Consider the following 104,600-nt stretch of genomic DNA (forward strand, 5'->3'; position numbering starts at 1 on the left):
CTACAGTGCACGATCAGATACTTTTGAGCATCTCGGCCACTCCAGTATATCTAATAGAGACTGCACACAGTTCGCTACTTACAATAAATAATACTTTGCAATACGTAGCGTAATATGTGACTGCTACATAATGAAAGGCATTAAATAAGAGTAATGGCTCCTCTACACGATGGGTCAACGCCGGCCGGCAACGTTGGCCTATTGTGTAGAGGAGCCATAAGTGTTAGGTACCTACCTACTTTTCTCTCAGCACTCGCTTTTAGCTCGTTTCATAATAACATCTCAAGAGTGTTCTCGTGGTAAGGGTACAGATGTCGTAATTCAACTTTACCCAGATTACAGCATGCATCTTAAAACAAAGTGTCGGAAGTCATCTCCAAACTGATAACAGGGGTCAATGAACCCTGGTTCTTGACAACATCTAGAAAGAAGAACACGCCCGAAATTATAAACAAGAGATTTTGAAAGCGAAGTTACCCGGAAGATTTTATTTGAGTTTAATTCAAAACGATAACGTAATCTTATAACATAGGTACCTACTATGAGTATTAATATAGAATTTTATGCAACCGTTGTATAAGAGAGGTCTAAATAATGCGAGTGGCGTGAGTAACAATTTGAGGCGAAGCCGACACAGTCATGTTAATAAAGACGCCACGAGTATTTTTAGACTCAGTTAAACAACGTTGCATACAATACTGTTTCTACGGCCAAGCACTTACTTTGAAATAAAAATGTAAATTTAACAAAATATTTTTCACGTCATCTAGTGGACTTGAAAGAATGAATGAATGAATGAAATTAAAAAAAAACATATCTATGGTTCATAATTGTCAGAGATGACATTTAAAATAAAGTTGACAACAATGTATTTCATACAATATTTTTTTCACCTCAGCAGCTCGAGCAAGGGTACTTTGCTTCGTAAAAACAGTGAGCAAAATGCGATTTTGCTCACTGAGTGAGACAAAATGACATTCAAGTGACCTTTATAGTTAAATGTCATTTCAACATGCGGGGTCTAATACAAGATCGAAATACTTGGGTTCTATTATCTCTGTCCCTTTCACACTGTTAGCAAAAAGAAACAGACAAAAAAAGTTAAAACGACATTCAACGCTATATTGCTCGCTACGCTCGTGCTGAATCTACTATAGAATCTTTCGCTTGCACGGGACTCAAAATAAGCACTCGAAGAAATATCAAACTTGATCTCTTGTTGTACAAATAACTATTTCACTGGTAAAAACAACAGGTAACAAAAAAGGAATGTTTCTAGAAACTTTCTGAGACATTTTGGGAAATGTGATGGAAGTTGTTCAGCTTCATGTACCTACTTTACCAGCATACCATTTTTTATAGAAATCTATAAAACGTGATCGAAATGTAAGTACAAACTTTTTGAGAATTGCTCAACTATGTAAATGTCCATAATTAGGCATTATGTAGCGATCACGTAAACTACTATTTAGCACCTAATATTAGGTTACTTACTTTGGGCCAGCGTGGGGACTATAGCCCAAGCCCTCTTGCGAGTGAGAGGAGGCCTGTGCCCAGCAGTGGGACGTATATAGGCTGAATGATGATGATGATGAGGTTACTTACTAGTCAAATCAGTAGCTAGCCATACACGTACCTACGGATTTGTCCGTCAGATCTGTCTGAAAGATGTGTCCGGCGGACACATCCGTCAATGTATGGCGTGAAATTGACACAGATTTGTCCGCCAAATGTCTGTCCGCTGTCCGTGCTTAAAACCAATTAATGGATCGGACACAGAGCAGACCTGAGCAGACAGATCTGAGAGCGGACTCCGCGTGTGTGCGTAGTAACGGATGTGTCCGCCGGATTGCACCTCAGTTGCGCTTGCGCTCTAACGGCCCCAGTACACAATGGGCCAGCGCCGGCCACTCCAAGGGACGCAGCCATGCGGTAGAATGAGATAGTAATATCACTTGCTCCCTCTAACGCATAAATGCGTCCCTTGGAGTGACCGGCGTTGGCCCATTGTGTACAGGGGCCTTAACGCTACGGCACGGCAGTACGCACGTGCTCGTTTAAGATGGCGTTTATTGAAAGCAAAGTGTTTTGGATGAGTTTTATAGAGCTTCATAAGTCTTTACCATGTTTATGGAAGCTCAAGAACAAGAAATTGTACCTAAACAATGATCTTAAAACAACAAGCTTACGATCAATTGGTTAAAAATGTAAATTGAATTGAATTGAAAGATGTGTCTGACGGGCACATCCCGATCCGTTGGTATTTAGCACGGACAGCGGACAGACATCCGGCGGACAAATCTGTGTCTATTTCTCGCCACACAGTGACGGATGTGCCCGTCAGACACATTTTTCAGGCAGATCCGGCTGGCAAATCCGTACGTGTATGGCTAGCCGCAGACAACCGTTACTTGACTTACTTGACTTATTGTCCTATGTCCCCTAGGTGGGGCAGAGGGCGTCCACAGTGCGCCGCCATCTGGATCGGTCTTGAGCTTCGTGCTTGAGTTCGCTCCAAGTCTTCCCGATAGCCTTCGCCTCTGCAACAATAGTCCGACGCCAGGTCTGTTTTGGGCGGCAACGTTTCCTCTTTCCTTGGGGATTCCAGTCGAGGGCTTGCCTCGGTCGTCAGACAACCGTTACTAGCTAATGTATAGTAGCGGATCACAAGTGATGTCCGTCGCCGTGTGTGGCGAAGTAGCGGATCAGATCCGAGATGTGCCCGGCGGACAAATCCGTGCGTGTATGGCTAACTAGTTTCTTTTTAGGGTTCCGTACCCAAAGGGTAAAAACGGGACCCTATTACTAAGACTCCGCTGTCCGTCTGTCCTTCTGTCCGTATGTCCTTCTGTCCGTCTGACCGTCACCAGGCTGTAACTCATGAACCGTGATAACTAGATAGTTTAAATTTTCACAGATATTGTATTTCTATTGCCGATATAACAACAAATACTAAAAACAAAATAAAATAAATATTTCAGTGGGGTTCCCATACAACAAACGCGATAAATTTGCCGATTTTGCGTAAATGCGATTTTGGGTACTGAACCCTTCGTGTGCTATTAGTCCGACTCCTACTTGGCCGGTTTTTAGTACTGTCAAAACGATTAGCTAATAAGGAATTTACATGAAAACAAGTATAGTGACGTCACGGTCAACTCTCCTACTTTTATAATATTTCAATTCGATTTAAATAGATAGAAATTGTGTCTAAAAATACCTGCTATGAAATAATTTATTTTAAGAGGAGGAAACATCCCAATTACGTGCAGATATTTCTGGCAAGAGCTACTAGGTTGCCTAACGACCTCTTGCGGCGACAGCTTGATTTAAAAACTTGCTTATACAAGGAAACAACCCTTAACTAAACACCCTTATCTAAGTTCCAAGGTTTTACGTATAGATGGAGCTGTTATGGTAAAAGGGAACACGAGGAAAAACAACGCATTCTTACTAACATAGGGTATTTGACTGTATTTAAAAAAATTTTTTGTCACCACACCAGCTCGTAAAGGCTTACTTTGCACTTCAAAAACTGATAGCAAAGTTGCATTTTATTCACATGTGAGGCAAAGTAATCAAATGCAGATTTTGAGTTATTTTCTTATGTTTGCTGGTAGAATTGACTTTTAAATGATGATTTTGGATGATAAATATTTAATAACATTCATTTGGATTTGATTTGGTTTCATTTTGTTTGATATTTTATATTTAATATTTGCTTCGGGTTGATGTGGTGAAAAATTATGTTTAACCCTCGTGCTTTGAAACCCTCGCAACGCTCAAGATTCCATTTTTCGAACCACTCGCTACGCTCGTGGTTCAATTTTGAAATCTTTCGCTTGCTCGGGTATCAATATTAGCACGAGCGGTTAAACAACAACTTTGCCCCCTTGTAAAACAAATAACTATTTTACCATGCATGAAATAAAGCACCAGAAGAGTAATACAGAAACATAGACAGCAGTTATTTTTAGACACAATTTCTATTTCAAAACCCGTATAAAACTATAAAGAGTAGGTAATCTGATGGTGACGTCACATGCTAGTGTTTCATATAAATTCCATAGTAGCAAAATCGTTTTAACAGTTCGAAAAGAGAAACTATTTTGACTAGTAGTCAAATACCCTATCGTAGTGCACAATTATTTTCCATCGTAATTTCACGGAAACGTACCAACGTGTCTTGCTATTTTAGTCAGTCTCGTTACAAAAGTACTGAGGTTGACTGAAGTAGCATGACAAATGGGTCAAACAGATCACTGTGTTATGTCTTTCCTGTAGACATACACGAGAGTTAAGGGCTATAAAGGCTAATTTTCTTATTTAACCCTTATCCACGTGAAAAGGTCCTCCTTTTATTTAAAGAACTTTGATAAAATCATTACTTACATGCCCACAAGCTGTTAACTATTGCCCACAGGAGAGAAAAATGTACTGTTCGCGATAACACACTAGTTTTCTCTCCTGTGGGCAATAGTTAACAGCTTGTGGGCATGTAAGTAATGATTTTATCATAGTTCTCTAAATAAAAGGAGAACCTTTTCACGTGGATAAGGGTTAAATAAGAAAATTAGCCTTTATAGCCCTTAACTCTCGTGTATGTCTACAGGAAAGACATAACACAGTGATCTGTTTGACCCAAATACGAAAGTTACCGAAAAAGTACGATGGAAAACAATTATTCACAACATCTGTATCACTACACCACCACTGTACACTGTACAGTCGCCATCAGATATATCGGAGCGGCCAAGGTGTCCACAATATCTGAACACGCACTCTAATGCCTTGACAATAGAGGTGTGTTCAGATATTTGTGAGCACCTTGCCCGCTCCGATATATCTGATGGCGACTGTACACGTGTACACCATCGATTTAGAATCACTACACCTTATAAAACAAAGTCCCCCGCCGCGCCTGTCTGTATGTATGTATGTTCGCGATAAACTCAAAAACTACTGGACGGATTTCCATGCGGTTTCCACCTATCAATAGACTGATTCTATAGAAAGGTTAAGCGCCATTTGTACCAACCCTCTAACCCGGGGTTAACCGGTTAAACCTAGAGTTACCATGATTACCAGTACAATTTGACACCGGGTTAACGGTTTAACCGGTTAACCCCGGGTTAGTGGGATGGTGCAAGTGACGCTAAGGTGTATAATTTGAGATTTAGGAAGTCGCGGCGGGTCGCTAGTAAATTATAAATGTGAAAGTCTCTGTTTGTCTGTTACCTCTTCACGCTTAAACCGCTGAACCGATTTAGATGAAATTTGGTATAGAGATAGCTTGAGGCCCGAGGAAGGACAAAGAATAGTTCTTATCAATCATCATCATCATCCCATGCAGAAGGTGCGAAGTATTAATACAAGTTTACATTCTTTTACACATAATTTAGATCATAATATACTTCATGAAACGATATACGTATCTTAGAAACGAGTCGATGTTGAGATAAACTGGGTGCCTAGCCAAGGTGACAATCGCTTGCGCTATAATAACGAAACGCTTTGTGTCTCTCTATCACTCATCCATATTAGTGCGACAGTAACAGTTGCGTTTCGTTAGCTACGGAGCGTAAACGATTGGCATGTTGGCCACGCACCTTGATAACCTTTCTATTCTATTGACCTCTTTATCACCAAAACTACAGTTTTAACGTTTTTGTCAATGAATAGATAACTAAACTTCATCTGGACTATAGTTCGTTTTTTTTAGCATTAGAAAGAACTTGAAAGAAGGTAAGCGATCTTGACAAGTATTTTAATTGAAAAACGCTTTTTTAAAATCAGTAACTATTACCAAATTACTTATGAAAGCAGAAGAATATAAATGATCGTATTATATTCATAATTATACTTGGTGAAGCAAATCCTGTCATTAGAAAAAGGCGCGAAATTCAAATTTTCTAGTGGGCGATAACCCTTCGCGCCTACATTTTTTAAATTTGCCGCCTTTTTCTACTGACAAGATTTGCTTGACCAACTATATTACATATTTGCCGTAACTTATTTTTAAAATGTGTTTTTCAATTAAAAGACGCATCAAGATTGTTTACCTTATTTCTAATGCAAAAAAAAACGAACTATAGTGTAAATTTCATTCGATAGCGTGACGACGTTTTGTAAGGGTTTTTGAACAGTGTCCCAAGGACGTTTCGGAAACTTAAAATCCCATACAAATGACACTTAACGCAAACGCGTACCTCACGGCACGCTATCAAATGAAATTTTCATCACACTCGCTCAGTAAATGTGGAATTGCACGCAGGTTTAGCGGGAGTTATAGAAAAATCGTTCTCTCTAGGGAGTTATGAAGTTTCTAGCGCCATAATTAACAGTTTTTTGTCTTTATACTTAATTTTTGTATCGCAAGTGTGATGAAAAACATTGTGTGTAACTCGGGGCGTAATAATATTGCAAACTCGAGTCTATAAATCGCTCCGACAAGCCGTCGCGATTTAACTTACTCTCGTTTGCAATATGCAACTTACGCCCCATGTTGCACAATGCAACAAGTGCAATATGCACAATGTACTATTACACAACGGGTTACAGAATAAAATGTATTTGGTTAGCTTTTAGAGTATGGCTTCTCTAATTTACTAGTAATTTGTATTGCAACTTGAGAGGAAAGTGGATTAAGTGGACGACTTTTCTATACAAACGTAGTCCCCATTTTCCTGCAGATTTTTGGCGGCAAGTTCGTATGATTCTTAACCGACTTTAGAGATTTTTTTTTTAAACAAAAACCGTAGCTAGGTTGAAATTTTTCGCTTACTTTTTACTTATTATGTTTACTTAGGGTCGGTTGCACTAAACAGTCTGTCACCGTTAAAGCATTCGCTAAATTTTATTGTATGGGAAGTTTCGTAGATCTCTACTCCGTGACGTTGATCAGTCTGTTAATTGCGGTTGGTGTAACTGGCCCTTAAAGGGCCCACTGTTAACAGTCCGCCGGACGGTATCGGCCTGTCAGTTAGAACAAAATTTTGACAGTTCCGAACAACTGACAGGCCGATACCGTCCGGCGGACTGTTAATCAGTGGGCCCCTTTAGTAACATTTATTCTACACATAAGTAGTATCTGAAGCGTGGTTTAGCCTTCTTCGCACTAGGCGAGAACTGCGACACCAGGCGGCGTAGCACGGTCGCGTTTTTATCCCTTGTCACCATGCCTGTCACGTTCTAACAAGTATGTAAGTGCGAAAGGGACGCTCATAGTGATAGTCGATAAAAATGGAACCGTGCTGCGCCCGCAGAGCGCCGCTCTCCCACCTTCGTCACCGGGCACGGCATTCTCCTGCCAGCTGTGCGGTCGCGGCTGCCGCTCTCGCATTGGATTAGTGCGGTTTCGCACTACGTCCGATCCGAATCCGATCCGAACCCGTGAAAATATGGTCCGTAGTAGACGTAGAACTATTTCTATGGTGAGTTACGCACCGCACACGTTGAATGACGGAAAGAAATCGGATGACGGAGATCGGATCTAGTGCGTAACTTACCATAGAAATGGTTCTACGGCTACTACGGACCATATTTTCACGGGTTCGGATCGGACGTAGTGCGAAACCGCTCTTAATAGAGCTCTTAAGAGCGTGCGACTTTCAATCCGGAGGTCGCGGGTTCAAACCCTGGCTCGTACCAAAGAGTTTTGGAACTTGTACGAAATATATTTTGATATTTATACCAGTTGCTGAAAACATTGTGAGGAAACCGGACTAATCCCAATGAGGAGTTTCCCCTCTGGGTTGAAAGGTCAGATGGCAATCGCTTTCGTAAAAACTAGTGCCTACGTCAATTCTTGGGATTAGTTGTCAAGCGGACCCGGCTCCCATAAGCCGTGGCAAATGCCGGGACAACGCGAGGGAGAAGAGAGAGGAAGTGTCGCACTCTCATCTCTCATGTACGCTGTTTAAACCATCTTCTTATTGATGTTACATGCCAATGATAATGAAGTAGTACCGTAAAATGGGGTGAGTAGGGATTACGAGGGCAGTTGGGTTATGAATGGGGTGAGGAGGGATGACAGGGGGGTAAGTTCGTTTTTACAGGCTACTGCTAATACGTAAATTATATATTCTAATAGCAAATCAAGCTATTATATAATGTTCATAATCCCAAAGTGTCGATCCAACAATTTTCAAAACCTTAGTACGAAATCCCTCCTCACCCCTACTATGGGGTGAGCTGGGATTGCCTACTATATCATGTGTTTATCGTTGAAACTATGAAATGAAACAACAAATCATCATTGATAAACTAAAATTCATACATCCGGTACACTTTTTTAGTATATAAATCAATGTGCCACATAAAAAAATAAACTTTTATCCAGATTTGAACTTCAATTTCGTCCCTACTCACCCCATTTTATGATATCTGTATTTGCCGCCATGTGTGTGACACATGTCTTGGCGTGACGTCACGCCCGAATCCGACATGGATTTATAGTATTTATACTCTTTTGACCAATGATGGCAAAAGTAAATATAGATAGGTTCATGTAATTCCGACCGAACGTTCTCGTTTTGCGTGTCTGGGTGGAATGCTACGACAAAATGGTTTTGTGTCCCTTTATTTTATGTAGGTATGTTAGTTAGTCGAAAAGTGCTCGAGTGGAGACCACGGACTAGCAAGCGCAGCGTAGGACGTCCACCCACAAGATGGACAGACGACCTTGTTAAGGCCGCCGGAGGACGCTGGATGCGGGTCGCTTCCAACAGGATTCCAGCTAACCTTCGAGTAGATGAGAGGAATCTCCAGCCAGGTCAGATAGACAAACTTACGGGACGTACAGTAATATTGAAAAAAGTAAACTAACATATTGTATGCAATTTATTAAGTTCCAAACACTTTCTTCCCTTACAAAGCGGCCGGCCTCTTCCAAAAATAAGTACTTAATTAAAATCAAGATATAATAAAATTTAAGAAATAAACACTTTAAAAGAAAACTATTTTGACTTATTTATTATTAAACTCCGTAAATGTACGCCTTTTTGCTTTTTTTTTCAGTATCGCTAGATAAGCTACCCAGTCCAAAATCTTCTATTCAGCTTGGTTGATTTCATATCCTTCAAATCTAATGATAATCATCATCTTCCTCGCGGTGTCCCGGCATTGTGCCACGGCTCATGGGAGCCTGGGGTCAGCTTGGCAACAAATCCTAAGAATTGGCGTACGCACTAGTTTTTACGACCCAGACCCAACCCCAACCCAGAGTCCCAAACTAGGAGTTATTGGGATTAATCCGGTTTCCTCACGATGTTTTTCCTTCACCGAAAAGCGACTGGTAAATATCAAACGATATTTCATACACATAAGTTCCGAAAAACTCATTGGTACGAGCCGGGGTTTGAACCCGCGACCCCCGGATTGAAAGTCGCACGCTCTTACCGCTAGGCCACCAGCGCTTTTTTCGCTTTTCAAACTTAATGATAATGAATTAATGACCTAACTAAATACAAAACTTTCACAAACACTTTTCAACTTTTCTTCATAATACGACGTCGCAACTCGCATGCTATTCTAAAAATTCAAATGGGCATATGCCAGAGCCTGCCATTTTGGATGACCGCACATGGCATTCAACAAAAGGGCCTTTTGAAGTTTGGGCCCTTTACAAAAAGCGGTCGGCGCGCCGCGGCCGCTCAGATCGCCCGACTCGTCTGGTGTGGCAAAGAGTATTTAATAACAATAGATGATAGATGGGTCAAAACTTTCGAGAAAATCGACGTTTTTTGTGTTGACTTTACAAAAAAGGGCCTTTTGGGACATTTATAAAAAGCGGCCCGACTCGCGTGGTGTGGCAAAGAACGTTTAATAACAATGGATAGTACGGTAGAATAAACGAACTTATTTGTCAATGTGTTAGAGACGTGTAAATATATTTATTTATATATTTAATTATTGATCAAATAAGTAACACAGCATTACAGTATAAAACCAAGGCACTGTGAAACTACAAAATAAAAAAAAGATAAAGAAAAATACACATAAAAATAAAATTAACTAAACATTAGATTTGGGCGATGACGTAACAGCGTGGCTCCGTTGCGTCGTCTGACTCGGGTTTATTTATGGAAAGTGGGCTTGTAAAAATGTTTGTGAACTCGACTGTACGGAATGGTACGGAAATAAAATTATTAAGTATCTTTATCTTTTCATATTTGTATTAATTATTTTTTTTTTTATTGACATTCCATACTTCACGCTGCATATATGTAGGCAAAATTTAACATCAGAGTCAGAATAGAGTCAAAGTCAGTCTAAAACGAGAAAATTAACGTAACGCCATTGCTAAGTAACAGCTTTATTTTTGTTTTGCAATAGTATAACATGCATAATTATAGAATATTTTTTATCAAAATTAATCAAGATTAGAAAGTATTTAATATATTCTAACATTTTTTATTTCTATTCCGATAGAAAAATGAGCCAAATGGGCTATAATGTATTTAAGTCCTCACAGAGGCTGGTACCCACACGGCCGCTCTCCCACCCAACTCTTTGCCCACCTCCCACCCGTCCCGCAGTGCCTGCCCGCCCGTCGGCTCACGTGCACGCCATGGCACTATGCGTCCTAGCGTTCCTAGGCCTCCTAACTTTAGGTCTAACACAAGACCTGTACCACACACAGCATCCAGGCAACAGTAAGCTGGCTTCGTGTTACGACTTTGATGGCACGCCTCAGGTGAGATTACTGATATTTATTTGCCATGCGAGTTTAGATGCTGTGCGATGTATGTGGTACTTAAGCAAAAGTCTTTGGCAACTTCACTATGCCTTATAAAACAAAGTCCCCCGCCGCGTCTGTCTGTTTGTGTCTTTATTTGCGATCAACTCAAAAACTACTGAACGGATTTTCATGCGGTTTTCACCTATCAATAGAGTGATTCTTGAGGAAGGTTTAGGTGTATAATTTGTTAACCCGTGCGAAGCCGGGCGGGTCGCTAGTTTTAAGTATAAAACAAAGTATGTTTTGCTTGGGAACAACTTGAGATCTTATAAAAGTGTAATGAAGTTTTCTTTCTGAAGTTTATGTTTTGTAATGCATTACGATATTTGGATTCTCTAGCTAGTTAAAAATGCTGGTTAACTATAAAGATTACAGGCATAGTTCAATGAAATGTGGTATATTTTGCTTCGGAACAATACATTTTTTATTTAATAAGAGAAAAGGTGATTTTTGATACAATGTTTAGGTTTTGAAATGTGTTAATATTTATAATTTTAAGCAAAAGGTTGTAAACGGAGTAAATGTGTAATACTTGGTAACCGCACATTTTTAGGGTTCCGTACGGCGTACCCAAAGGGTAAAAACGGGACCATATTACTAAGACACCGCTGTCCGTCTGTCTGTCTGTCACCAGACTGTATCTCATGAACCGTGATAGCTAGGCATTTGAAATTTTCACGAATGATAGGTATAGGAAATTTTAATTATTGAGTATGAAGCTAAGGAATTAATTTAGGGTATAAATAAAAATCAGAGCTAACTTAGCGATTTTTTTTCTGTCTACAATTTTTTTTTTAATAGTACCTACTTATTTACGAGTATGTTAACTTCATACTAAGTATTGCTAGTGTTTCATTACCCACTCTGGACCTATATAATTATAACTCGCAACGTATCTCGCTCGCACCATGAGATAAGTAAGTACGTGCGAGCGTGTTGCAAGAGCGAATGATCTCAAAATGTGATGAATAGGGTATTTGACTACTAGTCAAATCAGTTTCTTTTTTCGAACTGTCAAAACGATTTTGCTACTATGGTATTTATATGACACACTAGCACGTGACGTCACGATCAAATTACCTACTCTTTATAGTTTTATACGGGTTTTAAAATAGAAATTGTGTCTAAATATAACTGCTGTCAATGTTTCTGTATTATTTTTCTGGTGCTTTATTTCATGCATGGTAAAAAATAATTTGTTTTAAATACAGTCAAGTATCCTATTGGTTATCAATTTGTTAATTTGAATCGGTTTTCTGATAAACATTCGTAGAGTCAATAACAGTCACTAAATTTCACGTCCAGGGGGCCGATTTTTTTTTGAATTGCGATCGTTCGATTTCGTCACTCAAAAATCGGTGGAAAATGGCGACATGCAAATTTTTTAAATAGAAGCGATAGAAATTGGGAATCGAGTGGTATTGACCACTCGTTTTCAATTCTATTAGTAGAATTTAAATGCCTAGTAGTGGAGATATTATTGAACGAAATACACGAAATCGAGCGGTCGAATTTCAAAAATCGGCTCCCAGGCACAGAATAAATAATAGTACTACCGTACAGAAAGGAAACTTCCTACAAAACCAAAGTTTGACAGCGGTTCGGGGTCGAATCATGCTGTCCCTTTCTAATATATGGCACTATCCCTTTCGGCGATTTAGGGGTGTCGAAATTCAAGCCATTATCTTATCTGTGGTCGTGGTACGTGGGACGTTAAGTTGTGTCAACCCTAATAATTGCTCGGAGCAATGCTGAGACGAACGGAGCCGAGTTTGCCCGAAGAAAGGAGTTTCGCACCCCTGGTCCAGGTTTTGGAAAGTAGATTCAACATGTAGAGTCAAAGTTGTAGGTATATTTATATTTTTAAAGTCTCACATTGTAGGTACAGTCAGCAAGTGGTCAGCAGCACGAATTAACCCCTAAAAGCATAGTGTTGCCAAATGTCTACAAAGCGCCAGCTCACAGATTTAAAAAAAAGGCTTACATTCTTGAACGCACCTTTACACCAAAAGTCAAGTATGTAGTAGGGTGATGAATTAAGGGTTAAATTTACGCAATATTTTTAATTTATAAAAATTACATTCGTTTTAAGACGAAAAGTCGGAAAGCTTGGAAAAATGCAGAAGTTGATAATTTTTAGTATGTGATTTTGAACGGTGTTTTCGGGTTTTGTAATTATTTTATATTTAAAAACTTTATCATAGGTATATCACAAATAGTGTACCTATCTAATGGTAGTAAAAAAAATCATATATCTATCACTGAAAATTACATATTTAAGTGACCTATTTTAGACCTTGGCCTATTTTAGATTTAAGCTAGTTATTAATTTCATTTAGTAGTTATATATATTGTATGTGCTACTTAGGCTATAGCCACCCAGAAATCAAAACATGCCAGGACAAACGCAATTTTGATTTGTTAAAACCAAGATTCAAAATACAATGAACCTATATACCTTTTTATAGGCCTCTGGGCAACTAGTGGTTATGACCAAAATTGATAAAAAAATATGAATGAATGAATCTGTGAATAAACCCGCCAAATATCGTTTTATGGAACTGTTTTAGTAGTTCATAGGTTATCGCGCGGGCGGTCGTTCCACCAACTTATCGGCAGGGAAACGACTTATCGCTATCGGCATCCTGTTTTAACATAATGGTGATTTTGTTAGAATACATATACTTAGGTAGGTCCGTATATAGAAAGAGACCAAAGAACTAGTACCAGAGTTTGACCAAGAGTCTGCAGCGATTTTGATAGCCCACGCAGTGCAAGTGTTATTTATGCGTCATAATTTCATAGAAGTTTGACGTTTAAAATAACACTGGTATTGCGAGGGCTGTCAAAATCGCTGCAGACTTTTATTGGTCTAACTCTATCTATAGTAGGGTATTTAACTGTATTTAAAATACATTATTTTACACCATACATGAAATAAACCACCAGAAGATTAATAGAGAAACGTAGAGAGCAGTTATTTTTCGACACAATTTATTTTTTAAAACCCGTATAAAACTATACAGAGTGAGTGATTTGATCGTGACGTCACATGCTTGTGTTTCATATAAATTCCATAGTAGCAAAATCATGTTGACAGTTCGAAAAAATAAGCTGATTTGACTGGTAGAGTCTGTGCGGAAAGGGTGTGGGTCGGTGTATGGGGCCCAATACATTCCACGACTCTTCTCTTTCCGAATAGACTCTAGTCAAATACCCTATTGGCATTATGTCATACAAAATGGCCACAGCGACGGAATAAAGTATACAGTATGTCGGGAGACATATCCCCATAGCCCTGCATTTTAAGCCCCATGGTGGGAAAATGCAGGGCTCGAAGTTACTCGCTAAAACGAGCTACTTTTATAAAGCGACATAAAATAGTAGAAATTAAATCAAATGGAAAATTGTTGCCATGCCAGCTATTAAAAGCCCGCTATGTAAAAGTTTTGATTGGTTAAAACAAAAAATTATAAGGGCCTATACAGACGGACAGCCGGTACGTTTCCTTGTGCATCTTGTGGGCTACATCGGAATCATAAACTACACATCTACGCCTCGCGCCAAAAATCTGAAGGCTCCTGTGCTGCGCCCTATAGTTCATGTACGTTCCCTATACAAAATAACACTTATCGCAAACGCGTATGTCACGTCATGCTATCGAATTAAATTTACACCAGGGGCTCAGTTAGGTACAATCAAATGTAAAAATATGGGTGTACAAATCATCTCAAAAATATGTCCCATAACTCTTACGTCAGCGAATTAAGAACAATGGGGACATATTTTTGAATAACTTGTCTACACCCATATTTTTACAGTTGACTGTGCAGTTGAATCGCTCGCGGCACATTACACGTAATGTTTAAGCTCTAGTCATACTTATATAGTTGTTTTAGTTAGTTGAGTGTCCCCCCTATAAATCTATGTTGTAAGCCTACTTATCATAGATACTGCTAACTAAATTCCTTCATACAGAAACAATACCGTGCAATATGATACTTATAAGTAGGTATTAGTCAGCATAACGTGGTCTATATTCACGGTGATCGTATTACCAAGTATTACTAACAGGGGAATACCCAAAATTTCTAGATAATCGGATGTTCTTAATGTAACCAGAGTTTGTGTACTAATAAATACCGACCAAGTGCGAGTCGGACTCTTGCAAGAAGGGTTTCGTACCATTACGCAAAAACAGCAAAAAAATCACGTTTGTTGTATGGGTGCCCCACTTAAATATTAATTGACCGAAGCGAAGCGAAGGTCTACGTTTTGACTCGGGCGTTTTGCTTTCGTATGTCCGGATGTTCTCCTCTACAGGTCGCAATTCTGAACCGATTTTCGTGAAATTTTGTAACCGAATTCTATGAACCGATAATTTTTTTTTGTCGAGCCGATTTTTGAAAATTTTTCAAAATGGAAAAGTTGTGATAGCTCGCGCTTATACAAATAGTCGTATTGGTATTATAAGAGTGTATTCGTTTTGAGACATGTTTACAGATTAAATGTCAAAAAATTCAGAAAATTTATTTCGCTGGTTTTGGAGGTATTAAGATATTTAGTTTTGTATGTCCGGATGTTCTCCTCTACAGGTCGCAATTCTTAACCGATTCTCGTGAAATTTTGTAACCGAATTCTATGAACCGATAAAATTTTATTGTCGAGCCGGTTTTTGAAAATTTTTCAAAATGGAAAAGTTGTGATAGCTCGCGATTATACAAATAGTCGTATCGGTATCATAAGAGTGTATTCTTTTTGAGACATGTTTACATAGTAAATGGCAAAAAATGCAGAAAAATTTTATTGCTGGTTTAGACGGTATTTAGATATTTAGTTTTTACTCGAGAATGAGTATCCGAATTTCGTCAGCTTAGCTAAGAACTATCATGGCGCATTTTGCAAACATTCGCTTATTTTGTTTGCACACAGAAAGTCTCGGTTCAATCCCCAGTAAGACATAACTTTTTGTATTTTTTTTCACTTAAACTTCGTTTTTTTTTATTAAATTAAAAATTTTGTATTGTTGATTGATCAAACCGCTGTGTGGCGCTGTCATCGTGCACGGTCCCAATAAGCTATGCTCGCGAGGTCTACAGCTCACAGAGCCACTAGTTTTATTTTGTTTTTAGTATTTGTTGTTATAGCGGCAACAGAAATACACCATGTGTGAAAATGTCAACTGTCTAGCTATCACGGTTCATGAGATACAGCCTGGTGACAGACAGACGGACTGACAGACGGACAGTGGAGTCTTAGTAATAGGGTCCCGTTTTTACCCTTTGGTACGGAACCCTATAAAATTGCCTTTAAATTTAAAATAAGTATAGCTTTTAAAAGTCCCGCTGAAGTTCCTATAGCGAATTTAGTATTAGTTTTAATATTATGTACAGTCAACTACAAAGAGATGTATCCACATTTTCACTTTATTACAATGCAGTAAAATGAAAAAAAAATGAATGAATGTCTCTTTGTAGTTGACTCTACATAATATGTACCTTTAAACGAGCAATTCTTGTCGAACAAGCGAGCGAAGCGAAGTAAAGTTCTTACATTCAACTTGGCACGTCCCGGCATTTCGATGTTTTTAAGCTGAGCTATCAGATGATAGTTTGATGGACCCCATAAGTTAAGTAAATTTGTTCTAATTTAAATGAAACTCGGTAAACGTGTAGATGAAGGCATTATATTTTAGTCATTAAATTATGAGCAGGCTCGATCAAGGGGTTATGGAGCTAGAAGAGCCTAGAAGGCCAAGAAGCTATTTGTGAGGGGTCTTGATATTCTGGTCATCTTACTTGCAAGAAAGTATGGTCGAGTTTGGTATCAAATGAAAGTGCTCGGTTTACACATACATAATATTGTTTTTTAATTTACGATATTAAAATAATTGGCAAGATTTATAAAAAAATAAAAAATAAACATAACATAATATAGGTAGGTATTTGACATTTGACAAGAAAGATAACGGCTTACCACAGATACAGTTTATTTTAATCTCTATGGTTGTCACTTAAATCTATCAGTTAAGGGCTCCACAGACCTTGCAATAAATCGCATGCCGTTTTCGATCCTTTGCATTCAATTGATCCAACTTTTTGGCGAACCGCAAGTTCTCAGTTCGGGGCGAACTACTAGTTTTATATATATTTCGGGGATCTCAGAAACGGCTCTAACGATTTCGATGAAATTTACTATATAGGGGTTTTCGGGGTAGAAAAATCGATCAAGCTAGGTCTTATCTTTGGGAAAACGCGCATTTTTGAGTTTTTATATGTTATCCGAGCAAAGCTCGGTCTCCCAGATATTTTATTTATATATGATAACATTCTCAGTATTATCTACTAAAACAAAAACAAAACAAAACTATAACAAAAACAAAACAGTCCCAACCCTAACCAAATCTAGAAACTCTCACACCAAAGAAACATACAAATTAAAAACCCGCATCATTTAAAACTAGACTTTAATTGTTAGTAACAAAGCTTGCGCTTGCAAAGCAGGTGTCATTGGGGTGCATCAGTAAGTTTGCAGGAAGATGTGAATGGCCTCAAGCCGCGTGGTCTATTTTTAGGGCTGCTATTTCTGAGATTTTAACGCGCGTTGTAAACTCCCTACATTTATTACTGTTGTGAAGTCACCGGTCGTAATGGATTTAAGGTTTTACTATGAACAGGGGGCCCATTCGAGTCGTCTGAGTGACCACCGTGACATGGCTATACAGACGTAATATGACCATTGAATTACTATTAGAGTGCATCAAAAAAACAATTTAATTCTCCGTACCTACAGACTGTTATTTGTTAAAACGTTTTGCCACCATGATGTCATCCTTCATCCCACTATCGGCCTTCAATATCCGACTATTTTATTACCATAAAGTCGTATCTACAAACACATACCTATGCTTATACGTCCTTTTATTCATAGGCTTTCATGTCCGCTATTTTACTTCGCCCTTCGAACATTAAACTGTGTTAAATACACCGATAAATTTTTTACATGAATTTGCTACAAAAATAACGGTAAACGCAAATATTGTAGGTACTCATAGACGCGTTTAGTTTATATTTCCTGTTGATGGAAAACGACTCTTCTTCCTCGCGTTATCCCGGCATTTTGCCACGGCTCATGGGAGCCTGGGGTCCGCTTGACAACTAATCCCATGATTTGACGTAGGCACTAGTTTATACGAACGCAACTGTCATCTGACCTTCCAACCCAGAGGGGAAACTAGGTCTTATTGGGATTAGTCCGGTTTCCTCACGATGTTTTCCTTCACCGAAAAGCAACTGGTAAATATCAAATGATATTTCGTACATAAGTTCCGAAAAACTCATTGGTACGAGCCGGGGTTTAAACTGCGACCTCCGGATTGAAAGCCGTCTTACCGCTATAAGGCCACGGGCGCTTCTTTGATGGAAAACGACTATCGAAACTTAAATAATGTTTGTAATTGTCACGTGACTTCTCGTTAATTGCATCTGTCATCCCGATACCTACGTTTTGCGTTTGTCGACATACGGCTGCCTATCCACTGAGGCAGAGCGAAGATGTGGAGTAATAATTGGTTGATCTCCGTTCCGTTGGATTACAATCTAACTAACTAACTATTTTGGCTCAGCGATCCAAAGAGAAACCTCCGAAACGAGAGCGTCCCACCTGTCCCGATGCTGCCAGTTACTGACGAGAAGCTGAAGCAGATCCGCCGTCGCACTGTCTTCCTAGCGATACCTGGGCCGACCAACCGGACGGCTACCAGTCGGTCGTTCCAAGAACGTGGATTACAATCTATGTTTTTTTATTCCTCACATCTCCGCTATGCTCCACCTTAGTGGAGGCAGCCTAAGATAGTCGTGTTGGCTAGCCCCCCTGCGGCCAACACTGATAGCACGTTCGCATTTTTGTCGGTTGTCACCATGTCTGTCACGTTCTAACAAGTATCGGACGAAAATGACGGACACACTGACAGGCGATAAATATGGAACTATACTGCGCCCGCTGTTAAAGTCCTTTTATTACCTACTTTTACCGTGTCCGCAGAGATGCATCCCCGAATTCGTGAACGCGGCCTACGAAGTGCCCATGGAAGCGACCAACACCTGCGGCGACCGCGGCGAAACGCAGTTCTGCACACAAACAGCCGCTGGGTCCTCAAGCAGGTAAGATATACCTAAAAGCGTTTTCACATTGTTCGATCCGATATCGGATGTAGGATCGCGTAGTCAGGCCACGCGGGGGCCGTCTTTACCGGTCACCAAGACATCCTCCAGCCTGAGCATAATAGTAGCTCTACCCCCTCTGCCACAATATACGGTAGTTTTACTCAATTTTCGAGTCGAAAGTGTCTTTGTGTGACGTCCGTGTCTTTGAACGGACCAATCACGGCACGGGACCTCGCTCACTTCGTCCCCCGCACCCCAGTATTTCATGAAATAATTGCTCTAAACTCCGTCTAGAGGATTCCTAGTCTATGCCGGTCACGCACACTACAACAAGCATTATGCCTACACATACGCACACAAACATATATTATCGGGGGGCTCCGACATGGCTGAATTTATCGGAATCGCCTTTCAGAGACAACTATTATGGCAATATAGACGATTTCCTACTCCGCAATACAAAGCCTTACTTAATAATTATTCAAAATTATACAAAAAGATAGTCAAGTTAACGCAGAAGGCACAAAATAACTATGCAATAAATACTGCCACGAACAGAACAAAAGCAACATGGCGAGTAATAAACGCTCAAAAAGCTCAATACCCTAAGCAATTTATACAATCAATAAAAAAAGGAAATGAGATATTAACAGATCCAGTCCATATCGCGGAAGCGTTTAATAATCACTTTATTGAAAGAAGCATCCCAAGTACGACACAAAATAACGGGAATGACAATAAAATACGTAGCAATTCACATTCCATTTTTCTAGCGCCCACAACACCACAAGAAATAAAATCAACAATAAGTTCCCTCAAAAATACAAACAGCGTGGGTTATGATGATATATCCACGGTTGTTATTAAGTTTGCCAGTAGTATCATAGACACACATTTGTGCCATATAATTAATCTCACTTTATCTACAGGAATATATCCTGATGGTTTAAAAAAAACTGTTATAAAGCCGTTACATAAAAAAGGAGATAAGGAAAGCTTAAACAACTATCGGCCAATTGCTCTTATCCCCATATTTTCAAAACTTTTTGAGAAAATTATTTATCAACGTCTGTACTCTTACTTAACAAATTTTAACATACTATGTTACGAGCAGAAAGGCTTTAGAAAAAATGTTTCTATTAATTTAGCAATACATGACATGCTTAAGGTTGTGATGGAGAGTATTGACAGAAGAAACCCGATTTGTGCGATTTATACCGACATGTCTAAGGCTTTCGATTATGTTTGCCATGATCGACTCTTAGACAAACTTAGTATGTATGGTGTAAGGGGCAACGCATCGAATCTTATATCGTCTTATTTAAAAGATAGGACACAATATACCGAGATATCCAGAATATGTAATGCAACCAAGAAACAATGTAGTTATACCTCTGGAGAACACATTACACAACATGGGGTTCCTCAGGGAAGTGTACTTGGACCATTATTGTTTCTAGTCTATATTAATGATTTGCCGAAAAATGTCAATTATCCAATTGTTTTATTTGCGGACGATAGTACATCAATTATACGCTGTAATGATTTAAGAAACTATGAACATGACATAAATACAGAATTGAATAATATAATAACATGGCTTAACAATAATAATTTAATAATTAACTTGGATAAGACAAATGTAATGCATTTTCATCAGCGGACATCAGCACAATCAAGTAATAGTAATATCAATGTTAACTACGAAGGTACAACAATAGAGAATGTAGCTGTTACAAAATTTCTAGGCTTATTAATAGATTATCAGTTAACTTGGAAAAATCACATAGATGACTTATGTAAGTACTTGAGCAAATCGGCCTACGCTATTAACAGACTGTCTAAAATAGCCAATCGTGATACAGTTCTAGTAGCATATCACGGACTAGTAGTATCAAAAATTAGATACGGCATCATCTTTTGGGGAAACTCTGTAAATCGCGAGGCCGCTTTTATAGCCCAAAAGAGATGCATAAGAGCTATCTGCGGTGTAGACGTAAGAGATAGTTGTATTCCCTTATTCAAATCCCTAAAACTTCTAACACTGCCTTCATTATATATACTCGAAGTAGCTCTATTCGTAAAACGAAATCCACATTTGTTTACAAGTGTATCAGAGAGACGTAATTAGCCAATACGCCCTTAATATGAGGGACAGTTATACATTCAGCCTATGAAAACGGCATTAATGCGAAATAGTTTCTTTGGAATGGCACCAAGAATATTTAATAAAATACCGATACATATGAGAAATCTCCCGGTTCATCGATTTAAGAAGCTGTTCACTACCTATTTGATCGATAAATGTTTTTACTCAATAAAAGAGTTCCTAGAAGCTCCTTAACAAGTTAAACTAGGCTTGACTATTATTATATTATTATTTGACGTAGAACCAATTATTTGACTACCTGAATTATTAATTATTTGTATACTTTTATTGAATGAAATTAATGTTTACTTGTGACTTCTATGATTTATATTTTTGATATTACTTATAATTTAATGTTAAATTTTAATGTACATAATCATTACTTGCATGCAGTTTAGGTAAGACTCACTATTTCTATGCCTATTCAGGCAGGATGTGCTGAACAAAATTCTGTTATTACATCTTTAATGTACCACATTCAAAGAAATAAATAAATGATTGATTGATTGATTGATTGATATCGGAAGTCAGAAGGCGCCTATGACAAAAAAAGCTGCAGGAGAGTGCCATAAGTCCGCCTTTTAGCGTTATTTATCGTTTTTTAAATGCATAAATAAATACAGAGAAACACATATATCTTACATTTTACTTCCTTCCGACATCCGATATCGGATCGGACAATGTAAAGAAGCTCTAACACTTAAATCACAATCACTTTCAAGAAAACATTTTGAGCAAACTGTAGACGTGGCTCAATGGCGGCATGTAAAATCTTCTATCTATGTACAAAGATTGCTTGTCAAATATTAAAAGATATTAAAAGAACAGTGAGGAAAATAAATCTTGTTAGTATTGAAATCAGAAATAAAACGATAATTGCTTAAACTAATTTTGTAATAGTAGGAGTAGGAACAGGAACCTACTCCAAACTCCAAGATATAATTTCCCACCGTATCTCCTAGCTAATACAGCTAACGCTTACGGCCGGGAGAAGAAGCTCAAAAGTGCTCGCGTTTTTTTTTATCATTTGTACCTAAATCAGCCTGTTTTGCACTCATGAAATGATCATAAACGTGAAGTCCCTTTGCACACTTTAATTCTATAAGCGCAAGCGACATTCTAGATCTGTGAGCCTTTACACTGATTGAAGCAGTTATATATATAAAATTGAAAAACCAGAACGGGATAAAAAACGAGAGAAGAAGCGAGATGACGCCTTACAAATTTCTAAAAAAGTTTTTGACACGTTTCTCAAATACGCACGTGTGATAAGAATAAACTGTTCCAATCTATTATCTAAATATGAGAATAAATCTAGAGCATAAAAACTATCGCTTTCGATGCGTATTTAATTTACCATAAGCAAAAGAAATTTTCATAACAAGCCAAGCTCTCCAGAATTTAGTTACATACACCACTGCTTAGATCGCTGGTGCGACTCTTACAGCGTGCGACTTTATATCCGGAGGTCGCGGGTTCAAACCCCGGCTCATACCAATGAGCTTTTCCGAACTTTTGTACGAAATATAATTTGATATTTACCAGTGGCTTTTCGGTGAAGGAAAACATCGTGAGGAAACCGTAGTAATCCCAATAAGGTCTAGTTTACCCTCTGGGTTGGAATGTCAGATGGCAGTCGCTTTCGTAAATACTAGTGCCTACGCTAATTCTCGGGATTAGTTGTCAAGCGGACCCCGGGCTCCCATGAGCCGTGACAAAAAGCCAGGATAACGCGAGGAAGATGATGTCATCACTGCGTAGTTGGTTACATAATCGAACGAGCGATCGAAGCGAAGTTCTTACATTCAACATGGAACACACGGCTGGCTAGAGGCACGAGGATAGTTTGATGCACATTAACTTAAGTAAATTTGTTCTAATTTAAATGAAATTAGGTGAAAGTATAGTTGAGGGCATTATATTTTAGTCATTAAATTTGGAGCAGGCATATTGTTATTTTAATTTAAGATTTTAAAATAATTAATAAGATAAAAACAAAATAAAATAAACATAATTATAGTATTTGACATTTCACAAGAAAGATTACGGCTTACCACAGATATAGTTTATTTTAATCTCTATGGTGACTATTTATCAATTAAGGGCTCCACAGATCTTGCAATAAATCACACGCGGTTTTCGATCCCTTAACGACTAAGTAGCACTGCATTCAATTGATCTTTTTGGTGAACCACGAGTTCTCAGTTCGGGGCAAACTATTTTTTATAATGGATGGCATACATATACATACTTAAACTAATCACAATTTTCATCCTCAGTTTCAGATCCTGCGAGACCTGCAAACCTGGCCAATTCTCCAGCAGATACCTGACCGACACGCATTATGACTCGCACAACGACATCACCTGGTGGCAGTCGGAGACCATGAAGGAGGGAATACAGTACCCTAACCAGGTCAATCTGACGCTGCACTTAGGTAAGAATGGATTAAATCTCCTCTCCTTCTTCCTCGCGTTATCCCCGCATTTTTCCACAACTCATGGGAGCCTGGGGTCCGCTTGACAACTAATCCCAAGAATTGGCGTAAGCACTAGTTTTTACGAAAGCCACTGCCATCTGACCTTCCAACCCAGAGAGGAAACTAGGCCTTATTGGGATTAGTCCGGTTACCTCACGATCTTTTCCTTCACCGACCGACCGAAAAGCGACTGGTACCTAAATATCAAATATTATATTTCTTACATAAGTTCCGAAAAACTCATTGGTACGAGCCGGGGCTTGAACCCTCGACCTCGGGATTGAAAGTCGCACGCTCTTACCGCTAGACCACCACGCTAGTTAAAATGAACGGATTTTCAAATATCAGGGGTTTTTTTCCATTATCATCAAACCGATTGAATTTTGTAGCAAATATATATTCGTTTACGAACTCTTACTAAATAAATAAGACTATTAATATGAGCCGTTGAATTTCTCGACAAGGGATCCAGTAATAATCAAGTCTCTTTGGGAAAGAAATGGGTTTTGGAACAGATACATCCGAACATAACATGTATAATTTAATTTCAGCAAACAATAGGTACCTACATTTGAATAAAATAAAAAGTTGTGAAACAATATGTACCTACTCGTATATCTAAGTCTCCTTTTAAATCTTTGGTTAATCTTACATATATACTTACCTACAATGTGTCGATTTTATGTTCTTGTTTTGAACATCCAAAATTTTACAATAGCATACAAAATTTTAACTTAGTGTTCTTTAGGTACCGTAAAATGGGGTGAGTAGGGATTACGAGGGTAGTTGGGTTATGAATGGGGTGAGGAGGAATGACAGACGGGTGAGTTGGTTACAGGCTACTGCTACGTAAATTAAGGTTTAAGGTTTAAGATGTTTATTTCTCAAAAGATTACAAGAATAATCACTTCTGAGAAATACATGTTTACACTAACATAAAACTAAGGGGAGGGTAATTACTAATTAATAATTATACAAAAATTTACAAAGCCAATTATATATTCTAATAACAAATCAAGCTATTATAATGTTCATAATCCCAAAGTGTCGATCCAACAATTTTCAAAACTCACCTTAGTAGGAAATCCCTCCTCACCCCTACTACGGGGTGAGTTGGGATTTCCTACTATTTCGTGTTTATCTTTAAAGTTATGAAATGAAACAACAAATTATCACTTTTTTTGTAAGTATATAAATCAATGTGCCACATATAAAAAATAAACTTTTATCCAAGTTTGAACTTCGATTTCGTCCCTACTCACCCCATTTTACGGTACTAAAATAAGTCTCTCGTCATCACTATTCCGATCTTACTTCTTATAACTTTGCCTCCAGGCAAATCCTACGACATCACATACATCCGTATCGTCTTCTACTCGCCCCGCCCGCAGAGCTTCGCCATTTATCGGCGCGCCAGTGAAAACTCGGAGTGGGAACCGTATCAGTACTTCAGGTAAATATTCAAGATGAGACTCTAATACCTACTTTTATTTTAATTCTCTTTTGCGACACTAGGGCACAGAACAGATAAAAGTAGGTACCACGAATACGTACCCACAGAATTGTCACTGTCTAACAAATATGATGTTCAACTAGCGGAAGGTCTGTCTGTGGAAGGAAGATAACGCGTGTAATGAGTGGTCGGTTACATTTTCCTAAAATTCATGACCAGACATAGAAGTTTTTGTGGCATAAACGGGTGAGAGGTACCTAAGTCATAGAATATTATTTAAAATATGTACCTAACTTCTACTTGCTGTGGGTAAGTTACCGAGAAATTTCAATAACGCAAATTAATTGGAAAGCGCTACATAACTTCTTTATTACTTACATATATTTAGTACTTTTACTTAAAAAATAAATCGTGAACTATAGTAGGTATACAGTGCCAAGAATATATCAAAAGAGAAGAAGATAATCTAACGTGTTGTGTACTCCGCGGTAGCTATCTTCTTATAAAATGTAAGAAATATCTAAGGTACATAACGTTAAGATAACATAGGTAACAGACATGTCGATATTTCATTTTGTCAATCACTTTATTTTGCCACAAAAACTTCCATGTCTGCTCATGACGCGTGTTCAAAAACATGAACGTTGATTACTTACTGCTCAGAGCAGTCGTGATCCAAGTGTGCCTGAATATTTGAGTGATATACCTCAGATCAGGTGAATGATGACAGATGGCCACTAACTAGCCTCTCAAGAGTAGTCGTGGCAGAGGCAGACCGAGAAAGAGATGGCGCGGGACGACTTGGATGCGTTCCAGCGGGATTGGCGGGATCTTGCTCAGCACAGGGAGGATTGGAAAGGGAGAGAAGTGGCTTTGCCCAGCAGTGGGATACACAAATAGGCTAAATAAAGACCTCTGACTAAAGCCGAAAGAAATTTAATAAAGCTTACCTGTACCTAATACTAGATTTCTTACTCGGACTCTTCTACTGATACCGGTAATCTTTTCTTGTATTATACTTGTCCACTCCCACGGCTCATATATGAGCCGCAACGCTTATGGTGACGTCACATCGTGGGAATGGACAAGTCGGTTCGTACCTTTGACACATTGTGTATGGTTACAATTAAGCCTTATAATGATGTGTTGTTTAATGTCCAGTGCCTCCTGCCGGGACATGTACGGTGTACAAGAGCAAAGAGCAGCCGACCTACAGGCGGAGACAAGGGCCCTCTGTACCAGCGAATATTCCGATATTGCCCCGCTTTCTGGCGGCAACGTGCTGTTCTCAACTCTGGAGGGAAGACCGTCGGCTTACACTTTCGACAGCAGTCCGGAGCTTCAGGTAAGATATGTGTTTATAGTACGTTGCTTCTGGAAAAAAATATATGGAAAACTTGGCATAATTAATAGAAGACTTTTTTCAATTGGGATATGTACGTTATGGACCGAAGTTATTTTTCATCAACCCTCCCTAACCCTCCCCCCTCTGCGTCACCCCCCCACACCCCCGCAAAGGGCCCGAAACGCGGTTTTTCTAAATTTTTAAGAAAACCGTTCAAGATATAGAAAAAGTGTGTAGAAACGAAGTGATCCTTAGTTAATTTGCTATTTATCTCTTATACACACTATAGTGCTATCACTTATAGTTTTTGTGAAATCTGTCACCATGTATGCAATTTTTTTAGAATTTTCGTTTTTTTTCTTTTGTAAGATAACTTTTCTCAAAATATACTTACGATATCGCCAAATTTTGTTTCATTTAAATAAATAGTTAATATGTTCTTTAAAATGGTGTATTATTTATTATTAAACTCCTTCATTTGACGATGCTATGCCATTTAGAACATACATCGTCTTCAAACATTTTTAAGCTCACCGAACATCGTTACTATTAGCCACTTGACTGTGAAACAGATCGCACGGTCGCGTTTTTATAGCTTGCCTTACATAGAAGGTAGCCTATAGAAGTGGTGTGCGTGTGCCTCCGTGAGGGACAAAATATACGCAGTGCGACAATATTAAAAACACGTTTTAACATTCCTGACAATATACCAAAAACAATAATCTTCGTATTTCGGTCGGGATATTGAAATGAAATGAAATGAAATTTTTTATTTGTTGCCTACCATAACCCATACCTACTAAATTTATGGTGGGGAACAAACAAAAGTGAGACTGTGACAAGGACAAGCAATATTACCGCTTTCTTGCTACTCCTACTGAAAGTTCTATAAGTGTATCTCGTTCGGTCATTTGGCCCCTCCCCCGTTTCCTCTCTATTATTGTACCTCAATGTTGCCTCACCTGTTACGCTCTAACAAGTATGTAAGTGCGAAAGGGACGCGCATAGTGATAGGCGATAAAAATGGAACCGTGCTGCGCCCGCTGAACGAATTTTATACAACACAAACGAGGGTGAACTCACGATTTTCTTCTTCTTCGCGTTGTTCCCGGCATTTTGCCACAGCTCATGGGAGCCTGGGGTCCGCTGGCAACTAATCTGATGATTTGACGTAGACACTAGTTTTTACGAAAGCGACTGCCATCTGACCTTCCAACCCAGAGGGGAAACTAGGCCTTACTGGGATTACTAGGATGTTTCCTCAAGATGTTTTCCTTCACCGAAAAGCGACAACTAACACGAGGAAGAAGATGTGTGTGGTGATCAAAAATCGTGGGTTCACCCTCGGTTGTGCTGTACCTATAAATTTCGGTCAGGATCCGTTTCATATACAGACAAGTGGTTAATAACGATATTAGCTGACATTGAAAATATTTGAAGGCGATGTATTTTAAAAATGGCATAGGATCGTCAAATGAAGTAGTTTAATAATAAATAACACATACATTCATATAATCACGCCTATTTCCCGGAGGAGTAGGCAGAGACCACGGTTTTCCACTTGCTACGATCCTGACATACCTCTTTCGCTTCCTTCATTTTCATTACATTCACGCACGCATACACGCTCGCCGGTTTAGGGTGCTCTTGACCTGGCCTTTCTTCAGGATTTCCCCGATCTGATCAGAGAAAATCCGCCGAGGTCGACCCCTTCCAACTCCCACTTCCACTTCTCCCTTATACACTCTCTTTGTTGGCCTTCTTTCACTCATTCTTTCCACATGTCCAAATCATCTCAAAATACCTTTCTCAATTTTAGTCACTACATCAACATTCAGTCCACACTTTTCCCTTATCACACTGTTCCTAATTCTATCTTGCAATCTCACACCACACACACTTCTCAGCGCTCTCATTTCCACTGCATTCACTTGGCTCTGATGCCTCTTCTGCCATACCCAACTTTCGCTACCATACATAAGTGTAGGCACCAACACCCCTCTATGAACAGCCAACCGTGCTTTTTGCGACACCTTCTGGCTGCTCATTAAAGCGTTAAGTGCCCCATTCACACGATTTCCAGCATTCACTCTCCTTTCAATGTCTTTATCATGCTTACCGTCCCTAGTGAACAAGGTTCCCAGATACACAAACTCTTTCAATAAATAATACCCATTTTAAATAACATATTAACTATTTACTTAAATAAAAAAAACCGGTCAAGTGCGAGTCGAACTCGCGTTCCAAGGGTTCCGTACATAAGTCCGACTCACGCTTGACTGCACATTTCTAATAGGTTTTCCTATTATCTATAGGTAAAGTACTATTTTGTGTATTTTTTCAAAATTTTAGGCCCAGTAGTTTCAGAGATAAAGGGGGAGGAATGGTCGGACAGACAGACAGACGCACGAGTGATCTTATAAGGGTTCCGGTTTTTCCTTTTGAGGTACGGAACCCTAAAAGCGTGAAAGATATCGTAAGTGTTATTTGAGAAAAGTCATTAGAAGAAAAAAAACACTGAAAATGATAAAAATAGCATCTTCCGTGACGTATTGCGCAAAAACTATAAGTGATAGCAATATAGTGTGTATAAGAGATAAGTAGAAAATTTTATAAGGATCACTTCGTTCCTACACCCTTTTTCTGTATCTTGAACGGTTTTCTTAAAAATTGAGAAAAACTAGGTTTTGGACCCTTTGCGGGGGTGTGGGGGGTTGACGCAGAGGGGGGAGGGGAGGGGAGGGTTGATGAAAAATAACCTCGGTCGACAACGTACATATCCCAATTAAAAAAAGTCTTCTATTAATTATGCCGTAATTTTAGCTAATTTCACTGAACTATTTAAGTCACAATGAATTGGCAAGCTGGGAGAGTTCACTGTACATATTTAATGTACTTACATTGCACCCTCATCCTCATTAAGATAATATTTTGTTTTCTACATAGGTACTCTGAAAGGATGGTTCAAAAAACATTTTTTTTTCCTAAGGGCACCCCCTTATATTGTTACGCTTATTATGCTGATAAAAAACACCAAGTTTCGTAATTTTATCTCAACTACAAGGGGGTGCTCAACCACTTATAACACGCGATAAGATTACAAAACTTGGCGTATTTTGTCAACATCATCATTCATCATCATCATTTCAGCCTATATACGTCCCACTGCTGGGCACAGGCCTCCTCTCATGCGCGAGAGGGCTTGGGCTATAGTCCCCACGCTAGCCCAATGCGGATTGGGGACTTCACATACACCTTTGAAAGTCTTCGCAGATGTATGCAGGTTTCCTCACGATGTTTTCCTTCACCGAAAAGCTAGTGGTAAATATCAAATGATATTTCGTACATAAGTTCCGAAAAACTCATTGGTACGAGCCAGGATTTGAACCCGCGACCTCCGGATTGAAAGTCGGACGTCATATCCACTCGGCTACCACCGCTTATATATTATTTGTCAACATAACAAGTGTAAACATAACAAGGGTGCCGCTTCTTCTAGCTAGAGTTTGAATTTTTACCATACAAACGTGAACCACCCTATCTGATGGGAGTGTAAGAGAAGACTTAGACGTTTGACAGTAATCCTGTACTCGACGCCAAATAAGATTTTGTCCGCACACAAACGACCTTCAAACCATCAAAAAAAGAGCGTACTCCCATCTTAAATGCCGGCAACGCTATTACAACTCGTTTGCCCCATATATCATAAAAAAAAAACAAATGATTTTTTTTGTAGGATAGTGAAAGATCGACACGATATATCTGGTGACGTCAACCCCCAACAGTTTAACCCCCTTATTCATAAACGCGCTACAAACCTCAATTAGCTAGTAATCGTTTGTCTTTATCTGTCATTTTGACTTGTGTATTTGTAAGAAAGGGACAAAACATAATTTAACTAAATCAGGCCCGTAAAGTTTTATGCATAAGGGGATAAGTCCGTAGCGGCAACATACTTGCCATCATACTTAAAAACACAACTCTACTAAGAATTACGGTTCTAAATCGAATGACTATAGGTAGAAAGGAATGTCAAATGGTTAAAGGGTTAAAATTCCTTATCTCCCACAGGAATGGGTAACGGCAACCGACATCCGCATCTCCCTTGACCGTCTGAACACATTCGGCGACGAGATCTTCGGGGACAGCTCCGTGCTCCAGTCGTACTGGTACGCCATCGCCGACGTGGCTGTCGGTGCCAGGTGCACGTGCAACGGACACGCCTCCATCTGCGACCGGCAGAATGGGGTCATGACCTGCAGGTAAGCACATTATCGGAAAAGAAGACACACTGACCGTCTGAACACATTCGGGGACGAGATCTTCGGGGACAGCTCCGTGCTGCAGTCGTACTGGTACGCCATCGCCGACGTGGCCATGGGTGCCAGGTGCACGTGCAATGGACACGCCTCCTTCTGCGACCGGCAGAATGGTGTCATGACCTGCAGGTAAGCACGGAAAAGAAGACACACTCGATTACTTAACCAAAATATACAGGCTGTCCCTAGCCATTGGACAAAGCCGAAATGTACATATGCATTAGGGTATTTAGAACCAGTATACAAAGTATCATAACAATCGGTGTAGCGGTTACGAAGAAATTAACAAATTACGATTTTTTTACTTTGGAACAACCTGTATGTGTTAGTAGCTCCTGAGGTAATAAATAGTATGAAACCTTCTTCGACCGTTTTGATTATCTTTTTTATTTAAGACATTAATAAGATTCTGACTTTTGACAAATGTCATCATTGCCGCACATTTTCAAACAAATTGTCAAAATCACTGCCATTGATTAATACAGTATGTTTCTTTTTGTTGTCGATTATTGGAAATAACTTTTGTTTGACAATTTATTTTTTTATCGTTTGTTCTAATTAAAAGAATATTACCGTTAGAGCATTTCTGAGAAGTAACCCTACGTGGGATTTCAGGGTTTGTCCAATGGCTAAGGTCACCTATGTAACTGACGCCTTAAAAACCTTTAATAAGACCTAATAAAATTGCTTACCTGACTTACACTATGAAACCGCCAATCCCGGCGAAGACCTGGAAACTTAGGACAAGGCCACCCGTATTCGCTGCGGGGACCTGCCCCAACAAATCTGTAATATGCACCTAATAGACACATCACATATAGCTTTAGCTTCTATCCGACAAAGAGCAACCGGCCGCCCGTACTTCTAGCGAGGACCGTTTGATTCACCAAATGATACAACATAAAAAAAAAATATTTGAGATTCTCACATTGAGCTCTTTCATTTGATATGTTACACGATATAGTTTAAAAAACTTTATTTTATTAATTTTCTCATTTACACACATTATCACACCGTCTTTGGGTCACAAACTTACATATGTGTACCAAATTTCAACTTAATTGGTTCAGTAGTTTCGGAGAAAATAGGCTGTGACAGACGGACAGACAGATAGACAGACAGACAGACGCACGAGTGATCCTATAAGGGTTCCGTTTTTTCCTTTTGAGGTACGGAACCCTAAAAAGACCTGCAGGAAAGTCGCTACTCGTTATAAAACAAAGTCCCCCACCGCGTCTGTTTGTTTGTGTGTATGTACACTCGCGTGCAAAAGTATTGCATCACTTTGCATTTTTTCGTCCGCACCCAATATTTTTGTAATTCTATACCCGATTCTGAAAATTTTGGTATCAACTGAAAGCTTATAATGTAACGCATTAGAAAAACGGTAAATTCAATGAAATTTCGAATCTGAAGACTAAAAGAAATCATAAAACTGAAAGTAGTCGCATAATGCTCCAGAAATAAATCCGGAAACTTGAGAATAAAAGTCATTTTTTTAATACAATATCGTTTATTATCATTAAATGAATACTTGGTATTGCCACCCACAGGCCTCCTTTCACAAACCAAGTGGTTTTTCATTGACATAATTAATTTTCTAATGTGATGATGAGGAATAGCGTCCCACTCCTCCAGCAAGGCTCCCTTCAGCTCCTCAACATTGACCAGGGCAGGATTCCGCTTTCGAACCCTCCTTTTTAGGTAGTCCCACACGTGTTCAATGGGGTTAAGGTCCGGGCTCATCGCTGGCCAGTCCATTGTGTCGATGCCCACTTCGAGAAGGTATAGGCTGCGGTGGCCCTAGCGGTATGACACGGGACATTATCCTGCATTAGGATGAACCCCTCATCAAAAATACGGCATAAGGAACAACATGTTCCTCCAGGATATCAGTGATGTACTTGGCAGCGGTCAATCCACTGTCACGGCCCCCGCCAGGCACGAAAACCAGTTCTGTCCGCCCGTCGTAGGAAATGCCGCCCCAGAACATTACGGATCCACCGCCATAGGCGACCCTTTCGGAGAAGAAACATTGAGCGAACTGTTCTTCTGGCCTTCTGTAGACTCTTCCTTTTCGGTCACATCCATTCAAACACATTCTGCACTCTTTCAAGAAGAGAACTGGGGTTCATTGCTCAATGGTCCAGTCCTTGTGATTTTCAGCAAACTCTCTTTAGGTTGTACGGTGTCGCGCCAGCAATCTGGGCACCGCTGCGGGCCTCCTGGGTGTCAAGTTCGCTTTCTTAAGTCTTCTTCTTATTGTCTACTCACTAGCAGCCACTCCTCGTACCTCACGCAGACGCTGCTGGATGGCAATGCTGGTCTGGTGTCGATCTCGGAGAGATGTTGTGACAAAGAAGCGGTCGTCCCTCTCTGATGTACACACTCTGCGGCCGCTTCTTGGTCTTGAAGTAAAGGATCCAGTCTCCTGGAACCTCTGGTAAACTCTGCAAACTGCAGATTGGCTTAAATTCAGCTCGGCAGCTACTGAACGTTGGCTACGCCCCGCTTGCAGGGGCTGGATGATTTGGCGGACTTCAGCTTCAGTGGTTTCCATTTTTCCAGGTCTTTTTCACGGGAAAATACGCGGAGATATGTAACGATCGACTTCTGATAAGTGACTGATAACAACCCCTTCTCTACCCCCGTTTTATAAGGGTCAAGGGTAACGCAACTCGTGCGCGTGATAACGTGAAACCGCTCAAAAATCGGGAAAATGCCGATAATTTGAAAAATACTGGGCCGATTTCCATGTTTTTTTACTTTTCGTAAAGCTAAAACTTCAAGGAACATGATTACATTAAAATAATTTAGAGAAATTAACCAGTTTACAAATATATTGGGTTCGAACGAAAAAATGCAAAGTGATGCAATACTTTTGCACGCGAGTGTATGTTCGCGATAAAAACTACTGAGCGGATTTTCATGCAGTTTTCACCTATCAGTGCTTAGATTGATTCTTGAGGAAGGCTTAGGTGTATCATTTTACCCCGTGCGAGGCCGGGGCGGGTCGCTAGTTTATAATATAAGTACTAGTCCAAGGGGGACAGGTGGGGGGCAGCTGCCCCCTCTAGAGAACATTACAGACAGTAGGCCAAAGGTATGGTGCAATCTTTTAGAGCGATTGCGCCATACATAACCTTTGGCCTGCTGTCGAGTAGATGGCGTTAATTTCAATATTTAACAAATTAACACATATCAGTGAAATAATAAGGATCAAAGTCAAATGGCGTTCTAACAGGTTTAATCTTCTGTCGAAAAATGGCAGTAAATGTACTGGGATTTCATAATTTACCATGACGAAAATCGAATTGGTTTCTGCCTCTCTATCACTCTCTATACCTACACTCTATTCTCTTTGTTTCTAATTATAAATGTATGCCCCATCGGCCATATGAACTGGCGACGCCCTGATACCCTTGGCGTATAATATTATAGGTATTATATTATATCCATCCGGAATTTACATTACGACATTAATGTCATGCATGTTGAAATCAGTTTCACGAGAGTAGTTTCGATATATGCGAATGTAATTTCGTGAAATTCACAGTATCGTAGTGACCGTGGCCCCATCAACATCGAAGCTACACGTGTAGCGCAGGCAAGTGTCGCGAAAGTTCGCGACACTAGTTTCCGCGTCCCATTTACAATGTGAAATTAGTTGCATGACACTAGTTTCACCCAAATATCGCGCAAGACACGAAATTGATTTGCTTTCATGAAATTAATGCATGCATTACGAAAACATTAAATTACACGCCGCTAATTTCGTAATGTAAATCCCGCTAATACCGACCATGTGTAGCATGCAACCAACCCTAGCGGGTGTAATGGCATTTAACAAGACCGTTTTGAACGTCTGTGAACTTTTTATTTTGTTACTTCTTTACACCTGGACCTGGCTAGATAACTAATTTCAACATGATCATACAGATGTGAACACAACACGGCCGGTCGGTCCTGCGAGCGCTGCAGGGACTCGTACAACGACGCGCCGTGGGGCAGAGCCACCACTACCAATGTGTTCGAGTGCAAGGGTAAGTTGATCTTCACATTTAACGAGGCACAGATTTGCGTGACATCGCTATATTTGTATAGCGCTGTCTTGCTTACCACCTGATATCGGATCGGAAAATGTGAAAACGCTCTAACTGGCCGAACTAAGTGCCCAACTTGAAATTTGTATTCATAATAAGTGACTTACGGAATATTACGCAAAACTCTGCGTAGAGGGCGTCACAAGCGCTATCACAAGATCTACCGCGAAACACGAAAATCGAAAGTACGGTTTCTGCCTATCTAACACTCTTGCCTATTCGATCGATAGAGAGGCAGATAGGTAACGAAATTTCTATTTTCGCGTTTCGCGGTAGACCACCTGTAAACAAACCGCCTTGATGTCATTGTGAAAACGTCTAAAAACTGTTTAAGGCCGAGTATGTATAAGTTACTCTATGGCTTACTAAACAATATAGTGCTGCACTCTGGCGGCAGAACATTGCAGTAATACTCCCTATTGTTACATGTTGTATTGTATCTAATTACATAAGATTTGAGACGAAGAGGAACGTTTATTGGACGCTGAGCGAAATTAGATACTAAATGAATGAATAGCTTGGCACATGTAAATTGTATATTTTCTAATTAATGCATGTTAATTGCAAGATGTAATTAATGTTTTGAAAAGATGTGTCCCGCCGAGTTTCTTGGCGGTCTAATATAAGGATACCCTCCTCCAATTGAAAAGGAACTTAAATCTCTTCGAAGCAGAGGTCCGGTTAGAGCCGGTATAGCTTTATTTGACGTTAATATACCTTTTTGAAAAATAAACTCTCCCTAATAATAATAAATATTAGGATGCAGGATTCTCTGCCTCTGGCTTGCCTTAGCCGGCCGGCCAGAGTGGAGTCGTTAGAGCTATAATCTCCAGGGGTGGAAGTGAAATATGCATAAGACGCGAGTTGGCACAGTGGCTGTTAACAGCCACTGGGTAGAAAGCGGCGCACACCTCTCGACACCCCTGAGCCGCTCACACCGGTGTTGCCCTTGAGCCATCCTAGATGTCGCTTTTTGTGGGGGCCCATCTTGTGAGGGCGAGTCACCGTCTGCCGGAAATAAAATTGCATACCGTTTTATTAGGCAGGCGTCCGGTTTTTTACCCCATAGCTCAGTTCTTAGTCCATCGCTTTCACCCAATAACCTAGTTCATTTTAGATTCCATCAACTCTCAATAGTCCTTACACCCTGGCGGGTGCTGCCTCTGCGTGCGTCCCATGACACGGGCAAGGGCAGCCTCCGCTCGGTGTACCCCTTACATTTCATTAAAGTGTCAAAAGGGCCTCTACGTGTTGGCTTCGGCTCCGCGCACGCCTCCCAAAGGTCCGGAACACCATTGTTCCGTGATGGGAAAGACATATAAATATTATAAGGACATTCTTACACAAATTGACTAAGTCCCACGGTAAGCTCAAGAAAGCTTGTGTTGTGGGTACTCAAACATCGATAAATATAGGTAATATACAAATACTTAAATACATAGAACACATCCATGACTCAGGAAAAAATATCTGTGCTCGTCACACAAATAAATGCCCTTACCGGGATTCAAACCCAGGACCATTGGCTTGACAGGCAGGGTCACCACCCAGTAGGCCATGCAGACCCGTCGTCAAATCTCTTTATCTTTATCATTTGTTTTAAAACGTTTTTTACGTTTTGTTTGTTTTATTATTTTTATGGGTACGTACTTACTTAACTACACACTAGCAAGGCGTTTGGTTTTTATAATAAACTAATTTAAAAAAAAATGCTACTTTTATAACGATTACGATTACCTTTTTTACAACTCTACAGCAAAGCGAAAAAAAGTTTAATATTTTTACTGTCTTTGTATGTTTATATATAAAATTATTATAATAAGGAATGTTAGTAGCGTAGTAGCCTCAAAGAAACTAAGACGATTTTGATAAATGAGCGTGCAATCGGTTTGTTTTTGTAACGTATATACATTACATATTTCATCGACTTTCAAAAAAGTGCGTTTTTTTACATAAATGAGCGTTTCTTTAATTTTTTGCCATTTTTATATATTGTGACCTTTTTTGCCACTTTTGTGTTATTTTTAGTAAGGATAGCGAGCCCTTTTCATCCTTATAGGAGTAAGAAAGTGTCCTAAAATTTCCATACATTTTTCAAACTTTCCTTTTTGTTACCGCCATACAAAGGATATGAGGAAATGGAAACATAATAGGAAAAAATCTCTCGGACATTTTTTTATCCCATTAGGATCGAAAGAGCTCGTGATTCTGAGTAGAAATAACACAAAAGTGGCAAAAAAGGTCACAATATATAAAAATGGCAAAAAATAAAATAACGCACAAATAACTGTAAATATAAGTCGTTTTCCTACCTATTTTTCTTTTGATTTGTTAATACCTACTGCTGCCTGCCCGCTGCCTTTTTAATCCGATGTATTTATACCTACATTACCTAATCTATTTATCATGAAAAAAAATTGCCTAATGATTTTCGATTCTACGTTCGTATTTCGTATGTGCCTATATTTTTGAGTCCCATTGTTTCTTAAAGAGCTTGACATAATTTTAACAAGGTGTTTCAGTATATTTACGATCTTAAGAGTCCCTATCTCATATGATCAATCTCTAAATTCAGTACAATATTAAGTACATACACCCTTATCACAATAACTATTCCCCCTTCCAGCCTGCAACTGCAACGGGTTCTCCAACAAATGTTACTTTGACAAGGACCTATATGAACACACCGGGCACGGCGGTCATTGTATAGATTGTGCTGAAAACAGAGATGGACCTAATTGTGAGAGGTGCAGGGAGAATTACTTCTCGTCGATGGGAGATATATGTCTACCTTGCAACTGTGATGTTACTGGTAAGTACATACGTAGTATATAAAGAGAATCAGAATGAAAGCCATTTCCGTCAGTAGAAAAGAGCGGCGAATTGAAAAGGCGCGAAGAATTAACGTCCCATAGAAAATTTGCATTTCGCGCCTTTTTCTACTGACAAACTTGTTACCGGCTATAGTTTTTAATTTTTTTTTTTTGGTAATATCAAAAGAGAAGTAACGAGTAATGCAAAACCCGGGTCATGCTAATTTATTTCAATGGATATATTATTTATTACCCTTCGTAACACTTATACAGTATGTATCTGAACGAAAAGCAATTACTCAAACCCGTTAATGTTTAGGTCATACTGAGCAACTTTTACTATGGGACCAACCCCGAAAACGCGGAAATAAAAATTGGATGCTTCCTATTGGGAGATTCCTATTGAAGTTTCCTAATGGGAGAGTCAATTTTCTTTTCGCGATTTCGGGGTTGGTCCCATAGTAAAAGTTGCTCAGTATGACCTAGACATTAACGGGTTTGAGTAATTGCTTTTCGTTCAGATACAGGATGTATTTTACATCACCACAGGTTCCCGTAGCCTCCAATGCAACGCCGAGGGCAAATGCCAGTGCAAGCCCGGCGTCACCGGCGACAAATGCGACGCATGCGCGCCCAACCACTACGACTTCACTGCGCTAGGCTGCAAGCCGTGTGACTGCAACGACGCAGGCAGTTATGGCAACATGCCACAGTGTGACCCGGTCACTGGGGTGTGTCAGTGCAAGCAGAATGTTGAAGGCAGGAGATGTCGCGAGTAAGTAAAATAATTGGTACAAGTAGATAATGGTTGATAGATACTAGTACCTACTGCAAGCCTGGCGACGCATGCGCGCCTAATCACTACGACTTTAAGCATTAGGCTGTATGCAGCCTAGTGACTGCAATCATGCAGGCAGTTATGCCAACATATAGTCAGCAGCAGAAATAGCTACGCGGGCCTAGTGCTCAAAATGATCTACACCGTACATTCCGTGCGCCACACGCCAAGACTTGATTGATGTTATACGGGCTGTTTACGTGCAATTTTTGACATGGCAATGATGAGACTTTAATTGGCGTGGTGGCGAAAAGGAAGGAAAAAAAAAGAACAAAAAATCCGAAATTAAATTACCTTTTATTTGAAAATAACCCAAGAAATAACTTACATCAAAGTCACGAACTACTTCGGCTAATTTACATAGTAGATGTCAAATTACTTTACCACTTTTCCCGATTTTGATATCTTCCAGGTGTAAACCAGGCTTCTTCAACCTGGACCTCGACAATGAGTTCGGCTGCACCCCCTGCTTCTGCTTCGGACATTCATCCCAATGTAACTCAGCGCCGAAATACCAGTCCTACGAACTGAGCGCACATTTCCTCAGAGACTCGGAGAAGTGGAGCGCTGAGACAGATCGGCGGGAGCCGGCGGCGTTGCAGTTTAATGCTAACACTCAGAATATTGGTAAGTGGTAGGCAAGTTAGCGCTGAAATACCAGTCCGAAACTGAGCGCTCATTTCCTCAGAGACTCGGAGAAGTGGAGCGCTGAGACAGATAGGCGAGAGCCGGCGGCGCTGCAGTTTAATGCTAACACTCAGAATATTGGTAAGTGGTAGGCAAGTTAGCGCTGAAATACCAGTCCTACGAACTGAGCGCACATTTCCCCAGAGACTCGGAGAAGTAGAGCGCTGAGACAGATAGGCGGGAGCCAGCGGCGTTGCAGTTTAATGCTAACACTCAGAATATTGGTAAGTGGTAGGCAAGTTAGCGCTGAAATACCAGTCCTACGAACTGAGCGCTCATTTCCTCAGAGACTCGGAGAAGTAGAGCGCTGAGAGTGCTGAGACAGATAGGCGGGAGCCGGCGGCGTTGCAGTTTAATGCTAACACTTGCTACACATATTAGTAAGTGTGGAATAAGTGGTTAAATAATAGCGACAAGATGCCAGACTTATTTCAGAAGAAACAGAAAGGTGGAGCGGCGGCATTCGAGTTAAACGCTTTACGCAGAATATTAGTGTAAGTGGTTGGCCACTTAGTGCCTCGGGAAATTCATCAGTTTCATCACTAATAACTGAGTGCTCAGATTCAGAGTCCTAGAGAAGTAGAGCTCCGAATTCTATAAACAGTGTCGTTGTAGAGAGAAATACACTGATGATTCGTTAACTGATTAGTGAAATAAATATATATCTTTAAAAAGTATAATAGTTCTTTAGGCGCAAATAGATGCGAAATTCTACAAAATTCACATTTGACAATTTTTTCCTTATGTATGTTTATGAGTAATCTAAATTTTAATACTTAATTACAAACTTTGTCCCTTTTCTTCCGCAGAAGTCCGTTCATCAGGACAGGAAACGGTCTACTTCCTCGCCTCCAACCAGTTCTTGGGCGACCAGCGTCCCTCTTACAACCACAAGCTGAAATTCACCCTACGTCTTGGAGAAAGTAGGGGGTATCCGTCAGCCCAGGACATAATTCTGGAGGGGGCGCAGCAGTCCGTGGCTATCAATATTTATGCGCAGAATAATCCAGAACCTTCTGATCAAGTAAGCTTTTGGTCCATCTAAGCTAATTCAGTACCACATGATAAAGTTTTTTTTACGCCTGGGGGAAAGTAGGGGGTATCCCGATACTCCTCGAAGCCGATGCCCCGGAGGGGGCGCAGGTAGTCCGTGCCTATCAGTATTTATGCTAAGAATAGCCCGAAACCTTCTGATCAGGTATTTTGCTGGAGTTTTAATGTATAATCCGTATAAGCTAGCTCCGCACCGACTTGCCAAGGGAGTGAGGCAGCGCCACTACCAAATTACTATGAATATATGACATACACGCTCGCCGGTTTAGGGTGCTCCTGACCTGGTAATAAAAGCCTCTTTGTCGCTACTATATTGGTTCACTGATACTGTAGTGACAAAGTAGCTTTCACCTCTATGCCCCAAGTATTTATCAATGATATAATCTGTTCCAGGCTCAAGAATTCTCCTTCATACTCCACGAGGACCCTCGCTACGGCTGGACACCAACTCTCCACAACTTTGACTTCATGTCCATTCTCCAGAACCTCACGGCCATCAAGATTAGGGGCACGTTCAATAGGAACGGGGTCGGGTATCTGATGAATGTCAAGCTCGAGACTGCCAAGGTAAGATTTGCAGCTAATTGGTTAAGATCTAAGCGAATTTTGATAACCTTGTTGGAGAACTCGTTATGTGTATTCATCAAGCTAAGCCATTCAAAATTAAAAATGTTCGATGAAAAGTAAGCGAAGCTACACAATATGAATGAAAGTAAGATCTTGGAGATCTTGGGAGTCCAGAACTAACCCTTAAAATACCTACATAATTACAGTAAAAACCCGCTGGGATCACGTTTAATAAAAACAATTTCCTGGGTAATGCATTATTTCAATCAGGTCCCTGCACCTGGATTTCTTACAATCTTTCCGTAAATATACGTACTAGCAGTGGGACACTAAACTAAGCTTACAAAAATATATATATTTAATAAATATAGACAAGAAAGTATATAAATATTATTTATATACTTTCTTGTCTAAGTTGTCTTGTGTTGTTGTATAAATATTATTTATATACTTTCTTGTCTAAGGCGCTTTTAGTGATCTCTTCAAAATCGTTTAACGGGAGTTTGATCTAATCACTTAACTTTCTAAGTTTAACGATAGACGTGACATAATTAACTGCATCCAGACATACACCAATAAAATTTCTGTGACTCAAGGCTTCCAGGCTATAGCAAGTTTTTTGTTAGCCTCAAGCAATGCAAGTGACCAATGGAGGTGTCACAAGGACAGATCGCATCCTAAGCACTACATTGTGCTCCAAAACACGCATAGCTGACGTGGGGGAGAAGACCGCCAGACTGAAGTGGGACTGGGCGGGTCACGTCTGCCGCATGCATCCGGATAGGTGGGCTAGTATAGCCACCAAGTGGATGCCGCAAAAGAAGCGCGGACTTGGCAGGCCCAGACGGAGATGGCGGGACGACTTAGACGCCTTCATCATTAACTGGCCGGAAAAAGCACTTCAACGGGAGTTATGGAAATCAAGGGGAGGGGCCTTTGCCCAGAAGTGGGACACTGTAACAATTTCAATTTCAATTCTTTAACAGGCTAATTAAAACAAATTCCTCAAGTGTGTCGCTTAACTTCAAACTCGGGTAAATCCATTCGCCCGTTCAGCCATAAACTGACACATAGATTTACCCGACTTTGGTGTTAAGCGAATCAAGTCTTCGCCTCATCTCAAAGCCAACATGACTAAATAAATCCTCCATTTCAGGTCGGCCGCGAGAAAGGCCTAGGCCCAGCCAACTGGGTAGAGAAATGCAGCTGCCCCGCCGCATACGTGGGTGATTACTGCGAGGAATGCGCCCCTGGGTACCGCCACGAACCAGCCAATGGAGGGCCTTACTCCACCTGTATACCCTGCGACTGCAACAAACACGCACACATCTGTGACACCGCTACTGGTAACATCAACATTATATTTATATATGCATAGGGTTGTAAAAAAACGGTTTTTTTTTCTGACTTGAAAAAAAACCGTTTTTTTTCTGGAGTAAGTTTTTTTTTCAAAAGTATGGAAACTCAAAATTTGCAAGGCAGTTAATACTTTTATACGGTTGTTTTACTTGTTTTAGACTTTATGTTAACCATTAAACCAATTTAATTTAACAACTTTGATTAATAACAACATAAATGAAATCTGTAGTGGTAGTTATCGCAATTTACTGTTGGCAACACCAACGCCTCTCGTCGCCGCATCGGGGAATTCAGGGATTCCCCAAAAATTACTTAGTTTTAAGTTACTTATATAAATAAATCACGAAAAACCGTTATTGTGGCATATTTTTGTTCATCTGCCAGGTTTTTTTTTCATGTTTTTTTTTCATAAATTTGAAAAAAAACATTTGGTTTTTTTTCTATTTGCAACCCTATATATGCATCTCCAAGTCTGCCAATGAAGCTGAAAAAAAGAGTACTCGATACCTGTCTGCTGCCTAGCTTGACATATGCGTGCCAGTCTTGGATATACAACCAACAAGCGCGGAATAAAATACAACGCTGCCAACGTGCCATGGAAAGATCCATACTTAATATAAAATTAATCCAAAGAAAGAGGAGCAAAGACATAAGGCAAATAACTGGTGTAATCGACGCATTATCATTTGCGCAAAAATTAAAGTGGAAATGGTGTGGCCATACAGCACGAATGCATAAAGACAGGTGGGCAAAAATAACCACCCAATGGCGGGGCCCTGCGGGGACAAGGAATAGAGGGAAGGCTAAAGAAAAATGGCTCGACGAAATCGTGGCTACAGCCGGGCAAGACTGGTCACAGAAGGCAAAGGACAGGAAAAACTGGCTGAGTCTGGAGGAGGCCTTCACCCGAAGAGGGGTCTCTACAAAATAATAATATATATATATTTTTTTAACTATTCAAATCATTTTTTTAAAACTTTTTATGTACCATGTAGAGAATCAATAAAGGCTTTTTATTTTTTTTATTTTTATTTATTTTATTTATATATGCATCTCATAAACCTTAGTATTAGCAACAGAATTAAGATAAAATTCTAAATCCGGCTAGAAGGACCATTGGTAATATAATGTCTTCAGCAACAATCTGTTATAGGTGGCACCTTTCAGAGGAGGAAACTAAATAACTGTACCTACATTCCTGGCGCCATTGTAATCCCCGAACTATGATCATCATCATTATAACTTAAGAGCTCAGAGTGCCTACCGCGAACCACGTTCGACGTGATGCCTCTCTATCGCACTTGTAAATTCGTAGTAAGTGTCTGACAGGGATGCAACACGTCGAACATTGCTCGTGGTAGACCCTCTGCTCTTGTCGGTGGAATAATCCCCAATCCTTCTTTCATGTGCCAGTCTTCTGAGCTCCTCTTACGATGCAATCGTTTTCACATGGCTGAGATACTTACTACAAACTTTGATAGGCTAACCTGTACCTTCAAACTTCTTCGCAGGATTCTGTATCTGCAAGCACAACACAGCCGGCAGCAACTGCGAGCGATGCGCCAAGGGTTACTATGGCAACGCGATCGCGGGCACACCGGACGACTGCAAACCCTGCCCTTGCCCTAAAAGTAGTGGGTGCGTGCAGTTGGCTGACCAAAGTATCTGGTGTACGGACTGCCCTAATGGTTACGCTGGTGAGTTTCGTCTCAATTTTCTTGAAGTTCTTTACGCCACGAACACACTGGATGACTGCCAATTGAGCCAAGGAATCAACTCACAAATTTATCACACTTTATCACTCTCGTGGACAAAATGCAACTTTCTCATCAGATTTTGACGATAAAGACGGCCTTTACGAGTGTGGTGTGCTGGTGTGGTGAAAAATGATTTTCGAAGTGGCCTCTCCCCAAATATGTTTTCTGGCTTAAATATCACTTTTCAAAGATTAATTTCTTGCGGAATGGCCCCCGTTCTGAGTCATGGCTTGTCCAACAGGTCTCCATCACCATACAGCGGGGTAACGCTGCGTGTGATGGGGACCTTTGGACCCGGCATGGCTCAGAACGGGTTTTAGTTTCTTAAGTTTTGTACATTTTGTAAAATGTATAATTTTATTTCTTGCGTGTTTTCAGGACCAAGATGCGAAGTCTGCGCCGACGGCCACTTCGGCGACCCAACCGGCCAGTTCGGACCAGCTAAGGAGTGTGAAGAGTGCCAATGCAATGGCAATGTAGACCCGAATGCTGTAGGCAACTGCAATAGGACCACGGGAGAGTGTCTCAAGTGTATTTATAATACTGCTGGGGAGCATTGTGACAAGTGTTTGGCTGGTAAGTTGTTTGGAACAGTTTTCCGAGTAAATTAGGCTCGGGGCTAAGGAGAGCGTAATGTCGACTTTAGAGTAAAGTAGGCTTGGGGCTAAGGAGAGCGCAATGTCGACTTTAGAGTAAAGTAGGCTCGGGGCTAAGGAGAGAGTAATGTCAACTTTAGAGTAAAGTAGGCTCGGGGCTAAGGAGAGCGTAATGCCAACTTTAGAGTAAAGTAGGCTCGGGGCTATGGAGAGAGTAATGCCAACTTTAGAGTAAAGTAGGCTCGGGGCTAAGGAGAGAGTAATGCCAACCTTAGAGTAAAGTAGGCTCGGGGCTAAGGAGAGCGTAATGTCGACTTTAGAGTAAAGTAGGCTTGGGGCTAAGGAGAGCGTAATGTCAACTTTAGAGTAAAGAAGGCTCGGGGCTAAGGAGAGCGTAATGTCAACTTTAGAGTAAAGTAGGCTCGGGGCTAAGGAGAGCGTAATGTCGACTTTAGAGTAAAGTAGGCTTGGGGCTAAGGAGAGCGTAATGTCAACTTTAGAGTAAAGAAGGCTCGGGGCTAAGGAGAGCGTAATGCCAACTTTAGAGTAAAGTAGGCTCGGGGCTAAGGAGAGAGTAATGTCAACTTTAGAGTAAAGTAGGCTCGGGGCTAAGGAGAGCGTAATGCCAACTTTAGAGTAAAGTAGGCTCGGGGCTATGGAGAGAGTAATGCCAACTTTAGAGTAAAGAAGGCTCGGGGCTAAGGAGAGCGTAATGTCAACTTTAGAGTAAAGTAGGCTCGGGGCTAAGGAGAGAGTAATGCCAACTTTAGAGTAAAGTAGGCTCGGGGCTAAGGAGAGAGTAATGTCAACTTTAGAGTAAAGTAGGCTCGGGGCTAAGGAGAGCGTAATGCCAACTTTAGAGTAAAGTAGGCTCGGGGCTATGGAGACAGTAATGCCAACTTTAGAGTAAAGTAGGCTCGGGGCTAAGGAGAGAGTAATGCCAACTTTAGAGTAAAGTAGGCTCGGGCTAAGGAGAGAGTAATGTCAACTTTAGAGTAAAGTAGGCTTGGGGCTAAGGAGAGAATAATGTCAATTTAAGAGTAAGGTAGGTTTGGGGCTAAGGAGAGAATAATGTCAATTTAAGGGGCTACCCGAGGTTTTCATTGATTTTTGACAAGTTTTGAATCGTATCTCCTTTTTTTGCACTACAGATAGAATTATAAGACAAACGGTTATCAGTTTTTGAATGGATTTTGAAAGAAATTATTACTTTTTTTTGGAATTGTTTAAACATTGTCTAAAAAAACACTTTTTTCGTATCTAGTTTGCAGTGAAGGATCTTACATGTACGAAATCTACATATTTGGGTTCATCTTTGACGTCTCGAAAAACGTGTCCAGGGTTTTAATTTTAAACTAATTAACACAAAAATTATGGCCAGAAAACCAGTGTTTTAGCCTAAAATTGTTCAACTTTCATGCCAAATATCTCGAAGACAATGAACTTAAGAAGTAAATATGGGATACTTTCTTTAAGCCGTTGCTGTTAATATATGAGCTACAAAAAATATTAGAAAACTAAGGGATTCAGATCGAAGGTCATTGGAGTGGGGTAGCCCCTTATGAGTAAAGTAGGCTTGGGGTTAAGGAGAGAGTAATGCCAACTTAAGAGTAAAGTAGGCTTGAGTGTGTGAAGTGTATTAATGGGGAGCATTGTGACAAGGGTTTGGCAGGTAAGTTGCAATTTATCGACCGAGCTGAGCGATTACTTACACTTAATTACCTAAGTGTGCACTTTCATGTTTGTCCCAATGTACGTCTGTCTGTTCCAATTCCAAATATTTGTAAAACGATCTTCAGTTTGGCAAAATGGAGTTCAGATTAATTTCAATTTCAATCAAAATTGCAATATCACGAGGATCACTTCGGTACTTTTTCCATACAGCAATATTAATCATTGGAAACCGTTTCAGGATTCTTCGGTGACGCTCTGGACCCGACAAAGAAGGGAGACTGCAAGCCCTGCGAGTGCGACGAGCACGGCACTATTGAGAGTACGGAAGGTGCTCCTCAGTGCGATGGTCTGACTGGCTACTGCTCTTGCCGGCCCCATGTCATTGGCCGACAGTGCGATAAATGCGAGGTAGGTGAAAATAGTGATGCTTCTGTATCTTAGCTATACGAGTAGATTGCGCCTCCAAATAACACAACAGAGACAAAGTTCGCATAAAGCGCGCAATCAGTGGCGATGTTAAATCATATTGATTATGACTTTTATACTAGCCGATTTGGATGGGACACTGGCCAAAGGCCTCTCTCCGCTTGATTTCAATGACTCCCGGTTTTGTGCTGCCTTAAGACAGTTGTTATGGAAGGTTCCCAGGTTATCTCGCCATATCCATTGATAAAATACCTTTTAATTTTTTTTAATATATTACAACCGCAACGCAGGTTTTGTCATAACTGCTACAGTTCGATTGCCACTTCAAAAACTTTTTCATTACTCATGCTCTGAAAGAGGGTCATTGTTGTTCTAACTAAAAGGTGTGCAAAAAATTATACGTTTCTGCAATATAGCATTTTAGGTTCCAAGTACGATTTTATTAATTATTTTACGATAAGCATTTGAAATTTTGGTATAAATGGATTTGTTATACAATTTCCATTCTGATATTTGACTCCCCATTCCATAAATAACGATACTTTTCCCAAAATTGTTAATTAAAATATACCCTCAAAAAATACTATAAAAATTATATTTAGACATGTTTAAAAAAAAACACATGCATTTTACTATCCTCGTATTCGAAATGAAGAGTGAAACAACTCGGGTGAAAGGTATCATTTCAGACTCGGACTATTGGCGCTCTCACTGCGTTCGAGCGCCAAACTACCTCGGCAGAAATGAGTGCCTTTCATACCTTGGTTAACAATCTACTATAAATGAATCTGAATGCAGCAGATATGTATCTTATGAGTTGTGACCTAAGTATATTATTACAGGACGGGTACTATAACATCAGATCAGGAGAAGGCTGCAAGTCCTGCGAATGCAATCTGGAGGGCTCATACAACTCCACGTGCAACCCTTACACTGGCCAGTGTTACTGCAAGCCGGGTATTGATGGGTGAGTTTTGTAACCAGGCCCTGTTTCACAACGCTAAGTCTCATTGTCCACCCAAACTTCAATCCATAGACCGGTATACTATTCACTTTTTCTACAATAGTCCTAATGCCTGCTGCGACCGGTTCATGGGTGTTTATTGTAGCGCCTGTGAACGGGTTCCAGCAGGCGTTCTACATGACATTAAAGCTCTCCAAGGGGCCTCTACGTTGGATCTATATCCCCACGCAAACCTATCAAAAGACGGGATTTATAGGCCCATGAAATCTAAAATGGCTTCACCTGACATTGTCAACTCACCGTACATGATGGGCCAACAAATAAGTTTGACCCAGAATTATGCAGGAAATTTTTGGAGTCAGAATTTTGCAGGAAATTTTCAGTGTCTGAATTTTGCAGGAAATTTTCAATGGAGTCAAACAGGCAAAACATATTAGCTAGTACATAAAAGCTAGTCATTGTTGTACCTACCTTTTTACATTTTATTAATCTAACAGACACAGAAATAATCATGTACTAAAACCTAAAATAGATGTCATATCATAATTATGAGTTATTATGTACTTAGTTTAAAAAATACAGGATTATCTTTGCTGATATCGCGTCGGCAGAAAGCAAAGGGTTAAAGAGAAAATGTGTTTTAAAACTGAGGATGATGAAAAGGAAATCGACATGAGGAAACTGGACTTACCACCGTTTTTCCCTTTAGGTCAAAAGGTCAAATAGTTGATGCTTTCAGAAAATAGATGCATTCGCCAATGCCTGTGATCAGATTGCTAAAACCCTGGGCTTCTGATACAACCGAGAAAACACTAAGACGATGAGGGTGGTTTTAGAATGTCTTTGAACTTGATTTGACGTTTTCAGATTAAACTGTGACCGCTGCCGCGAGTACCACTACGGATTTTCGGCCGAGGGCTGCCAGGACTGCGACTGTGACGAGTGGGGCTCCACCAACTACCAGTGCAACGCTGACGGACAGTGCGAGTGTCAGGAGAATGTTGAGGGACGGCGGTGTGACAGGTATGTAGGTTGACAGATGTATACTGCGATTGTGACGAGTGGGGCTCCACCAACTACCAGTGCAACGCTGACGGACAGTGCGAGTGTCAGGAGAATGTTGAGGGACGGCGGTGTGACAGGTATGTAGGTTGACAGATGTATACTGCGATTGTGACGAGTGGGGCTCCACCAACTACCAGTGCAACGCTGACGGACAGTGCGAGTGTCAGGAGAGTGTTGAGAGACGGCGGTGTGACAGGTATGTGGGTTGACAGATGTAGACTGCGACTGTGACGAGTGGGGCTCCACCAACTACCAGTGCAACTCTGACGGACAGTGCGAGTGTCAGGAGAATTTTGAGGGACGGCGGTGTGACAGGTATGTGGGTTGACAGATGTAGACTGCGACTGTGACGAGTGGGGCTCCACCAACTACCAGTGCAACTCTGACGGACAGTGCGAGTGTCAGGAGAATTTTGAGGGACGGCGGTGTGACAGCACAGCTCAGCTTGAGCGATGGTTACGAGGTTTTCGAGTTTTGAGTGCTGACAGCTCTTCTTCGTACAAAATCAACACATAGTTTTATCAATAACTTAACATAAGTTGCCATATAACCTCATTTCAGATGTATGGAGAATAAGAAAAAGCGCGCGGACGGCCAAGGGTGCGAGAGCTGCCCACACTGCTACAACCTCGTGCAGGACGCTGTTACTTTGCACAGGAAGGAACTCAAGGAACTCGATGAGGTAACATCACCGACACTGTTAACGTTCCATAGATGGACCTTATTACAAAAAGCATAAGGTCCACCGTCATTAAGTAATATTTAACCGTTTGAACACCAAAGACGTCAACTGAAGCGCGCGGCTACAACCCAATATTACAGAATAAATAATAGTACTAGGTACAGAAGACTCACTCTCTATCAAAACGCGTCGGTTACGATCAGGACAGATATGGCCGCTAGGTGGCGACAGCGGCTTATGGCTAGCCACCAAAATTGGTGTGGAACGGATGTACTTTTAGGTACCTGTTGCAAAGCGTCGAAATCGCGGAGTGAGCCACGCCTGCCAATATTAACCTTCGTGTCGCCAAAATTCGCGATGACGCGCGGCACACGATTGGCGTGGTGTTCAAATGGTTAAGTAAGATTTTAATGAAAGCAAGTTATTTACGCATACAAAGTGACTTTCAAGTTTATTATGTGTATGGAAGGTAACCATTGGCTGGTCTTTAGAAGAAGGACTGCTCTCGATTCAGATAAAAATGTTTTTCGATCTAGATACTCCTGTATATTATATTAGTTTTTCAACGCCTTAAGCTGCCGCAACTACGTGATATTGGTTTCGCTGATTACGGCTCTTTTAATTACAAGTTATACTTAATCTTACAATTTTTATCCAGATCCTCTCGAAAATCTCCAAAGCGCCAACAGTCGTCGAAAACGCGGACTTCGACAAGGAACTGCAACGGGTCAGAGAGGATATCCAGCGTCTGAGCGAAGAAGCCAAATCCCAGCTTGAAGGAGGAGACGCAAGCCTTACAGATACGCTTGCAGATCTCGCTGAGCGACTTCATGATGTTGAGTAAGTACCTGCAGTCAGAGGCAAAGCCAGGAAGCCATGTTGTAGCTATTAAATAGGGTACCAGTCTGACTATGCTAACTAAACTCACCTTGATAAAACTTATATCAAGCAGTAGACGAAATTATATGATAAACTAGCTACCCGCTTCGGCTACGCCATCCTCCAGACTGAGCATAGTACCTCTACCCCCTCTGTCACGCAAACGGTAGTTTTACTCCATTTTCGAGTCGAAAGTGTCTTTGTGTGACGTCCGTGTCTTTGAACGGACCAATCACGGGACCTCGCTCACCTCGTCCCCCGCACCCCCGTATTTTTGGCAGCATCGGTTTCATGAAATAATTGCTCTAAACTCCGTCTAGAGGATTCCTAGTCTATGGGCTACGCACACGGGTTAACCGTATTATACACCTAAACCTTCCTCAAGAATCACTCTATTGATACGTGAAAACCACATGAGAATCCGTATAGTAGTTTTTGAGTTTATCGCGAACATACATACAGACAGACGCGAGGGAAACTTTGTTTTATATTGTGTAGTAATGGTGATGAAAATGTAAAATTGTTGATATTCTCAGAGATATGGTGGTGAAGATAGAGCGTCTGAGCGACGAAGGCAACGAATCTGTGGACAGGAGCAAAGGCAACGTGTCTAAAGCCAAAGACACCATTGAGGCAGCTCAAAAGGAGATCAATGTACGTATTTATGCTTCAAATAAGTTTTTGGCAAAAATTTCATTTTTGGTACAAGCTTTTATCGCTGACTGTAGTTTTCTTACGACAGACAACTAATACTCATCGAGACAATTCTAAAAACCCCTAACACAATTAGGTTGCGTTGTTTCATCACAGAGTTCCTATGGCCACCTCCTGTCTCCATCATCAGATCAGCTCGATGGTACCATAATATTGCATTGTCATCCGTTTTAATTTCAGCTCAATAGGAAACCGGGAAGTGGATCAAATTTAACTTGCAAGATTTGATTACAGAACGACAGACAACGGGACAGGTGAAACTAAATAAAAGCTTGTAAAATAACCTTCTCCATCGGCACCCACTTGGCCGACCCAATCCTATTTGAGCCTGGCTATAGGTATACTAATGAATCAGTAGAGTAATGTAGCTTTTCTACGGATCCCTTTAATTTACATAATTGTTGAAATAATGTACTTAATGATTGTCAGATTATCATTAGTCATAACCTATACCGTTAACTTTTCAGGATTCCCTTAAGGTTATCCTATCGATAGGTTAGGTTACGCGTTTCTGAGAACAAAAACCGGGCAAGTGCAAGTCGGACTCGCGCACGTAGGGTTCCGTACCATAATGCAAAAAACGGCAAAAAAAACGGTCACCCATCCAAGTACTGACCCCGCCCGACGTTGCTTAACTTCGGTCAAAAATCACGTTTGTTGTATGATAGCCCCACATAATTCTTTATTTTATTCTGTTTTTAGTATTTGTTGTTATAGCGGCAAAAGAAATACATCATCTGTGAAAATTTCAACTGCCTAGCTATCACGGTTCATGAGATACAGCCTGGTGACAGACAGACGGACGGACGAACGGACGGACGGACGGACGGACAGCGGAGTCTTAGTAATAGGGTCCCGTTTTTACCCTTTTGGGTACGTAACCCTAAAAATTAGGTCTTAAATATAACTTTTCAAACGAATCATCTTCCGCAGAGCGCCCTAGAATACCTGGACGGTGAAGGCGCCTCAGCGCTCCTCAAGGCTCGTAACCGGTCCGACCAGTTCGGAAAACAGTCCGTCGAGATGTCCGCCCTGGCGAAGGAGTCGCGTCTGTTGGCCGACAAGTTGGAAAACGAGGCGCACAACATCAGGGACATAGCCGAGAAGGCCTTCAATACGTCCATCGCGGCGAATAATCTGGCTAAAGATGGGATGACTAAGCAAGCTAACATTAGGTAAGTGCTTTCAGCTTTAATCCCGCTCGCTTCCGAACCCAGGGTCCGCTTTTCGGTCTCTTTCACACGGTCTTTGGTCTCCTATTTTGTGAATTCATTGGCGCGGAATCCAAAAGCCACGCGTCTTGCGCGATTTGTGTTAGCGGTTCTAGAAATAATGGTGTGGTCATGTTTATAAAGCCGACCACTGACTAACAGTCCGCCGGACGATATCGGCCGGCCAGCTGTTCTGTCAAATTTTTGTTCTAACTGACAGGCCGATATCGTCCGGCGGCCTGTTAGTCAGTGGTCGGCTTAAGTTGTCGTTTATAACGGACAAAATTCATTTAAGGGTTAAAGCACCTTCAACAAATCGGTCTGGGCATAGGAATGTCGCTTTGAAAGTAGATGCATAAAAGCGAGGATTGATACATTGAATGAGCCCATAAAAGAGAGTGTATACATACCTACGGCGCCGGAGTTGAGGTTACGCACACAGTAACATGTCATTTATTAAAGTATGTACATACCTACTTTTGTGGATCTACAATAATCCACATCTTGATTGAGTGTACCAATTATTACATCATACGAAATATACTTCAAATAATTCAAATCCTCATTTCATCAAAACTTTATCTTCCTTTTCTCCCAGCAACGAAGTCCAAATCCTCTCCAACGACCTGAACGCCGCATCAGGCAAGCTGAACAGCATGACCGAACACGCAGACGCGGCCCTGAAGCGAGCCAAGGCTGTCTATGATGAGGCTTTGGGACTATATGCTGAGGTCAATACCACGCTGCTGCCGGATATCAAGCTGGCCAAACTGAAGCAGGACGCCACTGAGATGAATAAGACGGTAAGTTGATTTAACCTTTTAACCGCCTTACACTGATATAAGGGAGAGAGGACATCACGTACTTAACGTTTCAAGTCCAATAAAACTGGATATGCTGTGGTTTCTAAGGTTTTGTTATTTTTATATTTATCTTTGATAATCAGTCTTTCGTACTCATCACTTACTTAGAAACTCTACTTCGATAATTAAATTTAAAAAATAATGCCAAAAGCTACCTTCTCTCCATCTAATGCTATATGTATATAAGACGAACGAAATCAGGCTCATTTCGCCGTGGTCTGATAAATAAGACGAAACTTCGTGTAACTTCGTACCGCCGGCGACATGAGCAATGGCGGTTAAATATTCGAAAATACTGGTTTGGTTTGATTGATAGACTGATAGTATTGCGAGTGCACTCGACCAGGGATGACTTCGTTACTATTATTAAGAGGTCGGTCCGCCGCGTAGGAGATCACCCTCTGGATCTTTTACCTTCCTTCCCTTACTACCAGCCTTTCCAATGATTCCACATTTCCAAAATATGTGCGAAATAGGGCGCAAAAAAAAATAGTATAAGGGTAACATTCTATTTCTGACCGCAGCTGCACTACTGGTACTGAACGCGTCGCTGTTACTGTCAATTTCCATAGTAAAATTGACAGTAGTGCAGCTGCGGTTGGAAATGGACTGTCACCTTAAAATCTACTAGCTGAAATGGTTTCTTCTTGGAAACTTTGAAGAAGAAGGGTGTGTACGAAAGTATTACAAAAAACGCATAATTAACTGATTTCCAAAGTCGAAGTGGTCCCATAAAGTGCTCCGTGAACAACGTTATGTACGGAGCACAAAAAAATTTGGAATTATTGGAAAATGTGCAAAGCACTGTATATTGAACATTCATGTGATTCTATTTCACTAGCCTAATGAGTTAAATAGATATCTACCTATTTATGCGCTTCCTTTACAGATCTAGTGCATAATTATTTTCCATCGATATTTTCACGAAAACGTACGAACGTGTCTTGCTATTTCAGTCAGTCTCGGTAAAAAAAGTACTGAGGTTAAATGAAGTATCATGAGTCATGACCAATACGAAGGATTCCGAGAAAATTCGATGGAAAACAATTATGCACTACATTTGTATTGTACGCTACCAATACGATCTAATTTTGAGAAGTGAACGTCGATCTTAGGCTTAGAACGCATTGCGATTAATTTCTTGAGGATTCAGTCTAAATTTTGGCGTTCTCAGTCTTGCAATTGCGTCGGCTTATGAAGCAAGAAAACCGCAAGAAATGAATTGCAGTGCGTTCTAAGCCTTAAGTTAGAATTAACAAACGCAGCTAGACTATTCCGTGATGATTCTTTGATCCGTGTACTAATTGAAATTCACCAGATCGACCAAAGATCAGCAGATCTGGACAGCCTCATATCCGCCAACCGGGACATGCTGCAGAGCCTCGAAGACGCCATCAAGCGCGGCAAGGACCTCCATTACCAGGGGCAGCAGAGGCAGGATGAGCTGAGCGAACTGCTGGCCAGGCTGGACGAGCTGCAGGCGCAGGCTAAGAGTGACGTCAATCTGGCTAATGTCACGCTGAAGGAGGCTAATGAGATCTACCAGACGTTGAAAGGTTAGTTTTGGGCACTTCAAAAAAAGAAGGATCTTTTCCCTCGATGTCTCGTAGATGGTTTGAAAAAGTAGTTACTTTTTCCTTGAACGTCCTTATTTCGACACATCTCTGTTGGTTTTATGGTAATCGTTGAAATATGATGAAGGGATTCTGGGAAAATTGAGGAAACTATTATTTTACAAAAATACAAATACAAATACAAATGCGTTTATTTCATTACTTTTTACATCAGTTCTTAGGTATAATATATCAACACATACATCAAGTACACATACATATACATACATATATCAAGTGGCTAATATATCGTATTGAAAAATTAAAAACTCAGTATTATGTTTTCTTTTTTAGAATTCACAGATCAAGTGGCCGAATCCCGTCAGCAAGCTGAACAGGCCAGACTCGACATCCCAGCCATACAGGACAAGGTTGCCTCGGCCGAGGCGAGCATCAACAGCATAGCCGAGGCGCTGGACGACGCGTCCAACAAGGCTAAAGAGGCCAGGGACCTCGCTCAACTCGCTCAGAAGGATTACGCTGAGAAAGCTAGCGAGGTGAGTTAAGCCTTTATAAGGCAGAGGGAATATGTTTCCCATCTGATTTTGAACTTTATTTCAAAGTAATAGGGTTCAATTTTGCATAATTCCTGACACTCTTATGCCTTATAAAGGGGGGACTATTCTTTGGGGTGTCACTAAATTTGTCAGATAGATCTAGTGAGGTAATTTTGGAATTCGGAGCTTTGGAGTGAGTCGCTTAACTTCAAACTCGGGTAAATCCATACTTCTGATTATGCGCTTTTGGTATTAAGTTTTGTAGATATTTGCTAAGAGGGTCGAATTTATTTGCCCGAGTTTGAAATTAAGCGATATATTTGGAGTGCATTATGTGCACTTCAGCCGGTAGGTGGGGCGCGGGCCGCGGCCGCTGCTGGAAACCATTGCGAGCGCGGGCTTCTGGCTGTAGGGCCATTTCTACGGTTCCGTGGTAATCTGCCGAATCCGACACCAGAACAAGTGACGCAAAATGATTTTTAGTTTCTAAGATTGTAATTATTTTTTCACCGCACCAGCTCGGAAAGGCTTTTACTTTGCACTTCAAAAACTGATAGCAAAGTTGAATTTTATTCACATGTGAAAACAACTCAAAATTTGCATTTGATTACTTTGCCTCACATGTGAATTACTGATGGCAAAGTGCAACTTTGCTATCCGTTTTTGAAGTGCAAAGTAAGCCTTTCCGAGCTGGTGTGGTGAAAATAACTATTACGTCACCCTAGGCCCGTAAGTGGGATTTTCTTCCCACGGGACGGGAAGAAAATCTCACTTCCTGGCCAAGGCAAGACGTAAAACTTTATACAAACCACGGGCGGTAATTCGTAAAGCCCCAGATCGCATATTTATATGGCCCTCACCTTCGGTCCGAGCAACAAACACCTGCGATCTGGAGCATTTACGAATTTACCTCCCAAGGTATGTAATGTACTATTATACGAGTATATAGTCGGTAAGGTCTTTGTTGCCTGACAGTAAATAATTTTTGACTTTTTTTAAATGATCCGTTGTGCTTACAGGCCGCTCACGAAATAAGAAAAAAGGCTTCCACCTCCAGATCTGACGCCGGCAAACTCAGAGACGAGGCCGAGAAACTGTCGAGTAAGTAACTAATATAATTCTCATTATGCTATCTTATCTTATCTTATTGTTTTCCGGGGGCCCTTGCGGATACACTTCGACCCATAAGGATCTTTTGTGCAATTACCCCCTAGAGAAGATCCGTCAACTACTCAAGAGCTTTTCCCACCATATCCATGTGTCGGATGATGGAGGTCATGGGTAGCGTTTTAAAGTCCTTTGGTTCCAGATATCCTGCTCCAAAGTCCTTCATTCGTTGTCTGGCGAGGGCGTGATATTCACACATTAAGTGTTTCACTGTCTCTTCCTCTTCGCCACACATACGACAATCGGGGTTGTCAGAGTGTCCCATTATGTTAGCTTTCCGATAACAAATATCAGGAAATAATCAGGTGGTAAATAATAACTAACTTAGAGCATTTAGTACGTAACTGGAGACGCCTTGTCTTCTCAAAACAGTCTGCCGAATTTTGCGGGGAAGGGGCACGTCAAATGTACTTAACGTACAAATAGCCATGTCAGATAAACGCCCGTCCATATAAAAGTATTCACATGTGTGCAAGGTTTTCGTCAGAGGGGTAAACTCTTGAAGCTGACTCCGGTTATTAAATGCTCTAAGCTACGTAGGTACCCATCATAGAACATGAATGATTGTCTGATACGACCATTTTGACCCACAGCCCGAGTCGACGGCACGGCCAAGCAGCTGACCGACCTTGAGAAGCAAGCCGATGAGAATCTTCAGCTCACCAGAGATGCCAAGATGAAGGTATAGCACCTGCTTTCTGGCGATATTCTAGCGTCCAGATATTTTAAAATATCTAAACCACAGCGGCTACAGGCTACTCACGTGTCGTGACATCACCGAATGGGTCCTACGGAACACCAGCGCTGGCTTTATATAGCTAGCATTATGCTGAGTTGGGTTCATTTCGTGACGGACACAACTAAAATTAATGATTTCTTCTTTTCTTGCTGTTGTTGTCTGTACATGTTCGTACACGTTTTGTGATCGTCACGAATAACTATCTTTTATCTTTATCTAAACTATTAGTCACTATTGGCGACATGTTTCGGGCCCATCGGGGGTCCTTCTGCAGGCTCGAGTGCCCGCGACGGCTGGAATTCGTGCACTGTGGGCGTCACCAATAGCGACTAATATTTGCTGTGATCTAGATAATGTTTGAATAAAAAATAAAAAAAAAACAACGGGTTGCACTCCGGGAGTGCCGGCAGAAGTGAAAACTCAACGACATTGTAATTCAAAAATTTAATAACAGCGCTGCTGATTAAAAAAAAATATGAATTTTGTTTTTCGCTTCTATAAAAATTCGGAAAAAGTCAAACGAAAAGGCAAAGATACATTATGGTTATCATTTTCTGCGAATAGAATATGTTTTATTTATTATGTTATTTTATTGATTATATAATAATTATAATATTTGGTTCGACAGGTCGGTCAAGCCAACACAGACGCCAGGGAGGCAGAAAAGCAGGTCAACAAGGGTCTCGCTGACCTTGGGGTCATCAAGGACGAGCTAAGGAATCTTCCGACCCTGGACAGCGAAGCTCTGGACCGACTGGGTAAGTTGATAGTAAATAAATATAAATAAATATTATAGGACAATTTTTACACAAATTGTCCCCACGAAGGCTCAAGAAGGCTTGTATTGTGGGTACTCAGACAACGATTTATATAATATATAAATACTTATTTAGTACTTAAATACAAAGAAAACAACCATGACTCGTGCGTGCGCGCAAAGCAACCCCTCGCCCCGCGCACCCCGCATGATTGCCCTGTCTAGACGGCTTCGTCGAATGACTGAATTGTTCTATAAACCTATGGTATAATAATATACTCCGCTTGGTACTCTCTTCCGACCACGTGACTGACACAAGCCTACGTCATCATGCGACAGCGCTATATAATAATATGCGATAGCGCTATAATAAAGTGGCAATGTTATTGTGACGTAGGCTTGTATCACTCTGGGAAGAGAAGACCATGTTTTATTAGACTATGTATAAACCGAACAGGCGCGGCATTCCTTTGTGCGCGGTCATGGATCAATAATGGTCATGTTAAGACCCAATATTCGACACCTTGCTGTCAACTTTATTGCTATGACATTATGATTGAAAATGTCGATTATTGGAGCTGTGTCGGGCCATGTCGGGCATGGTTACCAGATGTCAGGAATTTTGGCCGTTTGTCAGGAATGCGGCTGGAATACGGAAATGTCAAGAATTTTAGTGAATTAGCAGACTTTTTTATTATGTACCAAAAAAGGTACATTATTCCAAATTAAAGTAATATAAACAATGTATCAAGCATACATAGATATCGCTTACAGCTAGCCCCTTGGCTAAAATATGAGCGTCAGGAAAGATATTCGCAAATCAGGAATTTTGTCAGGAAATCCTGAATTTGTATCTTGGTAACCCTACTCGGGCCCCGGAGCCTCTACGTTATTTAAAGCATGGTTGTAGAAAATCGTACTCAATGAAAAGCATAAAGGTCTCAAATATGTATTTATTATTACAGAGGAGAACTTAAACACGGTACAGGCGGAGCTCGCAGCATTAGACCTGGATGGAAAAATAAAAGCATTGAAGGAAGCCAAGCAGAACCATCTGAGGTAAGGGAGCATCCATTAATTACGTCATACGAAGTAAGGGGGGGAGGGGGTCTGTAAAAAATCACGAATGATCACTATGGGGGGAGGGGATTTCTAAGGAAATATGACGTGTAATTTTTTCTTAAATTGGGCCGAGCCTAAAAGTGTAATAAAGAGTACGGTTAGCTATTTAGCGGTATAACGGTAACGGTAACATGCTTAGGTACATGTTTTCTTGTTTATATTTCTCTGCTTTAAATAAACAAAATAAAATAAAATAAAATAAAAATGTGTTGTGTGAAAATAAGAAAAGAAAGAAAGAAAATAAATTTTTTTTTGGTCAAACTTTTAAACGATTTCAAAAGCTGAACCAGGAAAGCGGAAGGGAGGAAGGAGGAACTAGTCAAAGTGAGGCACAGTCAACTGCATAGATAACTGACCCCCCGCATGGAAACTTGATCGTAAAGGGGGTCAGTTATCTCTGCAGCTTACTGTACCAACTCAAAATTGCTACAAGTTACTTGTTGTGGATAACATGAAACTTTCTCATCAATTTTTGAATAGTAATAAGTTTTTGTCAAACAAGTTTCACCTGACCGTTGTCTGTCTGTCGGTCTGTAATCAAATCTTGCAAGTTAAATTTGATCCACTTCCCGGTTTCCGATTGAGCTGAAATTTTGCATGCATGTATAAATCGGATGACAATGCAATATTATGGTACCATCGAGCTGATCTGATGATGGAGACAGGAGGTGGCCATAGGAACTCTGTGATGAAACAGCGCAACCTAATTGTGTTAGGGGTTTTTAGAATTGTCTCGATGAGTAGGTATTAGTTGTCTGTCGTAAGAAAAGTACAGTCAGCGATAAAAGCTTGTACCAAAAATGAAATTTTTGCCAAAAACTTATTTCATAGATAATGCCCCAAATAACATTTTGCAGATGGCTGGAGCAATACAAGAGCGAGCATGACTCACTTCGCCTCGAAGTGGAAAACGTGAAGGACATACTTGACCAGCTGCCCGAAGGTTGCTTCAAGAGGATTGTGCTGGAGCCCACCGAGGGGCCCAAGAGGGCCTCGTACAGTTAAACACGTGCGAGTGATTGGTTGATAGGTTACGTGTGGTGTAGACGACTTAGGCGCGCAAAGTAGACTAATTTAGTGTAAGGATATTGGACTAGATGGCGTTGTACGTAGCTAAGTAGTCTATTAGTGTCTCTTTGACCGCCAAACACGTCAACTGACGCGCGCGGCGTCAGACCAATAGGGGATATTACTGCAATGTTCTGCCGCCAGAGTGCAGCACTACCGACTCTAGTAAATTCATAGACTAACTTATACATACTGTGCCTTAAACTGTTTTTAGACAAGTTTTCACAGACAATAAAATATGACATTGATGCATCAAGGCGGTTTGTTAACAAGGGCCTAACGGTAAACGCGAAAATCTAAATTTAGTTATCTGCCTCTTTATTGCTCGAATATGCAAGAGTGATAGAGAGGCAGAAACCGAACTTTCGATTGTCGTGTTTCACGGTAGGCTATGTGATTGACGTAGTGACGCATGATGTGTCATTGACGTTTATTTACTGTATGTGTACTAGTTACGCCACCTACGCAGGGCTTTGCCTAATATTCCCTATTGGTATCTATCTTTGTGCATTCCGACCAAGTTTACAATGACGCGCCACACGACAGGCGTGGCGTTTAACCTTTTGAACGCCAAACGGCGCATCCATTTGCCGTGCCACTGACGCCACGGGGGTAAAATTTAGTTTTGTGAATAAATAATGCCAATCTAAAAGTGGGGTGTTTTTCAGTAGATTTTCATCAAAAAACGATCAACGTCAAGTGCCGTCTTTGGCGTCTTTGTCACGATTTTGCGTTGACGTCAATTGCCGTCTGTGGCGTTCAAAAGGTTTAATAATCGAAACGTACGTATCATTGGTCAATTTTGTGCGTCTAGTTATTTGTCTATACATAGTATGTGGAAATTGAGTCATTATTAAATTCGTAGAATATCATTTTCGATTTCTAATTCGCAATCAGGTCAAAATCCAAAGTCAAGGTTGAGATCCAAGACAAAAATATGTATTTTTTTACAAAAGTAGCAATAACTTTCGTCTATGTTTTTGCTTTATAACCTGCAATTTGGAGTAAGTACAAACAGCAACACTCCTAACTGTACATCGGTGGACGCTATTACAAAAGGCATAAGGTCCACCGATGTACAGTTAACAGTGTGGGCGATGATTCCTACGTTTGATGATCAAGTCTAAATCTAAATATTTAAAAAAGACTTATATAGTATGAATTATCTCAGGTGATTTTTTCGGGCTCGGGCCCTAATCTTCTAAACAAAAGCTATTGTTTCATTTATGCAGTGGTTACACTGCTTACTGCTTAATGCACCGTCATAATGAACGGGGACAAGTCCGTTTAAAAAGCAAATTTACCATTCTAATTATATGGTTCAAATTCATGAACAGCCCATTCGAAGATAACACGTTTTGTCATCTCCAAAAACAAGACCACCCTGATTGTTCTCTGAATGAGCTGTCACATGAATTTGAACCTTAATACTATTACGATAATTGCTTTTTAAACGACATGGTTGCTTTGGCACGTGCTGTAGACCGCTCTTAAAAGAAACAATAAAGGCTTTTGTTTAACGGATTAGGGCCCGAGCCCGAAAAAATCATCTGAGATAATTCATACTATAACTGTGACTTATTATAATACTTATGACTCTGAATGTGTATTTTTGATGATATTTGTGTGTAGTGAATGTGGGTGTTTAGTTAAGGTGACAGTTTTTTTGTTAACATATTTAAGTGAACAACGGATACGTTCAATTATTTTACAAATCGACGTTGAAGCTTATAGTTTATAGTTTTCAATTTGTAAATCTTTTGACCACCAACGACTTCATATCACGTCGACGCCACGACGTCAGCAGACGTCAAGAACGCAATAGGTTTGTATGTGTCTTGTCTTATGATATACACTTAATCTATTTTTTATTTGGGTACCTTAATTTTAAAGTAGAATACAATTTAATTTGGTGAATTATTTTGGCGTTGGCGCAAGTTTTTTTATTCGGCGTTTGGCGTTAAAAAGGTTAAAGTGAGATAGGTGCTAGAATAAATTATCTTTTTTTACATTACTTAAATAATAATGTGCCTTACTAATTATAGAAACTATCTCGCTAATATATTGACGTGTCAAAATAAAATACCTATGTCATAATAAAGTTATCTAGTAATAAAATGTGACGTTATCTATGAAAAGGGTCCTTATTGTCGACGGCGCTTACTCCATTATTAACGGTGCTCCGATATAAATACGACGCCGCGCGACGCTGTGCGGCGTAAGCGCCATCGACAATAAGGTCCCTTTTCATAGATGCCCCAAATGTTAACTTTAAAAGATACAAGTACAGATTTGATTAATGTTATTTTGAATGTATTACATTCAAGTTAACTATCGGTGCCATTTTTATATTGAATTAGACTAAATCAAATATTATGTAGGTACATAAGGGTGAATATATTTACCTACTTAGGTAAGTATGTTAGTACAAACTCAATACATTGCTAACCTGACATATTATATTGTATAATATTAACATTAATACTGCCATAATTATTTCAGTAGAATTTCGTACTTATTTGATGCATTTAAGGTCTGCATTTAATATCATCAGCTAACTTTAGGCTTCCCAATAGTGCCATATTGTGGTTGGCAGTAAATTGTAAATATATTTTGTTTTAATACTAGATAGTAATCTCTAACAGATGTCAGCGGATACATATATATATGGTGTTACATAAAATCCTCAACTTGGTTTTCGTCAGTTATATGGCGTTTATAGAATTTAGAAACGTTTTGACTACCAAACTTGATATAAAATACCAATACGAAACGAAATAACGAATTCCTTTTTTTTACAGTTGGTTAAAAGGGTTAAATAAAGTACTTTTGTCACTTTCCGACTAAAAGCTCTTCGTCTTTATGTATTAATTTCCACGACAGTACCTAGCCAATAACTTACTTGTTTTTTTTTACCTTTATGTAACACTACGCTTTTGATGCTGTATAAATAAGTTTTTTTTATATATCTATTTAAGATCGCCAAAGACAAAAGATTAGAATAAAATATAAGCAATTATTGATGATTTTGTTAGTACATTATGTATTGTGGCTTATTTATTATATTCAACTATTAGAGTAATTAAAAGTTTGTATTATTGTTTATTCCCATGAATTCTTGCTCACATTTTAAATTACTTTTAGTGACATACATATATCTTAACATATTGTCTGGGTATACAGCACAACCGAGGGTGGAACGTCGTATGAGAGCGGTAAATGGTAGGCAATGGTGGCGGTAATGGTGGTGGCTTGCTTTGGCAATGTGCAGTCAGCATCAAATATATATTAGTGACGGCAAAGGTAGCCAAATATATGTCCAACTGTACATGTTTATGTTTCAGATTCAGGCCACAAGATGGCAGACCCTCCAACGCGCACTGTCCCTATTATAGGACTACAAGCAGTTGAATGTTCACCACATTTTTCTATAGATGGCGTTAATATAAGCGCGTGACTGAGTTTTATTCGGGTCGATCACTAAGGGCGCTATGGGTGTTTATTTAACATTCATAGGTGGCGCTGAAAGCTACCTACTGTAACCTTACTGTAACCAAAAGACGAATAAAGTCTAAGGAAAAAACGTGCCTCGGAATTCAAGTAAAAGTCATTCTCGCATAGATGCCGCACACACTATCCTATCCTCGGCTAGATAGCGCGACGACACCGTTTCATATTTAACTATTTTAACACATAGATATCAGTGAATGAACATGGATCAAAATGATATAAAAATAATAAAATCATTTATCCATATATATACATGTTTTGATAACTTTATACATTTTCATTTTGAGTTTTAGTCATGTGTCGATAGATGGCAGTAAATTTACAGTGACTACAAAATTTACAATGACAGGACCCCTCTATACTATCTATTCTTTTTGCTGTAACCTATCATTGTCACAAAATCATCAAATGGTTTTCATCATTGATATTTTTACTATTACAGAGAAGTCATACCAAATAATGAAATTGTCGCAATCGCAACCTGTACCACGCGAACAAAACGTCGTAAGCGCCATAAACTCATGGCGCTTACGCGATTTGGTGCGAGACTCATGCTGCTTTTACATGGTTTGTTGTCAGACAACAGCAACAACTCATGGCGCAAAATACTGATACTGGTTCTGTGTTCCGGTTCTATACGTGGGTAGTAACAATAGTTCAATGGTTTTCATCAATCAAATCAACCTACTTAGGTACTTACTCGTAAGTATATAAATTTTAGCAACAAATTTCAAGACACGGTAATACATACAGTTTAGATAGGTTTGACAATAGTTATTTGTACAACAAGAGATCAAAGTTTGATATTTCTTCGAGTGCTTATTTTGAGTCCCGTGCAATCGAAAGATTCTATAATAGATTCACGAGCGTAGCGAGTGAATCTAATTTAGAATTTTGAGCGTAGTAAGGGATTCAAAAGCGCACGAGATGTAAATAACTTTGATCTCGTGTAGTACACAAAATTTTTCACCCTAAGCAGTGAGAACATACCTAGAGGGACAGAGATAATAGAACCCAAGTATATTGAACTTGTATTGGACCCCGCATGTTGAAATGACATTTGACTATAAAGGTCACTTGAATGTAATTTTGTCTCACTCAGTGAGCAAAATCGCATTTTGCTCACTGAGTGAGACAAAATGACTCAGTGAGCAAAATAGCGCTTTGCTTGTTCGAGCTGCTGAGGTGAAATAGTTATTTGTACAACAAGAGATCAAAATTTGATATTTCTTCGAGTGCTTATTTTGAGTCCCGTGCAAGCGAAAGATTCTAAATTAGATTCACTCGCTACGCTCGTGAATCTATTATAGAATCTTGAGCGTAGTAAGGGATTCAAAAGCGCACGAGATGTAAATAACTTTGATCTCGTGTAGTACACAAAATTTTTCACCCTAAGCAGTGAGAACATACCTAGAGGGACAGAGATAATAGAACCCACATATCGAACTTGTTGAAATGACATTTGACTATAAAGGTCACTTGAATGTCATTTTGTCTCACTCAGTGAGCAAAATGCGATTTTGCTCACTGAGTGAGACACGCTTAGTGAGCAAAATGCGATTTTGCTCACTGAGTGAGACAAAATGACTCGGTGAGCAAAATCGCATTTTGCTCACTGTTTTTAAGAAGCAAAGTACCCTTGTTCGAGCTGCTGAGGTGAAAAATATTTTAATAGTGACATTACTCTAAGTAAGTACCTACATAATAAATAGTAACGTACCTACTTATATGTACCTACAATTATTGTAACTACATCCTCTAAGAACAAATTAAATTACTTCCTTATGAAAATATTTTATTTTGTTTTGTATTTCGTTTGTAAGTAGATCATCGTATTTTTTATGAGTTCCCAGGGACTATAGCAATGTAACGGAGCCATTTTGCAACAAAGGTTGTCCGGTGACATTAATAAATCGCCATAAGGCTGTTAGCATGACTTGTTTACTATTTATTGTGTTACACAAAGGCCGCCAAGCAAACTCGGTTGGAAATTTGACAATGCTTTGGAGTAGCGATGTGAGCACACCTTTACGTAGCGTCGGGGGCGTAAAATGCCGCTGTAAGTATTCTTTAGTTTTTTTCATTATTAGTTATATATTTGTTACATTATATGTAGATATACCTACATAATCAGACATCGAACATTTTATTGCATTTTTGGTGCAGCGGAGTGGTGTTAACGGAATTAGTATAGATAATTCCAACAGAAATGGTAAATTAAGTTTAATATTAACGTTATTAACGCTAATTAATCATTAGGGTTGAAATTGTTTATACCAAATCTAACAACACCACTCCGCTGCACCGAAAGTGCTATAAAATTTACGATGTCTGCACATAATACACATATGGAATAATAATAATACTAACCGAGATAACCGCCATGTGGGATGTTGATTCGACGATAATTGTCACGATAGATGTTTCAGCGAAACCCCCGCCGCGTGTGTCTGTTTGTATGCTCGGGATAAGCTGAAAAATTACTGAACGGATTTTCACGCAGTTTCACCTTTCAATAGAGTGATTCTTGAGGAAGGTTTAAATGTATAATTTGTTAAGGTTTACTCGTGTGAAGCCGGAACGGGTCGCTTAATACACCCTATAGTTGCCTGAAAATGAAGATTTTACAAGCTTTTTATTAACTTGCAATGTACATACCTATGTATGTCTGTACAGGTCAATTCTTGTTTGCAAGATTGCGTACAGATTTGCTTGCACAAACAGTTTTAGTTTCGCAAGTCGCCGCTGGCGCTAGGCATCTAGGAGCTGCACAAGCGTTGACACATGGTATGGTCGCGTTCATGATTTGACCTTCACTGTAAATCTTTGTTTTTCTTATTTTTTTGTTTGTTTTCTTAATTATTTTTCTTGTATATATTGTTCTTTTTTTTTTGTATTCTCTGTTGTTATCTTAATTATTCCTTTTGTGTATCTTTGCAATGCTTTAATATGTATCTTTATGTGTTATCTGTCGTGGCATCACCGAATGGGCTCTACGGAAGACCATTATGCTGAATTGGGTCCATTTCGTGATGCACACTTATTGATGTCTTATTTCCTTGCTGTTGTTGTCTGTACATGTTCGTACATGTTTTGTGAACGTCACGAATAAATATCTTTTATCTTTTATCTTTTTATCAGATATATTTTACTTGTTAAATTTGACCCACTTCCCGGTTTCCGATTAAGCTGAAAATTTGCATACGTGTGTAAGTTAGGTGAAAACGCATTATTATGGTACCATGGAGCTAATCTGAGGCGACAAGAGGTAGGTAGGTAGGTAGCCGTAGTAACTCTGTGATAAAATAACGCAACCTAATTGTGTTTGGGGTTTTTTGAATTGTCTCGATGAGTAGGTATTGTTTGCCTGTGGAAACAATATTCAGAATCGAATTTCGTGTCGAGGTTCCCTTAAACAGTGGATGCCCAGAAAGCAACAATGCTGGTGTCCGACGGTTCCTCCAAGAAAGCTTGTACCAAACATTATTTTTTTGCCAAAAACTTTCATTTCATTACATAAGCAGAGCGCCATCTTACCCACCCCCGTTATTGTTCCCGGCGGGCGTGGAGCTCCACCAAAAGAGTACCACCTCGCTATTGCTCGCAAATTGTGTGAATTATTTATTTAATTTAAAAGCAAAGAAACCCCGGCATCATACGAAAGATACAAACACGGGAATGCTTTGAATGTTCGCCTAAAAAGTGTTTCGGAGTTAAGATCAAAAATAATAGCATGGGGAACCTTATTTAAGATTGGCGTGGTGATTTCCAGGTTTTATTTTAATACGCAATTCTACAAAATACCGGTTTTTCACAAAGGATGACTCACGCTAGACCCGTCCGGGGCCGGGTCGGAGCTTCCGGCGCTTCGATTTATATGGAAAGCACCACGTGATCACCGATCAGCCGTCATAGAAAATGACATGTCGGACGCCTCGGCCCGGTCCAGCGTGAGTCATCTTTTGATTTAGTCATTTTACATACAAAACTACTGATCACTTCTATTTTTTTTGTGTCACTACTTTCAATAACGAAGACTAGTATAGATGTAGCGAATAATCCTTTCCCATCGTATTTTCACGGAAACGCACGAACGTGTTATGCTATTTCAGTCAGTCTCAGTGCAAAAAGTACCGAAGTACGACAGTACCGAGTAAGATGACAACGAACGTTTCCGAGAAAATCCGATGGCAAAGGGTTGTTCACTAAAGCCTGACCAGGAACATATGATCACGCGCCATGTTGCGGAATTTCACTGGAACTAATTTTATTCATACTATACTGAACTACCACCCTTAACAATGAGAATAACAGCGCCCTCTGAACAATGATCATTTATTAGGGTTCCGTACCCAAAGGGTAAAACGGGACCCTATTACTAAGACTTCGCTGTCCGTCCGTCCGTCCGTCCGTCTGTCACCAGGCTGTATCTCACGAACCGTGATAGCTAGACAGTTGAAATTTTCACAGATGATGTATTTCTGTTGCCGCTATAACAACAAATACTAAAAACAGAATAAAATAAAGATTTAAATGGGGCTCCCATACAACAAACGTGATTTTTAACCAAAGTTAAGCAACGTCGGGAGTGGTCAGTATTTAGATGGGTGACCGTTTTTTTTTTTTTGCTTTTTTTTGTTTTTTTTTTGCATTATGGTACGGAACCCTTCGTGCGCGAGTCCGACTCGCACTTGCCCGGTTTTTTTATTTTATAGTACTGGTCAGGTTTTACACCTGTACACAGATATATGTTCAGTAAATGTTCATGCCAAGTATCATGTATAAGCATATCATTTTAAAATGAAGACGTATATGTGATTGTATGAGACCAAATATTGGCGGCGGGTTCGTGCGTCTTTTAATAGGAAATATCTGCGTGAAAAATGCGTGTTTTTTCCAGAGATAAGACCTAGCTAGGTCAATTTATCGCCCCCAAAAACCCCCATATAGCAAATTTCATCGAAATCGTTAGAGCCGTTTCCGAGTTCCCCGAAATATATAATTATAATACATACAAACATGAACGCTGAAAACAATACACTCTTTTTTTTGGCAGTCGTGTAATAATTAAACAAGAATTGCTCGTTTAAATGTATTAGGATACGGGCGGAATTCCTATTACAGAAGGTGTCCATCGTATTTTCTCGGAAACGTTTGTTTTGAGCTACTTCAGTCAACGGTCAGTACTTTATTTTGTACCGAAACTGACTGAAATAGCAAGACACGTTCGTGCGTTTTCGTGAAAATACGAAGGGAAAGGATTATTCGCTACATCTGTATACTCATCATTAGCATGAAACACGAAAAACGAACATTGAAAAGCCTCTATAAACCACTCAATTATCAGTCAACATTATCACCCAAATTTTTCTTACTTCCCCCCAATCTCGCACAGTTTCCAAACATCCTAAATGCCATCATCCACTCATATATTATTTGTCGTTATTCCTCTAAGGACGTACACCCTCTAAATAATACAAATTGTGTAAGGAACACGCTTACGCAACTTGGACAAGGATTAATTGTGCGTTTGACCCTTTTAAAAATGGCGTCGTTAGTGGAACGATTATTAGTGAGAGTTTTCATCTGTTGGGGAATTGAGTTAGGAGGAAAGGGAACGTTCGATTCTCCGTACAAACGTAGTCCCCATTATACATACTCTCTGGATATTGACATTATGGAAAATATTTTATATTAACAGTCGAAGTCAAAGATATGTTTACACTTTTGTACCTTACTCCTTTGCAATAAGGCAAAAAGTGTAAACATATCTTTGACCTCGACTGTACATTAACCATAGCTATGCCCCTACGATTGACTTTTTTCGATTTTTAGGGTTCCGTACCTCAAAAGGAAAAACGGAACCCTTATAGGATCACTCGTGCGTCTGTCTGTCTGTCACAGCCTATTTTCTCGAAAACTACTGGAGCAATTAAGTTAAAATTTGGTACACATACGAGTATGTACATTAGTGACGCAAAGATGGACATATTTTTATTAATAATTTTAAAATACATAGGTTTTAAGTTATTTAAGAAAATGGCCATAAAATGACCACCCTGGTCTACCTGAAACTACTGAGTTTAAAATTTTGAAAATAAGTACACAAAATAGTTCTTTACCTATAGATGACAGGAAACCCTATTATAATGTGCAGTCAAGCGTGAGTCGGACTTATGTACGGAACCCTAGAAACTCGAGTCCGACTCGCACTTGGCCGGTTTTTTTTAAATTAGGAGCGTAAAACAGATTTCATACAAATTTTAAAATGTTCCTAGCTCTTGTAAAAATAAAAAAATGGAAAAAAATCAAACGTAGCGGCATAGTTTACGTTTGATTTTTTTCAAATTTTTGTTGTGGTTGATATACTTACAACAAATTGTGTCAATATATTTTCTATAATGTTAATATCCCATTTTGAGGAAAATGAGGAATACGTTTGTAAGAAATGGCGATTTCACGCGGGTCCTCCCACTTTCCTCCTTTAAGGTTTCTGCGAGTTTTTATGAAATGTATAGGGATCATATCTTATTGCATATATGTAGCAATGTGCACGTTGCAAAACATTCTCAAAGTTTCCAAAATTGCTGGAAACTTTTAAGACAAAATTCTCATGCAATTTTCCACTTAGAAAGTTCCCGTTCAGATTACGGACTACATTTGCAGGACACTTAGTTAAGAGGATGACGAACAATGTAATGTTTCAGCAAACATAAGTTAGATTAGATTAGATAAGATGATTTATTTCATGAAGACAATTACATAATACTCGTAAGTTTGCATTGATGTCAAAAATATAAGAATTTCTATCATGATCGTCAAAGTAAAATATAATAAAAATGAAAATAATAACAATAATAATGAAATAAGTTAGAATATGGTTAATTCGAAAGCGGGATAATTTTAAATAATCGGCCAAGAGCATGTCGGGCCATGCTCAGTGTAGGGTTTCGTAGTTACCATGCTGTCAAAATAGGCCAAACGGGGGCTAATAACTCATCCAACGATGCCCCACACTATTGAGACGAGCAAAAAAAAAAACATTTTGTATGGGAGGTACCTACCCTACTAAAAAAAATTGTATACTACTTTTTATTTTACCTTTCCGTCGCAGTGCATGATTTATGTATCCATGCCAAATTGCTGCTTGCTTTTAAACAGACAGACAGACAGACAGACAGACAGACAGACAGACAGACAGACAGACAGACAGACAGACAGACAGACAGACAGACAGACAGACAGACAGACAGACAGACAGACAGACAGACAGACAGACAGACAGACAGACAGACAGACAGACAGACAGACAGACAGACAGACAGACAGACAGACAGACAGACAGACAGACAGACAGACAGACAGACAGACAGACAGACAGACAGACAGACAGACAGACAGACAGACAGACAGACAGACAGACAGACAGACAGACAGACAGACAGACAGACAGACAGACAGACAGACAGACAGACAGACAGACAGACAGACAGACAGACAGACAGACAGACAGACAGACAGACAGACAGACAGACAGACAGACAGACAGACAGACAGACAGACAGACAGACAGACAGACAGACAGACAGACAGACAGACAGACAGACAGACAGACAGACAGACAGACAGACAGACAGACAGACAGACAGACAGACAGACAGACAGACAGACAGACAGACAGACAGACAGACAGACAGACAGACAGACAGACAGACAGACAGACAGACAGACAGACAGACAGACAGACAGACAGACAGACAGACAGACAGACAGACAGACAGACAGACAGACAGACAGACAGACAGACAGACAGACAGACAGACAGACAGACAGACAGACAGACAGACAGACAGACAGACAGACAGACAGACAGACAGACAGACAGACAGACAGACAGACAGACAGACAGACAGACAGACAGACAGACAGACAGACAGACAGACAGACAGACAGACAGACAGACAGACAGACAGACAGACAGACAGACAGACAGACAGACAGACAGACAGACAGACAGACAGACAGACAGACAGACAGACAGACAGACAGACAGACAGACAGACAGACAGACAGACAGACAGACAGACAGACAGACAGACAGACAGACAGACAGACAGACAGACAGACAGACAGACAGACAGACAGACAGACAGACAGACAGACAGACAGACAGACAGACAGACAGACAGACAGACAGACAGACAGACAGACAGACAGACAGACAGACAGACAGACAGACAGACAGACAGACAGACAGACAGACAGACAGACAGACAGACAGACAGACAGACAGACAGACAGACAGACAGACAGACAGACAGACAGACAGACATGGCATGGACATAAGGGTCCCGGGCCGAGGCGTCCGACATGTCATTTTCTATGATGGCTGATCGGTGATCACGTGGTGCTTTCCATAGAAAACGAAGCTCCGGAAGCTCTGGTCCGGTCCCGGTTCGAATCCCGGTAAGGGCATTTATTTGTGTAATGAGCACAGATATTTGTTCCTGAGTCATGGATGTTTTCTATGTATTGTATTGTATATTATATTTATCGTTGTCCGAGTACCCACAACACAAGCCTTTTTGAGCTTACCGTGGGACTTAATAGTCCATTTGTGTCGTAAGAATGTCCTTATAATATTATTTATTTATTTGTCAAACATAGGTACAGCCAGCAGCAGAAGTTGCTAAGCGGGCGAGGTGCTCGAAATTACCTTGACACGCTCTTATTCTCTTAACAATAAAGTAGCGTCAAGATAATTTTGAACACCTCGCACGCTTATCAATTTCTGCTGCTGACTGTACAACAGTACAGTAGGTCTTAAATCACTACACCTTATGAAAAAAACCGGACAAGTGCGAGTCGGACTCGCCCACCGAGGGTTTCGTACTTTTTAGTATTTGTTGTTATGGCGGCAACAGAAATACATCATCTGTGAAAATTTCAATTAGCTATCACGGTTCATGAGATACAGCCTGGTGACAGACGGACGGATGGACGGACGGACGGACGGACAGCGGAGTCTTAGTAATAGGCTTAGTAGTAGGGGGTAGGGTTTTACCCTTTGGGTACGGAACCCTAAAAACAAAGTCCCCCGCCGCGTCTGTCTGTATGTAACTATGTTCCCGGTAAACTCAAAAACTACTGAACGGATTTTCAATATTTTCATGCGGTTTTCACCTACTTATAGATATACATAGTAATTCTTGAGGAAGGTTTTGCTTGTGTAACCCTCCTATTTTAAAACGTCGAGCTGAAACAACATGAAACTTGGCATAAACACATTATTCTTGTAAGATTATTATGGGTGATAGTTTTGCGCATTTGGAGCAACAACGTGAGTAAAGACCGAAGCCGAAATATAGTGTAGTAAATAAAGGTAGTGGACCCCGCAGTAATTCCTCAGCCAGAAAAAACTTTACAGTATGATAAAGTATCAATAAATAAAAAGTATTGTATACATTTCCAAAGAATAATAATAATAGAATTAAAGTAAATACCTAAAGTCTTAAATCGTTAATAACTTTTTACGGAAAAATGCTCCGTTCAAACTTTCTTCACCGGACGTATTCATGTAACGTATTGCAACAATATATGAAATATCAAAAAAAATAACCGAGCAGAGATCCCAGTATTAATAAAATATAATTTTTTGGCGTGTCTTGGACCGGAAAATTGTTCAGTCTAATTTTTTCACTGGAATGCCATTTTATTGCCGTTTTATACCTACAAAATGAAAATCTAAAAATTTTCCACTCTGTTTTTAATCGTTCTATAATACATACATTTGGGTACGCTTTTTTTTGGATTTTCTTAGCCACTGCGCCAAATTATATTCTAAGATCATATAAGAAGAAAAAAATGACAGAGTAATTTTCCGATGAAAATGAGCGGCAAAAAAAGGAATTATCATAAAAAAATATTCTCATGTTAGACAAAACTTTTAGATTTTTTTCTAGTATCACATTACTGATACAAATAACTTATTTTGTAAAATGATTTTGGACTGAGCAATTACTCGGTTCAATATACCGGGTGTGGCCTGTAACATGAGCAAAAAAATAAACTGTAGGCTGTACTCCTCATACTGACCAACATTTGTTCAGCGACTTTTAAAAATAACTTGTGGTTTGATTTTTAATACACTTTAAAGTTTATTCTAAGACGCAATGTATTGCGAATTTTGTTATGTTAAAGGCGTGACAAGCAACGTCAATCACAATGATATGGCGTGGCGATGGCGTCCATTGAAGATAATATTTATTTTGTATGAAAAATAGGGAGTATAAATACTTCATAATTTTTAAAAGTTGTTGAACAAATGTGTCACTGTTTGAGGAGTACAATCTATGTTTTAATTCTTTGCTCGTGTTACAGGCCACACCCGGTATAATCAGATTTGTGTTTTTACCTAACTTAGGAGTGTTTTTTTGGATATTTATATGTTAGTCTCGGCTCATGCTATACAATAACCTAGCTAAATTTCATCGACTGAGAAATTAATGCATGGGTCTCCATACAACAACTTGCTTCATTTACTACACTAATAAGGATGACACACGTTAGATCGGGTCGTGTCCGGGCCGGAGCTTCCGGCGCTTACTTTTCTAAGACATGACAGGCGATCACGTGATACTTTCCATAGAAAACGATGCCCCGGAAGCTCCGGTCCGGACACGGCCCGGTCTAACGTGAGTCATCCTATCAGTACCTACTATAACTTATTGTGTTATACTTTTGATAGCCCTTTTATTAACCAAAGGGTATTAATCTCATTTACAACATTCACGTTAACGAAACAGTTAAAACCCCCGTTCTTCACTCACCGCAGAATGCCTTTATCCCCCTAATATTAAGGGGTAGCTCATATTAAAATGATTTATGGAGCAATATCGTCAGTGTGGATTCAGCCGTACTCCAGTTTTGTGGTGAGAGGTAATTTAATGACATGTCAAACAGTGCAAATGTGCCTTTAATTTTATGTTAGATATATAAAAGTTTTAGAAAAATTTATGATTTTGAGTTACTGTCAGAATAAAGAGTTTATTTAATATCAGGGTTTAATAGAATTGATAAACCTGCCAGCGAAAAACTCAATCTTATACACTCATGTACAAATTTAGAGCAATGCAAAAAAGACTTTTATAATCTGAAATAGAGTTACTATGACTACTTTAAAAAGCATAGGTTGCGTTGTTTTATCACAGAGTTCCTATGGCCACGTCGTGTATCAGCAGAACAGCTCGATAGTACCAATATTTGCCGTGACTTATTTTTCAAAAGTGTTGTTCAATAAAAAGATACCTACGTCAGGATTGTTTACCGTTTTTCGAATGCTAAAAAAAGGAACCCACAGAATACATACGTACAGAAAGAAAACTTCCTACAAAACCGAAGTTTGACAGCGGTTCAGGGTCGAATCATGCTGTCCCTTTCTAATATATTGCACTATCCTTTTCGGCTATTTAGGATTGTCAAAATTCAAGCAATTGTCTATTTACAAACAAGATATATACAGGTACCTATTACAAAAAGAAATAATAACTAGCTTAAATCTAAAATAGGCCCTTTGAGGCATTGTACCAAGGATGCTGGCGGCATTTCCTCGGTGTATCGCAATGCTGATGCGCGCTGGGACCCCATGGACCTAGAGTTTCTTAGAGCAATTATCTCATCTGTGCTCGTGCACGCAAAGCGACGTCAATTTGTGTCAACCCTAATAATTGCTCGGAGCAATTCTGAGCCGAACGGAGCCGAACGGAGCCGAGTTTGCCCGAAGGGAGGAGTTTCGCACCCCTGACTATACTTAGAGTACTATATATACATACTATACTATACTTAGTTCTATAATAGTACACGTCTCGTGGCCGTAACGTATTCCGTGCCCATCCCGTAGCCAGGTCACGTGCGGGGTTGGCCATATGACAAAATACCATATAAAATATAAGCGTGTATGTGTCTCATGCATTTTTTAAAAACGGTACGCTTACTGTATAGCAACATCTAGGTGTATGAAAATCTGTAGAATTTTGAGGATTGTCTATAAAGAAAAATTGATGATATTTTGTAAGTTGCAATGTTGAAAAGTGCCTGTGATATTTGTGTATGTATGTATTTACATTTAGATATTGAATAAAGGGATTATTTTTACTTTATATCATAATGCGTCCAGTACCTACTTAAAAACAGATACTTATAAGTTTTTAATTGGTTATTGGTGCGTGACATATGGGTCAGTTTTCGTATGAAATGTATGTAAAGTCACAAAACGGATAAAAAAAGAAGGAAAACTTTTTATGTGTTTCAATCAAAAGTAAATAGAATCGTCTTCAAAGATATGTTTACACTTTGGTAAGGTGCCAAAGTGTAAACATATTACAAAGGTCCTCCTTTGTAATAAGGGGAAAAATGTAAACATATCTTTGACGTCGACTGTATACCTACCTACTTCTGTACGGTTACCATCAGTTTGTCACTGACATAAACGCCGTCGAGAACGTAATTTACTTTCTATACATCCCGTTTGCACTAATATGCGAGTGCGAGCGAGATGTATAGAATGTAAATTACGTTCTCGACGGCGTTTATGTCAGTGACAAACTGATGGTAACCATACTGGTTCGTAGTAGATACGTAGGTCCCGTTATAATATCTGTGTTCATCACACAAATAAATGCCCTTACCGGGATTCGAACCCAGGACCATCGGCTTCACAGGCAGTCACTACCCACTAGTCCAGACCGGTCGTCAAAACACATAGACAGATTAGTCTGCCAGATACATCTGCCAGATCTGCACGTATAACCCTAAAACCCGTCGGCTTACTAAAATCCCTAAGGACGGCATGATTAAAATTAGATTAGGTTTGCAAGGTGATTACAACTTATTTAATATTAATAAATGATTGTGTTGTTTTTGCTGTTTTTGATTGCTTTGCCCTATGGTAATTACTTTGGAAAGGGTTGGGTGTACAGGTTGATGCGAAAACTTTGTTTCGGTATTCGCTTGTGTTTTATTTATAGTTATTTTAACTAGGTTTTGCCTGCGATTTCATCTGCGTGGAATGATAATGTGATTTATAAAATTCTCGGACCTAATGATGTGATTTTTAAGGACATATCCCGTTTTTAGCAAGTTATGAATAAAGAGGCATCAGGTTGAGGTTATACTGAAAATTCTTTTTTTTTACATAAAATGTGAAACAATTTCAATGGCTTACACTAAGTATGGTAGGCAAAACGGGGTTATTACATACCTAAAGAAAAATAACACAGAACAAATAATAACTCGAATAAGCAATTAAAAAGATGTCACATATTAAAGGAAACGTGACCAAGCCGTCTGGTGGCCGAGGCCGGAATCGAACCGGCGTCTTCAACCTACCCTAACTAGGCTAACGTCCTAACCACTAGACCACCCGGCCACGGCGGTACCCGGCCGGAATTACTTTTTCTGTCGCAATGGAGAAAAAAAAATGCTGTAAAATAATCATTAAGGTTGTTAAAATGTACATAATACGAAATGTAACGGTCCGGGCCCAGCGCCCGCCAATTCTTTTTCTATGACAGTTGACGGTGATCTCGTGACGCTTTCTATAGCCTCCTAAGACCCAGAGTCATTTTTGCAGTTTTGAATTTGGAACATTCTTTTATTCCACTATAGTTCAAAATTCGATTTTAATTTGTTCTTTTTAAAGGAACTCAGGACTTAGGAGGATAGAAAACTGAAGTGTCGGACGCCACGGCCCGGTCCAGGGCCGTTGTACCGTGAGTCATCCTTAACCCATGGAATGCCCCTTTGCGACTGAAAGTCTGAGTAATCCGCGATGATATATTTCGTAAAGTGGAGCAACCTGTATACGGCATTATTATGACTATGACAAGGCTCAGTTAGGGGTACCAACGTAACGACTAGGGTCGGGTATGTGGATGAGGATGCAGCTGAATATGAGTATGAGTATGAGTATGTTAGCTGTGTAAAAACTCAGATGTAACGACTAGAGTTGACCATTAAACGAATGAGAATGAATATGAGTATGTGTTTTCTGTGACTGTTATGCGGATGGGAGTTAATCTAGATTGGAAAATCAAAAGGCAGCTTTTGGAAGAATATCGAAGTTTGGGTTTGAAAGCTGACCTCCGGCTTCTTGAGATCGCAGACAAGAAGCCGGTGGGAGGAGTAGAAAGTAGGTGGAGTTCTGGGAAATTCTGACATATTTATTTGCTGCCTACGAAGCAGGAGGTCCCCGTTTCGAATCCTGGTAGGGGCATTTATTTGTGTGTTCATCACAAATTACAAACGGCGCCGTTAATGCCATAAGGTAAAATACATAATGCAGACATTTTACAAAATGCCTTCGGCAATTTGCAAACGGCGAAACGTTTGTGAAATGCCGACGCCGTTTGTAAACGGCGGATTCTTACAATTTGCCGGCGACACATATATATATATATATATATATTTATATATATCTCGGAAACGGCTCTAACGATTTCGATGAAATTTGCTATATGGGGGTTTTCGGGGGCGAAAAATGGATGTAGCTAGGTCTTATCTCTGGGAAAACACGCATTTTAAAGTTTTATATATTTTCCGAGCAAGGTCTATAAATAAAAAAGAATTGCTGGTATGTATTAGATTGTATTTTTTTACTAAAACAAATAGTTTTTTCTTATAAAACTGCTTAAATATAACATAAATGTTTGTGTTTATAGCCCAGTACAAAATTAATTAAAGTCGTATTGTTTCGCAATGCTGGCGTCTCACCCCATCCCTACCTGTTAATTATTAAAGGACAGCCTTATAAGTTGTCGCCAGTAAACTAGAGAAGTTTAGCCTCTAGAGTGACGAGTGAGATGAGTGACGTGCAACGTCGCTACATCAATATTATAAAGTCAGCTTAGGTAACTGATCTACATGACAAGAAGAAGTGGATTGCCTGACTCGACTTTATTCAGGCCTCGATTACTCTTGGCCTTTAAACCTCAGTCAAAGCGATATGAACATTTCATGAGCGCGAAAGAGCAGGTTACAAATGAAAAAAAAAACAAGCTGAGTTTTGGAGCTAAATTAGTTTATAGGTACCTACAATATATTTTTAATCACTTAACATTATGCAAATCATTTTGCATACAGTTCAGCCTTCAACCGATCTGTACCGTAAAATGGGGTGAGTAGGGTCAAAACTGAAATTCAAACCTCGATAACATTTTATTTTTACATATGACAACTGAATGGTGTATATAATAAGTGTTCCGGACGCGAATTTACAAAGCCTATACTGATAAGGTCCGGATGCGAACTAAACTGGATTAGCTTTTGTTTGGACAAAACTTGACCAAACCCTAATCCATTACAGTACAGAAATTTACTGAAATCGTATAGACTTTGTTGGCTAAATTAATATGGATATTGTTGCTACAAATGCTAGCTTGTTGCGATCTAAAACTTGAATAATATTTTAGTAATGACTCCGATTGTATTGTATTAATTACTGTTCGTGCTAATTACTTAAAAATGCCTAATTTTTTTTTTCATTTAACAACTATATCAGTTGAGATTTCTTATTAGGACATGTTTAGTGTGAAATCATAATATAAATTATAAGTCGACTGTATTTTATAATACATTGGTACATAATGAAGTAGATGATTTATTTAAGGACCAAGATTTACTATGCTATTCTGCCTTTTCTCCGAAGTTTTAGTGTCCGAATTTCACTTGCCAGACAAGTTTTCGTAGATGATTTACTTTGGCAACCAACATTCGCCAAATTTTCATCATGACAATGTTTTACTTTATAGAATTATTGTTAAGTATATTATTATTATGTGTACAACGTTTGGAGTGTCATTTCTTTGGTCAAATCATTCCATTTGCTAGATAATTATTAATACGATATCGTCTAGTCATTTCACTGACAGAGTTCACTGAGTCAAGATAGGTGCGACGACGAGCGAAGCGAGGAGGAGTGTGTTAGGTGAACTGCGACCAAACAGCGAACCGACTTTTCTTTACATAGAACGACTTTTCTGGCAACAGTTAATTTTCCTGGGGGTTGCAGTTCTAACCTAACCTAAGCCACTTTTCTGGCAACAGTTCATTTTCTTGAGGGTCGCAGTTCTAAATTAACCTAACCCAAATTTTTGGTAACAGTTCGTTTTCTGGGGGGTCGCAGTTCTAACCTAACCCACTTTTCCAGCAACATTTCGTTTTCTTGGAGGTTGCAGATCAAACTAACCTAAACTACTTTTTTGACAATTTAACGTGAATACTAGGTGAAAGGTAATTTAGTAAAAAAATAATTGTTGAAATCAATGTTCAGTGAACTTTAGTGTCGTACAAATAATACTCGATGAATAATATTGAATAATGACGGCGAGACTCCGCTCGACTAGGTATTGTGAGAGCATTAATGTTTAAATATATCGCGACAAAATGTAAACCATAAGGGTAAATGAGTATTATTAAAATTTTGATATCACATTCAAACGTGACTGAACTTACTAAACTTGACTAGGTTTTGGCGTAAATAATATTTGAAAATAATTATGCCAAAAGCTAATCCATTTCAGTGAGTACTTTTTACTGAAACGGTATAGATATTGTCAAGTAATATGCATAAACAAAAGCTCACCTATTAGAATCTGAGTCGTGACTGAAATAGTATAGCTTTTGTAAATTCGCGTTCCGGACGTTTGTAATTTAGTTTTTATTTTATTTTGGGTAGTTCCATTTCATAACTTTGACGATAAAGAGGAAAACCCACCTCACCCCGTAGTGCCTCGTATTTGGGGTGAGAGGGTTTTTCATACTCATAATGTATAACACACTTCCGAAAGAGGTCATTAACTCAGCTAGTGAGGCAATATTTGTTAGTAAACTTAAGAAAATGTTAATTGGTTTAGCTTGTTACACTATAAGTGAATTTATGTCGAGAACTGCTGATCTCTAAAAATGATATTATTTATTTATAAGAACTGAACTCAAATGTAACTACGGTAACTACTTAATAATTTAATCTAGTGATAAATTGATAATTAAGTAATGTATATAGCTTTGTGACGTGTAAAATTATTTATGATTTTGTAAATAAATATCTCAATCTCATACAAAGGTGATTTGGAAGATTGATGGATCGATTTTTTTTTATTATGCGTATTACTATAGCTCCATTTTAAATTGGAATACATTATTTTTGTAGCAGTAGCCTTAAAATCCCTTCTCACCCCCCTCTCAAACCTTCTCTCCCCATTCATAACCCACCTCTCCCCGCGAAACCTACTCACCCCGTTTTACGGTACCTAAATGTAGGAAATTCGCAACGAGTGACGAAAAATTGAAACACGACCGAAGAGTCTTTTAAATCGACACGAGTTGCGAATTACCTATTCGCACGTTTATTGTATAACTTTTTACAGCATACGGGCTTTATTAAGCCAGCCAGGCCAAGCCAGGCAAATTTATTTTCTCAAAAGAAATGTGCCAATTATTGTACTAGTGCGGTAAAGTAGCACCATTATGTACCTACCTACTGAAATAGTTATTTACGATACAAGTGCGGAAAAGAGGATCTCGTGTCGATTTAAAACACTCCCTTCGGTCGTGCTTTAATTTATTGCCACTAGTTTCGAATTACCTATTCACACGTGTATCGTACAACGTTTTACAGTACATATGGCCCTTTAAACTTTTGACATACGCACGAAAAGTGCTATTTTATACGCACTAGTGCGGGAAAATAGAACCATATGTACTGTAAAAGAACTTTTTGTACAACACTCTTGCATGGACTTTATGAATTTTATTATATGCCTTTCGACCTAACTTGCCACCTCCGGGCGAATGCTGAATACCCACCGTCTACAACCGTATTGCTAAACATTAAGGTTTAAATTCAATTGGAAAATACCATTAACGAACTTCACCGAATGACGTCATAAAGTGCAGTAATGGCGGGATAACGTTCGCAGACAGGACGCACAAACGGATTTAGTCGTTATTCTGTTTATAAGCTTTTTATATTCAATGTGCGTATGTCAGTTAATAATATGTGAACGCAGAATATAACCTTTACGGTACAGGGGCTACTTCACCGCCCCAGTGCGGTAACTAACAATATACGTGCATTTTTTTTCTCTAGCCTATTTTGGTGTCCCACTGCTGGGCAAAGGCCTCCGCTCGTTTTCTCCACTCGACCCTGTCATCGGCATTTTCCCACCATTTACTTACTTGATTACTGACCACCACCGTTTGGTTTCTGAGTGGGACGTGCATAATATGTTGAAAATTTAAAGGGCCTGCATGTGTATTCTAAACGTTGTACGATACACGTGCGAGTAGATATCCCTTCGGTCGTGTTAGAAATTCGTGGGGGGTGCTCAAGGTAAAATAGGTAAATGCTCCCACACAAACAATAACATAAGCGTTTTAACAAGCGAAGCGGGGAGCCGAAAGAACGAAGACAGCCAGAGACCAAAGGCCGAGCACCGGGTAGGGCCAAAGGCCCCAAAACGTCCCACAGTTGGGAACCTCCGGGGAAGTTGGAGCTTTTTACCGTTTTAAAACCATACAAACCTAACTTATTGATAAAAAATATAGTCGGCAGTTTGTTTTTAAAACTGGAAATTTGCGCCAAATCTTAAGTATTTCTTCTATGACGTCTGTTTTCAATTTTAATCACAAAATTGTATGGCAGCCCGCCTCGCGCCGATTCTCCGTAAATAAATAATTGCTAGCAAAATCTGAGATACCGGTCCCTCGGTTCAACACACTAACAGTTTTATGTTGCAACACTTTTTTAATCAAATCATTATATTTCCTTGTTTTCAGGGAAAATTTGAGTTGTTTTTATAGCGTCGAGGAATGGAGGGATATTTTCGAGTATGTTAGCAAAGTGCTATGCTCGGAGTGTCTCTACGTGATAGAATCAGAAATGAGGATATTCGTAGAAGGACCAAAGTAACCGACATCGCCCGCAGAATTGCACAGTTGAAGTGGCAGGGCAGGCCACATAGCCCGAAGAGTCGATGGCCGCTGGGGCAGAAAAGTCCTAGAGTAGCGGCCACGGATGGGTAAGCACAGTGTCGGACGACCACAAACTAGATGGACGGTTGTTCTCTACGCGTCGCTGGGAGCCGGTGGCTGCAGTGTGCTAGAGATCGCTCCCGGTGGCGGTCTATTTGGGAGGCCTATGTCCAGCAGAGGAGATCAATGGCTGATAGGTATGTAGGTAGGTAGTAGTAGTATATTGCAAACCTCTTTCATATATGCTTATCGACATATTGTAAAAAGTCGCTGAACAAATGTCAGGTTGAGGAGTACAGCCTAGAGTTTAATTTTGTGTCCGCGATCGAGATCGACCAATAAACATGATTGGTGGATTATGACAGCTAGACTTCTTGCCACGGTGCTGTCATCTAGTGAAAAACTCGATCGCGGAAACCCTCATTAGGATTGCAATAATATAGTTTGATTGCGCGTTCGCACGAGTAAAATTCGCGCGAACTTGTGTATCGCATTGTATTAGGACGATCATTTGTTTCACTGTACTAAACCGTGTGTAAACCGCGCTAAAATCAACTGCGCGCTCAATGCTGACCCACTTCCTCACACGATTGTCAATTCCGGTTAATTTTTTTCTCGATGTTTGCTCGTATTACAAGACACAGAAGAAGCGCTGGTTAGACGTCGTGATAGCTGACATGGAAAAGAAGAATCTCACACCTGAGGATGCCGTAGACCGGGCTAAGTGGAAAAGATTCAATAGGAAAGCGGACCCTGGCGCTGGGCCGGGAAAACGCTAGGTCTAAGAAAAGATTACAGGACACACTCGGTAGGTATATGTGAGGAGAAACCCGCATGAGTTTCCTGTGGCAAAAGGTAAGGCAAGGAGGAAGCCGGGGTTAGCTGTCCCCGCTCATAGGCGTAAAAAAACCGGTAAGTCTCTTGGTGTAATGGGTGCAAAAAATTATAATAAAATATACCCGATCCAATCAAAACCGTTGACACCGATTTTATTTTTGTTGGTAAACTTACGAATTACTGCATAATGAACGCCTACTATTCGGTTAATGAGTTTCTGGACGAATGAAATATGTCCAAATCCCCGTGTGCAATGCATCTTTTTAGGTATAGTAGTACTGTCCTGCTACATGTAATTGTGATTATTTCTTTTGTATTTGTAAGTACCTAGTTAATTTGAATAAAGTATATTTTATTGATCTCCTAATTCCTAATGTATTATAATTATAATTGTTGTCATTATTTTTTTACGAGAATTGGAATAATTTATTAACTTGTACAATTTTAATTTATTATAATTTTTGTAATCAATTTTTATTATGTAACAATAGACGGTGTATGATTAATACGTTAATACCAAATAAAAATCTATCTATCTATAGATTTTTTTTTACTTTTCAACTGTTTTTACGCAACTCTTTCTATTGTCATTTCAATGAACATCTATAGGTAACTTGGTAATATTATTATATTACCTTACTCCTTTGTAATAAGGCGAAAAATGTAAAGATATCTTTGACGTCGACTGTACCAAGTTTTAGGTACCTATTGGATGTACAGTCAACAGCAGAAGTTGCTAAGTGGGCGAGGTGTTCAAAATGATGTTGACGCGATAGTATTGTTAAGAGAATAAATTAGAATAAGAGCGTGTCAAGGTAATTTTGAACATCTCGCCCGCTTAGCAACTTCTGCAGTGCTGAGACTGTACATAAGTGCAGTGATTCCATAATGCGGGTATAAATAAACTGCTAGCGGGCTATTATTTACGGCGGACAAGTGACGGATGGCGGCGGGCGCTCTGTGGTGCAACACATAAGCTGTACCGGGAGCGTTTTGCCGCCGAGGAACGCAATTCTGGTAACATTCCATTTCTAACCGTAGCTGCACTACCGGTACTGAACGCATCGCTGTCATTGACAATTTCCATAGTAAAATTGACAGTAGTGCAGCTGTCGTTGGAAATGGAATGTTACCCTTAACTTCTCAACATAAACCGAAAGCTGATTAAATTTGCTACAAGTTTAATTTAGTCAAGTTTTTCGATATCTTGAATAGGGGTGCTAAATTAATTTCTGGTATCACATTGACACCATTGAGAAAGTAAAAACTAAATTTAAAAATAAAATAGACATACTTCTTGAAACTCCTCTTAAACGCGTAAACCGCGAAATTTTTCTGTTTAAAGTTAGCAGTGTCTTGCAAAACACACCAAAGTTCCAAACTTTATTCAAATTTACCTTATAGTTTTTGAGATAAAAGGATGTAACATAGAAACAAACAGACGGAAATATGAATATTACTAAAATAAGGGTTCCGTTTGTGTCATTCAGGCTATGGAGAGCTTTATTACCCTAACAATAAAAAATAAAAAATTACAAATTTCACAAATAGATTACCTACTTAGCATAATCTACTATATCTGGGAGACCGAGCTTCGCTCGGGAAACATATAAAAACTTAAAAATACGCGTTTTCCCAGAGATAAGTCCTAGCTAGATCGATTTTTGCCTCCGAAAACCCCCATGTAGCAAATTTCATCGAAATCGTTAGAGTCTTTTCCGAGATCCCCTAGATATATAAATATATATACAAGAACTGCTCGTTTCAATGTATGTATAAGATTCTTAGCTAAGAAGTATGAAGTTTTATTTCTATTTATTAAGCACTTTATTATGCAACCTTGACTTTAAGGTGCCAGCGTTTTAGTAAACGCTACCTACCTCTTTTACCTTGTGCCACAAGGCAATCTAGCAAAATGCACTTACGTGTACTTTTATAGGTGCAGGAAGAAAATCCTGACACCGGAAACGAGTATATTTCTATTTCATCTGTACCCGTACCACGATTCAACTGACAGTGTCAAAACTGACATATACGCTAACGTCTACGTAATTTACTTTCTATACGTATCGCTCGCACGAATATGCGAGTACGAGCGAGATGCAAAGTAAATTATATTATCGATACCGTTTATGTCAGTGTCAAACTGGTGGTAGCCACACTGGTTATATAAGCAATGATGCAGTTTCTGGACAGTGGTCCATTTACTCATATTAGTGTTTTTTTACAAGCTTTTATTTAACACATTTAGGGCCAAGAACCCGACCGCCGGGTACATTGTTCGTAGCGACTACGCACTACATACGGCGAAACCGTGGCTACGCGCTACGTGCGTAACCCGTAGCACTTAGTGGCAATGAATGTGTTAACTTGCAATGTGGCACGTATTTAACCGGTCAACTAATTCGTCGAATTTGAGTAGTTAAAAAAAATGGGTACTAAAATTAATATATTGACAAAAACAGAGCCTTATAATATATCAATATGAGACAACATTTTAATGCCGTTACAGCTTTTGTTTATTTTTAGAGATTTTTAGGCAGGTACCAAATATTTATTTGGCAACTGAATTATTATATTGGGGACAATTTATAAACACATTTTAAAAAGAAAACGGCTATCAATTAATTAAAAAACTTAAGTTTTTTTAAAGTATTTTGTTTTGAAGCGCTGGTGGCCTAGCGGTAAGAGCGTGCGACTTGCAATCCAAAGGTCGCGGGTTCAAACCCTGGCTCGTACCAATGACTTTTTCGGAACTTATGTACGAAATATCATTTGATATTTACCAGTCGCTTTTCGGTGAAGGAAAACATCGTGAGGAAACCGGACAAGTCCCAATAAGGCCTAGTTTACCCTCTGGGTTGCAAGGTCAGATTGCAGTCGCTTTCGTAAAAACTAGTGCCTACGTCAAATCATGGGATTAGTTGTCAAGCGGACCCCAGGCTCCCATGAACCGTGGCAAAATGCCGGGATAACGCGAGGAAGAAGAAAGTATTTTATTTTGTCATTTGGTGGTATTTTAGACGCCAACCTATCAATTCAAGTTCCCTATTATATTTTTGAAGTGAAAACTTCTTTAGCGGCGCTGTGCACTTTTTGTGATGGGTAAAAAATGTTAAACTCGCGACAAGTCACGTGACCGTAAGATTCATAAGACGTAAGACGGACACGTGACCTGATCGAAAAACTGTTACAATGTCATTGAGTTTTCACTTCTTCCGGCACTCCCGGAGTGCAACCCGTTGTTTTTTTTTGGGTGGCTTGATTTTGCTGCCAGTATTTTAATAATATGATGCTTAAATTTGAGGCTAATATAAATTTATTGGCGTTAAAATATTAATGCACAGCCAAATTATATTATTATATGCCCAGTGAAAGGTCCTGTATAATATTTTAGTTGCTCGGTTAATAATAAGCCATTTGTAATGTGCTAATGTGTAATTTCAAAAAAAAAAAATTTCAAAATTATTTATTTCATGTGATTTAGGTATACACAACAATAAACAATAAACTTACAAGAATTACACATAAACACAACATATACACATTAAAATTGACACAAGATATACAGTGCTAGCCAAACTCTTAATTTTTGCTACCACTGTATCACACTTGTAGGGGAATGTAGTCCCTCACAGTGGAGCATTATGGGACAGTCTGGTTTTTCCGCTATCATTCTCAAGATGCTAATGTGTAATGCACGTGTCAAATTTTGCAAGCTCATATCGACAGTTTATTCTACAGTTTACCAGTTCAAGGCAGGCATTTTCTTGAGAAACGCACTGTTAAGGACTGCCAACCATATGTGACGTTATCTATGAAAAGGGACCTTATTGTCGATGGCGCTTACGCCAGTATTAACGATGCTCCGATTTAAATACAATGCCGCGCGGCGCTGTGCTGCGTAAGCGCCATCGACAATAAGGCCCCTTTTCATAGATAATGCCCCTTTTAATATATATAAGCACAGTTTATATAGTTGGTATCAGTCCAGATCAAGAAGATAGGCAAGCGGTGGTGGCTGAGTGTGGATATGACGTCCGACTTTCAATACGGAGGTCGCGGGTTCAAATCCTGGCTCGCACCAATGAGTTTTTCGGAACTTATGTACGAAATATAATTTGATATTTACCACTAGCATTTCGGTGAAGGAAAACATCGTGAAGAAACCTGCATACATCTGCAAAGAAACTCAAAGTTGTATGTGAAGTCCCCAACCCGCATTGGGCCAGCGTGGGGACTATAAGCCCAAGCCCTCTCGCGCATGAGAAGCCTGTGCCCAGCAGTGGGACGTATGTATATAGGCTTGAATTATTTATTTTATATATTTATATATCAGTCCAGACTCCAGATCAAGTTTTATAAACTGTGATTAATTGATTATGATTAAATGCCGCAATGGCGGTTGTAGCATGCAGTTCCTGAACACGTTATAGAGAGCTTATAATATGTGTGTAGATAAAGCAGTGTATGTAACTGTACATAATTAGGCATTTAAACACTCGTGTGATGTTTTTATAGGAACCCACATTTATATTTTAATGCTTTTCATTATGTAGCAGCCACATAAACTAATATTTTATAAGCGCCACTTGCAACATCCCACTAACCCGGGGTTAAGCGCTTAAACCGTTAACCCAGTGTCAAATTGTACTGGTAACCATGGTTACTGCAGGTATAACCGGTTAACCCCGGGTTAGTGGGATGGTGCAAGTGGCGCTGAGTTTTAATGATATAACAGGTGACTTCTAACAATCCCATTATATTCGAGACCTCTTTCTGCAAACAGAAATTAATTACTTCTGCAGATCAAAATATGACCCCAAGCCACTTGACTCAACCCAAGCAGTAACATATAATACTCAGTAATCGACGCACGCCCTACTGTTTTGCAGCATCTGACAACCCTAACTTTTGTCATCCCCTTTTATTTAAGCTAAACTCAACTTTATCTTATTTATGCTAAAGTTTATTTTAGATTGGCGCTCGAACGGAGATAGACAAACTTAGGAATACGATGGTGAAAAAAAGAGGCGTTCTTAAGGTTAACTTGATAGAGGTGATTATTGTTTAATTTTGAGTTATCCAGTTACTTTGTGCTCGGTTTGCTGGCTCATTTGTCGGGTTGCCCCTGAAATGTTTGTTTAATTTTATTGTAGCTTGTACGAGGGGTCGCTAATCATTATTTTGTCGGTCATTGTTAGTTGATTATATCGCTTTTAATGCTTATTGTATTCTAGTATAATTGTATTATATTTACTTTGGATTTTTTTTGAATTTTTTACGATTTTAGATATAGGTAGTGCGACATAAAATAGTAGAAATTAAAAATGGAACTAATAAAATTCCATAAATTAAATAGTTGCCATTTTACGTGAATAATGTGAGTGACAGTTATGTAGGAAGTGACGCCCACAATCATTTTCTACAATTTCGTGTCAGACATATATTTCGGGGATCTCGGAAACGGCTCTAACGATTTCGATGAAATTAGCTAAATATATGAGGGTTTTTGGGGGGCGATAAATCGATCTAGCTAGGTCTTATCTCTGGGAAAACGTACATTTTTCAGTTTTTTATATGTTTTCCGAGCAAACCTCGGTCTCCCAGATATTAGTTTATGATATAAAAAAATATATTAATGAAAAAGTGGGTATGATTGGTAAATAGTTGGCTTAATTTGTAACTAGCTTGTGTCCGCGGCTTTGTCTGAGAGGAGTGATGATGATGATTGTTACTTCCCTATATTCTTTACCGGGCTTCTAACTATCTTCATGCCAAATTTCATCGAATTCGGTTCAGTGCTTTAAGCGTAAAGAGATAATAGTCGGAGTTAGTCTCGGTTTATAAATAGTTCGGTTCGGTAAATAGTAAATAGGTATGGTTTTCATAATTTTACTATGGCTTTTCTTCTCTTCCTTCCTTGTCGTATCCGGCAATGGCGACTCCATCAACAAATCTTATCCTTTCTTTAAAGGAAGTGAATTTTTACGGTGACACTTCCACACTTTGTCACTGAAAAGTCTGTGATTAGTTGGCTTGGTGTGACTCTTTTTAGAAGAGTGATCACCATCACTGAATAGGCCTATTGAGTTCAGAAATAATATGTGATTGGGCATTTCTATTTAAATTTGTACCCCCAACTTGCATTAAAGATTTTGGAATAGTAGAAATAATATAAATATTCCCAATTCTAACACAAAAATTTCGTACAACTTTACATTTTTAGAGATGCCCGATTGCGTAAATGCATTTTACATTAGATAATAATGCAATTGCCACAGTTTGTCATTCAAATGCACAGTTAGCTTGGTCCTAGATGCAACCAGAGGTCCCAGGGCTCCAAAGCACTTAACGAGCTTTCTGCCCAGTTTAGGCTTAAAGCAGACGAACATACACGCATTAAGGCCCCCACCTGACAAAACAGAGAGATCAAAGTCCATAAATCCTGCTAAGTACAGTATTATACCCGTGAAATGTCTACATCTGTTGGTTTTTGGCTATTAGACGCAAATATGTATTGATGGTCACCCCTAATACAAACACCAGGTCTCAATCAAATTTCAACCTTAATAACTACTTTATAAAATCCATTTTCATTCGCTGCTACTTCTAATTCACCTCCAATAGAAATAAGACTTTATGACAATAATGTTAAAGTGTATTTTTGATCGGTTGCGTATGTAAAGCTAGGGCTACCACCGGGTCAAATCTACCCTAATTCAATTTAGTCTTGTATGAGATCTGGTTAGGGCTGGCTGGCGGCGGTGCGATCTTGTTACTCGCAAAGTGAGCAGGTTTTTTAAAGTATAATGCATTTTATATTGAGTGCTGGTTATCATATGAATGGGCACGGATTATTATACCTACTTATTTTATTACGCTTTTGTATGAGGTGACGATTAGATAGTATCAATGTTTTTTTGAAGTCTTCTTTAGCGGCGCTGGGCACTTTTTGAGGTGGGGAAAAAATTATAAACTCGAGTCAGAGCAAGGCAATCACGTGACCGTAACGTTTAGATGGCCACTCATTTAGATGGCATTTAAATCAATAAAGAAAAACTCAATGACATTACATGAAAAAGGTTCTAATCTTGTATGGGGATCTCACAGTTACATTCTAACTTTATATCACTCAAATATAATCAATAAAGCTACATCTTGATGAAATCGCTAATAAAGTGAACTTTTAGTATTGGTGAATAAAACTCAAAATATCATGACCACATATATTTAGATGCGAGGTCTGCAAGGTAACTTTACAATTTCTATTCGAATTTTAAACAATTACCTAACGCTACAAATTTGAATTTCGAATTTTAAACAAGCTCACTGACCAGCAATTTCGGAACTAAAGTTATTCAATAGAAAGGAGGATGTGTCAATTATACATAGTGCTGCAGACATTTCGGACTAGTCATTGAGTTTTCACTTCTGTCGGCACTCCCGGAGTGCAACCCGTTGTTTTTTTTTTCCTTTTAGGTTAAGTTTTGTTTTTGATACAACTTTTTATTGCCAACTGCCATACAAGTTTTGCTGTCACTATGGTATTTTATAAAAGCCCGTATATGGTATACGGGAAAAATTTACGCCTAGCCTAAAATTTTTATTTGAACCTAGCCTAAAGCCAACCAACTGCAGTTATAGTCCATACTTCAATAAATAATTAAAATACTGGAGGAAGTTATGAAGTTGACCCAAAATAAAATTTATTACCTATGTGCTTCATCAAAAATGTTCCTTGAGTAATTCTAAACCGTCAGCCGGTTGTATAGCGGTGGAAAGACCGTCATCGTCAGCTACTTGCATAAACATGTAAAAAATAAGCGCTGTACCTATTTATTATAGTAATAACTAAATCATGAAACTTTGCATGTAGGATTTCATCAAGCATTTCAATAAACGCCTTAAGGATTTGCGGGCATAAATGGTAGGCGTATTTTTACATGTTCATGTGATCAACTGACCGTCTTTCCACCGCGATACAACCGGCTGACAATTTTTTTAATTCATGATAGCATCTAAACTCTCCTCTGACAAAGTATCAAGCGGGAGGCGATGACTGACGATATTTGCCCGCGGTCTAAAGGGGCCCACTGATTAACAGTCCGCCGCACGGTATCAGCCTGTCAGTTGTTCGGAACTGTCAAAATTTTGTTCTAACTGACAGGCCGATACCGTCCGGCAGACTGTTAATCAGTGGGCCCCTTAAAAGACATAGAATTCACTGCTTATATTAGTTTACTTTTTTCAGTTTCATAGTATAAGTAATATAAGTTTTGTCTGAGTTTTTCATTTTATTTTTAGTTTGCCTTAGAACCACAAAAGTTCGAATAGGTAATAATTATACAGCTGTACCCATACCACGAGTCACTTACGGTGTCAACACTGACATACACGCTAACCGCTAATCTACGTAACTTATTTTCTATGCGTCCCCTTCGTACTGACATATTAGTGCGAGCGTATTTTCTCAGTAACGTTCGTAGTTGTCATGCTACTTCAGTCAACCTCAGTACTTTTTGTACTGAGACTGTCTGAAATAGCAATACACGTGAAAATACGATGGAAAATAATCATGCACATCATATGTAACTAAGAAACGCGATCTATAATTTTCACTTCAGTGCCATAAAAGTCAAAGAACCGCCCAAGCAGTAATCAAGTACAGAATACTCGGACCTTAAGGCGGGGTCCCCTGGCAACACGTCTAATCGGCATCCTATGGTCTTTAAAAATCACATTAGGGCCGCCTGTGCGCCCCGAGCGGGAACGAGACGGACGTAGAGCGCTGGATGAGACAGGGCTAGTTTTAGAATGAGAACTACGCTCGTTAAGGTTACATGCATTCCAAAATTGAAGCGCTTGTTAAAAATTGTACAAATTGTACAATGTCTCTTTAGTTGCGCCTAGACAAGGTATAGTTGTGCACGTGCTAACGAGCTCGCGCACGCCGAAAGAGAAAGAGACAAGCATATGTGCAACAACGTGAGTAGGAAAGATGCGACAATTAATCAACAATAACAACATTCGTAGGTTAATCAAATAAATATGGAAGTGTTTTTTGTACTCCTTATGTGTGATTAGTATGAGTATAATTATGTATAGTATAGTTATACCGGGTGTGTCCTGTAATACGAGCCAAAAAATTAACTGTTCAGCGACTTTTAAAAAGAAACTGTACCTATTTTGATTTTTAACACAATTTAAAGTTTATTCTAAGACGCAATGTATTGCGAATTTTGTTATGTTTAAAGCGTGACAAGACGTCAATTACACTAATGACAGCGTAGGGGAGACCGAGGTGAGTTGTGACAGATGAGAGTTGTGACATTGTCGATTTTTTGGAATCTAATTTAACTATTAGCGAGCTCGCGACAGTGTGCGTTTGTTAGCTCGTAACTTGAACTAACAAGCGCGCGCTATTGCGAACTAGTTTCTAGTTAATATATTCCAAAAAATCGACGAAGTCACAACTCTCCTCTGTCACAACTCACCTCGGTCTCCCCTACATTGAAAATAAAGACCTATTATTTATTAGTTTGTATTGAAAAATACGAAGTCTAAAGTCGCTGAGCAAATGTTGGTCAGTTTGAGGAGTACAGCCTACAATTAATTTTTTTGCTCGTATCGTAAATTTTATAGCATTTTCGGTGCAAAAGCCACCCTAATGATTAATTAGCGTTAATTACGTTAATATTAACCTTAATTTACCATTTCAGTTGGAACCATCTATACCAATTCCGTTAACACCACTCCGCTGCACCAAAAATGCTATATAATTTACGATGTCTGCACAGTGCAGACATCTGCACTGTACAGGACACACCCGGTATAATATAATTGAGTGTTGCCACATCCAGTAAAGCTACATCACACTTGTTAGATTAAAAATGTAATTAATTTTTTATTGCCCTCTCCACGGCCTGTGTAAATGTTGTTTTTATTTTTGGCTCAAACACACCCAGGGCGTTTTACTGGGATTACAAAGTTTGCACTGGCAACACCGGCAGATTGCCACTGAGTTGCCAGGATGGGGATTCGTGTTAGTAGCTTTTTTTTTAATTAAAGCCGTTGGCCGTTTTTTAACACATCTATCTATCTATCTAATATGTACCTCTAAACGAGCAATTCGGTTTACTAATGTGTTGCAGAAAGATTTTTGACATATTTTTGTATTGCATAATGTTACTTGGCAGAAATGTCGTTTGGCAGAATTACCTTTCCCATATATCATTTAGCATACAATCATTTCGCAGAGTTTTAAAATCCAGAACCATATTTTGGCATACTGTTGATGATCATAATAGTCTTTTAAACGAGTATTAATTTCGCAGATAAATGTATTGCATAATATTTCGGTAGCATAAAGTTATCAAGATGCATTAAAGTTAATCAGATAACCTAACCTAAGCTACCCCACTTTTCTGGTGGCCGTTCGTTTTGTATGAGGTCGCAGTTCTAACCTAACCTAACCCACTTTTCTGGTGGCCGTTCGTTTTGTATGAGGTCGCAGTTCTAACCTAATCTAACCCACTATTCTGGGAGCCGTTCGTTTTATACAGGAGGCCGCAGTTAAAACCTAACATAATCTTCTTATCTGGCACAGGTTCAATTTTGTTTGGGGGTCACTGTTCTTACTTAACGTAATCCACTTTTCTGCAAGTAGAAAAACATTATGCCGTAATGAAAGTATGCTGCAGGATGATTATGGTACATAAAATTATGCTAAACCAAAGTCTGCAAAAGTAATCTTCTGCTAAATAATATGCTGCAAAATGTATTGTATGCTTTGTAATAATAATGCAAAGTAATATTTATGCCTAATTATCATTCTACTAAAAGTATTTCTGCGATACATGTTATGCGAAGTGTATTTCTGACAAACAATATTATGCCAGAAGAGAGGAACCCGAGCAATTCTTGTTTATTTATATATATATTTCGGGCTTCTCGGAAACGGCTCTACCGATTTCGATGAAATTTGCTGTATGGGGGTTTTTGGCGGCGAACAATCGATCTAGCTAAGTCTGATCTCTGGGAAAACGCGCATTTGGAGTTTTTATATGTCTTCCGAGCAAAGCTCGGTCACCCAGATATTAAAAACTTAATCAACCTCTTTTCGTCTACCTACCAATAGAACGGTTACATACATTTTTCATATTCCAAAAACTTTCAGCGCTGCCCTCGTTGCATTTGCCAGGAACTAATCTACACGCGATGTTAAAAGCACGTGCCGTCGTCTCTGGGGACCGGACACGAGTCGTGACATTGCCATTTGACACTAGTTGTTAGTTGGGCCCGCTTTGACTGTGTTTTCCAATTAAACCTTTAGTACTTACAGGCACATAGTGATTACTAAATTAATACAGTATTTTACTATATACTAGAATAGTGTTTTTTCTAGTAATATTTGTAGTTAAATGACTACCAGTGATATCGAAATTTTCATAAGAAGGGCGGCGCGCGCGGCCCCGGCGCACTGTTCAGCAAGCCTCGGAACCGGTTTTTTTCAAAGCCCCGAAATAAACCAATATTTTTAATTAATTTATGCTCTTTACGAAGGACTGCATCATGTATTTAGGTAACAACTTCGTATTATTAGATTGTTCCATTAAAAATGAAATAATAAAACAAAGAACGTAATAATACCGGTATTTTTTGTATGAAGAAAAAACCGGGTCCGAGCCTAACAGCAGTGTTCTTAGGAATATTCATACAAAAAAAAATATTTACTTCGATTTTATTTGTAATATTAGGTGTTTGCTGCTGTCATAGAAAAAATATTGTGTGCAACACAGTAGGTAGGTACCTACATAATTAGGTCTTAAAATTCTCGGGCCCGTCTTAATCTTAACAAAACTCAACTTCGTTTCGTTTTGTAACTTTCAGCCCTTGGATTTTAAGAACCCTTATTATGTACCTGTTGCACAAAATACAACACAACAGGTACATAATAAGGGTTCTTAATCACAGTCCATATCCCGGTCGATATGTCGGCGGCCGATCGTAAGATCAGGCATATCGTGAAATTCCTAGGCATATCGTGAAACGTGAAACTCTTTGACTCCTTCCCTGAGTCGTCCTATTTCTGGGCAGTTTGCCCTTCGGGCATCTGAAGCAACCTAACAAACCTATCCTACCTATATATTGAGTTAATGTAACTATCGTCAAAACATTACACAGGAACATTACGATCTGCCTACGACAGATATAAGTCGGATGCCATTATAGGTAAAATTCGCCGCACGCGTCCGCGCCAGTCGTTGCTCGCTATACCTACAATTTTTTTTTACGTTAATCCGATCACCCGCTTTATGCAACCGCGTCAGCTAGCGGACGCCCTTAAGATTCTTTACAGTACATATGGGAAATTTCCGCACTAGTGCGTAAAATAGCACTTTTAATGCGTATGTCAAAAGTTTAAAGGGCCATATGTACTGTAAAATGTTGTACGATACACGTGCGAATAGGTAATTCGCAACTCGTGACGATTTAAAACACTCCCTTCGGTTGTGTTTTAATTGATCGCCACTCGTTTCGTATTTCCTCTTTTCCGCACTTGTACCGTAAATAACTATTTATTTACCTTTATTTTCAAGATACTAAAATTGTTTTTTTTAATCGCGCCCTTTCTCAAAAGCAACCTTTAACGTGACGTCAATCCAAAAACCGTCACAATAACCAAACTCCCAAAATTCGATCCCCAAATTCTAACGTCGTCAACAATTAGTAACTTGACATTAATTGTGATGTAAACTTTGCCCGATATGGGGGGGGGGGAGCGAGAGCGTGCGCGCCACGCGACCATTCGGTCACATCCAGATTGCATAGAACCACCCTGTATACTCTACACATGCTATAAAACTCGAAACTTGACAAGCTCGACAAAGTATTTCCAACCCGATTTTTATAAGTCTATAGTTCATATTCAATTAAACGATTGAACTGAAATATGAGCTTTCAAAAGTTATAAAGCGAATTAGATATCAACGCGTTTACAAAGTTATATTTGCTGTCGAGTTTTATATTTTCAGTTGAATTGTTTACAATATTTTAGTTTTTGGACAGCAAAGTTAAGTTGGTGCTAATTTGTTTAAGGTACCAAGTGGTTTTGGTCGATCAAGTTCAATGTGCTTATCTAGTATTTCTATTGAGATGCTTATGTTGTGTAATTTTGGGGGGTGAGATAAGTGTTTTTGGTACTTTTTAATGGCGATTGGGCGTGAAGTGGAAAATTTCGTATAGTCTAAGCCCTAAGGTGGTACGTGACGATGGTACGTCGACACTGTAAAAATTCGAGCAACACGGAAGGGAGTCGGCATTCGCACTATTTCCCCTCTGCCGAGGTACAAGATCAACTGTGCATGCACACAACTAGCGCGGTGCGTGTTGTGACTCAACCGTACACATTAAAGATATCGAGGTGTGCAAGATTTGTCTGACGTGTGTCATTTTCTATGTATGTGTCATCATTACAGATTCGATTTTGTATGTAAGTGTGTGAGAAGTGCGACTGTGTGCACGTTTCCCCTCGCAAAAAATGGCAGAACATTGTGTACGGTGAGATATCGCTTGGGCTTCCTCCTTTCCGACATGTCGGAAGCCAGTGTTCGGCTCGAAGCTGTAAAATGACAATTAGTAAAACCATAAGTACAGTCGCCATCCGATATATCGGAGCGGTCGAGGTGCTGAAAAATATCTGAACACGCACTCAACACCTTGGGTCCGATTCGGATTTTGAAATAGACATCTAATAGACATCTTTTAGACATCACCAAGATACGATAACGATATGTTTTAGATCTAACCTGTCAAATTTGACATTTGCGCGATTCTGGAGATACTGTTGAACGATTTCCACAGGATATGACTTAGAGATCCAATTCACATCTAATAGATATCTTACTCTATCTAACGTAAAAATGACATTGGTGCCCGAATTGCGCTGCAAAAGAGAACTAGTTGATATCTAAACTATAACGTATCTAGAATGAATCTAGTACGTGTCGTCTCTTGTGAATATCTTGAAGTTCGAATACGGCAGCTTGACAACAGAGCCGTGTGTAGATATTTGTGAGCACCTTGATGGCGACTGTAGGTACCTACATCAGCAGCAGAAGTAGCTAAGCGGGCGAGGACACGCTCCTTCTTCTTAAACAAAACCGGCCATGTGCGAGTCGGACTCGCGCACGAAGGGTTCCGTAGCATTACGCAGGAAACGGAAAAAAACGCGTTTGTTGTGGGGAGCCCCACTTAACTATTTATTTTATTTTGTTTTCAATATTTGTTGTTATAACGGCAACAGAAATTATACATCATCTGTGAAAATTTCAACTATCTAGCTATCACGGTTCAAGAGTTACAGTCTGGTGACAGACAGACGGACGGACGGACAGACGGACAGCGGAGTCTGTAGTAATTGGGTCCCGTTTTGACCCTTTGGGTACGGAACCCTAATAAAAAAAGACACGTCAAGATTGCTTACCAGTACGATTACCATCAGTTTGTCACTGACATAAACGCCGTCGAGAACGTAATTTACTTTCTATACATCTCGCTCGCACCCGCATATTAGTGCAAACGGGACGTATAGAAAGTAAATTACCTTCTTGACGGCGTTTATGTCATTGACAAACTGATGGTAACCGTGCAGCTTACTTACCAAAAAAACGTGGTAGGTATATTAGCGGGCAGGAGCTATGTAGTTAATAATAGAATAGTCGTACCTATCCTTCCTTCTTCCTCGCGTTATCCCGGCATTTTGCCACGGCTCATGGGAGCCTGGGGTCCGCTTAACAACTAATCCCAAGAATTGACAAAGGCACTAGTTTTTACGAAAGCGACTGCCATCTGACCTTTCAACCCAGAGGGGAAACTAAGCCTTATTGGGATTAGTCCGGTTTCCTCACGATGTTTTCCTTCACCGAAAAGCAACTGGTAAATATCAATGATATTTCGTACATAAGTTCCGAAAAACTCATTGGTACGAGCCGGGGTTTGAACCCGCGACCTCCGGATTGAAAGTCGCACGCTCTTACCGCTAGGCCACCAGCGCTTCAATAATAGTCGTACCTATAAATCTGCTATAAATAATAAATATCTTACGGGCAATTCTTGTATATATTTTATATATTTCTAGCGGTTCTAACGATTTAAATTTTTGCTAAATATCTAGGTCTTATTTCTGGGAAAACGCGCGTTTTTGAGTTTTTATATGTTTTCCGAGCAAACCTCAGTCTCCCAAGTACTTAATTATATTTAAACTACTCATGACTAGAATAACAATGCGGCCTTCAATCAAAGCCGACGGAGCATTCCTTGAACATTTCCTACCTAGAGAATAAATGCGGTCCTCAAATTAGTACCATAGGGCCTAATTATTGTATTGTGGTATTGTGTCTTTGTGATTTCGTTAGGTGTGCAAATAGGGAAAACTAACAACAGTTCAGAGTTAAAAGGAAGGTTCGAATGAATGGTTCGCAAAAAAATACGTTAACGTTATGCGAGTATGAGCGAGATGCATAGAAAGTAAAGGGGCCCACAGATTACCAGTTCGCTGGACGATATCGGCCTGTCAGTTGTTCGGAGCTGTCAAATTTTGCGTTTAACTGACAGGCTGATATCGTCCGGCGAACTGGTAATCTGTGGCCCCTAAGGCCTGTGCACATCGGCTGCGTGTGCGTGACGTGGACGTGTGCGTGCGGCGTTATACATAGTATACAGGTCCTTATGAGAGAAGGCACACCGCTTGCGTGACCTGTGCGTGTGCGGCTCCAACATTGCACGTCACGCACACGCAAGCCGGTGTGCACAGGCCTTTAGCTACGTTCTCGATAGCGTTTAAAATGTCAGTGCCAAACTGGTGGTAGTCACATAAGACGTTCTAATGCCCGAATCAAGTATTTTTTTCAAACTATTGTAAGTTTATTCATCAACTAAAGGGTGACTCACGCTAGACCGGGCCGGGCCCGGGCTGAGGCTTCCGACATGTCATTTTCTATGACTGCTGATCGGTGATGACGTGGTGCTTTCCATAGAAAACGAAGCGCCGGAAGCTCTGGCCCGGCCCCAACCCGGTCTAGCGTGAGTCATCCTAAATTCAATTAAAGTATCTATATACAAACAAGTACATTAACCAGTAGGTATACTATATACAAAATCACAACCCGTACGCCATAAAGGGGCATGCCGTATATGAGATTAGCGCTTTTCATTATAATTACCATTTTAATTGAGGTGGGCGGAAAATATACGTTTTCGCGCTCTGCACGGTGCACGGTGTGCAAACACGTTTCTGTTCAGGTAGTTTTTTACCCCCGATACAAAAATGGGTGTTAAATGTTTAACGTCAATGTCTGTCTATGCCATCGTAGCTCTCAAACGGCTGGACCGATTTCGATGCGGTTTTTTACGTGAAAGCGAGTCGCCTTGCAGTGTTACTTAGCTATGTTTAATAAAAATCTATCCAGCAATTTGAAGTGGATCAGCTCTTTTTGCATAATATGCATTAAGGGGTTTACAAAGATTTTTTTTTTCAGGTAGTCGTAACTGAAATAACAGGTTGCGTATCCATTCCCTTTAAAAAAAATCCTGTCTCTTAAGTGCTCTATCGTAATTAATTTGAAACGTTATGAAAATCAAAAATAAACGGAACCCAACATGACCACAATTTGTTTCCGGTGGTTTTGTTCGGTACCCGAAATTTATGGTAACACAAATAATATAATAAACCAGTATTATGATTTAGTATATACATACCATACAATATCTAAATGAGCGTTTCTTTTATTTTTTGCCATTTTTATATACTGTGACCTTTTGTGCCACTTTTGTGTTATTTCTACTCAGAATCACGAGCTCTTTCGATCCTAATGGGATAAAAAAATGCCCCAGAGTTCTTTTTTCTATTGTGTTGCCATTTCCCCATATACTTTGTATGACGGTAACAAAAAGGAAAGTTTGAAAAATGTATGGAAATTTTAGGACACTTTTTTTCTCCTATAAGGATGAAAAGGGCTCGCGATCCTGACTCCTGAAGGTCACAATGTATAAAAATGGCAAAAAAATAAAAGAAACGCTCAAATATATGAAACAGTTGCGTTATACATATATTATAAGAATGCAACAAGACAAAAGATATGGCGTACCGCACCAAGACGATTGACGATCAAGACGGAAAAAATGGCCACTAATTCGCGGGTTTCAAAAATTTTCCCATCACGTCCGTCGGCTTTATCACTAGCTATTTTATACTAAAATTATACTGCTATGCTATGCAGGTTAACGATATGCAATTAAAAAATTAAAAAAAAATGTAATGGTTTCATGATTACTTTATACCGAGTCAGCTTTTATTTAGTACCATCGCCCACAATGTTAAGAGCCCATCAACGTGAACACTAGCGCCACTGCTAAATAATCGGATTATTTAAATTTAAAGAAAGATATTTAAAAAAGGGGGAAGCTACGTATACTGTATTTTGTATTAAAGTACCTTTTATGTTTTGAATACATCAAACTAGTTTAGAACAGACGGCAACAAAGGTAGCGTATCAGATTAACGTCCTAAGGATACTTTATAAGGATAGTAGATATACTATTCTATGACAGCTTAAAACAAAAAGAATGTCTGTCCGCTGAACAAATGTTGGTCAGTTTGAGAAGTGCAGCCTACAGTTTAATTTATTGCTCATTACCCGGTAGAACAATAAAAAACATAAACTGGTGCATAGTCTAATAAAACATGGTCTTCTATTCCCAGAGTGACACAGGCCTACGTCACAATAAGATGGCCGCTATATATAGCGCTATCGCATATTATCATATAGGGCTGTCGCATGATGACGTAGGCTTGTGTCAGTTAGACGGGAATGGAGTACCAGGCGGAGTATATTATTATACCATGAACTGGTGCAAATACTTTTGAACGCTAACTGTCCAAGACTTTGGGCGCGTTGTTTCATCCGCTACCATTAATGCCGACTGAACTGTGTACTCGCTCGCTCTGTAGAGCTCGGCATCAAGCAGTGTCTATCCTCCATCGTTCAAGCTCGCATCCTCACCTTCTTTAGACACGTTTCTCGACGTGGAGATGTATCCATAGAGCGGCTGGTGGTGCAGGACAGAGTAGAAGGTACCCGAGCGCGAGGAAGGTCGCCCATGAGTTGGACGGACCAAATAAAGGCAGCAATGGACGGCCCCTTGCACGGATGCGCTAAACGCGCGAGCCGTCAAACGTGTCACAAAGGGAGACTTCCAATGATGACCACGACCGCTCTGTCAAGAGTGTCCCGATCAAGAAGAAGAAGAAGAACTGTGTACTGCCTATATTAACTGTGGCACCGTCACAATTTTCCTTATCAAATTAACAAAACAATTTGTAGAATACATTCTGATGGGCACTATTCCACAAATCAGTTTAGCGGCACGTGTCGCCTCGTGCCGTTATGGAACGGTGCCCTTTACCGTTGGGCCCCCGGTTGTCAATTGAGCACAATACATTTTTAGGAGTATGCTGTTTTTGTGTGATGTAATGTGAAATGTCATGTAGGTATATTAAGGATTTTTTGTGACGTGTGATATTTAACACGTTTTGTACACGTCTATAGTCAGACCAAGCCAAGTCTGCAACGATTATAGCACACGTAGTGCACGTGTTATTTTATTGGTCTAAGAGCTAGCCACGGAAATAGGTTTGCAATTTATAGAGCCACGAAATCCCTCTAGTTAGTGTGCCATACTATCATTATTAATTAATCCGGGCGCCTGGCAGCTGTTCAGCGGTGGGTGTGACAGTGGTTGGGCAACAAAGGGGTTGTAAAAACAATTGAAGGTGTGCAATTTATAGAGGGCACCGAAAACGGGACCTTATAGTAATAAGGTCCCGTTTTCATCCTTTGGGTAACGAAACACGATAAAATTTGACCCAGTAAATGAGATGACTTGGTACTTTTTCGCGCATCTTGGACGTCACCTGGCACTACTTTTCCCCCAATTAAAACGCCTGGCAATGTTATATTCGAATTAAATACATAATTAGCTATTATATCACACCAAACTCAGAGCTCTATAAATTGTAGACCTCTCACACCCACCGCTGAACAGCTACCAGGCGCCCGGATTAATTAATAATGATAGTATGGCACACTAACTAGAGGGATTTCGTGGCTCTATAAATTGCAAACCTATTTCCGTGGCTAGCTCTTAGACCAATAAAATAACACGTGCACTACGTGTGCTATAATCGTTGCAGACTTGGCTTGGTCTGACTATAGATGTGTACAAAACGTGTTAAATATCACACGTCACAAAAAATCTAATCTAACTAGAGGGATCGTTGCTCTATAAATTGCAAACCTATTTCCGTAGCTAGCTCTCCGTCTATTATAACTTCTATGAAATTATGACGTATAAGTAACACTTGCACAAACAAAGCATCATTTCTCTTTCTATCTTGTCCTATCTAATATGGTAGTGTAAACTTTCACTACCCAAGCATCGAACCTATAACCCATCACCAAGCCCCTGCCATTTTAACAGCCAAATCATAACTATAACGCACCCCTCATAATAATTTAACGGAGTTTAATTCAACATTGTCTCGCCCCGGCATAGCCCACCCGCTACGTAATTAGCCGAGATCATAACCCGGCAAACGCATCCCCTTGCCAAATATACGTACAATATACGTATGTATAACATATTTGGTGGGACAAAATTAGCGAAAGCGACATGGGAATAAGTTGAAATTTTAAGAATGCAAACATTTCTTTCGTTGTGAGTTTCAACTTGAGAGTCACACTGAAAGAAATATTTGCATACTTACTTACTTGGCTGGCCATTTTTGAATTTCGATCGCTCGATTTCGTCACTCGAAAATCTGTGGAAAACGGAGAATCAAAGCTAATTTTTACCCGACTACGGCAACGCAAAAGGAGGGTTATGATTTTGACCGGTATGTTTGTGGGTATGTATGTATGTATGTTCATCTGTTCCCTCATAACTTCTAAAGTACTCATTGAAATTTGACAAACGACATGTCATTCGAATCGTCTTAATCGTCCGCTGGTATATGACGTCACAAAAAATGAACACGGCGCCCTCTAGAGGTCATAAAGTCACGAACAAAAAAAAATAAAATAAGTAATGATGACGTGTTGTATATCTATATATTGTTAGCTTTTGCACCCGGCTTTGCTTGCATGCACCCGATAAAACATTAATTTATCTGGTAGGTAATTCGAACTACGAATCTACAATCGCTCTGGATTCTATCTATCCGCGTGTTACGCGACTACGGCGATACAAGAAGGATTTTCAAAAGAAATTTGTTTGGCCGCTATATACATGGTGTTTTTTAAAATGACCTGCAATATTTTATAACGTGAATAGGTATAGAAGTCCAGATCAGCAAATTTTTTAACAAGATCGGGTTAGGTCCCATGGTAAAAGTTGCTTAGTAATCTTAGTATATTCACCTCGTTAAAATTCGCAGTGGTTAGGCGAAGCATACTGAAACGTACCTATGTGACGCACCGGACTCGGTCCAAAAGGCGACACTAAAAGGGTCAGGCGTAGCCCGATGTACGCGGCGCGTTGTACGCGGTCCAAAGCCGGGCGCCTTCGGCACCCTCATACCAAAGACATATGTAACTTCGTATAAGACGAATAAAGTCTTAGGAAAAAAACGTGCCTCGGAATTCAAGTAAAAGTCATTCTCGAATAGATGTCGCACACACCTTTAGCCTATCCTCGGCTAGATGGCGTGACGACACCGTTTCATATTTTACAATTTTAACACATAGATATCAGTGAATAAACATGGATCAAAATGATATAAAAATAATAAAATCATTTATCCATATATATATACATTTTTTGATAACTTTATACGTTTTCATTTTGAGTTTTAGTCGTGTGTCGATAGATGGCAGTAAATTTACAGTGACTACAAAATTTACAATGACAGGACCCCTCTATACTATCTATTCTTTTTGCTCATACTAAGAGAGTCGGGCGTAGCCCAACGTACGAGGCCTGATGTACGCGTTCCAAAGCCGGGCGCCTTCGGTGCCCTCATACTAAACGAGTCGGGCGTAGCCCGACGTACGAGGCTCGCTGTACGCGTTCCAAAGCCGGGCTCCTTCGGCGCCCTCATACTAAAAGAGTCGGGCGTAGCCCGACGTACGAAGCACGATGTACGCGTTCCAAAGCCGGGCGCCCTCATACTAAAAGAGTCGGGCGTAGCCCGACGTACGAGGCACGATGTACGCGTTCCAAAGCCGGGCGCCGAAGGTGACTTCAAATATTATTGTAAGTAACGAAAACCTGACCCCAAAATTAATTAATTAAAAAAT

General features: G+C 39.7%; 1 protein-coding gene and 1 non-coding gene across 2 annotated transcripts; one reads left to right on the plus strand and one right to left on the minus strand.

Annotated features, from left to right (window-relative positions):
- The first annotated feature begins 10,511 nt into the window (after positions 1–10,511).
- LOC134804142 (laminin subunit gamma-1) lies at positions 10,512–62,056 on the plus strand. The gene is made up of 30 exons (XM_063777086.1): positions 10,512–10,696; positions 18,785–18,903; positions 23,335–23,492; positions 24,870–24,987; positions 26,149–26,332; positions 30,404–30,594; positions 34,591–34,694; positions 37,381–37,566; positions 38,117–38,342; positions 38,818–39,032; positions 39,902–40,116; positions 40,539–40,712; positions 41,869–42,058; positions 43,583–43,768; positions 44,207–44,404; positions 46,337–46,506; positions 47,367–47,491; positions 48,356–48,511; positions 49,115–49,235; positions 49,894–50,075; positions 50,651–50,768; positions 51,762–52,003; positions 52,638–52,842; positions 54,221–54,458; positions 54,810–55,012; positions 56,032–56,113; positions 56,773–56,861; positions 57,547–57,676; positions 58,641–58,734; positions 59,655–62,056. Exons 1-30 carry the CDS (start codon positions 10,571–10,573, stop codon positions 59,800–59,802), a joined length of 4,893 nt encoding a protein of 1,630 aa, XP_063633156.1. The 5' UTR covers positions 10,512–10,570; the 3' UTR covers positions 59,803–62,056.
- A 14,667-nt stretch (positions 62,057–76,723) lies between these two features.
- On the minus strand, positions 76,724–76,801 carry Trnat-agu (transfer RNA threonine (anticodon AGU)). Its single transcript is given in 2 exon segments — positions 76,724–76,758; positions 76,765–76,801. It is a non-coding gene; the product is annotated as a tRNA-Thr (tRNA).
- Between the last annotated feature and the right edge of the window lie 27,799 nt (positions 76,802–104,600).

This window comes from Cydia splendana, chromosome Z, assembly GCF_910591565.1.
Source record: "Cydia splendana chromosome Z, ilCydSple1.2, whole genome shotgun sequence".
NCBI lineage: Eukaryota > Metazoa > Arthropoda > Insecta > Lepidoptera > Tortricidae > Cydia > Cydia splendana.

Bases quoted from the DNA above. Each gene is read 5' to 3' on its own strand.
- LOC134804142 (XM_063777086.1), top strand. From the start codon at position 10,571: ATGGCACTATGCGTCCTAGCGTTCCTAGGCCTCCTAACTTTAGGTCTA. The intron at 24,988-26,148 runs GTAAATATTCAA...TTTAATGTCCAG, and splicing joins GAACCGTATCAGTACTTCAG to TGCCTCCTGCCGGGACATGT. The intron at 44,405-46,336 runs GTAAGTTGTTTG...AAACCGTTTCAG, and splicing joins TTGTGACAAGTGTTTGGCTG to GATTCTTCGGTGACGCTCTG.